Source organism: Ylistrum balloti, unplaced genomic scaffold, assembly GCF_031769215.1.
Source record: "Ylistrum balloti isolate Yb309-2 unplaced genomic scaffold, AGI_CSIRO_Ybal_v1 Utg369568, whole genome shotgun sequence".
Lineage (NCBI taxonomy): Eukaryota > Metazoa > Mollusca > Bivalvia > Pectinida > Pectinidae > Ylistrum > Ylistrum balloti.
Genome location: NW_026781865.1, coordinates 29,827 through 151,897, shown reverse-complemented (window position 1 = coordinate 151,897; position 122,071 = coordinate 29,827). Strand labels below are relative to the sequence as shown.

The 122,071-nt window shown below is 34.6% G+C and overlaps 3 protein-coding genes across 4 annotated transcripts; 2 read left to right on the top strand and 1 right to left on the bottom strand.

Annotated features, from left to right (window-relative positions):
* Positions 1–1,509: 1,509 nt before the first annotated feature.
* Positions 1,510–23,336, bottom strand: LOC132557702 (fatty acyl-CoA reductase 1-like). 2 transcript variants are annotated; one of them, XM_060222323.1, is made up of 12 exons: positions 23,268–23,336; positions 18,689–19,032; positions 10,982–11,230; positions 10,418–10,524; positions 9,174–9,351; positions 8,304–8,348; positions 7,506–7,692; positions 6,692–6,773; positions 6,396–6,485; positions 5,945–6,074; positions 5,515–5,642; positions 1,510–5,116 (listed from the first exon to the last, which is right to left on the bottom strand). In XM_060222323.1, exons 2-12 carry the CDS (start codon positions 18,893–18,895, stop codon positions 4,951–4,953), a joined length of 1,569 nt encoding a protein of 522 aa, XP_060078306.1. In that variant the 5' UTR covers positions 18,896–19,032; positions 23,268–23,336; the 3' UTR covers positions 1,510–4,950. The 2 variants fall into 2 exon arrangements, with proteins under 2 accessions (XP_060078306.1, XP_060078240.1); XM_060222257.1 differs by having other exon boundaries at positions 23,283–23,331.
* A 287-nt stretch (positions 23,337–23,623) lies between these two features.
* On the top strand, positions 23,624–61,300 carry LOC132559599 (coiled-coil domain-containing protein 91-like). Its single transcript, XM_060224264.1, has 13 exons — positions 23,624–23,674; positions 28,343–28,391; positions 28,876–28,963; positions 30,225–30,433; positions 35,229–35,756; positions 37,266–37,364; positions 37,926–38,033; positions 38,906–38,998; positions 39,294–39,362; positions 51,346–51,432; positions 53,304–53,393; positions 55,232–55,321; positions 59,311–61,300. Exons 2-13 carry the CDS (start codon positions 28,353–28,355, stop codon positions 59,440–59,442), a joined length of 1,632 nt encoding a protein of 543 aa, XP_060080247.1. The 5' UTR covers positions 23,624–23,674; positions 28,343–28,352; the 3' UTR covers positions 59,443–61,300.
* A 38,410-nt stretch (positions 61,301–99,710) lies between these two features.
* LOC132560067 (carbohydrate sulfotransferase 5-like) lies at positions 99,711–102,737 on the top strand. The gene is made up of 4 exons (XM_060224751.1): positions 99,711–99,715; positions 100,567–100,625; positions 101,070–101,241; positions 101,942–102,737. Exons 1-4 carry the CDS (start codon positions 99,711–99,713, stop codon positions 102,735–102,737), a joined length of 1,032 nt encoding a protein of 343 aa, XP_060080734.1.
* Positions 102,738–122,071: the final 19,334 nt, after the last annotated feature.

Sequence of the window (122,071 nt, the reverse complement as noted above, 5' to 3'; positions counted from 1 at the left end):
GTAAAGTATCAATCCGATTTTTAAACATGACAGTATAAGATTTATTGTAATGTGGCGGTCTATGGCTACAATTGTGTCTAACTTGAGGATTGAATAAAGCCATAATGTTAGTGTTACCACATGCAGAACTAGACAGTATAGAATGGTTAGGGAGGTTGAAATGTTGATAAAAAAACACTGACTTTCAGTGGTTTTCGTAGAAAGACTTGGGAATGCTCTTGTGCATAAAAACAACGCCCACTAGGGGCACTAGTGCTCTGGAGTCTTCCATTTAAGTCAAACTATAGGCTTCTACTCTTATAACAAAAGAACAAAGATTCAAATCTTTGGATAGATTTTATTATTTTTACCTTAAAAAATCACAGATGTATGTTCTGATTACTGTGATGAATAAATATAAGTGAAAGTAAATGCAAAATTTCCAATAAACAGTTTTCCAGTTTGTACATTCTAAATCTAAAGTGCCAACGAAAATTGGAAACTGTTAAGGCATAATTTCATGATGACAACAGATTTCTCTTAGTTTATCTATAATTTGAAAAAAAAAAATTAATTTACTCATCTGCCAAACGTGAAAGGTTACTTCCTTGCATACATTTCTGAAATGAAAACAACCTTGTTTAACTTTTTATTCTCTCAATGAACGAAAATCACTTATGGGGAAGGTAAATTTTATTCTCATAGGTGGACAATGACTTTCCAATCTGGTTGTAAATTCTGATACTGCACTGTGTATATAGAGTTATAGAATCTGTTGTCTTTGTGTAATGATAAGGATAACAAAACCGATGGAAAGTTGTTTGAAGCTTAGCATGAGGTTGTGCAAGGTGAAGAACTAAACTCTTGTCTTGAAGTTTGAAATTTCCTTGTATTTACTTCAACAGACACTTTATATACTGATTATTGTCAAAACAATTAACTACGCTGAAAAAGACTACAGAATTGGTAACTTGCTTTCATTCATCAGTTTAGGACTGAAAGCCACTTATTTTAATGAAGAAATCACTTTTATCGCTGATATCTATTCTGCAATATTATTATGTGTGGATATTTTGCTAATATTTTCTTGGGTGGAAATACACTGTTCACATTATAGGTAATAAATATATCAGGAATATGGATGTACCTCTCATGTCAGCTATGCATATTCAGAAAAGTTAAAAACATATTTAAACTTTGGTAGCTATATTTGTAAGGGAGTTAGTCCCTGTATACATAGTTTGAAAAGATAACACAGAGAAATAGATAACAATATCTGCTCAATTAATACATAGACAATCTTAATTATAAATAAGCACATACAAGTAACATCAAAACTGATACATATGGCAGACAAATATAATCAGTAACAATTAAATACATTAAAAATGTGTGCATGTACAAAGAATATAGCAACGCATATTTAAGTAGAGCACTGAAGGCAATCAAAACTCCCATATAGTATTTAGTAAGCCCCCTCCTACAACCCCCCCCCCCCCCCCCCTCCCCTCCCCCCCCCCCCAAAAAAAAAAATGCGTGGAACAGATATTTCGGAACACTTCCACATTTTCTTCACGTTGATAATGTCAATATAATAAATGTACAACCAGTAAAAGAAAATTTGAGTTAGACATTTTGATGACTACACAGTGACTTTTTCCCGACAAACGTCCAGTGTGGAGAGTACTAGTACTGATATAGGTAGTGTACAAGATGGTAGGGATTCTACCAACTGTTTTGGCTGTACTATAACCACTCAAGATGAAAATAGTGGGACAAGATAGTAATCAGATAAAAGACAGAAAAATAAACAAGATGGTGACAATGTATTGAAGTCAATATGGCTAACATTTGGTCATGGAGGTGTAGTACAGATAAGGAAGATGATTTATGTTCTTAAACAGAAGCATTGATTCAACAATTTTATAATACGTCATGGAGGAATTAAATTTAGAAAGATGAGGTGATTACTTAAAGGTGTCATATTCTTAGGTCTTAAGTCTTATTTAATCCTGTTTCTTGTTACTTGTACACAGAAAGGCAGCTTCTGTTTGAGAAAAAAACCTTGCTGAGTTCATATTCCGTAAGAGTTGTTCGAATGGAAAATTTTTGAGGCAAAGTTGCTCTGAATTTCAATACAAAATCAGTGGATGCCAAAAAAAGCCATGAAATGATAATTTGGATGATACCAAAACAAAACAATGCTTTAATATGGAAAGATCTTCACTGAAAACTAGTCCAACAATTAACTGATTATGATATTACAATCAAACTATTTTTGTGGAATTTCTTACATGTATCAGATAATATCACTAGGAACACAGGCATAAGATGTTAACATAAGCACAAAGGGGTGATAATTCAACCATACATACATTTGTGTAGATCGATAAAACTACTATATCATAGTGAATTTGGTAAGAGTTAACTTTTTTTTCACTAGACCAATTAATATGTTTTAATGAATAATTTCAGAAAAAATCAGTAATAATCATTAATTATGTAAAATAGATGATAGATGAAAAATTTGAACATGATTACAACTGGTCTTATATTCACTTCATTGACCAAAACGACACGGAGCCATGTTTGTTATCTTGACATATGAAAAGCACATAATTGAAGATGTTATTCTATGGCAAATTAAAGCACTTAAGTAGCACGTGTTCAAAGAATTTGGAAGAAAAAACTTGTTATTCCCTCTCCTCATTATTCACAACATATACATGTATTGAGCACTTTTTGAAAGGAAACAACTTCATTCTGGTTTAAGGAAAAATATTTCACATGATACAGCTGATCACGTGATACATAACAAGATCACATGACAGTAATATGGTACTTCCTAGAGCCCACTGAATAAATAATCCAATGTTGTAGGAATGTGGTATATATACATAATAGGTCAATATATTTCTACTATTGTTCAGAGCTTATATTTGGTCTACTGAAATAGGAATAATATAAAAACATATTACCAAAAATTATACTAAAAATTTGTCACGGCAGAATGAGAAGAATGAAAAACTCAAAAAATCATAAATGTTTAATTATGCGTACACTTAAAGCTCTCAACAAACTCAAATCCTGAAAATCTGGCCATTTTCATAATATATATCATCATATCATGTAAAAATAATACACATTTGTTCTAACATTACTTGTATATTGTCACATGATTTTGGTGCTTAATAAAGTAAATTAAGAAAATACACTGTATTTCTAAAGATATACTGTAAAATTGTTATTTTTTGTGGGGAATTTGTTTTCTTTGAATTGGTAAGTGCTCTCAATCTACGAATTCATTTGTCAATTAAACAGCAAACTGATAAAAGCTGACATAGATTTTAGTACTAGTGGATTGCGTGTGCCAGAAATTACTTTTTCCACAAAATTAATTGCCAAAGAACTCCTATATTTTTGGAAAACAAAAAACATTTGTGCCTAACTGAAATATCTGGTTTTACAGTGTATTATAGATTTTCCATACAATAGTATTTACATTCACTCTACAGTCTTAAAGCAGCTCATTTCCATACATCTGGTCGTCATCTATACACACTCTCTCTATTCAGGATAATGACCTATTCTAGTGTCAACTTCAAAATAGGTAGTCATGTTAGCTCTATGTAATTCTAGTGTCTTCAGTTCAACCAGTTTGACTTTAAATTCTCATAATGATAACAATAGGTAGAACAAAACTTAAAATGTACAAATGGTCTGTCAAATCTGGCTGTCTTGCTTCCCCTGAAACTGCAGAGCTGGATAGTACCAGGATCAGCGGAAACAAGATAACAAGCATTATCTAGAAATCAATCACTTGGTCTATCCTTAATGCATTATATTTGAAAAATGAACAGTTCTGATCCAACAGGTCAAACTGCCTGCAGTGAAGCGGCTTATTCTTATTAAAGTAATTGAAATCAGTATTACTATGGTTACGTTAGTAACTGGGCAGAGCAAAGAAATGTCATCATTTTCATCTCTGTTGCTGTTTCAGAGATTGACATACATGTAAACATCAGTAATGATAGCCATTTAGGTTTGGAGTAGGTACACTACATAACTAGAGACACTGGCCAGTCTGATATCAGTGCACAACCACAACGCCTGATATTGGTCTTGCTTGACCTTTTCCAACCTTACACAGTGGTCAATATGACGTCATTAACAGCTATAGAATGGATGATGGTCTTTTTCTTCTAGTAATGGGAAGATTTTTCCTTGCATGTTTTAAAATTTTACACAATTTTCCCATCCAATGTTTGTATAGATATGCAAATTTGGAGCAATTAAGATGGGTTTTTCAATTTGGCAAGCTGAACACGGATTAAAAAATTTACAGAGATTTAATGAAAATGACTAGAAAGTGAAATTTTGTGGAGTGACTGTTACAGCATATACTTAAAAGAAAAAAAAAGTTTGAAGCCAAATTTCACAATCTGTGATAAAAAGATTACCAACACCTTGAAATTATGCTAATCATGTATACAGTACTTATCAATACATTTAAAGGCATCAATGATATTGTGGATTTGATAACTTTATAAAACATTTTCTCCTTATTCCACGCACATTTGTTGTATATTTATGCTGAAATATAATTTTCCGTAAATATTTATTCTACATCCTACTGGAATCAATGATGATATGGATTTCACACATCCACTTTTCTCCCAATCCTTCCTTTGCAGAATCTCATACATTTGGGCACTAGGATATACACTGTTAAACATTTTCAGTTTTGACTTAGCAGAAAATTTAAATCTCCAGCTTCTACTGTCACTCCATAAATTAGTCTTGGCTGCAGCTGTTTTTGGTCAGGTAGGTGTTTCCATTATGCTGGAGTGTGTGATCTTGTTTGAAGCCACAAACATGAATTTCCTGTCTTGACTTTTCATCCTTCCATCAATGGTTTTCAGCTCCCCAGAGTCTGCTGTCAAGACATTCATTGGTTTACTTTATATTGATTCATTTTCCACCAATGGTACTGGTAATACGAGTATATTTCACAAACTTCATCACAAGTCCCATGATAAAGAACCACAAGTTCCGCGCAATTTGCGACCGCGCAATTAACACACGCCACAAAGCTACAAGGAGAATGGTGTTGAAAGTGTAGCGAATGTTCCTCAATCTGAAACAGAAATGTTTGTTTTCAAATTATAGAGGTCCCTTAAATATGTACAATATTATGAAATTGAAAATTTAAACAATTTTTATTTAAATTGTAAAACTAAACAAGTATTATGAAGACATTTCAAAACTACATACCACATAAATACATGCATGCTACATACTTTGTCCTCTTACTTTATCAAGATATATCACATACTTATCTATTATCAATTTTTGCTCTTACTATTTCTATACTTTGAGTCTATGAGTGTATTCTTCTTTTTGAACAAACCATTTTAAATGCCATAACCATGAGAGGTAACAAAATATATACTGTAGACAAACTCCTTGGTTGGAAGAGCTGGAATCAAGCTTAAAACTTGGTTTTACATACAGGTTTGTTCGAGTAAGACTTACTTTCTGAGGTGGGCCCTTGCTGCTGGGAGTCCAGACAGGTCTTCATTGAGAAGAAACTTCTTCGTACCCAGACAGTAGTTCTCCAAGTATGTCGGCCAGTGCATCCCTCGAGGGTCAAAGTAGAATCTCTGAAAATGACAAGTAATTTTGCTTGCAGTAAGCCCATGAAAGGGTTTGCTTTTTATCTTTCAAGTGATAGCCAGAAAATCAAGGACTTGTTCCAGGACATTTAAACTATAATTGTGCTAGCTGCAGCTTCTCTATGCCGTATATACAGTAATTCTTGTAGATGGGTGGATTTTTGAAAATACCAATAGTTTGCTAAGATTTGATTGTATCAAATCAAGTACATTAACATTATATGTATAAGACACCAAAGAATGATGTCTGATTAAATACAAACATCCTTATTGTTATAATAAATACTTACTTTTTTGTCTTCTGGCGTCATTTGGCTCTTGAGCATGTCTAGGTTATTGTATGTCCACTCCCACGAATGTGTAGTGAAAAATGTAAGGGAGTTCATGGCTCGGTGAAGCTTGTTGTAGATCTTCACCATCCTGTTGTATAAACAGTGAGTAAATTGGGAATTGGTGAGAAATTAACAAGCCATTAATAAGTAAACAGTCAATGTAGTGTAGTAGGTAGTGTTATGTAATTATAAATGATAAACTGTTCAATCATTAAAAGATATTACTCTCAAACCAATCAATCAAAACATCAATCAATTAATTGATGAAATCAAAGTTATTCAAATTCTTAAATATACAAATTCATATTTTCCCTCACTCCCTCCCCCACACCCCGCCCTATCCCTAATCCTCCCTTCCTACAACTAATGGTTAGGTGTATTATGTTTAGTTCAAGAAAATATCACCTACCTTGGCCTTTTTCCCATGATGCAGTAGCCAAGATCAGCAAAATAAGCGGGTATCATATGGCTAACAAACACCCAGTAGTCATGAATCATACTGAAAATAAAAATAAAAAGATTTTTTAATATTTATCTTTTTTTTTTGACACCAAAGATAGTACAGAGCTCTATTTAATTAAATCTTAGTTGTTTTATTTTTTGTGTTTGGCATGATTTGCTTCGTGTTTTTCATGTATTGATAGAATATTTCAAATACATGTAATTTCATTTTAACAACTTTTTTCTCTGATCCAATGTACATACCTGTTCATGGTCAGGCTAACCTTTGGTCTTCGGAAACAGGAGTCCAGTGGGACTTTTTTCCAGAAATTCATCACAACACCCTCTGAAAATAATCCAAATATTATAAATGAACATATGCAAGTATAAAAACTAGTTAAATACAAGATCCTGTTTGAATATCAATCTTAACTAGGCATACAAATGCCTTAAAAACTTCTTCATACAGTTATTTCAACAAATTCTAGCACTTTTATTTTAGTATGTATATATGTATATTGCCAAAAATTGATATAAAGTGTGTTTCATCAATGGTTACCTCCCTTTGACAAGATGTTTGTACTTAAAGAAGAATATCAATGACCGCTCTATTTCATAAAATCACCAGTTTTCCTTCACATTACATAACAAGATCTTAATTAAGTACATCATACAACAACAAGGTGAAGTCTACACTGTATCCCAGTCTCTCCCATCACTTCATACTATGTCTATCCCCTCTCTACTCATTTTCCCATCTTTTCTCGTCCACTTACAGGCGAAAAGACTGTCACAGTGGAAGTGTTAAGTAAATAGATAATCAAGTCTATTATTAGTAACAACAACCCTTCTCCCCCAGTTGAAGAAGTTGACACAGCTTTTGTCTATTATTAGTAACGACAACCCTCCTCCCCCAGTTGAAGAAGTTGACACAGCTTTTGTCTATTATTAGTAACAACAACCCTTCTCCCCCAGTTGAAGAAGTTGACACAGCTTTTGTCTATTATTAGTAACAACAACCCTTCTCCCCCAGTTGAAGAAGTTGACACAGCTTTTGTCTATTATCAGTAAGACCTACCCATCTCTCCCCAAGTGAAAGGATTAGTACTGCCTGTAGTACAGTGGTAGATGAGTGTAGAGCTTGGCTTAGCAACAGATGTGTACCACGCTACTGCAATCATCATGTTGACTGGCAAGTCTACTGGCACAATGTCTGCCACACAACGGAAATCCCCCTTCACTGACCTGAGAATCCCTTTGCCTGCCTGCAATCATTTAAAATAGACAGAATATATATCTCATATCTTTTATAAAACTATATCAAGGATTTTCTTTAGGTGAAATCTTGACAGGGAACATGTCTTTCCAAGCATTAGGAAAACCTTTCAGGAACATACATAGTATTTCCCATATCAAATGTGTTTAAGTTTTACAGATGAATTGCTGATTGATGCATGTTGAAACCAAACCATTTAAGACTATGGTCTATAGAAATAATGGTGAAAGTGTAATGGTACAGAAAAATATGTGATTAAAATATTGACTCAAAATAAGCCTTGTTTTAACTGATAACTAGATAGGAATTCAAAATAAAGACTAATATATCTATCATGTCCTGCAAAGTAATAGTGTATAACATAAAACGTTAATTTTGTAGTGAAGTTCATCATTTCATGGCTGTAGACAAACCACAAAAATAAAATTTAACAAATAAGATTTCAGATGAAAGGAATGTGTGTTTCTGATTTACATGCAAGTCTTTATTCTCAACAGATGGATTATCAATCAGGCTTAAATCACGAATCAAAAACGTATTGTTATTGAAATTCCTAGATGTAACAGTGTGATGATAAGATCCTGTTCATGCCTTACTTACAGCAATGTACAGGCCACTGGGTCCATTGTAGTTATCTATCCATCCCTGAAATCCGTAGAAAGTCACAACATTACTGTTAGATTGTAACAAGGTAGTGCCAAATAGCAACACTGTATCAAACCATTACATTGTACTTAAGTGTCAAATAGCATCATTGTAGTGCCAAATATCAGCATTGTAGTGTCAAATAACAACATTGTAGTGTCAAATAGCAACATTGTAGTGCCAAATATCAACATTGTAGTGTCAAATAGCAACATTGTAGTGCCAACTAGCAACATTGTAGTGTCAAATAGCAACATTATATTGTTAGCATCAAATACCGTCATGTAGTGTTGTATAGAAATATTGTTTTGACAAATATTAACATAACAGTATGAAATAACATCATTGTTGCATCATAAAGTATCATTGTTGTGTCAAATGGTAACACTGATACTATTTGTGGTGACACAGTAACTATTTGTCAACTTTGAATATTAGAAACATGTACAGTATAACTGAATAGCTTTATAACATAAACAATCTACTTAAAACATCTATAGCTAACTAGCCAATCAACTGTTTGTAAGAATGCAATGAGTGCAAGACTCACATAGATATACTTCTCATCACCTGATGATCAGGAAATAGCATGAAGTATCTTGTACTATATACATGATATATTTGGTTACAAAATGATAACATATAGAGTCTTATCTTTTCTTAGAAGGGTAGTAAAAACAATTGTTTACATTCAAAAGTTATAAAAATTCTTCCTTGTTACTTCAAATCAAGTTTCCTTCCTCTATTGTAACATTCTTTACTAACTCTAGAAAATTACATTGTGTAATACATATATGTATTATTGCTACTAGACTGAAACCTTACCGGGTAGGGCTCCTTCCATGCAGCACCCACTATCGATGGCCGAACAATGGCCAGGGGCAGATCAGATCCCTCCTTCACCAACAGGTGCTCTCCCAACTGTTTTGTGTAGGTGTAAGTGTTTGGTTTGTTACCAATCAATTTGGGTGTGATCTTCTCAATCATATCATCATCCATCCACCTGGAAAAAAATAGAATTTAGTCTTCAAAGCAAGCTTTACACCAAAAACTTTAATACATAATATAATGTGTCTAAATATATAATGTATAAAGAAATTCTTGTATGTAATGTATAGGTACATAATAAATGTTGTATCTAAATACATAATGTATTTTAAAAAATGTGCATACAAAATAGTTGAATCAATCTTCTAAATACCATGGATACTTGTTAATGTTTTAGTTGAACGTGTTGCTCCTAATAAAGGTTTATCAAATCCTTAAAAGCTGTTAATCATATTACAAAATGTACAATTTAACCTTTAAAATTCACTCATTCAACTCACATACAGCTAAGTGAGTCATGAACTATTGTGTCAGGTGACTTATCAGTAACCTTGAATTTTTGACTCTGTGACCTCCAGTAAGGTCAATGATTTCTGATAATGTAAAACATTTTTTCTAGGAGAGATGTCATCCCTACTTAGTGATTTAAGATTAGCTATATTTGTCACTGAATTCCTGATATTTTTAGCATGAGTACTGCCATCCCAAGAGTAAATTATACTGTCCCCTTCCCTCCCAGGAACACAGGCTGAACATCATGTCTCCGATTGCCTAGAGAAGCTATCATTATAGAAGAAACACATTCAGAATTTCTATGAAAAAAAAGAAGAAAATTGAAGTATCTATCTGTAATTACTCCTTGAAAAATTCACAAGTGTATTATCTACAATATAGCATGGGTATATAAACTGTGTTAATGAAATAAAAGTCAGTTCAGGTGTCCATGTGGCATCTTGGACAATTGCTTCCATTTCAAAAATGCTCAAGGTCTGACTTTATGACTCTCTTAGTTTGACCCTAAATAAGGACTAGATGTTTGGAAATTTCTCCTATACCTCAAGGAAATTACCCAATCCACTGGAACATTTCCCTTCGAGCTTGAATATTTCACTTCTTTTTGAAAATTTCCCTTTATTTTCCTTTTTTAATTTTCCACTTGAGCATAAATTGTTCAAGCCAAAGTCATCACCATGCCATCTTTAACTCCAGAACATGGTATTATGATAACATCTAATACTTACTGGAGAGCGTCTATCAATCTCTGAGGATCCACAGGTGGGTTGTAAATCATTTCTTCTATAAAAGGTTTATCACAGTTAGCATAGGCAGTGGACATATGGAGGAAAACCTGTAAAAAAAGTGGACAATTACGTTTTACATGGGTGTCATACGAATGGATGTAACAAGACTCATCTTAAGAGTTAATTCATGGATTAAAATTCTGGTTTATTTAAACTTTATTCATAACTACACTCACCATTTAAAAGAAATTAAAGATAAAAAAGATTTTAGGGCACTTATATATATTCCAAAATATTATTGCTTATGTTTGAAAAGAGTGAATATTTTACTTCCTTATACAAGTTTCCATGCTATATATTCCACTTGTGTTAAGGACAACATGACTAATTTGGGTGACTTTAGGAATCATTATATAGCATGTAAAAAGCTATAATTCAATCAAGATGGAGAAGTCTACTTATCCTTTATATATCTGGCAACATAATGCCACACACACACACATATATATATATCACAGATGACTTCTATTATTATTGTTATTACAGAAACAAAAAAAAACAAACCTCCAGATGCTTAAATTTTCGACAGAATTTCACCATTCGTCGAATACCAAGGAGATTCATCTCAACTGCAACACGCAGGGGTTCATCAAACCTCACTGTGGCTGCCCCGTGGAATACTACATTAACCTTTTCCTGGAGAAGTACTGCATCCTCTTCTGAAACTCCCAAACCATCAAGGGATATGTCTCCGCTGATGGGTTGGACTTTTTTGTGGAAATCTGGCTGTTCATTTCTTAACTTTTCAAATGCCTAGAAAAAAGAGAAAAAATATCTTTATTATCATTAATGTGTATTGTAACCATGGTGTGTTTGTGTGTGTGATGGTGTGTTAGTGTGTGTGATGGTGTGTTTATGTGTGTGATGGTGTGTTTATATGTGTGTGATGGTGTGTTTGTGTGTGTATGTGTGTGTGTTGGGTTTGAAGGGAAAAACATGATACAGGTCAAAGTTATAAACTGTTTCCAATGCTTTATACTGAACTGCATTTGCTATGAGTGGGCTCACTTATTACCAGGCATGGATTTATTCACTGAATAATACAGAGTATTATATTTACCAAGTCCAGACACAGGCTGTACTTAGCTAATAGGTCAACATAATCACCCATTAGATGCTCTGGCTTTGAACTTAAGCTGCTTATATCACAATGTCTGTAGAATTACAACAGTCACACATATGTTATAACTAAATATGTACTTTCACATCCATATTGTTGCATATTTTTCTGCAATATTCTGACTTAAAACAGCTATGTTATTCTATCATAAAAGCCATGGACAGTCATCAGTTTTACAAAATGTCCAAAATTTCTACTTTTTACTTGCAGCATAGATTACCATTATGTAAAGAAGATATGGTGAGGTTTATTCCAACTACGGGTGAGAAAAAGGTTCATTAACAAGATTTAACCTGAAGAAACCATCACACAGGTCACAGGGAGAGAATCGTGTATGTCTCCACACCCTGATGTGGTGTGTCATTACAACTGATGAATAAGTAACATAGATTAGCCAATAAGTTGATTGATGTCAATGTCTGAGTGGGAAATGATTGAACTTATCATTAAAATTCCTGAATGTTGATTCATTACCCAGCGATACTGTGCATATGACAGAGATCAATCTGACACAGGTCAATCTAGCTCAGTGTCTCGGGACTAATGCAAATGTTATGTATTGTACATGCAATTAAACCTGTTTTTAAGGTCACCTTTATACATAGGCCACTTTTTTCTTTCCTATATAATGCAATCTATAGTAATTGAACCTCTGTATGAAGGTCATTTTTACTGCTCCCTAGAGTGGCCTCTACAGACAGGTGTGACTGTTTACTAAAACCAATTTCAATTTAAAAAAGTATTGATAAACTAGTGATCTAAGACACTTGCTGATATACGTATATATCCATTTATATCTAATAAAAAACTCAATGATACAAGTATTATCTAAAAGCAAGGTTTTAATCTGTATTTTTACTTATATAAAAACAAAACACTTCTTGTCGAGAAAGTCATTTTGGTAGTTCAAGTTCAACATCAAGTTTCATTCAAAGTATCAGGATTTGTTATCACTGTGACCCATTTTGGTACATGTGAGTAACATATATCAGGTGGTAATATCCTCATTGTGATCATTGTATTACAAATCATAAAATGCTCTGAAAACACACACATGTATTATGAATATAACATTATACCTTTGTTGACTGGGTTTGAGGTCAACATGTGTTAGGTTGAACCAAAGGACTAAACATCAAGATGTTGACCGGTAACAATTGCTCTTGGGCAAACATCTTGGATTTTAGAGTTTAGTCACAACAGAAAATATAGAGAATAAATAGTAAAGGTATAACAATATACTTTGTGTATAAGGGTGTGATGAATGATGAGCTGTGTTGAGTTTATGTAAGCAAAATGGACATTAGACATACTGTATAGTTGGTAATATTTGTGGGAGATTTAATTTCATGACATTCAAGGTCATTTAAGATATCATGAATGTAAATACAATGTATCCACCAACGGTTTAACAAAGTCTAAGGAAATATATGTTATAGGTCTAAAGGATACCAATATATATATGAACTATCCTAAAACAACAGGGCATCTGTGCAATAATCTAACTCTGTGAACTAAAAACAACTTTACAGTATCTGCCCATTAAAATGCCTGGTGAAGAAGGAAATTAAACTCAGAATATGATGTGAGATTCATACCGAAAAAGTGTGCAGAATAAAAAAAGAAAATTGATTAGACAGAGTAAAGTAGGATTTATGTATTACAAAAAACCTCATATTGAAACACATAAACACCTGCTATCATTCCTGAGCATATAAATAGAAATAAGGACATATATATATATCATAAAAGCAATCTCCTACCATCTGTTTCTACATTTAATATATTAACCAATGCATGCTTATACAGCAGCGCAACAGGTAAAGTCTAAGGTATTGTAATTAAGGTAAATTAAATGATTCATAAAAAAAAACATGTGATGGACCTCTCCTCCAATAAGTTATGTGAGGAAGATGTACAGAAATAGGTCTTAGAAATTCAGAATTTAAAGTCATGGAAATATCTATTGTTATTACAGGTATAATTTATATTACTGCCAGATCGTAATATCTATTGTTATTACAGGTATAATTTATATTACTGCCAGATCGTAATATCTATTGTTATTACAGGTATAATTTATATTACTGCCAGATCGTAATATCTATTGTTATTACAGGTATAATTTATATTACCGCCAGATCGTAATAAAGCCAGGGCAGAAATTAATATTTTTCTGAGATCAAAAGGGAGATTAGTGATTTTTTTCATTCCTTATTAATTCTGGGAAACAGAACTCCACTGGGAGTCAACAAATTTCCACCCAAAGGCTGGAGCAATGTTTTCATACATCCCAAGAACAGAATTTATCACAAGATATCAACCTGATTACAATGGCATTTAGACACAATACCTACATTTGTAAATTTTATCTTTTAAATTACGTCAACCAGTCAGGCATACAACATGAATGCCCCCACTCTAAAGCAGATAAATGCTTCATATCATCGTTCAATTATTTCTAAATCAAACCTAATTGTGACCTCAACTTCAAGTGGAACTCCGAAACCTGAACTTATTCTAGGTTCACTAGAATATATAGGTTGGACAAAATAAAATAAGAAAATAAGAGCTCATCATAACAGGACCCCATATATAAGTCCCCATCTACCCTTTTAGTAGTAAATGATGATTGTTAAAGTACTTAAACACAGGGATGGAAAGTTTGGGACAGGCTGTTACACACCCTGTAGTTGGCCATTTGATCCAATCAGTAAATGGATGCCATCATCATGTTCCAGATGTCATACTTCACTTACATAGCAAATTTCATTAAAATCAGACAATATCTCAATTTTGACCAATCATTAAAAAATTTCATAATTAACGGTAAAACAGCACTGCAAATAAAATCATTAGCTTTTTTATGCAAATATATACATTTTGTATAAAGAATCTAACATACCATGTTCTTTGTTATATATCGTTAGTGCTATAATTCATTGTTATTTGTATAATAACAAACATTACATAAAATTATGTCAATTGCACAAGTTATAAAACCCAGTGGAGCTCTGATTGGCTAAAAGTTTCCATTGTGATATCTTAACTTTATGATATCATACGCACAGCAATATCCCGGAGGAGTTTCCATTTCATATGAGAAATATGTCATGAATTTGCTGTTTTATAGCAAAAACTGCACAGAAGATTCACTAGGGAGTACAATTCTCCCTCTTTTTAGTGAGAAAATTTCCCTTATTCTCCCTCTTTTTAGTGAGGAAATTTCCCTTATTCTCCCTCTTTTTAGTAAGGAAATTTCCCTTATTCTCCCTCTTTTTAGTGAGGAAATTTCCCTTACACTTGAAAATCTCTCTTGTCACCAGAAAATTTCCTTTGCATTTGAAAATTTTGCCTTTTCTGCTTAAACCCATGCTTATATAGATTCAATACTGGCCTATGACCTTGCCAGCAATATCTATATGCTCCCAATAAACTACCTGGTGAACGGCCTGACCTAGTATCAGAGCAATATCACACTTGATCAAAAAGCTTGTCTTTACTATCCAACGATTCAGTAATAATCAATCTTAGGAAACTTGTGAACACATTATTATATGGTTACATGATAGTACATGTCTGATATTTAGTTAATGTACCACATGTATATTGTACAGCCATATCATGCTTTGTGCACTGTAGCATGATATTGCAAAAACAGAAAAATAAGATATATTTTGAAAATTTTGTGATACAAATATAGTTTTTTTAAAAAATATAAATGAAACCCAAAATTACTACTGATTAAAAAGAGGTCATATAAAATCATCAACACAAAACTAAGATTTAATAGATGAACTCAAAGGAAATTGATCATATATGTGAGTACTTGTTAAATATGAATAAATGAGCATTTACATTGCCTTTATTGGATGTGAAACAAGGCCACCATTTGATAATGTGATCACTTGGATAATTTGTAAATAGTCATTAAAGCATGCAGAAACACAAAACATTATTTTCATACAATACCAATTTACTGCAGAATTAACATAGAAAAACAGATTGTGAATTGACAATAGTATCAATAAGAATACTGAAATCTACAGTCTCTCCAGAATATATTATCAGCTACAGGCGAAAAATCTTACCGGTATCTGCAACCAATCACTCTGTCCAATTTGAAAGATGGAAGAAAAAATATATACGCATGTACTCGTAGAATTTAAGGATGGTATGTGAAATATATCGGTGTATTTATTCTGGAATAAGCCCATGTAGTCAACATATTTCTTATTACAGAACAATGAAATATAGCTAGCTTTGGTTAAAAGTTTTCCTGAACTGCAGATAGCATATATATATATATAGACATGGATGTATACCCGGGTATATAATGCATGTGAGAGCTTATTACCCCGGGTATATAATGCATGTGAGAGCTTATTACCCCGGGTATATAATGCATGTGAGAGCTTATTACCCCGGGTATATAATGCATGTGAGAGCTTATTACCATATGTGGTTTTCTGGTGGATTATTGATGTCAAAACAGTACATAATATTACACATACCAGCTGAAACACAGTACCTATTCTAATATCTGTACAAGGGGTACAGGGTGGGGGGGATGTAATTCTTCAAAGAGAGGGGACTTTGCCTGACAATATTGTGTACTCGAGATCTGACTTTTTAACTCATATTAAACATTTTAGGACAATAGAAATCGTATTCATTTGTGATTGCCTTGAGGATTTTTGCAGTGTTGGAATCACAAGTTTGCAGATATTCTATAATTCAACTGTACATGTGTAGTGATTTATTTTGTCACATAGGGGGCATTTATTAGGAAGGAGGTGTTAATTAGAATAAAGTGAGTAAAATAAAAATCATCTGAAACTGAGAGAAAGATGAGTTATGATAATCATACAGAATGGAGTTAAAGATCCTTTAAACTTTTAATGTATATGATGGACTTAAATTGTCCACATTTATTTCATTTTACAATATGTTTAAATTATCTGATGTTGCTATGAAATTGTAATTACCTATATGATGCAAAAGATGCAGAGGGCAAAATAAAGAAAATGTATCTAAAAATCTATAAATTGTAGATATGGCTTAAGGTCATTATTTCTAATGACTCTGTAAGGGTTCAAATATATGATCTTTATTCATCTTATTACCCACTACAATTTCCACAGCAAAGTAAGTAGCATTAGGCTAAAGTTACATAATTCCCCCTTCAGGAAAAGAGGTCCTTTTCTGGAGTTTTCCAGGAAAGATAGCTATGCTTATATATTGATTGTCTGGAAACACTGACTGTTATCAGGAAATTATTCATTTTTGGGAAATATTGGATTTGAAAGTATGGGAATATTGTATTTAATGTATTAATAGTCTTTTGTACTATATTTTGGTAACAGAGTTTACAGGCTAGAGTCTTTTGTACTATATTTTGGTAACAGAGTTTACAGGCCAGAGACTTTTGTACCATATTTTGGTAACAGAGTTTACAGTCTAGAGACTTTTGCACTTTATTCTGGTAACAGAGTTTACAGGCCAGAGACTTTTGTACCATATTTTGGTAACAGAGTTTACAGGCTAGAGACTTTTGCACTTTATTTTGGTAACAGAGTTTACAGGCTAGAGTCTTTTGTACTATATTTTGGTAACAGAGTTTACAGGCCAGAGACTTTTGCACTTTATTTTGGTAACAGAGTTTACAGGCCAGAGTCTTTTGTACCATATTTTGGTAACAGAGTTTACAGGCTAGAGACTTTTGTACTATATTTTGGTAACAGAGTTTACAGGCTAGAGACTTTTGTACTATATTTTGGTAACAGAGTTTACAGGCCAGAGACTTTTGCACTTTATTTTGGTAACAGAGTTTACAGGCTAGAGTCTTTTGTACTATATTTTGGTAACAGAGTTTACAGGCTAGAGTCTTTTGTACTATATTTTGGTAACAGAGTTTACAGGCTAGAGTCTTTTGTACTATATTTTGGTAACAGAGTTTACAGGCCAGAGACTTTTGTACTATATTTTGGTAACAGAGTTTACAGGCTAGAGTCTTTTGTACCATATTTTGGTAACAGAGTTTACAGGCTAGAGACTTTTGTAACATATTTTGGTAACAGAGTTTACAGGCTAGAGTCTTTTGCACTTTATTTTGGTAACAGAGTTTACAGGCTAGAGACTTTTGCACTAGTTTGGCAATGAAGAATACAACATAAGTGGTATGTATAGTACCTTTTATAACTTTACTACAGCTAGAGAATTGTTAAATTGAAAAAGGGCTGTCAAGTGTGGAAATTGATAAACTGCTCATAAAACAATTATTGGCTTGTAAATTTTTCAAATAATTTACATGTAAATCTTTCCATTAATACATAGGAAAAACACTGTCATGTATTATACACTGTACAAGCAGTGATGATGTATATCAGTACATGCTGTATATCAGTACCTGGTATGAAATTCAAACATGACACAGTTGTTCACATTGACCTTTTATTTAAGAGGGTATCATGATGAGGTTTATCTTAACCGGAGATATTTACATAAACTATAGGAAAGTAGTAACTTTGATCCATGATCAAGGACTGCATATATCATCATGTACCAAATATCAATAACACATGACATACATTTTCAGAACTGAGATCCAACATTGACTTAAAACTTCTGTCAATGCAATAACTGTGTACAAATCTTTTGAAACTGTTTTCATCCTGAAACTTTGAAACTACACTTTTGGTATTTGTATAACGATGATTCAAATTCAAGGACAGAAAGTTTTCAGCCAAATATCATTTAATTTGAATGGACTAATTTTTTTTTTCTGTGCCAAAGTAAAAAAAATCTTCTACATTGCTTGATCTCTACAAATACATAAATACATGCATTATATATGAATGGGGGAACTCTGGTTTTCATCAGTATGAGTTATAAAATATTTAATAAGAATACAGTTTGGTAAGTTGACTGGTTTGAGTGTGTGTAACAAGCTAACATAAATATCAGATAGGTAATGCCTTTTTTAAGATATATACATGTAGTTTGAAATAACTTCAGAAAAACATTTTTTCATTTAAATAAATTGCTTAAATAAATGATCAATTACTACAGATACCCTATGATTTACTTACAGATTTTTCCATAAGTTCCTGACTTCTTTGGGTGATATCCTGAGAATTTTTTGGACGCATCAATAAGTAAAGAGTTCCAATTTCTGGACAACTCCGTAAAAGTTTCTCCACAAGCACTTTTCCCAGGAACCCTGTGCCTCCTGTGATAAAAATGTTTTTCCCAGCAAAGTAAGTTGCAATGGCAGAAGCTGTTTCCCCTTCCTCCATGATGCTGTTGAATTTATTGATGTGAATAAATGTCAGTCAAGATTTCTTAAAATAAAATATGAGGTCAGATGTGTAAGAAATCCCAGAACAAGTTGTGAAGGCAGTGATATAGCCTGTACCGTCACACTGAAACAGACCTGGAACAGATGAGAATCACAAAATGTTAAATTAGATCACAATAAATGTAAATAGTTACTAAGATACACAGGACCTGACTACAAAGATGTCACTGTAAATACATATGTATTAACTGTAGACCATGTGGGTAGGACGTAACAATTGTACCTGTAGTATATATTGCATGATTGTAAGACACCTCTAATTAAACTTGAGTCTTTATAGTTTCTCATTACCTTTTTCATTCAATGTCTCTCTTGACATTTATCACTGGTTGTCAAGACTGGGTAGGGTGTCATAATACCACAAGAATCAGGATATACATTTCAGCATGATTACACTACAAAAGTATTGGTCTGTGACCTCATCATCTGTTTTCATGTATTTGGACAACATCTTCATATCTTATAGAATAGAAGATCTTATAACACAACCAGTAGAAGATTTTCAGTGCCTGTTTGGAACTGAACTCATCCGGTCTGTGACCACAGATTACCAGCCAAACCCTGCACTATTACTGAGCAGAAGAAGGTGATGAAAACCTGTTATTTTATCTCTAGCTTTAGGGTCCTGATGAAGCCCACACAGTTTGGGCAAAATCGGTTGACAAGTTTAGTAAACCTACTACCAACTTATCCTGAGTTTGTTGCGGTTGATACTTGCGTTGTTCATCTTTAGCTGTTACAGTTGTAACCAACTGTGCTGACTAAGGATACAATGTGACATACACATGCCTACAGATCCTCAGCAGCTGTGATCAGTACACAAATTTGAAGAACTTGATTTACTACAGTTAGCCTTCAATAGTCAACAATAAATACAGGTATACATAGCCAGTCAATACTGAATTTACATCATCAGCTCTCACAATCTGTTGGATCTATATAATCATTTATTACAACAAGGCTAAGCCTAAATGTTGGTGTTCAGAATATACATATGTACAAGTACTTCACCTTATTTTGAAATCATCGAATTGTCCAACATTGAATATTTTGAAATCTATTGAATTATTGGGATAGTGCATTCATAACTCACAATCTATATTTTTACATTTAATGAATTATGGGGTAAGTATGTATGTCCATACCTCCCCATCTATATTTTGACATTTATTTCAGACAAAGATTGCCAATCATGTGCAAGATTAAATCACTGATAACTTTTAAAACTTTTAAAAAGTTATTTCTACATCATATATGTATGTGGAACAAACATGGTTTTCAGTTTGGACCTTATATGTACATATATATAGATTCCTTTTATTTCAGTTTAACTAATTTCACACAAGTTTAATTGTATCCTAAGTTACACTCCTCTGGATCAAGAGCTACCACGGAAACATGACATTGCTGTGTACTTGAGATTCAGCACTGATATTGTAAGTATGTATAAATTCAGTAGGTGCTTGTAGCATATCAACAATCTTAAATGTCAGCACTGACAAGTATTATTTTATGTAATCCTATTGACTTTCCATTGTTCTGTCTAGACATATATTATATATAAATAACAATATTACAGAATTCTGTTCCTTAATGTTTCCATCTGTTATGCGAGTTTTCCAGATTATTGTGTCCAAATAATCGCACATCCACTGAAGTAACAGTATCAAAATTTGTAGAGTGAAACAATTACACCACTTTAAGTTTCCAACAGTTCAAATTCAAGCTTGGCTTTATAAAGAGAACAAACATTTGATGTTAGTATATACATGCATATGAACATTACATATACACCGTGACATACATTATGTACTACCAAGGCCTTGGTACCAAGTAGAGTACAAACTTAGTCTGTAGTGTTCAGGTACAAAAATTACGTCAATTGCTGATAAAAGTAATCTGTATATTATCTAGCTTCAGTTTACCGATCAAAGTTTAAATGCCAAATAGTTTATCTACCAGTCAACACATCATCAAGTTGACAGCATAAAGATTCAATTATATTTTCATCCCACTGATAAATTCAAATATATAATTGAATTAGATATTATCCAAGAACCTATATATCTATTATTGATAGTAATTCAAATCACTTTCTATTGTGTGTTAGCATTTCCTATATATTTTGTCTGTATTTCCATACTGAGGTTAAAAAACATCATATATTCATGTTAACAACATTTTCATATAATAATAAAATCAAAGAGAAAACACAAAACAAATGGAGTATACACTTAAGTATTTCACTATGGCTAAATATCCAGCACACACTTATATAATTGCTGAAATCAAATCCTGATAGTTTAAGGTATATGTGTTCCAATATCAGATTAATATGGGGTATATATAGAGGTGGCCAACACTACATACATAATGCAAATATTTAAATTGTACTGATAAGAATAGAGTTATATATAGGTCATAGGTTCCGTGGTACACTATTAAAAACACATTGTCTGTAACCACTGTTCCAAATGATACCATTTGATTAAAGGGAGTCCAACAATTTATACTACATCATGACATTATTGTATTATCACATTGTCATAGTCATTAGTTGGTGTTGATCTTGATCACCAGAGGTGAGTTCATCAAAATAATATCAGTTAGGGGTTAGTACAGGATATTTTGAGATAAGCAGTGTGCAGTTGGATCTAGTCTCTGACATGGATACTTCCCAGTGTAAGAATTACTTCCTTTTAGGAGTCTCAGGATTCTTTTGGGTTTTACAAATTCCTTCCCTCTCTGACAATACTTATCCACTAAATACTAGTTTGAATCAAGTTTTTGGTTTAAATCTGTTCTATAAATTTACAGCATGTACATTTTTATGGTTTTATGTTTTTTTCAAAAGAAAACAAATTATTTAGAAGATTCGCAACAATATCAAAATATTGTTTTCCTTTGTGGGGCTAGCTAGTGACATATAATTCTATCAAAAGAAATTTGAACTGGATTTGTTAGTTGAATTTGACAAAGAAAAATCTGACTGTTCTTCATCAATCCTTTCCTGTATTTTTTTTTTTTTAGTTTTCAGTAGAAAACTACTTACACCTTAAAAGTTTGGAACCTCCAAATGAGTACTCAGAGTGACTAAATGAAAGATTTTAAGAAAATGTTTTGGAAGTTCTTTAATTTCCTGGAACTTAAGACAACCACACCAATTTGTTTTACATAAATTTGTATTAATAATAGTGGGTGTCAAATTTAAAACAAGTTGGGGCAGTAATGTACTCTTGACATGAAAATTTATAAGCCATCTGCAGTCTAACTGTATTACATATCAAGTTAAAGACGGGAAGTCAATACACTTATTTATTAACAAGACAGGCCTTTACATTCATGGTATGATCAATATATTGATATTCAGATAAAAGCTGAATATTGATGATTTTCATGAAGGTATATTGTATTTATACAGGCTTCAGGCTAATTAAATGAAAGATTAAGTATTTCAAAAACATAGAAAATCATATTTGGTCCACATCTAGTAGCATTATGCAGCAGTTTAAATTTCATAGCCATAAAAAACATAATGTTTGGTTAATACACTTATGGCTTACATGCATGTGAAGTGATTTTAAATCTACACACAAATCCTGATTAAGTCCTACATACATAGATTTTTATTGGACTTTAAGAATTTTGAAAATACTTAAATTTTACATTGAGGGACATTTTGTTTTAAGCAATAAAGATGAAAATGATCAATGGAATTCAATTGTACATTGGTGACTGCATGTGTAGGCCTATGTGTACATAACGTATACATTGCTAGCTTTACTGTCCAATCATATAGTTCGTGTATATTCTCAAATACAGATCGACGGGCAATGCCATTAGGGATAACTGTTATCAGTGGTAGTCACTGTTATGGATCTACATCAACTGTAATATATAAATCTGTTGTGTATTTAGGTCCTACCACATCGAGAACCCATTGGCAACAAAACAAACATTTGCATTAGGGGAGATAACTCGTATATTAAAACAAGTCAACCGGTGCACCACTGCTGCGAACGATTATGAAAAGTTACTAGTATAACATCAAATACATTTCAATTTGTAGTTCTATTTGAATGCCTGTGTGCACGAAAAGAACAAAATGATTCTACTTTTCGTCCAGAAATCGAAAACATGAAGCAGGAAATAAAAAGAAATCAATAACTGGTTTATCGCCAATATAACTAGGTAATGCCGGCAAAGACGACCCAACCCACTTCGAAAATCGTGACAGAATGATTATATCACAAAACTATGTATGAATAATGATCGATGGCATACAATATTAATCAAGACAAAATACTCACTTTTTGTATACAGACCTTAATATTTGTTTAAACACCCATTCATTTCTTACGAAGTGGAGACATTTTCCATCACATCAAACCGTGGTCAAGGCCAAAGGTAAATTCTGGGTCACAGTTCAAAGGATGAGATGACGCACAGAATCTTTTCTCGGAAATTGATTGGATACTACAAAGTCGTTCCACATAATTTATCTACAAGCAAGAAAAAAATTCAGTTGTCAAAAGAGTTAAACTTTCTTTATTCAAACACACAATTCCTAATAATGTGTGTTTGACAAATAGCAATAATTAAAAATAAAACAAGCAAGCACCTATGGCTTTCCCATGAGTCTAAGTAAAAATGTCAGCTTCCATACTTTGAGTCGTGTCAAAATTTCGAAGTTCCATATCGTTTGAGAAACATTGAGGTAAATCTTGTTATTTTTGTGAATTGTCCACCGAATGTAGATTGATATGTGGTACATCAAGCTATGTCAAGCATATAGACTCCTCACCAGAATAATTAGTATTGACTGAGTTGAAGAAAAAGAAGAAAATGACTGGAAACCTGTTTGTTTACTAGTAGTTGTTTGGGTATCGTCGGTGCGATTGACTGGACCCCCACGTTTATTTCATGTTCCCATTTCCATGCGTTTAAGCATAACCACAGACTGCAGTTTGTTGATGTTATCATGTTAATTCCTGACTCTCTGCATATATGACAAAAGATATTCAATTTATTTAGCATACAGAAATACTTGTCTGACAATGGTATCGAATGGAATACATCACAGTTTAATGGAACCCATATATTAGCCTAGCTTCCTTAATAATAAAACCTGTCTGAAGTCGCTAGTTGTCAAAGGTTCATGCAGCGTAATTCATCGTATGTGACAAAGTCCATAATTTTATTATTGATACGCCGTTAAACAAATGGTATACATAACTAAAATTTTGCTCTTGGATACAATTGAAATCGTGAAATGGTTTTGGCTACATTTTTTTTTCGTGTTCTGTTACATATAGCACAACCAGTCACACGATACATTTGACACTAAAGTGTTACTTTAACAAACAATGTCTAATAAGTAAACATTGTTGTACAATGCAGACACATCTCATATGATCTATTTTTTTTGAGATACCATTGAATTGCTTTGACATTGTTTTGAAGCAGAGATATTTCCACATGATGACATTTGTGCTTGGTTACATTTATACATGTACTTGTGTCAACACCGTATCATGCAGATATCCTGGACAAATAGATAAAAAGATATGTATCCCTGTAACGTTTCAGCAACTGGTAAATTTAAGCTTATTGAATTGAAGGATTTTGATAGTTGAATTCCTGTACTTTTTGATAAGAATGCCTATCATATCTGCTTTGATTGGTGATATGAAAGTGTTACGATAGTATTAGCATACACAGATTCGGATTTTGATATTTATGTTTACATAAACATTACCATATACACATGTAATGTGTATGTGTGTGCACTAATCGTGCAATAAGAAGCTTTACAGAGGATCAAGAACATCCATGTTGTTTATTTGTGACTATAATAGGTCACACCATGGATACAGTCGTACTTGAGGATGCTCCGTAGCCAATGTATGTATACGTCCCATTTATAAAGTATAGTATTAACTTAGAATGTGAGTTGACTTACCGTAATCTGTGTTTCACGCTCTGAAAACGGAATGAATACGGCCAACTGTCACATCTGTCAAACCACCCTATATTCTCTGGGTCGTGCATGTGTAACTTACCAGAACAGTGACTTAATAAAATTATGGCGCGATATTCAAAACTTAACATTAAACATTCCGGTTTAACGGCATGTGACATACATAATACAGGCATATTATAACTATCATGGCAAATCACTTTGAAATATGAGCAGCAAATGAAAAAAACTTTAACTCTTGAAAATAGGGCTCCGTACCGGTACTCAATGTGTATCGAAAACCAGTATTTTAAGTTCGATAGATATATCGGATCAAATGTTTCTGTATCAAACAAAATATTGATCATTAAGAGAAATAAATACACTGTGGAAAAATACCACATTTAGTTGTTTTTTGTCGATCAAATTTCATTGTGAGTGTTTTCGCATTGTAAAATCAACATTTTGCTAGAATAGAGAGGGGCTATCTGTGACCTGAGGTTATGAATATTAATGAGGAGTAGAGTAACACACAGAAACATTCCCGACAACAGGTAGCTAGGATGAGAAATTTTATAAATAAATATTTTAATGGATAGAAAGCAAAAACAACGCAGTGGTTCCCTTTCGAAGGTTGTAAGAACAACAAATACAATACTGGAGCACTTTCGCTCCACAGTCATTTTTCGTTCGATGTCATTATAAAGTTCCCGCCCACTCTAGATACTAGTCTTTACTGGATGTCATTTAGCCATGGCATCGAGTGTTTGATTGAAAACGCAGGCAGATTAAGAATGAATAATTTATGTTTATGTTTTCTTGGTCGTAAATGTAATATATTCAAACAAATATTAATTATTGGGAATGATTTTGCATTAACAAACCAAACCATGAAGAAAATGTTTTGACTTGAATCACATGCGAAATTACAAGAGGAACATTACGGCTGTTCGATTCAGAATTTTTCAATAGCTTCATTAAGACTTGTACATGCCTTCCTTTCAACTTTGTTCTTTTGTATTTATAGTTGTGTCATAAATAAAGATTGGCTTGTCTTCAAATTACTTGCTTACAAGATGATAAATAATAACAGATGATATTTTATATCATATTATTAAACTGTATTCAAATGTCATTGTGCAAATTGCTGCAACTTGGGTTCGAAAATAAGGAACCTCAATTAAGAGGCCACCTCTCTATAAAGGCCACTTTCATAATTTCCCAACAGTGGCCGTTTAATACAGGTTAGACTGTATATAGTATGGAAGTGATCAGGAGACCATCCTAAATTTAGTGTGAATTTGTGGATACAAAAATATACGCCAAATAACATACAATGATTAAAGGCAAAACCGGAAGTGCAAGAAGTAGCAAGAAATCGGCTTCTAAACTGGGATTCAACTCGAAAGAGTCCTTCAACGATGCATTGATGGTGGAACAGTATGCTGGAAGGAAGCAAAGAAGTACATGAATTGTGATTGTTGCCAGGACCTATTCTGCATCAGATGTATGGATTTTGATTCAAAGAAATAGGACATCTTATCAAAATCAGATACAATATGGTTTTGTCCACCATGCAGAATGACAGTCGAAAAGAATATTCTCACGGACAGAAAAATAGAAGAGAGGTGTAGGTAAATCAGGCAAGAATTTGAAGACAGAATTGAAGAACTTAAAAGAGAGGTAAAAGGGTTAATTGCTAAATTGGAAATGAACTTGAAATCTGACAAATCTGCACCAAACAAATACAAAATTGTTGCTGAAATTATGTAGCGAGCAGAGAGGGAAAACAACATAGTCTATTTGGAGTTCCAGAACAGTCCCATCATGACGGAAAGAAACATATGGAAGAAAATGCTAAAGTTGTAGGAAATTTATTAGAAGTCTGTGGAGTGTCAAACAAAGATAGGCCTAGAAAAATTATATGATTGGGAAAGAGACCAGAGTCTAGTGACATAACCAATAACAGCCAGCCTATTCTAGTTTGTTTTGAGTCGCAACAACCAAAGAAAGGTATCATTAAAGGAAGCAAAGCAGAAAGAAAACAATGAAACGGAGGATTATGTATACTGTGTCCGTGGACCGCCTTGGAGTAGAAAAATTGTGCGCCTGCCCGGAAACAATATATAAAGAGGAAACTTTTAATGCCATTTCAACTTGAAAATTGTGAATTGTTTATGCTTTTTAGCTTTTAATTGGCTATATATATGTAATAACTGAAAATCTTAAAATTTTTATAGGAAACATCTGATCATCATATAACTTTAGATTTTTATAGGAAACATCTCCTGATCATCATATAACTTTAGATTTTTATAGGAAACATCTCCTGATCATCATGTAACTTTAGATCTGGATATAGAGGCATTAGTTTTGTCTGCGTCCATTACTTACTTATTACTTATGAAAGATACAAATAGCCCTTGAACATCTATAATTAATAACACACATGAAGGCTAAATATTACTGCAAGCTATAAACTTAATTCAGTTTTGCTGTTGTCTGTCTGGACGGGTTGATTTGATCAAAACCGGTTACGTAAATATCATCCCCTTTTCTACCACTTCAATGATTATGAAAAAAATGAAGTTTAATCTGGCTTTATTTCTTTAATCATTACTGAAATCTAATATGGAAAGTTAAATATTTTCCTGAAGATTTTATATATTGGTCATCAGTTTGATTCTGAGTGTTTTTAATAAATGTATGTCTGTATGCAGAATGGTGCAACACAATAATATACATTTACAAATAATGCATTTTATGATAAAATTAATCATGGCATTTTATGACATTTGCTATCACCAAATTGAACACAATGAAAAAATCTAGTTTAAAGACATGAACAATTAACTGTAGTGTTTGTGCTATAAATCATCTCAAACCAATATATATGCATCACATATAGGTAGACTTATACAAAACACTAAAATAACACTAACCAGAAAGGTCATGTAATCAGAAGAGTTCTAATTAATCTGTGGTTTAAATGTTGGAACCCTTCAGAGGAAATTTCACACAGCATTATAAAGAGAATGAAAGAAAATATTGGAAATAGGTTCATGAAAATTCATAATCATATCACATTTGTTATGAATAAAAAATGTGTTTTAACGGTTGATGTATTTGACGAATTTAGTTACTTTGAGTGTATCTGAAATCTCAGTGTTTAAGAGAAGATGCATGCAATGTACTTTATTAAAATGAAAAATTATTATTCAGATATAATTCTCAAGCAGAAAATCAAATGAACCATCTTTGTGTAACAGAGGTCATTATTCATTTCAACGCCTCCGCCAGGAATCGAACCCGGGACATCTGGCGTACTAGTCTGAGGCTCAACCAATCAAGCTAAAGAGATGTTCTCTCTAGCCAGGGTTACATTTGTAAAAACAAAACAATTTAATGTTTATGTAACTGTTTCAGATCTGCCCAAATGGATGATGATGATTTTGATGACTTCGGTGGATTTGAGGTAATTTTGCTGTATTACAAAATGCTAGATTTAAGGTAATTTTCTGTATTGCAAAAGTAAGTTATACAGACCAATTCAACTAATTAATACAGTTGTTCAAGAAGATCTTGGTACATCTGTAAATAGATACTAAAGCTTTTTTTGATTTGCAACAAAGCTAGAAAATGGTTCAAACCTGTGACCTCTGACTTACAGAATACAATGTACTTCCACTGCATGTACACTCCTTAATTCTACTGTCTTCATCTCCGGTTTTTGTAACCCAAGTCAAGTACACACAATGATATATAATTGAAATACAACAACATTGTCAGAGTGAGATTTGAACCAAGGACCTCAGTGCTCTGAGCTCCATAACAAGATGGACAGATCTTATTCTGCTACCTGACTAATGTGTGTCACTCTATCAATGTATTAATTTCAAAGCTTTAACCAATATTGCTGTGTCATGAAAATTACATGTGAAGTTTACTGCTTTATCTAGGCAGCTGAACCTGTTCCACATGCACCAGTTCCCACTGCCGGACAGGGACAGCTAGCAACCCCGTCCCCCTGGGGACTAATCACAACAGGTCAGTACTTCACCTGGGTAAATTACCTCCCTTTTAGATGTTCTTAGTCCTGCACATTTAAAATGTTGGAATTTTTAAGGGAAGAACTGGATCCATATATCAAAACCATTTTGGTCAATATATAATTTGACACGGAAAGAAGTAGTCATATGGAATAGAACTGTTTTAATCACACACACAGCTATTGATTTTTATATTTAGAGTTAATACAGCAAAAGATATTTTAAGCTTCTAGTAATCTATGCTGTCCCAAATGTATATTTCTGGGTGAAAGAAATGACAATCATGCAGGTTCTTTCCACTCATTTGGGAATGAGCCTTTTGGTTCCGTTTGGAAAGAAAATTGTTCAGTTATGAAGGAAATGTTAAGGAGTAAATGGTAAATTTGGGGAATTTAGCCATATTATGAAATAAGTCCAATTGGCAATGGGGCCCATATTCAGCTCCACAGGGCCCTCAGAAAAAGCCTTGCAATGTCTTTAGTAAACAAAACATACTGCATATACATACCAGGGCTGATCCTGGAGGGGGGCCAAATGGCCCTGGACATTTCAATATTGAAATTGTTCCATTTTTCTCTTTTGAATTTTACATAGAATGCCCCATCTTGTTTTTGATATTGACTAAAAATTTCTGAAATTGGCCTATTGCTCTCAGCTGCCAGGATTTTCATTTAGATACCTGTTACATTATACATTTTCCTCCTCAGTGTAAGCTATGATTTATATACCATTACTTCCTATTGCATTCCAATGGCAGAATATACTGGGTCCAGTACCTGTGATACGAGCTGTATATAGGGTTTTTCATTTGTTTATAGGGCTATAATGATACATGTTATCACTGATACAATGCATTTCATGATACACACCCTGATTTTATGATTTTTGTATACAGTGCATTTGCTGTGAGTAATACTTGTTGCTGATTTTAAAACTCAACTGCAACACATTAACATATCAGAACAAAATGAAAATGTGTATTGTATTCAAAGTATTTACTAACTTATAGGTAACACTTTTAAAAACATAAAATAAGCCTTTTTTTTGCTCTAGAGTAAAGAAATCTTTAAAAATCATTCACAACATGACATTGAGGACACAATATGTTTATCACCTATTTTAAATGATTACTAAATGATATATATTGAAAAAGCAAAACGATATCAAAATTTGAATCAGAGCATGAATATTGTCATACACATTGAATTGCGATGAATCTTTTCACCCTTATTTGTTTCCCCTGCTTTTCCTTTAACTAGCTTATAGTAATGTTGGAGCTAAGCCAGATTTGCTATGTAGAGAAAACAAATTCCCAGAAGTACTTGACCCAACGGTGACAAGTGGTCCAGGAGTGTCCAACCAGGATCAAAATGGGGCCACAGGCCAACATGTGGAGGAAGCCAGTGGAAGCTCTGCATCATCCCAGGCTTTTGAAGTACAGTTTCCAACTGGTGCAAGCGATTCTGTGGTAAGTGTAATGTGATTGTAAATGTACTACAGAATTATCAGTAACTGTCCACCTCTGTACCTGACTCATTTCAAACAAACTTAGTGACTGTGTCACACAACACAAATTGGGTGACCATGTCTCACAACACAACTGAGTGACTGTCTCAGAACACAAACTGAGTGACTGTCTCAGAACACAAACAGGGTGACTGTGTCTCAGAACACAAACTGAGTGACTATGTCTCAGAACACAAACTGAGTGACCGTGTCTCAGAACACAAACTGAGTGACCATGTCTCACAACACAAACTGGGTGACTGTCTTACAACACAAAGTGGGTGACTGTGTCTCACAACACAAACTGAGTGACTGTGTCTCACAACACAAACTGAGTGACTATGTCTCATAACACAAACTGAGTGACCATGTCTCATAACACAAATTGAGTGACTGTCTCAGAACACAAACTGAGTGACCGAGTCTCAGAACACAAACTGAGTGACTATGTCTCAGAACACAAACTGAGTGACTGTGTCTCATAACACAAATTGATTGACTATGTCTCAGAACACAAACTGAGTGACCGTGTCTCAGAACACAAACTGAGTGACCATGTCTCATAACACAAACTTGGTGACTGTGTCTTACAACACAGTGGGTGACTGTGTCTCACAACACAAACTGAGTGACTGTGTCTCGAAACAGAAACTGAGTGACTATGTCTCATAACACAAACTGAGTGACCGTGTCTCATAACACAAATTGAGTGACTGTCTCAGAACACAAACTGAGTGACCGAGTCTCAGAACACAAACTGAGCGACTATGTCTCAGAACACAAACTGAGTGACTGTGTCTAATAACACATACTGAGTGACCGTGTGACACAACACAAACTGAGTAACTATGTCTCAAAACACAAACTGAGTGACTGTGTCTCAGAACACAAACTGAATGACTGTGTCTCATAACACAGACTGAGTGACTGTGTCTCACAACACAAACTAAGTGACTGTCTCTCAGAACACAAACTGAGTGACCGTGTCTCAGAACACAAACTGAGTTACTGTGTCTCGTAACACAAACTGAGTGACCATGTCTCACAACACAAACTGGGTGACTGTGTCTTACAACACAGTGGGTGACTGTGTCTCACAACACAAACTGAGTGACTGTCTCGAAACAGAAACTGAGTGACTATGTCTCATAACACAAACTGAGTGACCGTGTCTCAGAACACAAACTGAGTGACCATGTCTCATAACACAAACTTGGTGACTGTGTCTTACAACACAGTGGGTGACTGTGTCTTACAACACAGTGGGTGACTGTGTCTCACAACACAAACTGAGTGACTGTCTCATAACAGAAACTGAGTGACTATGTCTCATAACACAAACTGAGTGACCGTGTCTCATAACACAAACTGAGTGACTGTCTCAGAACACAAACTGAGTGACCGAGTCTCAGAACACAAACTGAGTGACCATGTCTCATAAAACAGACTGAGTGACTGTGTCTAATAACACAATCTGAGTGACCGTGTGACACAACACAAACTGAGTGACTGTGTCTCAAAACACAAACTGAGTGACTGTGTTTCATAACACAAACTGAATGACTATGTCTCACAACAAAAACTGAGTGACTGTGTCTCAGGACACAAACTGAGTGACTGTGTGACACAACACAAACTGGGTGACTGTCTCACAACACAAACTAGGTGAGTGTGTCTCATAACACAAACTGGGTGACTGTGTCTTACAACACAGTGGGTGACTGTGTCTCACAACACAAACTGAGTGACTGTCTCGAAAAAGTAACTGAGTGACTATGTCTCATAACACAAACTGAGTGACCGTGTCTCATAACACAAATTGAGTGACTGTCTCAGAACACAAACTGAGTGACCGAGTCTCAGAACACAAATTGAGTGACCATGTCTCATAAAACACTGAGTGACTGTGTCTAATAACACAATCTGAGTGACCGTGTGACACAACACAAACTGAGTGACTGTGTCTCAAAACACAAACTGAGTGACTGTGTCTCAGAACACAAACTGAGTTACTGTGTCTCAGAACACAAACTGAGTGACCATGTCTCACAACACAAACTGGGTGACTGTCTCGAAACAGAAACTGAGTGACTATGTCTCATAACACAAACTGAGTGACCGTGTCTCATAACACAAACTGAGTGACCATGTCTCACAACACAAACTGGGTGACTGTCTCGAAACAGAAACTGAGTGACTATGTCTCATAACACAAACTGAGTTACTGTGTCTCAGAACACAAACTGAGTGACCATGTCTCACAACACAAACTGGGTGACTGTCTCGAAACAGAAACTGAGTGACTATGTCTCATAACACAAACTGAGTGACCGTGTCTCATAACACAAACTGAGTGACTGTGTCTCATAACACAAACTGAGTGACTGTGTCTCAGAACACAAACATGAGTGACTGTGTCTCATAACACAAACTGAGTGACTGTGTCTCACAACACAAACTGAGTGACTGTGTCTCAGAACACAAACTGAATGACTGTGTCACACAACACAAACTGAGTGACCGTATCTCATAACACAAACTGAGTGACTGTGTTTCATAACACAAACTGAGTGACTATGTCTCACAACAAAAACTGAGTGACTGTCTCAGGACATAAACTGAGTGACTGTGTGACACAACACAAACTGGGTGACTGTCTCACAACACAAACTAGGTCAGTGTGTCTCATAACACAGACTGAGTGACTGTGTCTCAACACAAACTAAGTGACTGTCTCTCAGAACACAAACTGAGTGACTGTGTCTCATTACACAAACTGAGTGACTGTGTCTCAAAACACAAACTGAGTGACTGTGTCTCAGAACACAAACTGAGTGACCGTGTCTCATAACAACACAAACTGAGTTACTGTGTCTCATAACACAAACGAAGTGACTGTCTCACAACACAAACTGAGTGACTGTGTCTCAGAACACAAACATGAGTGACTGTGTCTCATAACACAAACTGAGTGACTGTGTCTCACAACACAAACTGAGTGACTGTCTCCAAACACAAACTGGGTGACTGTGTCTCAAAACACAAACTGGGTGACTGTGTCTCATACAACAAACTGAGTGACCATGTCTCAGAACAGACTGAGTGACTGTGTCTCATAACCAAACTGAGTGACCGTGTCTCACAACACAAACTGAGTGACTGTGTCTCATAACACAAACTGAGTGACCATGTGACACAACACAAACTGGGTGACTGTGTCTCACAACACAAACTGAGTGACCATGTCTCAGAACAGACTGAGTGACTGTGTCTCATAACCAAACTGAGTGACCGTGTCTCACAACACAAACTGTGTGACTGTGTCTCATAACACAAACTGAGTGACCATGTGACACAACACAAACTGGGTGACTGTGTCTCACAACACAAACTGGGTAACTGTGTCTCATAACACAAACTGAGTGACTGTCTCACAACACAAAATTTTTCAAAATTATATTAAATTTTTTATACCCTGCCATTTTATGGTTGGAGGCATGATGTCAAACTGAACAGTGACTCCAGTGAGAATTTTAAAACAATTATATATTGAAGGAAATAAATTCAAAACCAATAAAAAGCTCCAACTTTTCATTGGGTGCAGGCCAGTTCATTCATGTCACTCTAAACCATACTTCTATTTTTGTTTGCTTTTTTGGTCACCTGAGCCGAAGATTGATTTGTCTGTCGTCGTGCGTCGTGCGTCATTAACTTTTCACATATTCAACTTCTTCTCAAGAACCACTGAATGGATTTTGACTAAACTTGGCACAAAGCATCCCCATGGGAAGCCGCTTCAAGTTTGTGAAGAAAAAGGGTGTGGCCCTAATAGGGGCCCCAGGAGGGGGAAAAAGGGGGTAAAATTAGGTAAATCTTTAAAAATCTTCTTCTCATGAACCAACCGTCAGATTAAGTTCATATTTGATATTTAGGGTCCTTATGGCAAGGTTTACAAAGTTTGCGAATGAAAAAAAAATCTGGTCAAAAACAGCCCCACTAGGGGGCGCTCAAAAGGGTCAAAAATTGAACTTTGACAGATTTCAACCAAATTTGCTAGAAAGCATCCCTTAGTCAAGAACATATGAAATTATGTTGAAAAAAGTGATTATGTCCCCTTTGGGGCCCATAGGGGGTGTAAAAGGGGCCATATCTAAAAACCTTATTTAAATGACTTCTTCTCAAGAACCAGTGGATGGATTTTGACCAAACTTGGCACAAAGCATTCCCATGGGAAGCCGCTTCAGTACCAAGCTCTGGCTTAGTAGTATTATATTTTTTGGGTCAATTAAACATCCATGATGGCCGCCATGGCCCCAGATTGGCTGATACATTTTGAACTTCTTCTCAAGAACCACTGAGTTGATCATGTCCAAACTTGATACAGATGTTCAGCACAATGTCCTGCATAAGTGTTGTTACTTTTTGGTTTGATTCAAAATCCAAGATGGCTGCCATGGCCTCTGATTTGCTGAGACATTTTCAACTTCTTGTCAAGACTCAAGAACTACTGGTTTGATCATGTCTAAACTTGATACAAATGTTCTACAGAAGGTCCTGGCAAGTGTTTTAACTTTTTGGGGCGATTCAAAATCCAAGTTGGTACAGATGTTTTACACACGGTCCTGCACAAGTGTTGTTACATTTTTGCAGCATTTTAAAATCCCCAGATTATTGACATATATTCTTCAGGTGACCGTTAAGGCCTCTTGGGCCTCTTGTATATTAATGTTGTCAATTTCATGGCTTTTATTTTCCAGGACATCAACCTTGATGAGGTGACATTGGCAAACAACATCTTAGATGGTCAGTTCCTGTCATCTTTGCCTGTGTCCAGTAGTCAAAGCAGTCATCCATCTTTGGCATCTGCTGTTGGCAAACAAAGCTCAATAGATAGTCAGAAAGGGTCAAATCTTGACTCTGTACTAGGAGAGAGTTTGCACCAAAGTTCTGTTCATGGCCAAAATCAAACAAACACTGCCGGAATTGAAAGGCAAGGTATGACACAAAATTTATCACAAACCAATCAGTCTAACAGTGGTAGATCAAGAGCATCCAATTCTTTTTCTTCCGACCGAAGATTATCGTCTGGGACTGAATCAGATAGGAAAGCGTCCTTGTCCAGTGACCATTCCTTTACACTAGGTACATGGGAATCAGACGTGTTCAATTCAGTGCAAACAAGTGTTACAAAGACAACAGTACCAAAACCATCGTCTGGTATGACTCCAGCGTCCCTATCTTCAAGTCTTCTGCCTGGTGTGGCACTGCCAAAATCAAATAGACAGGTAATGGTATTCAATACTTACATTTAGTCTAGTGTGGCACTGCCAAAATCAAATAGACAGGTAATGATATTCAATACTTACATTTAGTCTGGTGTGGCACTGCCAAAATCAAATAGACAGGTAATGGTATTCAATACCTACATTTAGTCTGGTGTGGCACTGCCAAAATCAAATAGACAGGTAATGGTATTCCATACTTACATTTAGTCTGGTGTGGCACTGCCAAAATCAAATAGACAGGTAATGGTATTCGATACCTACATTTAGTCTGGTGTGGCACTGTCAAAATCAAATAGACAGGTAATGGTATTCAATACTTACATTTAGTCTAGTGTGGCACTGCCAAAATCAAATAGACAGGTAATGATATTCAATACTTACATTTAGTCTGGTGTGGCACTGCCAAAATCAAATAGACAGGTAATGGTATTCAATACCTACATTTAGTCTGGTGTGGCACTGCCAAAATCAAATAGACAGGTAATGGTATTCAATACCTACATTTAGTCTGGTGTGGCACTGCCAAAATCAAATAGACAGGTAATGGTATTCGATACCTACATTTAGTCTGGTGTGGCACTGTCAAAATCAAATAGACAGGTAATGGTATTCAATACCTACATTTAGTCTGGTGTGGCACTGCCAAAATCAAATAGACAGGTAATGGTATTCAATACCTACATTTAGTTTGGTCAAGCATTTTCAACAAGGATAAGTTGATTTTGATTTTCTGTGATAAACTTTGGTTTGTTATGAAAGGAAATCTTGTAAAATTGAAGTTGATTTAAAAAGATTTTACCATACAGACTTCGTTGAAATAATGAAGAATACAATTTACAAGAAAATGTCATTTGATTCTTTTGTATCCTTGCAATATGTCCTCTTTTTAAGTTCAAGATAAAGATGAAAGACCATGAAGTTTAATTTTGTAGCAGTTCTCCATGCCAACTGATACTTAATGCTCCTTTACTATCAAACTTGTAAATGATAGCATGTATATGCAATCTTTGTATGATTACTGTTATCAACTGTTTATTCTTTTGCTTACGTTACTTCATGGACTGTGAAGTGGTTTAGTAATGTTTAGAATTCTGTGAATGGAAGTGAAGTAATCACTCATACCTAAAAATTGTATGGCACAGATGAAGTGATGATATTTTTATTCATTTGTGATACTTTTGAATGCATATTAATTTGACAAATTAGAGGTAAAAAGTAACATACATCACAGTTAAATTTTGCAATTTTGGTAGTATATACCCTTAACACAAACAGCTACAGTGTGTATTAGATCATATACCCCAAAATCTCAAGTGCATCACAAGTGTAATGTGTAAATTGACATGTGCATCATAGGTATACTGATTTTAGTGGCATATACCCTTAAAAAAGCAATATATCTCTAATTATAATTGCCACCTAACTGACTGTTAATTTATAAACTGTGGTATTTTTCGGTAAAAATTTCAAAAATGTCTGGTTACAACTTTATATTTTTGTTAATGACAGGAAGAGATATCATTACCTAACCAAGCTGTAATTAAGGAGATGACACAGATCCGGTCAGAAAGTCAGGCTGCGGTCAAGACGGTTGTACAGGAATATAAGGTATATTATTCTACTCCTGTACCACTATTGTATCTACATAGATGCCAACGTATAAAAAGGACCTTTTTTATTAAGGAAGTGAAGAGGATAGTGTCAATGATGACCATTTCATAAAAAACAAAAGTTATAATTTTTGATATTATATGGTCATCTATTTGTCGACGATACAATGAAAAACTTTGGGATACAAGCAGAATGTCTATGCAAAGTTGTTATTTTTACAAGATTTCATGATTATGAGGCATTAAAACTTGAATGAATCAAGTATGAAAAACAATTATGATGGTATTACAATACTTTAATTTTAAAGCAACATCACTAATGTAAACATGGCCAATTAAAATGGGTTGAAATCTGTATGGAAATATTTCCATCAAAATTCTACTAAAACCTTGTACATGCATGTAGCTCATATGGTTCATTCCAATATATATTTACAGCCAGTATATCTTGGCTCTCTTTAAACTTCTGTGTTCGTATATCTGTCTAATTCTTTCATAATATTCACAGTTTTGAATATGTTATTTGTGTAGAGATCAAACCTCTGTGTTTTTATCACAGGATCTGATGCAGACAACCCTGCGAAGCGAGCGAGAAATAATTGAAGGACAAGTACGTGTGTTGATACAGGAACAGGAAGACAAGTTTAAGAGCATGCTCAGTGAGCAGGTAAGGGTTCTGAAAACATGTACCTCAGGGAATAGATTGGCGGAAGGTTTGTGAATTATCTGAAATCTGGCCTACTATTTATGGAAACACTTTCATGCGCAAATATACCTTTTGTTCTCAGGAACAGACTCAAATTCTTTAGGTAATAAATCAGATTAATCTGAATACATATTTAATGAATTCAAGATTCAGTGAATTGAAGGAATTTCAAAAAGACTCTGATGTTATTGTCAGTGTTTAGGGTTTCCCATTTTTACTGCTATTTCATGATTTATGGGAGTTTGAAAAAAAGATGGATTGAGGCTCGAGCACAGATTTCGTGCTTGAGCATGAAAAGGATTTCATTAACACAGGTTGGGTGTTTTATTTTGATTTGTACAGAGTTCTGGCCCTTTATTCACAAACAGGTAAAAGGCAATAGAATCCTTATCATTATAAAATGCTTTTGAAAAGAAATAAAACATTATAAAGTTATTACAATTTACAGAAGCCATCTTCTGTTATCAGTTCATGTACAATGATTTCTACATTCAGCAGTATAATGTTTTTGTTCACTACAACCCTGTATTGAAAAATACTTGGCTTTTTCTTGAAGATTTTGTGATCCAAGAGATACAAAAGGAACAGCACTGAAGTATGGAGTCATATAAAAGTGTTTTCTAAAAGTAGTACTCTTAATATATATAGTAATATATAGTATATATATAATATATAGTAGGTCTCTTAATATGCATTTGGTGTTAATGGAACGGAACTACAATGGGGAGTTTTTAAAAGTTTAAAAGTGCCTCAATAAAATCAGCCTCTCTAGTATGTTTGATTGTCGTTGGCAACAGATGATATATCATTGCTGTTTTTTTCTGCTTAAACAGCGATCTCATTTTGAAGAGAAATTGGCAGAGGAACGAATTAAAATGGCAGAATCAAAGATGACTGCTCTGAAAGAAAAGGCTGAAGAGATACAGGTATAAAAATGTTCCAGATTTTGATCTTGATTAAATCATAATGCAGTGTATGAAACAGAAAATGGGAAAATGGATAACCTCCACCTTCACATTTTAAAATGCTCTTATATTGTATTGTGTATGTTTGTTTGGTTTATGGCCCTGTGAAAAGCCAGGCCCATTTGAAGGTAGTGTGTCCTTGAAGTGACTGCTGCATATGATCTGCCATTACATCTAGCTAAATTACCTTGTAAATATCACAGTTTAATATTTCATTAAATTGTCCCGTTGAAATTTTATGTTTCCTACTTTACAGAAAGAGTTTGAGGATTTTCTGAAAATGGAACGAGAGAAAAATCAAAATAATCTACAAAGTGCTTTAGAGGTGTGTATGCCTACAGATGGTTTCTACTATAAACTTGTAGCAGGGCAAACTATTAGAGTGTACCTAGACCATGTTTCCATTTAACAGATAAATTATCCTGTTCTGTATTATGAAAATATTTTTAAATGATCACATTTTGTTCAAGTTTTCTTTTAGAATTTTTTTTATCATAAGAGAGTCTCTTTAATATATTTGGATTTTTAATACTGTTATAGTCTATAACATGAAATTATGTTTTCTGGAAATTAACAAGTGTTTATAAACAGAAAAAAACACCAAAAAACACCAAGAAAGTGTTTAATGACTGATGTTCCTCTTGACATGCATGACATAGGCAACTTAAGTGCATTACTAATGAAACATTTTTTACATAGATAAAAATTGTCTTGAAATATTTGCCAATTATTTTGAGGGAAGTGAGATATATTTAAATAAATAAGATCCATTTTGAAAATGCCAATCTGATATTTTTTTGGAAGTAGTTAGATTTAGGATACAAAGCAGAAGCTGTGAAATACAGTAATAAATCAGACCTCAGTAATAAGTCAGACCTCAGTAATTAATCAGACCTAAGTAATAAATCGGACCTCTGTTATAAGTCAGACCTCAGTAATTAATCAGACCCTTAGTAATTAATCAGAACTCAGTAATAAGTCAGAGCTCAGTAATAAATCAGACCTCAATAATAAGTCAGACCTCAGTAATAAATCAAACCTCAGTGATAAGTCAGACCTCAGTAATCAATCAGACCTCAGTAATTAGACAGACCTCAGTAATAAGTCAGACCTCAGTAATTAATCAGACCTCAGTAAGTAATCAGACCTCAGTAATAAGTCAGACCTTTGTTATAAGACAGACCTCTGTTATAAGTCAGACCTCAGTAATAATTCAGACCTCAGTAATAAATCAGACCTCAGTAATAAATCAGACCTCAGAAATGAGTCAGACCTATATAATAAGTCAGACCTCAGTAATTAATCAGACCTCAGTAATAAATCAGACCGCAGTAATTAATCAGACCCCAGTAATAAATCAGACCTCAGTAATAAGTCAGACCACAGTAATAAATCAAACCTCAGTAATAAATCAGATCTCAGAAATGAGTCAGACCTTTGTTATAAGTCCGACCTCAATAATAAATCAGACCTCAGTAATAAGCCAGACCTCAGTAATGAATCAGACCTCAGTAATAAGTCAGACCCCAGTAATCAATCAAACCTCAGTAATAAATCAGACCTCAGTAATAAGTCAGACCTCAGTAATAATTTAGACCTTAGTAATAAATCAGACCTCAGTAATAAGTCAGACCTCAGTAATAATTCAGACCTCAGTAATAATTCAGACCTCACTTATAATTCAGACCGCAGTAATAAATCAAACCTCAGTAATAATTCAGACCTCAGTAATCAATCAGACCTCAGTAATAAGCCAGACCTCAGTAATGAATCAGACCTCAGTAATAAGTCAGACCCCAGTAATCAATCAAACCTCAGTAATAAATCAGACCTCAGTAAGTAATCAGACCTCAGTAATAAGTCAGACCTCAGTAATAAATCAGACCTCAGTAATAAGTCAGACCTCAGTAATAATTCAGACCTCAGTAATAAATCAGACCTCAGTAATAAGTCAGACCTCAGTAATAAGTCAGACCGCAGTAATAAATCAAACCTCAGTAATAATTCAGACCTCAGTAATCAATCAAACCTCAGTAATAAGTCAGACCTTTGTTATAAGTCAGACCTCAGTAATAAGTCAGACCTCAGTAATAATTCAGACCTCAGTAATAATTCAGACCTCAGTAATAATTCAGACCTCAGTAATAAATCAGACCTCAGTAATAATTCAGACCTCAGTAATAAATCAGACCTCAGTAATAAGTCAGACCACAGTAATAAATCAAACCTCAGTAATAATTCAGACCTCAGTAATAATTCAGACCTCAGTAATAATTCAGACCTCAGTAATAAGTCAGACCTCAGTAATAAGTCAGACCACAGTAATAAATCAAACCTCAGTAATAATTCAGACCTCAGTAATCAATCAGACCTCAGTAATAAGTCAGACCTCAGTAATAAATCAGACCTCACTAATAAGTCAGACCTCACTAATAAGTCAGACCTCAGTAATAAATCAGACCTCAGTAATAAGCCAGACCTTAGAAATAAATCAGACCTCAGTAATGAATCCGACCAAAGTAATAGATCTCACCTCAGTAATAAGTCAGACCTCAGTAATTAATCAGACCTCAGTAATAAATCAGACCTCAGTAAGTAATCAGACCTCAGTAATAAGTCAGACCTTTCTTATCAGTCAGACCTCTGTTATAAGTCAGACCTCAGTAATAATTCAGACCGCAGTAATAAATCAAACCTCAGTAATAATTCAGACCTCAGTAATAAATCAAACCTCAGTAATAATTCAGACCTCAGTAATAATTCAGACCTCAGTAATAAGTCAGACCTTAGAAATAAATCAGACCTCAGTAATAAGTCAGACCCCAGTAATCAATCAAACCTCAGTAATAAATCAGACCTCAGTAAGTAATCAGACCTCAGTAATAAGTCAGACCTTTGTTATAAGTCAGACCTCAGTAATAAGGCAGACCTCAGACCTCAGTAATCAATCAGACCTCAGTAATAAGTCAGACCTCAAGTCAGACCTCAGTAATAAATCAAACCTTTGTTATAAAATCAAACCTCAGTGATAAGTCAGACCTCAGTAATAAATCAGACCTCTGTTATAAGTCAGACCTCAGTAATAAATCAGACCTCAGTAATAAGTCAGACCTCAGTAATAAATCAGACATCAGTAATAAGTCAGACCTCAGTAATAAATCAGACCTCAGTAATAAGTCAGACCTCAGTAATAAATCAGACCTCAGTAATAAGACCTCAGACCTCAGTAATAATCAGACCTCAGTAATAAATCAGACCTCAGTAATAAATCAGACCTCAGTAATAATAGACCTCAGTAATAAGCCAGACCTTAGTAATAAATCAGACCTCACTAATAAGTCAGACCTCAGTAATAATTCAGACCTCACTAATAAGTCAGACCACAGTAATAAATCAGACCTCACTAATAAGTCAGACCTCACTAATAAGTCAGACCTCAGACCTCAGTAATAATCAGACCTCAGTAATAAACCTCAGACAGACCTCTGTTATAAGTCAGACCTCAGTAATAATTTAGACCTTAGTAATAAATCAGACCTCAGTAATCAGTCAGACCTCAATAATAATTCAGACCTCAGTAATAAATCAGACCTCAGTAATAAGTCAGACCTCAGTAATAAATCAGACCTCAGTAATAAGTCAGACCTCAGACCCTCAGTAATAAGTCAGACCTTTGTTATAAGACAGACCTTTGTTATAAGTCCGACCTCAATAATAAATCAGACCTCAGTAATAAGCCAGACCTTAGAAATAAATCAGACCTCAGTAATGAATCCGACCAAAGTAATAGATCTCACCTCAGTAATAAGTCAGACCTCAGTAATAAATCAGACCTCAGTAATAAATCAGACCTCAGTAATAAGTCAGACCTCAGTAATAAGTCAGACCTCAGTAATAAGTCAGACCTCAGTAAAAATTCAGAAGGCAGTAATAAGTCAGACCTCAGTAATAAGTAAGACCTCAGTAATAAGTCAGACCTCAGTAATAATCAGACCTCCGTAATAAGTCAGACCTCAGTAGTAAATCAGACCTCAGTAATAAATCAGACCTCAGTAATTAATCAGACCTCAGTAATTAATCAAACCTTAGACCACAGTAATAAATCAGACCTCAGTAATAAATCAGACCTCAGTAAGTAATCAGACCTCAGTAATTCCGACCAAAGTAATAGATCTCTCAGTAATAAGTCAGACCTCAGTAATTAATCAGACAGTACAGACTCAGTAATAATTCAGACCTCAGTAATCAATCAAACCTCAGTAATAAGTCAGACCTCAGTAATAAGTCAGACCTCAGTAATAAGTCAGACCTCAGTAATAAGTCAGACCACAGTAATAAAATCAAACCTCGGTAATAATTCAGACCTCAGTAATAATTCAGACCTCAGTATTTAATCAGACCTCAGTAATAAGTCAGACCTCAGTAATAAGTCAGACCTCAGTAATAAATCAGACCTTTGTTATAAGACAGACCTCTGTTGTTATCAGTCCGACCTCAATAATAAATCAGACCTCAGTAATAAGCCAGACCTTAGAAATAAATCAGACCTCAGTAATAATCAGACCTCAGTAATTAATCAGACCTCAGTAATAAGTCAGACCTCAGTAATAAGTCAACTCGGTAATAAGTCAGACCTCAGTAATAATTCAGACCTCAGTATTAAATCAGACCTCAGTAATAAGTCAGACCTCAGTAATAAAATAAATCAGACCTCAGTGATAAATCAAACCTCAGACCTCAGTAATAAATCAGACCTCAGTAATAATCAGACCTCAGTAATAAGTCAGACCTCAGTAATAATCAGACCTCAGTAATAATCAGACCTCAGTAATAAGTCAGACCTCAGTAATAATTCAGACCTCAGTAATAATTCAGACCTCAGTATTTAATCAGACCTCAGTAATAAGTCAGACCTCAGTAATAAGTCAGACCTCAGTAATAAGTCAGACCTCAGTAATTCAGTAATAAATCAAACCTCAGTAATAATTCAGACCTCAGTAATCAATCAGACCTCAGTAATAAGTCAGACCTTTGTTATAAGTCAGACCTCAGTAATAATAATCAGACCTCAGTAATCAGACCCCAGTAATAAGTCAGACCTCAGTAATAAGTCAACTCGGTAATAAATCAGACCTCAGTAATGAATCAGTAATAATTCAGACCTCAGTAATAAGTCAGACCCCAGTAATCAATCAAACCTCAGTAATAAATCAGACCTCAGTAAGTAATCAGACCTCAGTAATAAGTCAGACCTTTGTTATAAGACAGACCTCAGTAATAATTTAGACCTCAGTAATAAATCAGACCTCAGTAATAATTCAGACCTCAGTAATAAATCAGACCTCAGTAAGTAATCAGACCTCAGTAATAAGTCAGACCTTTGTTATAAGACAGACCTCTGTTATAAGTCCGACCTCAATAATAAATCAGACCTCAGTAATAAGTCAGACCTCAGTAATAAATCAAACCTCACTAACAATTCAGACCTCAGACCTCAGTAATTAATCAGACCTCAGAAATAAGTCAACTCGGTAACAAATCAGACCACATTAATAAATCAGACCTCAGTAATAAGTCAGACCTCAGTAATAAGTCAGACCTCAGTAATAAATCAGACCACAGTAATAAATCAAACCTCAGTAATAATTCAGACCTCAATAATAGATCAGACCTCAGTAATTAATCAGACCTCAGTAATAAGTTAGACCACAGTAATATATCAGACCTCATAAGTCAGACCTCTGTTATAAGTCAGACCTCATTGATAATTCAGACCGCAGTAATAAATCAAACCTCAGTAATAATTCAGACCTCAGTAATAAGTCAGACCCCAGTAATAAGTCAGACCACAGTAATAAATCAGACCTCAGTAATAATTCAGACCTCAGTAATAAGTCAGACCTCAGTAATAAATCAGACCTTAGTAATAAGTCAGACCTCAGTAATTCAGTAATAAATCAAACCTCAGTAATAATTCAGACCTCAGTAATAAGTCAGACCTCAGTAATAAATCAGACCTCAGTAATAAGTCAGACCTCAGTAATTAATCAGACCTCAGTAATAAATCAAACCTCAGTAATAAGTCAGACCTCAGTAATAATTCAGACCTCAGTATTAAATCAGACCTCAGTAATTAATCAGACCTCAGTAATAAATCAGACCTCAGTAATTAATCAGACCCCAGTAATAAATCAGACCTCACTAATGATTCAGACCTCAGACCTCAGTAATTAATCAGACCTCAGTAATAAGTCAGACCTCAGTAATAATTCAGACCTCAGTATTAAATCAGACCTCAGTAATTAGTCAGACCTCAGTAATAAGTCAGACCTCACTATTAAGTCAGACCTCAATAATAAATCAGACCTCAGTAATAAGCCAGACCTCAGTAATAAATCAGACCTCAGTAATAAGTCAGACCTCAGTAATAAATCAGACCTCAGTAATCAATCAGACCTCAGTAATAAGTCAGACCTCAGTAATAAATCAGACCTCAGTAATAAGTCAGACCTCAGTAATAAGTCAGACCTCAGTAATAAATCAGACCTCAGTAATAAGTCAGACCTCAGTAATTCAGTAATAAATCAAACCTCAGTAATAATTCAGACCTCAGTAATCAATCAGACCTCAGTAATAAGTCAGACCTCAAGTCAGACCTCAGTAATAAATCAGACCTCAGTAATAAATCAGACCTCAGTAATTAATCAGACCTCAGTAATAAGTCAGACCTCAGTAATAAGTCAACTCGGTAATAAGTCAGACCTCAGTAATAATTTAGACCTTAGTAATAAATCAGACCTCAGTAATAAGTCAGACCTCAGTAATAATTCAGACCTCAGTAATAAATCAGACCTCAGTAATAAGTCAGACCTCAGTAATAAGTCAGACCACAGTAATAAATCAAACCTCAGTAATAATTAAGACCTCAGTAATAATCAGACCTCAGTAATAAGTCAGACCTCAGTAATAAGTCAGACCTCAGTAATAAGTCAGACCTCAGTAATAATCAGACCTCAGTAATAAATCAGACCTCAGACCTAAGTAATAATCAGACCTCACTAATAAATCAGACCTCAGTAATAAGTCAGACCTCAGTAATAAATCAGACCTCAGTAATAAGTCAGACCTCAGTAATAAGTCAGACCTCAGTAATAAGTCAGACCACAGTAATAAAATCAAACCTCGGTAATAATTCAGACCTCAGTAATAATTCAGACCTCAGTATTTAATCAGACCTCAGTAATAAGTCAGACCTCAGTAATAAGTCAGACCTCAGTAATAAGTCATACTCCAGTAATAAATCAGACCTCAGACCCCAGTAATAAGTCAGACCTCAATAATAAGTCAGACCTCAGTAATTAATCAGACCTCAGTAATAAGTCAGACCTCAGTAATAAGTAATTAATCAGACCTCAGTAAGTAATCAGACCTCAGTAATAAGTCAGACCTTTGTTATAAGACAGACCTCTGTTATAAGTCAGACCTCAGTAATAATTTAGACCTTAGTAATAAATCAGACCTCAGTAATAAGTCAGACCTCAGTAATAATTCAGACCTCAGTAATAAATCAGACCTCAGTAATAAGTCAGACCTCAGTAATAAATCAAACCTCAGACCCTCAGTAATAAATCAGACCTCAGTAATAAGTCAGACCTCAGTAATAAGTCAGACCTCAGTAATAAGTCAGACCTCAGTAATAATTCAGACCTCAGTAATAAATCAGACCTCAGTAATAAGTCAGACCTCAGTAATAAGTCAGACCTCAGTAATAAATCAGACCTCAGTAATAAGTCAGACCTCAGTAATAAGTCAGACCTTTGTTATAAGACAGACCTCTGTTATAAGTCAGACCTCAGTAATAATTCAGACCTCAGTAATCAATCAGACCTCAGTAATAAGTCAGACCTCAGTAATAAATCAGACCTCACTAATAATTCAGACCTCACTAATAAGTCAGACCTCACTAATAAGTCAGACCACAGTAATAAATCAGATCTCAGTAATAACCTCAGTAATAAATCAGACCACAGTAATTAATCAGACCACAGTAATAAATCAAACCTCAGTAATAAGTCAGACCACAGTAATAAATCAGATCTCAGAAATGAGTCAGACCTCAGTAATAAATCAGACCTCAGTAATTAATCAGACCTCAGTAATAAGTCAGACCTCAGTAATAAGTCAGACCACAGTAATAAATCAAACCTCAGTAATAATTAAGACCTCAGTAATAATTCAGACCTCACTAATAATTCAGACCACAGTAATAAATCAAACCTCAGTAATAATTCAGACCTCAGTAATCAATCAGACCTCAGTTATAAGTCAGACCTCAGTAATAAGGCAGACCTCCGTAATAAGTCAGACCTCAGTAATAAGTCAGACCTCAGTAATAAATCAGACCTCAGTAATAAGTCAGACCTCAGTAATTAATCAGACCTCAGTAATAAATCAGACCTCAGTAAGTAATCAGACCTCAGTAATAAGTCAGACCTTTGTTATAAGTCAGACCTCTGTTATAAGTCAGACCTCAGTAATAATTCAGACCTCAGTAATCAATCAAACCTCAGACCTCAATAATAGACCTAAATAAATCAGACCTCAGTAATAATCAGACCTCAGTAATAAGTCAGACCTCAGTAATAAGTCAGACCTTAAGTCAGACCTCAGTAATTAATCAGACCTCAGTAATAAATCAGACCTCAGTAAGTAATCAGACCTCAGTAATAAGTCAGACCTTTGTTATCAGTCAGACCTCTGTTATAAGTCAGACCTCAGTAATAAATCAGACCTCAGTAATGAATTCGACCAAAGTAATCAATCTCACCTCAGTAATAAGTCAGACCTCAGTAATTAATCAGACCTCAGTAATAAATCAGACCTCAGTAAGTAATCAGACCTCAGTAATAATTCAGACCTCACTAATAATTCAGACCACAGTAATAAATCAAACCTCAGTAATAATTCAGACCTCAGTAATCAATCAGACCTCAGTAATAATTCAGACCTCAGTAATAAGTTAGACCACAGTAATAAAATCAAACCTCGGTAATAATTCAGACCTCAGTAATAATTCAGACCTCAGTATTTAATCAGACCTCAGTAATAATTCAGACCTCAGTAATAAATCAGACCTCAGTAATTAATCAGAATTCAGTAATAAGTTAGACCACAGTAATATATCAGACCTCAGTAATAAGTCAGACCTTTGTTATAAGTCAGACCTCGGTAATAATTCAGACCTCAGTAATAATTCAGACCTCAGTATTTAATCAGACCTCCGTAATAAGTCAGACCTCAGTAATAAGTCAGACCTCAGTAATAAATCAGACCTCAGTAATAAGTCAGACCTCAGTAATTCAGTAATAAATCAAACCTCAGTAATAATTCAGACCTCAGTAATAATCAGACCTCAGTAATAAATCAGACCCCAGTTATAAGTCAGACCTCAGTAATAATCAGACCTCAGTAATAAGTCAGACCTCAGTAATAAGTCAGACCTCAGTAATAATCAGACAGACCTCAGTAATAAATCAGACCTCAGTAATAAGTCAGACCTCAGTAATAAGTCAGACCTCAGTAATAATCAGACCTCAGTAATAAATCAGACCTCAGTAATAAATCAGACCTCAGTAATAAGTCAGACCTCAGTAATAATCAGACCTCAGTAATAATCAGTAATAAGTCAGACCTCAGTAATAATCAGACCTCAGTAATAAATCAGACCTCAGTAATAAATCAGACCTCAGTAATAATTCAGACCTCAGTACCTCAGACCTCAGTAATAATTCAGACCTCAGTAATAAGTTAGACCACAGTAATAAAATCAAACCTCGGTAATAATTCAGACCTCAGTAATAAATCAGACCTCAGTAATCAGTCAGACCTCAATAATAATTCAGAACTCAGTAATAAATCAGACCTCAGTAATAAGTCAGACCTCAGTAATAATTCAGACCTCAGTAATAATTCAGACCTCAGTAATGAATCCGACCAAAGTAATAGATCTCACCTCTGTTATAAGTCAGACCTCAGTAATAATTTAGACCTTAGTAATAAATCAAACCTCAGTAATAATTCAGACCTCAGTAATTAATCAGACCTCAGTAATAAGTCAGACCCCAGTAATAAGTCAGACCTCAGTAATAAGTCAACTCGGTAATAAATCAGACCTCAGTAATAAATCAGACCTCAGTAATAAGTCAGACCCCAGTAATCAATCAAACCTCAGTAATAAGTCAGATCTAGTAATAAGACCTCAGTAAGTAATCAGACCTCAGTAATAAGTCAGACCTCAGTAATCAATCAGACCTCAGTAATAAGTCAGACCTCAAGTCAGACCTCAGTAATAAATCAGACCTCAGTAATAAATCAGACCTCAGTAATTAATCAGACCTCTGTAATAAGTCAGACCCCAGTAATAAATCAAACCTCACTAACAATTCAGACCTCAGACCTCAGTAAGTAATCAGACCTCAGTAATAAGTCAGACCTTTGTTATAAGTCAGACCTCTGTTATAAGTCAGACCTCATTGATAATTCAGACCGCAGTAATAAATCAAACCTCAGTAATAATTCAGACCTCAGTAATAAGTCAGACCCCAGTAATCAATCAAACCTCAGTAATAAATCAGACCTCAGTAATAATTCAGACCTCAGTAATCAATCAAACCTCAGTAATAAGTCAGACCTTTGTTATAAGTCAGACCTCAGTAATAAGTCAGACCTCAGTAATAAGTCAGACCTCAGTAATAATTCAGACCTCAGTAATAAATCAGACCTCAGTAATAAGTCAGACCACAGTAATAAATCAGACCTCAGTAATAAATCAAACCTCAGTAATAAGTCAGACCTCAGTAATTAAGCAGACCTCAGTAATAAATCAGACCCCAGTTATAAGTCAGACCTCAGTAATAAGGCAGACCTCAGTAATAATTCAGACCTCAGTAATAAATCAGACCTCAGTAATAATTCAGACCTCAGTAATCAATCAGACCTCAGAAATAAGTCAACTCGGTAATAAATCAAACCTCAGTAATAAATCAGACCTCAGTAAGTAATCAGACCTCAGTAATAAGTCAGACCTTTGTTATAAGACAGACCTCTGTTATAAGTCAGACCTCAGTAATAAGTCAGACCTCAGTAATAAATCAGACCTCAGTAATAAGTCAGACCTCAGTAATGAATCCGACCAAAGTAATAGATCTCACCTCAGTAATAAGTCAGACCTCAGTAATTAATCAGACCTCAGTAAGTAATCAGACCTCAGTAATAAGTCAGACCTTTGTTATAAGACAGACCTCAGTAATAAGTCAGACCTCAGTAATAAGTCAACTCGGTAATAAATCAGACCTCACTAATAAGTCAGACCTCACTAATAATTCAGACCTCACTAATAAGTCAGACCACAGTAATAAATCAGACCTCAGTAATGAATCCGACCAAAGTAATAAATCTCACCTCAGTAATAAGTCAGACCCCAGTAATCAATCAAACCTCAGTAATAAGTCAGAACCCAGTAATAAGTCAGACCTCAGTAATAAATCAGACCTCAGTAATTAATCAGACCTCAGTAATAAGTCAGACCCCAGTAATAAATCAGACCTCACTAATGATTCAGACCTCAGACCTCAGTAATTAATCAGACCTCAGTAATAAGTCAGACCTCAGTAATAAGTCAGACCCCAGTAATAAATCAGACCTCAGTAATAAGTCAGACCCCAGTAATAAATCAGACCTCAGTAATAAGTCAGGACACAGTAATAAATGAGACAGCAGGGGTTGATTACTTAATAATTACATGGTACCAGTCTAAAACCTCAAATTTCCTGATTTCGTTGATGTGTCTGATATTTGAGTACCAATATTAATTAATTATCATAAGATTTCAAATTCACTTTCAAACTCTTTCTTTATGAAATTTGCATTATATGATAATAAAACTTGCTAAGTTAAACACAAAATATTGTACATTTTCACTGGAAGAAGAAAGACCTTCTTTTGATATAATTGTTTTATTTAAATTCCTTCCTTAAGAATTACATCCAGCATTGTCGTGTTTTACATTGATACAGCTATACCTGTCTATAACGGCAACAAGATAGAGCATAGGAAATTGGCCTTTATAGGCAGGTGATTTTTATATAGAGGTTCTACTGTTTGTGTTTTATTTGAACTTTAAACGAGTGACCTTTTAATGAAGGTTATTTCTTTCATAGAGCCAACCTTTAAGGCAGGTTTGACTGTGATATTAAATGTTTCCTTTTCATTCTAAATTCAGTATAATAATAAACAAGTTGATGTTGCAGGAAGAAAGAAGAGAAAACAGTAAAAAAGTAATGGAAGCCTTGGATCAGGAACGAGAGAAAAACAGAGAGCAACATTTAGAACAGAAGGTAGAAAATGAATTATCTAAAGCATGTTTAAACAATATTCACATTTGCAATACTACTTTGTAAGCCTACAACTGTAAAGATTGGTAACTAACACCAAACTTTACTCTCATCTCTCTATAGTAGTCTTCTATGAGCTTTTCTTTAACAAGGGAAATGAACTTCTGGGGAGATAAATTTCCAAATTGTCGTACTTCAAAAGTGTTCCATGTAAATTCTCAGATAATATTACGATATATAAAGAATAGTTCACATCACATCTTACTGGTAATTTCATCATAACATGATTCTTTGAAGACATGAATAATAGAATCTTTAACAGGAGCCTGTTTCATAGACAGGGATATCACAGACCAAGTATAAGAGTTTTGCTGGTCAGCACAAGGCTGGCCAATTGCTGACCATTCTGACACAAGGATGGAAATATTTCTGTTCAAGGAACAAACATAAATTTTATTTTTTTCTCACATACTTTAAAAAATCAGCAACAAATGGTAAGTTCTTGTGAAACCCAGGGCTCGCGCTGGCGATCGCCAATGGCGCCATTGGCGAAAGTGAAATGAGATTGGCGATTTCAAATTTCTATTGGCGAAAATGCCGATTACAGACATTTCCAGTCACCGATGACTGTACAGAGCAAAATCACTGGCATTTAACTTATTTGTAACGAGTGACACAGGTAAAACCTCTTCCATCTCTAACAACCACAGGATCACCTTGTGAAGTATGTGAGATAGAGTTATACCATCCCTAACAACCACAGGATCATCTTCTGAAATATACTCAACAAAAAAAGAAAGGCTAACATGTTTCCTTGGCGAATACCTGTAAATGAGTGAAAACAAAATGACGTTTGTGCAATAGAGACTACAAGGACATTGTTTGGGCGTCGTGTGTCTCCCCAAACAGTCTGCAACAGGTTGAGGGCCTACCAATTGAAAGCGCGGCGTCCCTACACTGGACCCAATTTGTTGCGATGTCACCGTAACAATCGGCGTAACTGGACCCGTGGTCACTGTCGTTGGGCCTTATGACAATGGAACAATAATCTGTTTTCAGATGAGTCCAGGTTTTGTCTGTAACACAGTGACGGAAGGCGCAGAGTGTGGAGGCGACGAGGGGAGCGTTTTGCGAACTGCTGCGTCGCAGATCGGGACCGCTTTGGCGGCAGAAGTGAAATGGTTTGGGGTGGTATTTGTGGGGGGACTCGTACCAGGCTTGTTGTGTTAAATGGCAATTTAACTGGCATACGATATCGGGACGAAATTTTAAGACCAGTGGTTCTGCCATTCTTAAGACGCCATTTTTTAATAGGATAACGCACCAGCGCACACCAGTCGCGTCAGCAGAACTTTCTTGCAGCAGAATAATGTACAGGTGTTAGATTGGCCATCTAAATCACCTGATTTGTCACCGATTGAGTATGTCTGGGACGTTCTTGGGCGATGCGTGAGAGAACGTCAAAATCAACCGTCAAACTTGCAGGAGCTGGCCCAAGCCTTGATCGCTGAATGGAACAACATCTCTCCTCGAATTATCCGCCGGTTTACGAGTTCCATGTGACGACGCTGCAATACTGTTTACTTAGCAAACGGTGGCCATACCTGTTACTAATGGTGTTACCTTTGGAATTGACCCAAACATCCTTTATAGTCGAATAAAATCAACTGAACGCAAAGTTTTATAATGAACCATGACTGCAGTTTTATCAGAATTGATCAATTACTTTATTCGTACATAATTGGTAAGGATTTATGAAGGGGTTAATTAATTAATCTTTTTTTGTTTAGTATATGTGAGAAAATGTTGTCTCTCTCAGGATTTATTGTATTATGTGTATATAATTATTAACAGCTTTTTTTCTTTCATTTTAGGAATTATTTAGGAAAGAATTGCAGGCGGAGCAGCAGAAACATCAAGAAATTATACAGAAGTCCCTGGCAGAACAGAGAGAAAAATTTCAAGTATTTAATTCATTCCTCATACTACCTTCTTAAATAAATTAGAGCTTAGAAATTATTTCAAAGTAAAGAAAAGATTAAGTTTACAATGAGTGAATATATTTTAGGCGTTTTCTTATTTCTTAGGAAATCTTCTTTCTTCAGGACTAAAGTTTTTTTTTAGGATTTCCATGTTTTTCAGTGAATTATTCTCTTATTTTATGCTTAATGTTTGGTGGCAGAATTCGGTTTTATGTAGTTGTATCGTATTCTAGATACTTAAATATACTTGTTTTACTACAATATGCATTGATTCTGACATGTTTAGTTGTGTGACTACAATATACAGTGATTCTGACATGTTCAGTTGTGTGACTACAATATGTAGTGATTCTGACATGTTTAGTTGTGTGACTACAATATGTAGTGATTCTGGTATGTTCAGTTGTGTGACTACAATATACAGTGATTCTGACATGTTTAGTTGTGTGACTACAATATGTAGTGATTCTGGTATGTTTAGTTGTGTGACTACAATATACAGTGATTCTGACATGTTCAGTTGTGTGACTACAATATACAGTGATTCTGACATGATTAGTTGTGTGACTACAATATGTAGTGATTCTGACATGTTTAGTTGTGTGACTACAATATACAGTGATTCTGACATGTTCAGTTGTGTGACTACAATATGTAGTGATTCTGACATGTTTAGTTGTGTGACTACAATATACAGTGATTCTGACATGATTAGTTGTGTGACTACAATATGTAGTGATTCTGACATGTTTAGTTGTGTGACTACAATATACAGTGATTCTGACATGTTCAGTTGTGTGACTACAATATACAGTGATTCTGACATGTTTAGTTGTGTGACTACAATATGTAGTGATTCTGACATGTTCAGTTGTGTGACTACAATATACAGTGATTCTGACATGTTCAGTTGTGTGACTACAATATACAGTAATTCTGACATGTTTAGTTGTGTGACTACAATATACAGTGATTCTGACATGTTCAGTTGTGTGACTACAATATACAGTGATTCTGACATGTTTAGTTGTGTGACTACAATATACAGTGCTTCTGACATGTTCAGTTGTGTGACTACAATATGTAGTGATTCTGACATGTTTAGTTGTGTGACTACAATATACAGTGATTCTGACATGTTCAGTTGTGTGACTACAATATACAGTGATTCTGACATGTTTAGTTGTGTGACTACAATATGTAGTGATTCTGACATGTTTAGTTGTGTGACTACAATATACAGTGATTCTGACATGTTCAGTTGTGTGACTACAATATACAGTGATTCTGACATGTTTAGTTGTGTGACTACAATATGTAGTGATTCTGACATGTTCAGTTGTGTGACTACAATATAGAGTGATTCTGACATGTTCAGTTGTGTGACTACAATATACAGTGATTCTGACATGATTAGTTGTGTGACTACAATATACAGTGATTCTGACATGTTTAGTTGTGTGACTACAATATGTAGTGATTCTGACATGTTTAGTTGTGTGACTACAATATACAGTGATTCTGACATGTTCAGTTGTGTGACTACAATATACAGTGATTCTGACATGATTAGTTGTGTGACTACAATATACAGTGATTCTGACATGTTCAGTTGTGTGACTACAATATACAGTGATTCTGACATGTTTAGTTGTGTGACTACAATATACAGTGATTCTGACATGTTCAGTTGTGTGACTACAATATACAGTGATTCTGACATGTTTAGTTGTGTGACTACAATATACAGTGATTCTGACATGTTTAGTTGTGTGACTACAATATACAGTGATTCTGACATGTTTAGTGTATAATTACAGGTAATGCTCAAGGAGAGTTTGGAAGAAGAAAGAAAGAAAGGAGAAGAGGCTTTACGTATCAAGGTTGCACAAATAGAATCAAAGAAAATGGTAAATTTAGAACACAGTCTTGATTGTTACATTCATCTGATTATGACAATCTATTATATATCCCCTCCATTTGTAATTGCTTTCCTCCATCACTTTATAATCGTTATCAGTATTTGTTTTATATAGTGAGGGGCTGCACGTTGGCCTAATGCTACTTCAGGTGAAGATAAATCTGAGGTGTTTAGTTCAGTGCTCCCTCTCTCCATGGCAACTTGAGTTTGTCAGGAAGCTGAGAAATGGACCAATCTGTGTTGTTGTTGTGGTGTCTTTGGACAAGACACTTAATACCAATTGCCAAGGAAGTCATGCAATGGACCTGTCATATGTTGCCCATTGAGAATGACATTAGCTACTACAGGAAATCTCAAAATAAACCCAACAAACAAACAATTCATATATGGACACATTAGTTGGTGTTTTGGTACATAATTAGCTATTAGGAGTATTAGTAGTAGTGTGTACTTACTAATGATATAACTAGAAATATTCTGCAGAGTGGATGTTGCGAGTGTCAAATTAGACATTTTTTGTTGAAGCATCCAATTTTAGTTAAATTTCATAGCTTTCAGTTCTATATGATATATATCATTTGCATGAATGATGTAACTAAGGTGATTCTACACAATGCTAAATATGATATACATTTCATGCATCAGTGACTTAGCTCAAAGTCTGTTAAAAAAGAATCGCACATTCAGTGTTTATCTGGAACATTGTTCAGTGTTACAGATGAGTGTGACCGTATAGCACAGTAGCATGATTGATCCACAGATTATTGGGCCAATGCTCAGTGTATTTGTAAATTATCAAGGTATGCTACATTGTGATGTTTAGTTTATGAAAACTAATTTCCTGAACAGGGGATGTATATGATGGTGTCCCCTGAATTCTGTTTTATGATGGGTTATCATGATATTGTACCAGAAAACTAGCATTTATCCCATTTGTAATACCAGACTATTCTATTGGATTCTATTGGAGAGCATATAGTGTTACACTTATCCATTCTTATGGCATCGCATCCTGTTTAGTTTTAAAAATCTAGTTCTAGTTTAAAATACAGTTTTCATGAACATAAAATGTAAATATGATTGAAGGAGCTATAGGTTTGAACAGTGTAATGATCAGCAAACTTTCTCATTTACAGCAGGATGAAACAATATACAAGATACAAATGGGGCTATACAGTTGTAACGCACCACACACCACACTGTAACAGTTAAGTCTCTGTACCACTGGCAACACTGCTGCTTACAGCTTTTTATAATAACTTTATTGAGAAACACCCAGAACAGCTCATATAGTAGCCTGTTGGTCTGTGCAATCACTGATGAAGATACAAGGTGTTTGCTTGGAAGCTCCCTACACATATTCATTTGTGTTTGTCAGGAAACTGAGAAACATGCTTGTCTGTGTTGTTGTAGTTGTGACCTATTATAAAACTCTTAACTCTAATAGCTCTGGAAAGTATGTGATGGGCCTCCAGTATGTTGTTCAATGTGATAACCATCAGTGAGTCTACTATAATGAGATCCTCTACTCCCTCTAAATAATCCTGTATGTTGTTCAATGTGATAACCATCAGTGAGTCGACCATCAGGAGATCCTCTCCTCCCTCTAAATAATCCTGTATGTTGTTCAGTGTGATAACCATCAGTGAGTCTACTGTAACGAGATCCTCTCCTCCCTCTAAATAATCCTATATGTTGTTCAGTGTGTGAACCATCAGCGAGTCTACTATAACAAGATCCTCTCCTCCCTCTAAATAATCCTGTATGTTGTTCAATGTGATAACCATCAGCGAGTCTACTATAACAAGATCCTCTCCTCCCTCTAAATAATCCTGTATGTTGTTCAGTGTGATAACCATCAGTGAGTCTACTATAACAAGATCCTCTCCTCCCTCTAAATAATCCTGTATGTTGTTCAGTGTGATAACCATCAGTGAGTCTACTATAACAAGATCCTCTCCTCCCTCTAAATAATCCTGTATGTTGTTCAGTGTGATAACCATCAGTGAGTCTACTATAACAAGATCCTCTCCTCCCTCTAAATAATCCTGTATGTTGTTCAATGTGATAACCATCAGCGAGTCTACTATAACAAGATCCTCTCCTCCCTCTACATAATCCTGTATGTTGTTCAGTGTGATAACCATCAGCGAGTCTACTGTAACGAGATCCTCTCCTCCCTCTAAATAATCCTGTATGTTGTTCAATGTGATGACCATCAGTGAGTCTACTATAACAAGATCCTCTCCTCCCTCTAAATAATCCTGTATGTTGTTCAGTGTGATAACCATCAGCGAGTCTACTGTAACGAGATCCTCTCCTCCCTCTAAATAATCCTGTATGTTGTTCAATGTGATAACCATCAGTGAGTCTACTATAACAAGATCCTCTCCTCCCTCTAAATAATCCTGTATGTTGTTCAATGTGATAACCATCAGCGAGTCTACTATAACAAGATCCTCTCCTCCCTCTAAATAATCCTGTATGTTGTTCAGTGTGATAACCATCAGCGAGTCTACTATAACAAGATCCTCTCCTCCCTCTACATAATCCTGTATGTTGTTCAGTGTGATAACCATCAGTGAGTCTACTATAACAAGATCCTCTCCTCCCTCTAAATAATCCTGTATGTTGTTCAATGTGATAACCATCAGCGAGTCTACTATAACAAGATCCTCTCCTCCCTCTAAATAATCCTGTATGTTGTTCAGTGTGATAACCATCAGCGAGTCTACTATAACAAGATCCTCTCCTCCCTCTAAATAATCCTGTATGTTGTTCAGTGTGATAACCATCAGTGAGTCTACTATAACAAGATCCTCTCCTCCCTCTACATAATCCTGTATGTTGTTCAGTGTGATAACCATCAGCGAGTCTACTATAACAAGATCCTCTCCTCCCTCTAAATAATCCTGTATGTTGTTCAGTGTGATAACCATCAGTGAGTCTACTATAACAAGATCCTCTCCTCCCTCTAAATAATCCTGTATGTTGTTCAGTGTGATAACCATCAGCGAGTCTACTATAACAAGATCCTCTCCTCCCTCTAAATAATCCTATATGTTGTTCAATGTGATAACCATCAGCGAGTCTACTATAACAAGATCCTCTCCTCCCTCTACATAATCCTGTATGTTGTTCAGTGTGATAACCATCAGTGAGTCTACTATAACAAGATCCTCTCCTCCCTCTACATAATCCTGTATGTTGTTCAGTGTGATAACCATCAGCGAGTCTACTATAACAAGATCCTCTCCTCCCTCTACATAATCCTGTATGTTGTTCAGTGTGATAACCATCAGCGAGTCTACTATAAAAAGATCCTCTCCTCCCTCTACATAATCCTGTATGTTGTTCAGTGTGATAACCATCAGCGAGTCTACTATAAAAAGATCCTCTCCTCCCTCTACATAATCCTGTATATTCATGGAGTAATAAATCCAGCAAACAAATGTTAGCATTACTTTTGACTTGTTTTAAGATGTTACACAAAAATTGTTTTCCTCTTTTTATTCTGGTTTTTTGCTGCATCGCAGAATGCATTGACATACAGTAAACTAGAATCTGATGTAGAAATTTAGAAATATTTGTAGGTTCCACGAACTTAGCACTATATAGTGTTGATGTAGTTGAGTACAGTGAATCTGTGTTGTACGATAATCCTGCATGTTGACTCATTTTCAATAATATTTAAAATCACTGCATTCATGTCAGGAATATTATTGTGGTTCTGTTTGTAACAAATGGTGTGTTGTGAAAAATATCTGATAAACAGATACGTTCAGGAGTTTAGGTGGGCAGAGTTGCTGGATAACAGGTTTTTTGGACACACAGATTCACTATCAATACTGCTCAACAGCAGTGCTTCACATGAGATACTAAAAATTTTGCCTGCTGGCATTAGTTGAAGAAATATCACATTAAACTGGAAAGTGAAACACAAACACCAGTTAAAGTAAGATTATTTCTGAATTACAGCTGGACAGCAAGGTTCACAAGAGACACATGGCTAGTCTAGATGTTTTCCTGGAAGGAGCCCGCCAGCAACTCTCACTCTTGATGGACAAGTCTGATTCAACAGATGTTGAGATGTTGCCACTGAATAGCTGATGTCACTGGAGACTGAACCCCTGAATCATTCCAATGTGTGCTTGAGCACTTCAGTAAACATTTTCACCTCCTGAATTAGTGTTGAAATACACAAATGGCTCAAATGTAATATACTTGTGTTAGAGTCAGGCAGGCACAAACAAATACTTCCCTATACTAGGTAGTGAATTACGTTCAGCAAATCAGACAATTTTGCTCTGGATCCTAGTCAACAGAAGCATTACTGTTTCTATGGCAGTTTTCTCAGGCCTGGTACGAGGGTTTTAGGAGGAATGTGAACATACCTGTGATAAGATAAAAGTCATTTGTTGATATATTTCATGGAAGTGTTTTAAAAAAAAATCTACATTTGGTTAAGTTTAGTTATCATTGATATAAATGAATCACATTTGTCAAAATATCCTTTCCCATGTAAAAACAGTTTTTCATAATGACTGTCTAATTCCTTTCATGTGTGGAAATCTGAAGGTCCTATATTTACATTTCATGTTACAACCTCCGATTGTCTCTGTTCATCTTGACTTTAGGAGTGCAGATACATTCTAGGTCATATGCACTAATATGATGTCATTTTGATCTATGTTACATCAATGCTTTGTTTGTTATTAACACACATCATAGCTTTATTTCAATCATTTAGATGATTATGATTTTCTGGAGGCTCTTCCAGTAAATAAGCACACAAGGTGAAAATGTTAAATTCTTGATAAAATAGACACAGTGATATTTCAAAATGATATCTGAACCATATATATATATATTGTGTTTAAACAGTTGTCAGATTATATTAATTGTCAATATATATGTAATCTGTGACAGGTAGATGATCATGGCATCTAAATCAAACTGCAATCATAATGACAGTCCAAAGACCATCCAATGGTTAAGTGAACAATTGTAGCATATGAACATGTATTGCCCTAATAAATATTGAGCAGGATAAGGAAAGTTCCTTCAGCTATTGATTGTTAGGACATGTAAAAAACAGTTAATTGTGGTACACACTACAATTAAATCAGATAATGTGGTCTTGTTGTTTCACTCTATAAAATCTAATGTTTACTAATATCCACTAAGCAGTGCTTATTTTATAGTTCTGCAAATGCCACATTTTGAATGGATAATCATAATAAAGGACATATTGCTGCTAAGAACCTTTCATACATGTACGTGTACCAGCTCAGAGACAACAATGGTTTGTAATAGTATGAGTGATACTGCGCTGGACATGGCAGCCAGAGATCATTATAGGTTTTTTCTTTACTGAAATTGAAATTTTCCATATTGTAGGGAAATTTTATTGTGAAAATATGTATGTTTCCAATGAAAAGATTTGTTTGTATAACCTAGACCTAAATTTATCGCTGATGGCAGTTGTATGATACAGTCCTTTGCTTGTATAGATCTGCAGTTTTTGTAATAGTAAGAACAGGTATGCTAGATGGCTTTAGTGAAATTCAGCCTCAGTGATTTGGCTGGTAGCACAATTTGTAACTCTTTCCAGATACAATTTGCTCTAAACCTCTTGATAAATGTTAATATCAATAGGGATAACCAACCCCCCCAACATCTCCTCACTACCACCACCACCACCAAACTTATAATTGATCCCTCAATATTTCCATTTTATTTCAGTTTCAACATAGAATGAGCCCCCTAAATTCCTATACTGATCTGTTTATGTCTTTGATCCCAGGATTTTTTTCTGTATCATTTTGATATTGAGTAATACTCCTTAACATTGAGATTATCCTGTGTGTACATTTTCTTTCACATCTATACAATATATTATTTATTTAGATATATCATTACATACAGATTTACTGATATGTACTCATTTTAAATTGCCAAACTTATATACAAGTACAAAAAACTTACATGTTATTTAAGAATCTTTGTCATATCCATTCAGAAAACTCAAAACATTTATTTTGATTTAAACAATTAATATCTGGTTGAAGGGTCATTATTATGTCTATCTAATATAGCAATGCTCCATGTGTTATGTAGAAAGGATGGGAAAAGGTTGTCTGTCCATTCAAATTTACATTTGTCTGTCTGCCTGTAGATTGAAGCGGTTTGTCTTTACCATTTCTAATATCACATAGATTTAATGCCTGTACAGCTATATTATAAGCTTACCCAGCAATAAGTCCAAGTCTGGAAATAAGCCCATTTGTTCAGCAGATTTATCAGCCAATGATATTGTCCTATAATAATCCTGTAATTTGTAGGTATCTTTAGATTACTTCAAGAACACACGACATGGAAGACTTTTATTTTCCCTTTCATTTCGTACGCCCTTTTTTTTAAAAAAAAAAAAATTTTTCTAAACATGCTAAAGTCTTCTAATTATATTTATTAGTCAGTGTTTTCTAAACATTGTAAACAGTAGAGGTGTTGTCTCTGTTTTTTTTTTTGGTTTTTGTTTTTTTTGTTTTTGTTTTTATAGCAGGGGAGGAGTGTCAGTTGGCTGACATTAATCTTCTTTTATTCATATATACACTATGTATACCTACAATCACTGCCATATATCATGGTTTATTCACTATATCTTTGAAATTGTTAAAAGAATAGTTGAGTTTGATTAAGTAGTAAGATATTTTTAATTGATATAGCCATATATAGAACTGTTATCTAAATGATACACACCAAACAAGCATTGATTTGAAGGGATCAAATTATGTATTATTGGCATTACTTTCCTCCTTATTTGATAGACCCTATATATAATATTATATTCCTATATGATATATATCATTATGTATGTATGAAAAAAATTCCTGTTGTCTGGTTGAAAAGGTGTCTTTATTTAAATTCATTTCCGAGCCATATTTATTCGATTTGAGCAGCTATGTGTCACAGCTTTAAACTATATTTGATAGAATTTTTAGTGAACAATGTAGTAATGATTTAATACACAAACTATTTGTTGTATTACTGTCAGCTTAAAGGTAAAGGATAGAAATGGCCAAAGTTGTTGAGATATAAATGACTAGTATTGTATTCTACAGGTAAATCAACAGTATTTTACTGGTGAATAAACTGTATTTTACAGGTAAATCAACTGTATTTTACTGGTGAATCAACTGTATTTTACAGATAAATCGGCTGTATTTTACAGGTAAGTCAACTGTATTTTACTGGTGAATCAACTGTATTTTACAGGTAAATCAAATGTATTTTACAGGTGAATCAACTGTATTCTACAGGTAAGTCAACAGTATTTTACTGGTGAATCAACTGTATTTTACTGGTGAATCAACTGTATTTTACAGGTAAATCAAATGTATTTTACAAGTAAATCAGCTGTATTTTACTGGTGAATCAACTGCATTTTACAGGTAAATCAACTGTATTTTACAGGTAAGTCAACTGTATTTTACTGGTGAATCAACTGCATTTTACAGGTAAATCAACTGTATTTTACAGGTAAGTCAACTGTATTTTACTGGCGAATCAACTGTATTTTACAGGTAGATCAACTGTGTTTCACTGGTAAATCAAATGTATTTCATTGGTGAATCAACTATATTTTACAGGTAGATATACTGGTTAATCACTGGAAGTTTATAGGTAATTAAATCACTAGTTTTTTTAGAGGTTAAATACTAAAATTTTATAAATAAATTGATGTATTGGGGAAAAAATCTGAGTTCATTTAAAAACATTTTTTGGGGACGGGGAGGGCACAACTTTGTGTTAAAGAAACATGCAAACTCTGAGATAAATCATAAAACATTACACCACAAGTGATATGTAATTATATAAACTGGGTTATTAATGGTATTTTATATATAAATTTGTGGGTATAAAGTTTGACAAGGTGATTTTATGTTTGAATAAAAAATAAGAAATAGAATTTCTATGACCAACCTTTATTTTTATCTCATTTTTTTAAAGTACAGGTAGTACATTGTACAATACATATGCTGAAGTTAAAATTCACGTCAGACAGAAGACTGATTAATTACGAACAATTCAATTGATTGTACGAAATCATATGTACTCTTACATGAGTTCATACAGAAGCAATGCCAAAGTATGGAAGAAGCCAAAATACAATACAATATTTATTCATTTGCTGAATATTTTCTTTGTGTACCAGACAGAAGTGCAAGTTTTAAGACAGACATATAATGTATAGAGGATTATACAAGTTTTCATTCATGTGTGACATATGAAAACAAGTCTTGGATTTTTTCAATTGATGGTACCTTTAGCAAGGTAAAATGAAAAAATTTGTGATGAGTTTTGTAAATCTCATATGAAATGGAAACAAATATGAGGTTCTGTTTATCACATGACGTAGACGCTTTTGCAAAGTATTCATGAAAGCAACAAAATTCAAAATTTGAAATTGTCAATATTCTCCCAATATACCTTTCCTTTGTGATGTCATAATACATATGACACCATGAAGTTTGGTCACAACAGGAACCTTCACCCAATCACAGCACCATTAGGTCAAAAAGATGTTATAACACAGATAGAAGGTAGGTATGTGATAAATATTGATATGCACTGGGGGTATATTTTAATGTCATAATGATAAACATGGCTATGATATTGTATACAAGTTAAAATGGTGGCTCAGTTATCTTGGCTCTACTTTTGTTAACAAATTGTACATTTTTAATGAAGTCTAGTAAGAAAGTGTAGGAAATCTTGATTGTTTTTATATCAAATTTATGGCCATTATGAATGACATAGTTTGATGGGCATATATATTGTGTGCTGTATTTGCATGCAGAGCTGTCTTTCAAACATTAGTTTCATACCTGCGCAGCTTAATGTAAGTAACTTTGTGTGAGAGTTCACAAGGTGAAATGTTCATACTATTTTGTACATATGATGTTGATTACATACATACTTGTACTAATGCTGCCCTAGACTTGGAGTATAAAATTTTGATAAATACAATCCTTTCTTACATAGGAGATAAAGCAGGAAAGAAATCTCATTACATAGGATTATTCTTTATCTAAACCAAGGTTTTACTGATAAAAATCTCAACACAACGGAGGAGATCCTTAGATATATGCTCTGATGTTCTTCATATTTATGAATTTTCATCTGAACACAGTTTTTTACTGGTTTATCACATATTCAGAGGTAACATTTTTTCCTACCTCTATATTGAAAATGTGTCTTGGCTCATGAGTAATGTTATCACTGTTCAACAAATAGTGTGCTAATGCTCCAAGTAGAAATATTGTTCTATACATGAAGCATTTCCTGTAAGACTATTAAAAAGGAGTTTACAATGTATTTGTTGACATTTGTCTGTGGCATGTAGCAATAATTGTATAGATGGCAATACTTTTATTGAAATTATATTATTCATTAATTTAAAACTTTGTTTTGTTGTCATGTTTTAATCATTGGAGGCATGAATTACCAGTAGTATTCACCATTTGTTATCACCAGGTTGTGACATGAAATCGCGCCTTGTGAACACATTTGCTTATATATGTAAACTTCCACTTGGTTTCGACTAGAAGTTTATACCAAAGACCCACAAGTTGATAGCACCCTTTAATGCAAATTTAGAGTTAGATATGGTGGAACCAAACAATGAATTGAATTGCATCCAATGGCTATTTCCTCGTTTGAGAACTCGTCAGTGATACTAAGGACTGAAGTTTTGAAGCCTATGAGGTGACTGAGGAAAATTCAAAGTGATTGAAAGTCAAAATGAGGAGGTGCAGTAGCTCCATTATTCAAGAAATTTCTTAATTTTCATATATAAGACCATTTTTTCAAGTATATGTGTATATGTAGGAGCTAGACTTACGTAATTTTAACAAGATTGTTCACATCTATATTTTTTATATCTGTTGGAGATAGTTTATCTTCAAGATTCATATCATACAATTTTTTTCTTTTCTCATTGTTATGATTTTTAAATAGAAATGGAATCAAAGGTTTCAACCATTTTGCATACACAATCAGGTATATTATTATTTCATATTGGAAGAATAAGTCATATCAGCAAATACCCTTCCTTGTATATATTTTCGAAATGTTAACATAGCCAATAATGGACACTATCACTACAGATTAAGCATAGTGAATTCCGCAATCGGGGAAATATCAATTCTGGAACAAACTACAGAATGAACTCTGGAGATGATTTGATACATACTACAGAATGAACTTTGGAGATGATTTGATACATACTACAGAATGAACTTTGGAGATGATTTGATACATACTACAGGATGAACTATGGAGATGATTTGATACATACTACATGATGAACTTTGGAGATGATTTGGATACATACTACATGATGAACTATGGAGATGATTTGATACATACTACAGAATGAACTTTGGAGATGATTTGTTACATAGTACAGAATGAACATTGGAGATGAGTTGATACATACTACAGAATAAACTTTGGAGATGATTTGATACATACTACAGAATGAACTATGGAGATGATTTGATAAATACTACAGGATGAACTATGGAGATGATTTGATACATACTACATGATGAACTTTGGAGATGATTTGATACATACTACATGATGAACTTTGGAGATGATTTGATACATACTACAGGATGAACTTTGGAGATGATTTGATATATACTACAGAATGAACTATGGAGATGATTTGATAAATACTACAGGATGAACTATGGAGATGATTTGATACATACTACATGATGAACTTTGGAGATGATTTGATACATACTACAGAATGAACTTTGGAGATGATTTGATACATACTACAGGATGAACTATGGAGATGATTTGATACATACTACAGAATGAACTTTGGAGATGATTTGTTACATAGTACAGAATGAACGTTGGAGATGATTTGATACATACTACAGGATGAACTTTGGAGATGATTTGATACATACTACAGGATGAACTATGGAGATGATTTGATACATACTACAGAATGAACTTTGGAGATGATTTGTTACATAGTACAGAATGAACGTTGGAGATGATTTGATACATACTACAGAATGAACTATGGAGATGATTTGATACATACTACAGGATGAACTATGGAGATGATTTGATACATACTACATGATGAACTTTGGAGATGATTTGATACATACTACAGAATGAACTTTGGAGATGATTTGACACATACTACAGGATGAACTATGGAGATGATTTGCTATATACTACAGGATGAACTATGGAGATGATTTGTTACATAGTACAGAATGAACGTTGGAGATGATTTGATACATACTACAGAATAAACTCTGGAGATGATTTGATACATACTACAGAATGAACTATGGAGATGATTTGATAAATACTACAGGATGAACTATGGAGATGATTTGATACATACTACATGATGAACTTTGGAGATGATTTGATACATACTACATGATGAACTTTGGAGATGATTTGATACATACTACATGATGAACTTTGGAGATGATTTGATACATACTACAGGATGAACTTTGGAGATGATTTGATATATACTACAGAATGAACTATGGAGATGATTTGATACATACTACAGGATGAACTATGGAGATGATTTGATACATACTACAGGATGAACTTTGGAGATGATTTGATACATACTACAGAATGAACTTTGGAGATGATTTGATACATACTACAGGATGAACTATGGAGATGATTTGATACATACTACAGAATGAACTTTGGAGATGATTTGTTACATAGTACAGAATGAACGTTGGAGATGATTTGATACATACTACAGGATGAACTATGGAGATGATTTGATATATACTACAGAATGAACGTTGGAGATGATTTGATAAATACTACAGGATGAACTATGGAGATGATTTGATACATACTACATGATGAACTTTGGAGATGATTTGTTACATACTACAGAATGAACTTTGGAGATGATTTGTTACATAGTACAGAATGAACGTTGGAGATGATTTGATAAATACTACAGGATGAACTATGGAGATGATTTGATACATACTACATGATGAACTTTGGAGATGATTTGATACATACTACAGGATGAACTATGGAGATGATTTGATATATACTACAGAATGAACTATGGAGATGATTTGATAAATACTACAGGATGAACTATGGAGATGATTTGATACATACTACAGGATGAACTTTGGAGATGATTTGATACATACTACAGGATGAACTATGGAGATGATTTGATACATACTACATGATGAACTTTGGAGATGATTTGATACATACTACAGGATGAACTATGGAGATGATTTGATACATACTACAGGATGAACTATGGAGATGATTTGATACATACTACAGGATGAACTATGGAGATGATTTGATATATACTACAGGATGAACTTTGGAGATGATTTGATACATACTACAGGATGAACTTTGGAGATGATTTGATACATACTACAGAATGAACTTTGGAGATGATTTGATACATACTACAGGATGAACTATGGAGATGATTTGATACATACTACAGAATGAACTTTGGAGATGATTTGTTACATAGTACAGAATGAACGTTGGAGATGATTTGATACATACTACAGAATGAACTTTGGAGATGATTTGATACATACTACAGGATGAACTATGGAGATGATTTGATACATACTACAGAATGAACTTTGGAGATGATTTGTTACATAGTACAGAATGAACGTTGGAGATGATTTGATACATACTACAGGATGAACTATGGAGATGATTTGATACATACTACATGATGAACTTTGGAGATGATTTGATACATACTACAGAATGAACTTTGGAGATGATTTGACACATACTACAGGATGAACTATGGAGATGATTTGCTATATACTACAGGATGAACTATGGAGATGATTTGTTACATAGTACAGAATGAACGTTGGAGATGATTTGATACATACTACAGAATGAACTTTGGAGATGATTTGATACATACTATTGAATAACAGGTTCTGTATGGATATTAATTTGTCAGTTTGCCGGAGTTAGAATTTAGTTTCAGATGCTACACCAGCTGTTCTTTGCTCATTCTTTGCTGAACAATACATGTTGCTTGATAAGCAGGTATATTGTAACTATTCGGACACGTAACAGAAGAAATATGAAAGAAATATTCCATACAATAGATATAATTAATGATTTGGGCTCAACAATAAAATTGTGAATGTGGTAAAAACGTAATGAAAACAGCTGGTAGGGCATTCAGATTTTTACCACAGCACAAATCAGTGACAAAACAAATTGCTCTTCATAGCACAAAGCAGTAAAAATACAAATTGTTATTTATAGCACAAAGCAGTGAAAATCTAAAATGGTTCTTTATAGCACAAAGCAGTGAAAATCTAAAATTGTTCTTTATAGCACAAAGCAGTGAAAATCTAATATGGTTCTTTATAGCACAAAACAGTGACAAACAAAAAATGTTTTTTATAGCACAAAGCAGTGACAAACAAAAAATGTTTTTTATAGCACAAAGCAGTCAAAATCAAATTATTCAAGGTTCATTTGAACACGGTATCGGACCTGACCTGGAAAATTCTGCATACGTTCATGTGTGGTCTCCAATCAGTAGAAGAGAGCTCGAACCGGAGCTCATAGTCAATTAATACTCGTTGGAGTATGATAGGTTCATAAAGTTCAAACTTGTAAAGAACTAAATCCTTTTCTCATTAATCATGTGTGAATTTGTCTAAAACTATACCGACATGTGTAGTAGTAGTAGTAGTACATAAAGGCTACAGGTTAAGTGACGCCTGATTCGAATCTCGATTCACAAATTTCCTAATCAAAGGGGATCAGAGATTTTGTTGGTGAATATGGACTCACTCTGGTCTGATAGGTTTGTAGAGGTTGGTGAAAAAGTTTAACGGTCGTTATAGTGACCTCGCTGAGAAATATTCTATTTCTTTATGCGATTTGAAACTGGACGTGTTTGATGAGCGTTAGTTTGCCTGTTGGTTCCGTTGTTTACCTTGTTCTCATTTGAGAACGTGACCTTACTAACTTCGATTTACCAAGGTGTCGTCAATGAAGCATCAGACACGTACTCTTCCGGAACACATTCTCTCGGTATTTTTCATGCGTCTTCATGTTAATCTCTCTTTTGTTCCTATTTTGACCCAGTTTTATTGAATTTGATGCTAACGCTCATTTCTTTCTGGATTCTGAGATCTCTTATGGTCGATTCTAATTTTCCTTATTCAATGTCTAGGTTTCAAAACTAAGGTCTTTTACATCACTGACGAGTTACAGAAGGAAGAAAATGATACCGTTTAATTAATCATTTGTTCCTACTTATCCAATTCTAACTTGTAAGTGTCCTTGAATTCTACGACCTTGGCTGCTTACAGAATGATAAACTCCAATTAGATATAGAAATAAACAGTCAGCTAGTGTAAATAACTGTACAATCAAATTTTATTTTCTTTTTAATCAATTATGATACAAAATTGCCTTATAGCGTACAAGAAGCGAGAAGGACATCAGTGTCACTTGGTGCTCTAAAATCAACATTCTTCACCCACATCATTCTGGAATGAATATTTTCAACATAAATGTACGCACCTTTAGGGTCGATAGATTATATAAGTGTTTTCTTAATTTCTTTAAAATTCGTAAATCAATCGTTTTTCTTCTACTTCTTAAAATGTCTAGTCTGTTATATTACAGAATTGTGTTTTCGTTGTACTTGCCCTATGCCTTAATGTAGGAGAAAACCATTAAACGATGTTTTCAACCCCCATAGTCCTGGAGACGCAGCATGAGAGGTCACCTTGATATTGATGACGTCTCCTTCATTCAGCACCAGTATTACAGATTGGGACGAAATGGATTTGTGAGCGTCTTCTGCCGTGTACGAATACGCCATTGGGCTACCATTTTTCTCGAGAATTGTGAAGACGACACCGGTATCGAACAACCCTGTACACCAGGTGAAGAAATAGGCACCAGCCTTGGGGCTTAAGAATGTACCCACAGAAGGATCATATCCGTGTCCGATATTGGTGATTACGTGGTCGTATACGATTACATAGCCGTTATTCGGTCCATTCAGTGTACTCGAGACATATGCAGAGAATGCAACAACGTCTGTTGATGCTAGCAGAAAAATATAATCAGAAATTTAAAAAAGAAAATGAATTGACATTGATTTAAACAGGATGAAATGAAATATTTGATTAATTTTCAAGAACTGACACATACGAAATTACAGGAATACATCTTAAAGATTCGACAAGTTTTAAAAATAAAATGCCAATTTTTCATATATATATACTAACGGAAAAAAGAAACTGTGCATCACTAAAATTTAATTATCTCGGAAACTAACGAACGTTTCTCAATAAAATTTCATGGGCATATTTATCGTGTCATACCACACGCTATCACGTGATTAGGTCACCTACCGCATGTGCATTTTGCGACCTACCCGGGCAATATGATCAACACCTAATTGGAAGGCAGTACACGTGTCAGTGAATACCTATCGTTATTTTTGTGTCAATATCCCTCTGTGGGTACCATATGAACCAAAAACCATCCTAGTGTCAAGAAAAAGCGATTTCTGATAATGCCACGGTTGACGGAAAATGAGCGTTTGCGGATAATCGGCATGCTTGAGGCAGGAATGACCCAAAATGACATCGCACAGCGTTTCAATGTCCATAGGAATACCATACAGTCTTTAGCAAGACGTTATCGGCAATATGGAATCACTCGGGATAGACCGCGTTCAGGACGTCCGCGTGTGACGTCACATCAACAGGACAATTACATACGGTTAACGCATCTAAGGAATCGTTTCAAAACGGCCAGTTTAACGTCTAGAAACATTCCTGGACTAAGAAATATCCACCCAAGAACCGTCCGTAACCGATTGAGAGAACACGGAATCCGGCCGCGACGCCCCGCCATACGTCCTGTATTGCAGCAACGTCATCGCCAAGCAAGATTAGCGTGGTGCCGTAGGCATATCCGATACACCCAACGTGAATGGACGGGTATTTTATTCACGGACGAGTCGAGATTTCACTTAGACAGCAGTGACGGCCGTAACAGAGTGTATTGGCGTGTTGGAGAACGATTCCAAGATGCCTGTGTCGTAGAACGACGTTCTATTGGTGGTGACAGTGTTATGGTCTGGGGAGGGATCACTACCCATCACAGAACTCCTCTTGTGTTAGTCCAAGGTAATTTGACCGGGATTCAATACAGAGATGCTATCATTCGACAACATGTTGTGCCCTTCATACGTGCCCAACAACGTCAAGTGACGTTACAGCAAGACAATGCCCGTCCGCATGTTGCTCGTGTTGTTACCGACTACTTAAACCGACAGAACATAAATGTTCTTCCATGGCCAGCCGTCTCGCCAGATTTTGCACCAATCGAGCATGTGTAGGACGAGATGGAACGTCGTCTACGTCAGCTGCCTAATCAGCCAATGACGTTAAATCAACTCGGCCAAGACTTGATCAGAGTGTGGAACAATATTCCCCAGCACTTCTTCGGCACATTAGTTCGCTCCATGAGACGTCGTTGCCAAACTTGCATTGACGCAAACGGTGGACACACTCGATATTGACATTGAGAACTCGGTTTTGACCCCATAAGGATTTGAACCCCTTTGAAATGAATTGTTACTCAAATCAATTTGAAAATCCATATTGATTTTGTTGTAATGAAATCAATAAAGCAACATGCAAACTTTTAACGTAATATTATAAGAATTATAGATTTTGTAAACGTTTCTCCGGTGCACAGTTTCTTTTTTCCGTTAGTATGTATTAAAAAAATGCCATTTTTTTTCATATGTATCAATAGGTATACCTGCTTGACGCTGGGAGACGCTTCTCTTTAGGTGTCCAGACTCCCTGCTCTTTTCTGTGGCCTTGTAAGTATGGACAGTTGCTCCCCTTGTAACTGGTGTTGTATTGTCTTTTGTAGTAGATTCGACAACATGTTCTTCCTGATCCGGGCTCGTTTCTGCTATGGTGTAATTAAGGTTGGGATTTTTTGTCCTGTTGTTGCTAGTATGAACCCTATTAATGAAGAAATTTCTAAGGTCACCTGTTCCTGAGCGGATCTGCTCAGGCCCGGTAGATGAATGATGTCCGTCAAGATTCTGCATGTTTCCGATTCTCGACCTAAATACTTCGTTCTCTTCAGAGAGTTTTTTATATTTCTGCTCTAGTGCCGTAATCGTGTTAAGGTCTTTCCCCCGATATTGTTTTAAATCCTCAATCTGCTGTGTTAGGTCAGAAACAAGTAGCATAACCTTAGTAATGTCTGGAGTATCTTGATCTGTGTTTCCAGCCGACTGCCCACGTACAGTGAAGACGCAGACTGCCAGGAATACAAATTTGAACAGTCGCATATTTGTCTGTGAACGATGGAAACAAAATGTTGAAAAAATACAATTAGTTAATTTGATATTGTAATTAACAATATGAAAGGCCATCGGAAAAAATGACGTCCACTGCTCTGCATGCACCAAGTATTTTAACAGTGTGAGACAGAACAAGAACCTAACTTTGATTTACATGAATTAAATCATACGTGTAACCTGATAATGAATATAATTTTATTTCCACCCATTTATACTGAAACCGACACTGAAAATAAGTGAAGATACTATTAATTTTCGTGTAAAGTGATAGATCTTTCTCTGAGCTAACAACACCAAATATCAGGACTATCGACCAAGGTGTGGTTAGTGGTAGTTACATAAAACACACGAAAGTGAGGAATACCATGGTGCTATTCTTTTTTGTATCTTTTGTATGTTTTCAATACAAGTATTTGCCCTCAGTCATCAAGTCCAAAAATATAAACTGAATAATCAACTGTGCCCGTCATAAGATCCTACACGCCGCAATGTTGACACAAAATATCCCAAAGAATCAGTATACACTTGGCATTGTGGCAAGCAAATGATGAATCTGAAAAATAATAGTCGGGAGGCAAAATGCGGTCGTAAACTACACTGTACACTTAATTCTATAGGGAATAATAGGGATTTAATTACAGCACGTTATGATCTTATACAGTTTGAGCATTTTTTCAAGAAATATGTTTGATGTATTTACCTTATTTTGGTTCAGTTTTACGGTCAGTGTCAGAAATGCTCCTATTTCGTAGGTCGCATAAAATGTTCCACCCCTCTGGTCTGAAATCTGAGTTATCTTGGCGACAAAGCTCAAAGTGTGAACGATTCAATTGGTCTTGTTATTACGTAATATGGTACATCTCACAACAAAACATTTTATCTAAATCCCGATAACATATCAGTCAGATAACTTGGATGACACTAAAAATATGTACTATCACATGGACGTGTTCCCGACTGGGCTTTTAGACTTTTTGAAAAAGACGTCATTTCAGAGGAAAATGAAACCGAAACACCACACGTAAAACAAAACTTGTGGAGAATTTAAATCGTGTGTCACTTTTGTTTGCTCTTGGCCGACATGGTTTAATATAAGGCTAAGTCAAGGATGCTAATGATCGTTTTTGTAGTATTTTATAGCAATGATGCAAGGAGCCTAAATGTTGGTAGACTGAGCAAAACCACAATTTACCGTAAACATGGTCAAAGTATAAAAGGTGCATTTATCTGTTCTTTATGTTATCTGTAACTGTTCTATATGTTACTTGTAACTGTCCTATATGTCACCTGTGGCTGTTTTATATGTAACCTGTAACTATTCTATAGGTTATCTGTAAGTGTTCTTTATGATACCTGTAACTATTAAATATACTACCTGTAACTTCCCTGTATGTTACTTGTAAGTGTTCTATATGTTACCTGTATCTGTTTTATATGTTATCTGTAAATGTCCTATGTTACCTGTAACTATTCTATGTTACCTGTAAGTGTTCTTTATGTTACCTATAACTGTTCTATATGTTACATGTAACTGGTCTATATGTTACCTGTAACTGTCCTGTATGTTACCTGTAACTATTCAATGTTACCTGTAGGTGTTCTGTATGTTACCTGTAACTGTTCTATATGTTACCTGTACTTGTTCTATATGTCGCCTGTAACTGTTTTATATGTTATCTTTAACTTTACTGTATGTTACCTGTAACTGTTCTATATATTTACTGTAACGTTTCTATATGTTACCTGTAAGTGATCTTTTTTTAATTGCATTTTTTGTTGAAAATAACTATCCTATATGTTTACTGTAAGTGATCTATATGTTACCTGTTACTGTCCTGTATGTTACCTGTAACAGTACTATATGTTACCTGTAAATGTTCGTTATGTTACCTGTAACCTCTCGATATGTTATCTCTGACTGTTACTTATTTTACATGTAACTGTTACATATGTTATCTCTGACTGTTATTTATTTTACATGTAACTGTTACATATGTTACATGTTATTGTTCGTTATGTTACCTGTAACTGTTAGTTATGTTACCTGTAACTGTTTGTTTTGTTATCTGTAACTTCTCGATATGCTATCTGTGACTGTTCTATATTTTACCTGTAACCGTTCTATATGCTACCTGTAATTGTCTTGTATGTTACCTGTAACCGTCTTTATGATAACTGTAACTGTTCTTTATGTTAAAAATAATTATCCGGTATTTTACATGTAACTTTTCTATATGTTACCTGTAACTGTTCTATATGTTACCTGTAACTATTCTAAATGTTACCTGTAATTGTTTAATATGTTACCTGTAACTGTTCTATATGTTACTTGTAAGTGTTCTTTATGTTACCTGTAACTGTTCTTTATGTTACGTGTAACTGTTCTATGTGTTACCTGTAACTATTTTATGCTAACCTGTAACTGTTCGTTATGTTACCTGATACTGTTCGTTATATTACCTGTAACCTCTCGATATGTTATATGTGACTGTTCTTTATTTTACCTGTAATTGTTACATATGTTACCTGTAATTGTTCTATATGTTACCTGTAACTGTTCTATATTTTACATGTAACTGTTTTGTATGTTACCTGTAACTATTCAATGTTACCTGTAGGTGTTCTGTATGTTACCTGTAACTATTCTATATGTTGCCTGTAATTGTTTAATATGTTACCTGTAACTGTTCTATATGTTACTTGTAAGTTACCTGATACTGTTCGTTATATTACCTGTAACCTCTCGATATGTTACCTGATACTGTTCGTTATATTACCTGTAACCTCTCGATATGTTATCTGTGACTGTTCTTTATTTTACTTGTAATTGTTCTATATGTTACCTGTAAATGTTCATTATGTTACCTGTAGGTGTTCTATGTTACCTGTAACCTCTCGATATGTTACCTCTGACTGTTATTTATCTTACATGTAACTGTTACATATGTTATCTGTAATTGTCCTGTATGTTACCTGTAACTGTTCTTTATTTTACCTGTAAATATTCTATATGTTACCTGTAGGTGTTCTGTATGTTACCTGTAACTGTTCTTTATGTTACGTGTAACGGTTCTATGTGTTACCTGTAACTATTTTATGCTAACCTGTAACTGTTCCTTATGTTACCTGATACTGTTCGTTATATTACCTGTAACCTCTCGATATGTTACCTGATACTGTTCGTTATATTACCTGTAACCTCTCGATATGTTATCTGTGACTGTTCTTTATTTTACCTGTAATTGTTCTATGTGTTACCTGTAACTGTTTGTTTTGTTATCTGTAACCTCTCGATATGTTATCTGTGACAGTTCTATATTTTACCTGTAACAGTACTATATGTTACCTGTAAATGTTCGTTATGTTACCTGTAACTGTTTGTTTTGTTATCTGTAACTTCTCGATATGTTATCTGTGACAGTTCTATATTTTACCTGTAACTGTTCTATATGCTACCTGTAATTGTCCTGTATGTAACCTGTAACTGTTCTTTATTTTACCTGTAATTGTTCTATATGTTATCTGTAACTGTTTGTTTTGTTATCTGTAACTTCTCGATATGTTATCTGTGACTGTTTTATATTTTACCTGTAACTGTTCTATATGCTACCTGTAATTGTCCTGAATGTTACCTGTAGGTGTTCTATATGCTACCTGTAAGTGTTTATTTTGTTACCTGTAGGTGTTCTATATGTTATCTGTAAGTGTTCTTTATGTTACCTGTAGGTGTTCTATATGTTACCTGTAATTGGTCTATATGTTACATGTAACTGTTTTACATGGTACCTGTAATTATTCTTTATGTTAACTGTAACTATTCTATGTTTCCTGCAACTGTTCTATATGTTACCTCTAACTATTCTTTGTTACCTCTAAGTGTTCGATATCTTACCTGTAACTGTTCTATATGTTACCTGTAAATATTCTATATGTTACCTGTAGGTGTTCTGTATGTTACCTGTAACTGTTCTTTATGTTACCTGATACTGTTCGTTATATTACCTGTAACCTCTCGATATGTTACCTGATACTGTTCGTTATATTACCTGTAACCTCTCGATATGTTATCTGTGACTGTTCTTTATTTTACCTGTAATTGTTCTATGTGTTACCTGTAACTGTTTGTTTTGTTATCTGTAACCTCTCGATATGTTATCTGTGACAGTTCTATATTTTACCTGTAACAGTACTATATGTTACCTGTAAATGTTCGTTATGTTACCTGTAACTGTTTGTTTTGTTATCTGTAACTTCTCGATATGTTATCTGTGACAATTCTATATTTTACCTGTAACTGTTCTATATGCTACCTGTAATTGTCCTGTATGTAACCTGTAACTGTTCTTTATTTTACCTGTAATTGTTCTATATGTTATCTGTAACTGTTTGTTTTGTTATCTGTAACTTCTCGATATGTTATCTGTGACTGTTTTATATTTTACCTGTAACTGTTCTATATGCTACCTGTAATTGTCCTGAATGTTACCTGTAGGTGTTCTATATGCTACATGTAAGTGTTTATTTTGTTACCTGTAGGTGTTCTATATGTTATCTGTAAGTGTTCTTTATGTTACCTGTAGGTGTTCTATATGTTACCTGTAATTGGTCTATATGTTACATGTAACTGTTTTACATGGTACCTGTAATTATTCTTTATGTTAACTGTAACTATTCTATGTTTCCTGCAACTGTTCTATATGTTACCTCTAACTATTCTTTGTTACCTCTAAGTGTTCGATATCTTACCTGTAACTGTTCTATATGCTACCTGTAATTTTCCTGTATGTTACCTGTAGGTGTTCTATATGTTACCTGTAAGTGTTCTTTATGTTACCTGTAGGTGTTCTACATGTTACCTGTAATTGGTCTATATGTTACATGTAACTGTTTTACATGGTACCTGTAATTATTCTTTATGTTACCTGTAACTATTCTATATCTTACTTGTAAATGTTCTATATGTTACCAGTAAATATTCTATATGTTACCTGTAGGTGTTCTGTATGTTACCTGTAACTGTTCCTTATGTTACGTGTAACGGTTCTATGTGTTACCTGTAACTATTTTATGCTAACCTGTAACTGTTCCTTATGTTACCTGATACTGTTCGTTATATTACCTGTAACCTCTCGATATGTTACCTGATACTGTTCGTTATATTACCTGTAACCTCTCGATATGTTATCTGTGACTGTTCTTTATTTTACCTGTAATTGTTCTATATGTTACCTGTAACTGTTTGTTTTGTTATCTATAACTTCTCGATATGTTATCTGTGACAGTTCTATATTTTACCTGTAACAGTACTATATGTTACCTGTAAATGTTCGTTATGTTACCTGTAGGTGTTCTATGTTACCTGTAACCTCTCGATATGTTACCTCTGACTGTTATTTATCTTACATGTAACTGTTACATATGTTATCTGTAATTGTCCTGTATGTTACCTGTAACTGTTCTTTATTTTACCTGTAAATATTCTATATGTTACCTGTAGGTGTTCTGTATGTTACCTGTAACTGTTCTTTATGTTACGTGTAACGGTTCTATGTGTTACCTGTAACTATTTTATGCTAACCTGTAACTGTTCCTTATGTTACCTGATACTGTTCGTTATATTACCTGTAACCTCTCGATATGTTACCTGATACTGTTCGTTATATTACCTGTAACCTCTCGATATGTTATCTGTGACTGTTCTTTATTTTACCTGTAATTGTTCTATGTGTTACCTGTAACTGTTTGTTTTGTTATCTGTAACCTCTCGATATGTTATCTGTGACAGTTCTATATTTTACCTGTAACAGTACTATATGTTACCTGTAAATGTTCGTTATGTTACCTGTAACTGTTTGTTTTGTTATCTGTAACTTCTCGATATGTTATCTGTGACAGTTCTATATTTTACCTGTAACTGTTCTATATGCTACCTGTAATTGTCCTGTATGTAACCTGTAACTGTTCTTTATTTTACCTGTAATTGTTCTATATGTTATCTGTAACTGTTTGTTTTGTTATCTGTAACTTCTCGATATGTTATCTGTGACTGTTTTATATTTTACCTGTAACTGTTCTATATGCTACCTGTAATTGTCCTGAATGTTACCTGTAGGTGTTCTATATGCTACCTGTAAGTGTTTATTATGTTACCTGTAGGTGTTCTATATGTTATCTGTAAGTGTTCTTTATGTTACCTGTAGGTGTTCTATATGTTACCTGTAATTGGTCTATATGTTACATGTAACTGTTTTACATGGTACCTGTAATTATTCTTTATGTTAACTGTAACTATTCTGTTTCCTGCAACTGTTCTATATGTTACCTCTAACTATTCTTTGTTACCTCTAAGTGTTTGATATCTTACCTGTAACTGTTCTATATGTTACCTGTAAATATTCTATATGTTACCTGTAGGTGTTCTGTATGTTACCTGTAACTGTTCTTTATGTTACCTGATACTGTTCGTTATATTACCTGTAACCTCTCGATATGTTACCTGATACTGTTCGTTATATTACCTGTAACCTCTCGATATGTTATCTGTGACTGTTCTTTATTTTACCTGTAATTGTTCTATATGTTACCTGTAACTGTTTGTTTTGTTATCTATAACTTCTCGATATGTTATCTGTGACAGTTCTATATTTTACCTGTAACAGTACTATATGTTACCTGTAAATGTTCGTTATGTTACCTGTAGGTGTTCTGTATGTTACCTGTAACCTCTCGATATGTTATCTCTGACTGTTATTTATCTTACATGTAACTGTTACATATGTTATCTGTAATTGTCCTGTATGTTACCTGTAACTGTTCTTTATTTTACCTGTAAATATTCTATATGTTACCTGTAGGTGTTCTGTATGTTACCTGTAACTGTTCTTTATGTTACGTGTAACGGTTCTATGTGTTACCTGTAACTATTTTATGCTAACCTGTAACTGTTCCTTATGTTACCTGATACTGTTCGTTATATTACCTGTAACCTCTCGATATGTTACCTGATACTGTTCGTTATATTACCTGTAACCTCTCGATATGTTATCTGTGACTGTTCTTTATTTTACCTGTAATTGTTCTATGTGTTACCTGTAACTGTTTGTTTTGTTATCTGTAACCTCTCGATATGTTATCTGTGACAGTTCTATATTTTACCTGTAACTGTTCTATATGCTACCTGTAATTGTCCTGTATGAAACCTGTAACTGTTCATTATTTTACCTGTAATTGTTCTATATGTTACCTGTAACTGTTTGTTTTGTTATCTGTAACTTCTCGATATGTTATCTGTGACTGTTTTATATTTTACCTGTAACTGTTCTATATGCTACCTGTAATTTTCCTGTATGTTACCTGTAGGTGTTCTATATGTTACCTGTAAGTGTTCTTTATGTTACCTGTAGGTGTTCTACATGTTACCTGTAATTGGTCTATATGTTACATGTAACTGTTTTACATGGTACCTGTAATTATTCTTTATGTTACCTGTAACTATTCTATATCTTACTTGTAAATGTTCTATATGTTACCAGTAAATATTCTATATGTTACCTGTAGGTGTTCTGTATGTTACCTGTAACTGTTCCTTATGTTACGTGTAACGGTTCTATGTGTTACCTGTAACTATTTTATGCTAACCTGTAACTGTTCCTTATGTTACCTGATACTGTTCGTTATATTACCTGTAACCTCTCGATATGTTACCTGATACTGTTCGTTATATTACCTGTAACCTCTCGATATGTTATCTGTGACTGTTCTTTATTTTACCTGTAATTGTTCTATATGTTACCTGTAACTGTTTGTTTTGTTATCTATAACTTCTCGATATGTTATCTGTGACAGTTCTATATTTTACCTGTAACAGTACTATATGTTACCTGTAAATGTTCGTTATGGTACCTCTAACTGTTTGTTTTGTTATCTGTAACTTCTCGATATGTTATCTGTGACAGTTCTATATTTTACCTGTAACTGTTCTATATGCTACCTGTAATTGTCCTGTATGTAACCTGTAACTGTTCTTTATTTAACCTGTAATTGTTCTATATGTTACCTGTAACTGTTCTATATGTTACCTTTAACTGTTCTTTATGTTACCTGTAACTATTCTATATGTTACCTGTAGGTGTTCGTTATGTTACCTGTAACTGTTCGTTATGTTACCTGTAAGTATTCTTTGTTACCTGTAAGTGTTCGATATCTTACCTGTAACTGTTCTATGTGTTACCTGTAACTATTTGATGCTAAATTGTAACTGTTCGTTATGTTACATGTAACCTCTCGATATGTTACCTGATACTGTTCGTTATATTACCTGTAACCTCTCGATATGTTATATGTGACTGTTCTTTATTTTACCTGTAATTGTTACATATGTTACCTGTAATTGTTCTATATGTTACCTGTACCTGTTCTATATTTTACATGTAACTGTTTTGTATGTTACCTGTAACTATTCAATGTTACCTGTAGGTGTTCGTTATGTTACCTGATACTGTTCGTTATATTACCTGTAACCTCTCGATATGTTACCTGATACTGTTCGTTATATTACCTGTAACCTCTCGATATGTTACCTGATACTGTTCGTTATATTACCTGTAACCTCTCGATATGTTACCTGATACTGTTCGTTATATTACCTGTAACCTCTCGATATGTTATCTGTGACTGTTCTTTATTTTACCTGTAATTGTTACATATGTTACCTGTAATTGTTCTATATGTTACACGTAATTGTTCTATATGTTACCTGTAACTGTTCTTTATTTTACCCGTAAGTGTTCTATATGTTACCTGTAACTGTTCGTTATGTTACATGTAACTGTTTGTTATGTTATCTGTAACTTCTCGATATGCTATCTGTGACTATTCTATATTTTACCTGTAACTGTTCTATATTTTACCTGTAACTGTTCTATATGCTACCTGTAATTGTCCTGTATGTTACCTGTAACTGTTCTTTATGATAACTGTAACTGTTCTTTATCATAAAAGTAAATATCCGGTATCTTACATGTAACTGTTCTATATGTTACATGTAACTGTTCTATATGTTACCTGTAACTGTTCTATATGCTACCTGTAATTGTCTTGTATGTTACCTGTAACTGTTCTTTATGATAACTGTTCTTTACGATAAAAGTAATTATCCGGTATCTTACATGTAACTGTTCTATATGTTACATGTAACTGTTCTATATGTTACCTGTAACTGTTCTGCATGTTACATGTAACTCTTCTATATGTCACCTGTAACTCTTCTATATGTTACCTTTAACTGTTCTATATGTTACCTGTAACTATTCTACGTTATCTATGACTGTTCTAGATATTACCTGTAACTGTTCTATATGTTACCTGTAACTGTTCTATATGTTACCTGTAAGTGTTCTTTAAGTTACCTGTAACTATTCTATATGCTACCTGTAACTGTTCTATATGTTACCTGTAACTGTTCTGTTTGTTACCTGTAACTATTCTATGTTATCTATAACTGTTCTAGATATTACCTGTAACTGTTCTGATATGTTACCTGTAAGTGTTCTTTATGTTACCTGTAGGTGTTCTATATGTTACCTGTAGTTGGTCTATATGTTACATGTAACTGTTTTACATGGTACCTGTAATTATTCTTTATGTTACCTGTAACTATTCTATATGTTTCCTGCAACTGTTCTATATGTTACCTCTAACTATTCTTTGTTACCTCTAAATGTTCGATATCTTACCTGTAACTGTTCTATATGTTACCTGTAAATATTCTATATGTTACCTGTAGGTGTTCTGTATGTTACCTGTAACTGTTCTTTATGTTACGTGTAACGGTTCTATGTGTTACCTGTAACTATTTTATGCTAACCTGTAACTGTTCCTTATGTTACCTGATACTGTTCGTTATATTACTTGTAACCTCTCGATATGTTACCTGATACTGTTCGTTATATTACCTGTAACCTCTCGATATGTTATCTGTGACAGTTCTATATTTTACCTGTAACTGTTCTATATGCTACCTGTAATTGTCCTGTATGTAACCTGTAACTGTTCTTTATTTTACCTGTAATTGTTCTATATGTTACCTGTAACTGTTCTATATGTTACCTGTAAGTGTTCTTTAAGTTACCTGTAACTATTCTATATGTCACATGTAACTCTTCTATATGTTACCTTTAACTGTTCTTTATGTTACCTGTAACTATTCTATATGTTACCTGTATGTGTTCGTTATGTTACCTGTAACTGTTCGTTATGTTACCTGTAAGTATTCTTTGTTACCTGTAAGTGTTCGATATCTTACCTGTAACTGTTCTATGTGTTACCTGTAACTATTTGATGCTAAATTGTAACTGTTCGTTATGTTACCTGTGACTGTTCGATATATTACCTGTAACCTCTCGATATGTTATCTGTGACTGTTCTTTATTTTACCTGTAATTGTTACATATGTTACCTGTAATTGTTCTATATGTTACACCTAATTGTTCTATATGTAACCTGTAACTGTTCTTTATTTTACCCGTAAATGTTCTATATGTTACCTGTAACTGTTCGTTATGTTACATGTAACTGTTTGTTATGTTATCTGTAACTTCTCGATATGTTATCTGTGACTATTCTATATTTTACCTGTAACTGTTCTATATTTTACCTGTAACTGTTCTATATGCTACCTGTAATTGTCCTGTATGTTACCTGTAACTGTTCTTTATGATAAAAGTAAATATCCGGTATCTTACATGTAACTGTTCTATATGTTACATGTAACTGTTCTATATGTTACCTGTAACTGTTCTATATGCTACCTGTAATTGTCTTGTATGTTACCTGTAACTGTTCTTTATGATAACTGTTCTTTATGATAAAAGTAATTATCCGGTATCTTACATGTAACTGTTCTATATGTTACATTTAACTGTTCTATATGTTACCTGTAACTGTTCTATATGCTACCTGTAATTGTCCTGTATGTTACCTGTAGCTGTTCTTTATGATAACTGTTCTTTATGATAAAAGTAATTATCCGGTATCTTACATGTAACTGTTCTATATGTTACATGTAACTGTTCTATATGTTACCTGTAACTGTTCTGCATGTTACATGTAACTCTTCTATATGTTACCTTTAACTGTTCTTTATGTTAACTGTAACTATTCTATATGTTACCTGTAACTGTTCGATATGTTACCTGTAACTGTTCTTTATGATAATTGTACTTGTTCTTTATGTTAAAATACCTATCCTACATGTTACCTTTAACTGTTCTGTTTGTTACCTGTAACTATTCTATGTTATCTATAACTGTTCTAGATATTACCTGTAACTGTTCTGATATGTTACCTGTAAGTGTTCTTTATGTTACCTGTAGGTGTTCTATATGTTACCGGTAGTTGGTCTATATGTTACATGTAACTGTTTTACATGGTACCTGTAATTATTCTTTATGTTACCTGTAACTATTCTATATGTTTCCTGCAACTGTTCTATATGTTACCTCTAACTATTCTTTGTTACTCCAAGTGTTCGATATCTTACCTGTAACTGTTCTATATATTACCTGTAATTGTCCTGTATGTTACCTGTAACTGTCCTTTATGTTAAAAGTAACTATCCGGTATGTTACATGTAACTGTTCTATATGTTACATGTAACTGTTCTATATGTTACCTCTAACTGTTCTATGTTTTACCTGTAACTATTCTATGCTAAATTGTAACTGTTCGTTATGTTACCTGTGACCGTTCGCTATATTACCTGTAACCTCTCGATATGTTATCTGTGACTGTTCTTTATTTTACCTGTAATTGTTACATATGTTACCTGTAATTGTTCTATATGTTACACGTAATTGTTCTATATGTAACCTGTAACTGTTCTTTATTTTACCCGTAAATGTTCTATATGTTACCTGTAACTGTTCGTTATGTTACATGTAACTGTTTGTTATGTTATCTGTAACTTCTCGATATGTTATCTTTGACTATTCTATATTTTACCTGTAACTGTTCTATATTTTACCTGTAACTGTTCTATATGCTACCTGTAATTGTCCTGTATGTTACCTGTAACTGTTCTTTATGATAACTGTAACTGTTCTTTATCATAAAAGTAAATATCCGGTATCTTACATGTAACTGTTCTATATGTTACATGTAACTGTTCTATATGTTACCTGTAACTGTTCTATATGCTACCTGTAATTGTCTTGTATGTTACCTGTAACTGTTCTTTATGATAACTGTTCTTTATGATAAAAGTAATTATCCGGTATCTTACATGTAACTGTTCTATATTTTACATTTAACTGTTCTATGTGTTACCTGTAACTGTTCTATATGCTACCTGTAATTGTCCTGTATGTTACCTGTAGCTGTTCTTTATGATAACTGTTATTTATGATAAAAGTAATTATCCGGTATCTTACATGTAACTGTTCTATATGTTACATGTAACTGTTCTATATGTTACATGTAACTGTTCTATATGTTACCTGTGTTAACTGTAACTATTCTATATGTTACCTGTAACTGTTCTATATGTTACCTGTAACTGTTCTATATGTTACCTGTAACTGTTCTATATGTTACCTGTAAGTGTTCTTTAAGTTATCTGTAACTATTCTATATGTTACATGTAACTCTTCTATATGTTACCTTTAACTGTTTTTTATGTTAACTGTAACTATTCTATATGTTACCTGTAACTGTTCGATATGTTACCTGTAACTGTTCTTTATGATAATTGTACTTGTTCTTTATGTGAAAATACCTATCCTACATGTTACCTTTAACTGTTCTGCATGTTACCTGTAACTATTCTATGTTATCTATAACTGTTCTAGATATTACCTGTAACTGTTCTATATGTTACCTGTAACTGTTCTTTATGTTACGTGTAATTGGTCTATATGTTACATGTTACTGTTCTATATTTTACCTGTAAGTGTTCTTTATGTTAGCTGTATCTCTACTTTATGTTACCTGTAACTGTCCTGTTTTATTTGAATATTTAGTATCGATACGAGTTGAGGAAAAGTCAGATATGAAAGTAATCTACAAATATATAATATATGACATCATGACGTCCATATTGGATATCAGGTGATGAAAAGGCCAAATAACAATAACAATAGGTCTTTTCATCAGGTAATGAAACGTGCTTAATTTAGGTTATTCAAGTATTTTTCAACTTATTCTATATCGAAATCTTAAAACAATTCCTACTTACTAAATGCATGTCTCACGAGTCTGTAACACTACTAAAAGATCTGGAATATCTTGGAATGTTATGGGTTTGCATTCAAAGAAACTTACTTTTGATATTTGTAGCCCGAACAAGTCTGAACCTGAAAACCAGGAGACGAAAATGTGTGACCAAAAAGTTTATTTACTCAGCATCAAAAGAGAGAGAAAACAATTTAATTACAATATTTACAAAATAAATACTATACTTGTAATTAAAGCTAATTAACAAATAACATCTGCATTATTATTTATCATGTCTTGTTACACTGTACGTATATCTTAATGTTAACAATATTCAAAACCACTGAGTATTGAACATATCAATTCCAAAATAATATACGCAATATCATTTGACTCTCGACTCGTTATACAATCTAGGGTATTTAAGATTTTTACATATCAAATTATATTAAGAAGATATGAATTCTATCCGAAATGATGGACAATTGGTAAAATTTACCAAATTGTGACAAAAAATGACAAAGTGTGACAACATGTGACAAACTATAACTCACATCAGGTGACCTGTGACAAATGTAACAATACACCTTAGATTCAAACTTAGTGCAAGTCCCTCTGATTTCTGAACAAGTGACTTAAAGGTGACTAGACATCCACATGACTAAGTGTGACTAACACTGATTACACACCATGTGACTTCATATTCGAATTACGATTACCATATATAATTAAAATAATATGCACTGCCGTACCAGAGTTATCGCCAATGGAAAGTTACAGCGTACGACCAAAAGTCGGTAAAACACTATTTGCCAATTAAATGCCTAAAGATTACCTTGATTATAACAATAATAGTACACCTTACACTATTTGCCAATTAAATGCCTAAAGATTACCTTGAATATAACAATAATAGTACACCTTACACTATTTGCCAATTAAATGCCTAAAGATTACCTTGATTATAACAATAATAGTACACCTTACACTATTTGCCAATTAAATGCCTAAAGATTACCTTGAATATAACAATAATAGTACACCTTACACTATTTGCCAATTAAATGCCTAAAGATTACCTTGAATATAACAATAATAGTACACCTTACACTATTTGCCAATTAAATGCCTAAAGATTACCTTGAATATAACAATAATAGTACACCTTACACATATGTTAGATATGAATCTGAAGAAAAATACTTATACACACTTTTCCTTACTGAACCATGTTCTCATTGATGGCGAATACGTGATACCTGGGTGATCTCTGAACAGCGAACATGCAACTTTAATATTTTATCAAATGACGACTTATTGTCCATATGGCAACTCCAAATGACTCCTTGCATAGGTAAACCAACATCTTACAGATAAATCCTACACATCAAAACACTATTTTGCGTGCAATATCCGTGTAACTGACCTGAAAACCAAGAGACGGAAATGTGTGATCGAAAAGTTTATTGACTCAGCATCAAAAGGCCGCGTCACATACAGGTACTAATTACCTCTCTTTACAGTCTAAGGTAGCAGTCTACCAATTATCAACAAGAGTAATAAAAAATGGTACCCCTCCAGAAGCCGTTCTTTTTCACTTGCCACACACTCCTCCCTCAACATTAATGTCCTTGACATTTGAGTTTAGTCACATACATAGCCATCTAAGGAACGTGTTCCCTACTTGAGTATGAAGAATTCAATTCAAAGGATAAGAGGATACATGAAATCTTGGGAAAACCTCCCCTCAGCCTAGTGCTACTGACCAGATAGTAATAGATGCAAGAGAATGGTCATTTCTCTTGCCCACTGCATATAATGCGACTATCCTGATCTCATATTCTGGTCACAATGACCTAATGAATTTGTCTACATACATGTGGCCATAACATAGTTAAAACAATACTTGTAACCATAAGTATGATATATTTATATATATATACTTAACATTGGTAAGTTACTTATAGTTAATCAGACAATTAGCATTTAACAATTAATAGGTCACAGCTTTAACAAACAATGGCATAACCAATATAACATATTTACATACAATATATTCAAAGTATTTTCAACACCAATGGATACATACTACAATGTAAGCTACCATGTACTGAATGATGGACTTTCAAGGTTGTCATAAGTCATTCTCTGTGTGGGTCGACGAGCTCTGGGTGGTAAGTTACCAGTTTCATCTCTGGATGATTCAACTTCTGACGATCGTGTTTCGTCCTCTCCATCAGATTCCTCAGTGTTCTCTTAGCTATGGTTTGGGTCTCCCCCACTCAACTCTGAATTTGCATCTTGAAAATCTTTTAGTGAAGCAGTATGCTCAACATCCTCTCCATTCTGAGTCACATCACCCTCTTAATCGCTCTGGTAACTTGACAAGAAGTATCCTGACACAAACTCTGGGGCAAACGGATCCAAGTACACAAGCTCTTTGGATGTGGAAGCTAACTCATCACCAGGTCTTGATGCAACCCTTCTATCATCGGAGCTTGAGCTATTTCCAGAACCGACTTCATCCTTATCCTTTAAAGTTGTTATAGTCCTCAGATTTCTTCTCCTCTGGAACTTTGGCTTCACTGTAGCCATAGTTTTTTCTCAAAAGCCAAGTAGTCGCATTGCAGAAGCAAATTGCAGTGTAATATCCTAAACTTCCGCTTTCACTTCATATAAGGACAAGTCTTCAGACATTCTCCGCTGCACCACATGAACTTTCCGCTAAAAAAGGTCTCAATTTTCCTGGTCCTCCTCTCTCTGACATGTTCTTGACTAAAACACGGTCAACGGGCTTCAGGACAGTACTTTTCAGCCCTCGATCATAGTACTCCTTGGACTTCGCCGATGCTCTAGATATCCTCTTCTGAGGCAATGCGTATGCCTCTTTTAATCCCTCAACCCAGCTTTGAATAATCTTTGGTACACCTTCACACTGTAGTCCAAATAATATGTCTACGGGGAATCTAGGTGAACGTCCATAGAGGAGAAAGAATGGAGCACATCCGGTTGCTTCATGTTTTGTACAATTATATGCATGGATGATCTGGTCGAGATGCACCTTCCAGTTTGATTTCTGATCATGATACAGAGTACGAAGCATGCCTTAGATGGTACAGTTCATCCGTTCACATTGTCCGTTTCCAGAAGGATGATAAGGTGTGGTCCTGGAGTGCACAAGAAGAGTGCGCAGAAGCCGATGATATACTGGGTGACCACCCAACTGGCATAGCACATTCGGTCATCGGGGTAACTGTACATTCGTGCATGTAGTCACTAACGTTCACTGGAAGTCTGGATAAGGCATCAGCCACGATGTTATTTCGCCCCGGTTTATAATGAATCTTAAACTTGTAGTCAGCTAATTCTGCTGCCCACTGTTTGCCTTGTGGCATCTAGTTTTGCTGTAGTTAAGGCGTAGGTAAGGGGATCGTTGTCCGTATAGACATCGAAATATGGCGCATAGTACAGAAAATCATGTTAAGCCAAGAATTCCAACTTGCTTGAATGATAATTTCTCTCTGTTGGGGTAAAAGTCCTGGAACCATAAGCGATAACAGCCAATTTACCTATTCCTTGGCACAAAACAGCCCCAGGCCCTCTAAGGAAGCATCACAATGAACCACAAATGGCTTTCCGAAATTCGGAAATGCCGTAACTGAAGTAGTAGTAAGACCGTCAATCAACTTTTCCAGTGCACTCTGCTGAGAATCCGTCCATGCTATCTTCTGTTTTGAGGACTTCTTGCTACTTTTTGGAGATGATTTCCACTATTTCTGATTCCCTTGGGGTGAATTTCCCCTTCCAATTTCAACAAATCATACAAGGGTTTTGCCCGATGACTGAAATCTAAAATATACTTACGATAATACCCAATCAATCCCAACATCTTCCGTAGCTTTCCAACAGTAGTCGGTTTCTTGTCTTTCAGCATGCTCACTGCCTGGATATCCTTGTGGTCCACACGACATTCCTCTGCTGAAATGACCTGTCCTATGAAACGGACCTCATGCTGAAATAAAGCGCATTTACAGGGTTTTAACTTTATTCCACTCCCAGCAAGTCTTTTTAAAACCCGACGTATATCTTCAAGGTGCTTGTCAAAGCTTCTGCTAAACACCAGTACATCATCGAGATACGGAATGCAGATTTAATCTCGTAGGTCCGACAGCGTCTCTTCCAGAAATTCCTTGAAGGCACCTGGCGCTCCGGTTAAGTCGAGAAGACGTTTCAACCTCTCGTACAATCCCCATGGCGTTATGAAAGCTGTACATGGAATAGACTTTTCACTCATATATCCCTTATGATAGGCCTTGCCTTGATCAAGCGTAGTAAACCATGCCTTTCCTCCAAGACTATTTAATGCATCTTGTACTGTCTTTTGGCTTAAGGCGCGATCATCCGCACACAATCTGAGGCTCATATCTTTCTTGCGTACACATACCAAGGCGCTCCTTAATCTCTCGGTATAGTGGTGGTGGTATAGCACGATATTGTAACGTGCACAGGGTTCGGCACCCGTCCGGTCCGTCCCAAGTGTATACTTAGGATGTGCTTTGCATTGGTAGCGTAATAAAATTGATAAACCCACGGCACACTGATCAAGTGTGGCCTGTAAACTATAGACCCCATCAAAAAAGAATTAGAAACAATTACATATGATTCCCGATAATTACGACTCAAATAAACAATATACCACTTATCAAGAGAACAACACTGGGCTACTTGCCACGGCCTGAAAATACAAAAAAAAAAAAAAAAAATACAAGCACAATAGACGCACTGGTCTCTTATGCATTTGCTACATTGCAACAGCGCTCTACCACTTGACTAGCCACTGCGCATCGGCTATATATGGCTTAGCTACTGCACCGTATTTATTGCCTAGCCTATGCGCTCAGTAGCCACTGCGCTAGGTTATTCCATTTTCAAGGAAATCCTAGTCAACTCTCGAATTCCTCGAGAATGTCTATAGCAATTCTTTCCATAGGTGAACCTGAGTAGACGATTCCCATTGGTGCACGCTTGGTTTTCAAGGGACTCTTCCTTTTGGTGCAGTGTTCACATCCAGTAATGTAATCTCTGGTATCGGCTTGAAAGCATGGCCAATAATACGTTGCCTGATTTTTGCAAGGGTTTTTCGCAGGCCTAAATGGCCAGACGTCTTGGAGTCGTGACATTGTTGTCAGACCCGTCTCCTTTCCGTCGTTGGTACTATTGCTTGTATCCACGTCTTCTTAGTGTTCATATCTTCCCATCTCCCGCAAAATATATCAGATTCTATGACGAGCCTGTCCCACTGTGACCACAGTGATTTGATAACCATATTTTCTCTTTTGGTTACTTTGTGTGGAGGACGATTTCCTTCCTCCAGCCACCTTTTTACTGTCTGGATATCGCTATCCTTAGACTGTACTGTACGTAATGACAATCCACTGCCAACATAACGAGCCATGGTCAGTTCTTATCCTGAACCTTTTGACAAAAAGGTAATGTCGGAAAAGCTTAACGAAAACCACAATAGCTAAAAGCTCCTTCCTGGTGTCAGCTATCAACTGATATCGGTCGAAAGCCTTGGGGCACAGTACGAAAATTCATGCATGAGTACACTAGGTCCATACTTCTCATTGGTGCATAAGTGACACATGGACACATCTACAGTACTTGGAAAGAAGAGTAAATGGGTGTTTACCTGTAAAATTTACCTGTAAAATTAACCTTCCGTTGTTTTAATGTCAACAGAATAAAGGGATGGCAATGCTAATGTGAACACTGTAATGGAGAATAATCGACACAAAAAAAACCCTTAAAGTTGTTTGAATAAAAACAACTCTATCTATATCCTTGTATTTGCCTTGGCCCTCTTCTATACCCAGAGTTACGGCTTTTGTAAATATTGGCTATTTGATATATATGACAGAAATCCTTTGCATATATAATTTAAGCCTTTAACGATTGATTAAATGACATTCCACACGTTACGTGTTCTCATTATTGTGTACAGTGGTCGTGAAGGCAAATAATCTATAAAACAGTTATCATTACAAGGTAAATGTGAAGACAATAGCATTTCGATAACAAATGATATTATTGATAAGAACGTCCAAAATCCATACCAAAATTTTAACAGAATTATCTATCCAAACCAATATTCAATAAACACAGGGCAAGATATAAACAAAAGAGAGATTTACTTGCAAACACCCGAAAAAGTACAATCCAAGTCAGTAACATCACGTTTCCAATTGAGAATACCCTAAACAGCAACAGGGCCAACATATATACCAACGAGCATCAAACACGTTCAATCTTCATATGGTAAGGAAGTCTTACGGAACCCTCTGTTGGGATTTTGCCTGTCGGTTTTTTATATCTTGCAGTACACACCATTGGTTGGGATGCACGCAGGTTGCTATCAAGAAATGGAAATTTCACATCACGTTTATCAATAAGTCTGTTCATTTCGTTGAAAAATAAGGTCGAGGTAGCGGCTGAAGTGAGAAAGTCCTTCATTTCAAATTCAGATAGTTCAGACATGGTTGATATATTTCTTGTCATTAAAAAGCAAAACATCATCAATATGTCTGAAAGTGAAATTAAAGGACTTCACAAGTCCTTGTGACCCGTTTTGATAAGCTCTTCAGTACGTTCAGCCTCGTATGAAAACATAAAATATCATCTTAAAGAAGGACAAAGTCGGGTCCTATATGTATTCTAGTAGTCCAAAACTCTGTGAAGATTTAGTCAGCCAGAAATTCAATCGTTTCAGCAATTTCTTTTTGGATTTTGATATATTTTTCACACATAAAAAATCGCTTCAAAAATATTCACAACCATACATTTCTACCACCATTTACCGTTCTTTAAAAGAAAGCTCTCTCATAATAGGAGAATGAAGACATTAGTTCGCTTTCAAATTGGGGAATAGTAGTAAAATCACTTTTATTTTCATACTGGTTGTGACCAAAATAATTCGGTTCTGTTCTCTACACAAAGCGTTCAGTTTTTTGATACGTATGTCAATAGTATATTGGAATATGGGTGTGAGATATGGGGCTTCCATAAAGCTCCAGATATAGAAAAGCTCCATGCTGTTTTTTTGTAAAAGATTGCTTGGTGTTAAAAAAACACAGGTACAGATTTTGTATATTATGCACTCGGCAGGCAGCCACGTTACATAAACAGAAAGCTAAAAGTAATAAAACACTGGTTAAAATTAACAGAATCCAAAAAATGTGTACTGGCGACATGTTTAGAAGAGCGATTAGTAATGAATGATACTTGGCTGAAAAATATTAAACTAGAACTAGATAAATTAGGCTTATCTTATATTTGGAATATTGATACTGTAAATATTAACCTATATAAAATAACAGAACAGAGATTTAAGGATTGTTACACACAGGAAATGAGAGCAAGAATTCATAATGCTGTCAGAGGTAACCCATATAAATATTTGATCGATAATTTTTGCATGCAACATTATTTACTAAAACCCATCGATTTTACTTATAAACAATGTTTAGCAAGCATTAGAATGTCGTCACATCAGTCAAAAATTGAAAACGGGTTCTATCTTAACATTGAAAGGAGACGCAGAATATGTGAATACTGTGAAAACAATGAAATTGAAGACGAATTTCATTTCATACTCCAGTGTGTTTTATAAGTAATTAAGACAAAGGTATATTAAAAAATAGTATAAATCACCTAGCGTTTTCAAACTGGTACAGCTGTTAAGTATAAATAATTTAAAAGACTTAAATCATCTTGGCAAATATATTTATTTAGCCTTTAAGAAAAGAAAAACACACTTCAGGTAATGGTGATTACTCTTATGTTATTCCTAAAACAATGCAAAGTGGAAAATGAATAATGACTTATATATTGTTGTATACACACATTTTCGCCCACCTAACTAACTTGTTGCTTGTATAAGAAAAGATATATTCATTTGATGAATTTACATTAAATATAACATTAAGACTTTTGATTTGCAACCAAAGTGATTTGGCGTGTGGCTAAGATAAAATAGTATCATATACCTGCAAGTAAGAAGAACATTGTTTATAACTATGTTATGTGCATACCAGGATAGATAAAGTTATAACACCTAATATGTATTTATTGTGCATGCCTTTAAGAAAGAGAAACTATACCAACACGTCATCATTATATACCTTATAATGCGAAGCATCTCGGGTAGTATTGTATATCTATGTAAAGTACTATTTTGGCCGTGAGTTAGGGTGTTTTTATTGTGTGCGTGAGTGTTATGTATGTGTTACTAGATGCTTTCTACATGATTATGTACTACAGTACGTGTATGTATGTGTTACTAGATGTTTTCTACATGATTATGTACTACAGTACGTGTATGTATGTGTGTTACTAGATGTTTTCTACATGATTATGTACTACAGTACGTGTATGTATGTGTTACTAGATGCTTTCTACATGATTATGTACTACAGTACGTGTGTGTATGTGTGTTACTAGATGTTTTCTACATGGTTATGTACTACAGTACGTGTGTGTATGTGTGTTACTAGATGTTTTCTACATGATTATGTACTACAGTACGTGTGTGTATGTGTGTTACTAGATGTTTTCTACATGATTATGTACTACAGTACGTGTGTGTATGTGTGTTACTAGATGTTTTCTACATGATTATGTACTACAGTACGTGTGTTTGTGTGTTACTAGATGTTTCCTACATGATTATGTACTACAGTACGTGTATGTGTGTTACTAGATGCTTTCTACATGATTATGTACTACAGTACGTGTGTTTGTGTGTTACTAGATGCTTTCTACATGATTATGTACTACAGTACATGTATGTGTGTTACTAGATGCTTTCTACATGATTATGTACTACAGTACGTGGATGTGTGTTACTAGATGTTTCCTACATGATTATGTACTACAGTACATGTATGTGTGTTACTAGATGTTTCCTACATGATTATGTACTACAGTACGTGTATGTATGTATGTTACTAGATGCTTTCTACATGATTATGTACTACAGTACGTGTATGTACGAGAGATCACTCTCCAGTTAACAGTATGTATAGTTGTATAATCATGTCTGTAATTGTATACCTATGGGCCATAAGGCCCTCGGAATAAAGTTTAAATTGAAAATTTTTTCTCTGTTCAGCAGTGGTCATACAACTCAAATTATCCACGTACACGTGTATGTATGTATGTTACTAGATGCATATACATGATTATGTACTACAGTACGTGTATGTACGAGAGATCACTCTCCAGTTAACAGTATGTATAGTTGTATAATCATGTCTGTAATTGTATACCTATGGGCCATATGGCCCTCGGAATAAAGTTTAAATTGAAAATTTTTTCTCTGTTCAGCAGTGGTCATACAACTCAAATTATCCACGTACACGTGTGTATAAACAGATACACAGGACGGCGAACCAGATGATCTCGTGACATCGGATCCGATTTCACGTTTTTATTGATGTTGATATGTTTAAAACAATGTGCATTGTCCTGATGTGATAGTTTCCTGCAAAGACGAACACATGTTTCTGTTTCTGTAACAGCTGAAAAGCTTGGTCTACTTCAATGTGATTGGGATTTACCGTGTAAAATATGTAAAACTAATCATCATAATGAAGTTTGGAAGTGATTGAATGTTGTGTTTAAAATATTATTCCACACAAGAAAATAGAAAAGAAGGTTCATACAGTCCCAACCGTGTGATTTATAAAGTTGTATATTTACAATGAAGTGGAGATATCAAATTAAAGCGGTTTTCGTTTGTATCTGTGTCTCTATGTGTACTACCTTCTTCCTCGTACTGGTCCCATCCGTCGGTAAGTAGAAGAAATCCATTTGTTTAAAGTTGGATCTGCTATTGACTTCCTCTTGAATTCAATAACAACATGTATATATTATCAATAATCAACACCGAAGAAAAAGAAGGATAATGTGAAGTTAAATAGAAGTTAAATGAGTTGCTTAGCAACATCCTATTTCCATTTTTTCTGTTTTATTTGTAAATTTAGCTCTATAAAAGAATGTCAGTGAAAAGTAAAACTCACTACAAAGATTTTTTTCCGGACAAGATTAAAAGAAATGACTGAAATGTAATAAAACACACCAAATTTATGATAACACATTAGATATATACTTGATAGGGCGCTAGACTGTTTTAAAGCTAAACATATTAGCAATAGGGACTTATATAGTACACGGCAAAATTGAGAAAAACACATGTCATGCAGGACTAGACTCTTTCAAAGCACTTCAGAATCATAAAGGAAAGGACGTTATTCATTTATTCGTTTATTCATTGATCGGCTGCAAATATGGCGGCAACCTACAGCTGTCGGTGTTGATGACACACATCCTCTTGAAATGTCTAACGTGTTTGCGCCACAATCAATATGTTTGGTTGTGGATTAGGTTTGATGTCTGATAAGGTACTTTGTGTTGCATTGTTTGTTAATTTTCGTGCAAATAGAAAGTTTACGATGGAATTGAATATCGTGTTACTAGTAAACAACGCTTTCAAGTTTCTGGTTTTGTGATTTTTTTTTTGTACCGGGCTTTATGATTTGTCAATTATATAAGATGTTTTGTGTTCTCTCTTTCCATTGGTGTAATACTGCAAAAGTGGCATTCTTCACTATTGAGATATTTCTCTATATTTCACTGGCAAAAATGTTACAAATTAGATTTTTTTCACTCCATTTGGCCAAATTTATGTCGACTTACTATCACGACAGGTCAAGTTGAATTATCACTAATGTTAATCCAATGGGTAAACTTGAATTGTCTATAAAACTAAAAACAAGCCGAAACAAGTATGGCAAAATGTTTTACAAAATAAGAACACCAATCGCTTAAAATGTCGTGCAATGATAATACGTTATAAATGACTAGGGGGCTGAAATATACCACTAGGAAAGGAAACACCGCAAAAAAGATCTTATGTTCAGATTCCATGGTTCAGTGACAGTAGGTAGACATTTACTCATTAAGAAAATTAGAAAAAGATATTATCAACAACGTGATGAGCAGAGTGGATTTTTTGTTCCATAAGTTTCCACGATCCTGATTGGCTGGCCACGAGGCTCGCAATTAAAGATGAAGGTGAGGTATGGCCAAAATGCCGTTTGGAAAGAAAATGTAGCTAGGAAGCTAAAAAATACCAATCCATGATAAAGTAAATGATATCACAAGTTTATTGTTGTTTGCAACATGCAGAAGCATCGTGAAAAATGGTGAATTTACCAGACCATATCTGACAAAAAAAGAGAAAAGAAATGAAATGTCAACAAAATCTTATTCGAACTCAAATTCGAGATAAAACTAGTGCAAATCATCAACAAAAGGAAACTTTACGCGAATGTTTCTGAAAAAGTACTTAAAAATAAGACCACGCGTTTCGGAAGCGTACATGGAAGTGTTTTATTGACGACACCAGCCATGTAAATCTTAGTTAATTCAAATAAGTGATATCACATTCACGAAGAGAACAATGTATAAAATAACGGAAGAGTAATAAGGATATTCTAAGACAAAGAAGTATCATAAACATTGGTTCGAGTGTTACAATATTGTTTACATATATTCTGATAGTAATAAAATCTGTTGGTAAGTTTGTTACCATATTCTTTGTACAATCTACGTTTATAATTATGCCTTTACATAAGCACAGCTAATATAAACACTAATCAATTAAACTTAAGTGCGATAATGTAATCCAACGCGTACAGCAAATCTGAACACTATTTTTATTGTCATCCATGGACCTTTTTACTGTGCAGATTTATATCATTTTCAGGGATAAATGATAGCGATATTTTTGCCTCTACATCGGATGTTAGAGGTGTGATACAGGAGAGGAATATACCAAACCAATTCAGTTCGATCTCTGCTATCCCCATAAGCCGACAGAGAAATTCGTACAAGATGAAGAGATACAAACAAGAAAAAGGAACGAAAGGTTAGCCAAGTAAATATATTGCATGTGCCACTGCATTTTTCAATACTCGCTCTCTATGAAAAGAATCAGAAGGCAGTTTTACTGTCCATATGGTCCCAACAAAGGGATTTGAAAAATAAACTAGGTTAGCTGTTACCGGTCATTTTAAGTTTCAAAGAGTTGGTGCCATCTGTCATGGCAATATCTGCTAGCAACAATTACTCCCTATTTATTCATCCTTTTTGCCTGAGCAATTTCGTTTTGATCTTTTCACTAATGCTTCTTTATATAATAAAGTTTGTTGTAGTAGCCAGAAAGTTTGGTAGGTAATGATTGCTCTCTGAACCTTTCATTGTTCCCTCTGTTTGGTAGGTAAGGATTGCTCTCTGAACCTTTCATTGTCCCCACTGTTTGGTAGGTAAGGATTGCTCTCTGAACCTTTCAGTTTCCCCTCTGTTTGGTTGGTAAGGATTGCTCTCTGAACCTTTCATTGTTCCTCTGTATTTAACATATATATCACAAGGTCCATATAAAATATCTTTCTATTGTTGTAAACAATATCTTTATATTGGTGTAAACATACAATTTTAACTAAAGCTTTGCAAAGTATGATCTATTTTGTACAGTTGATGTATAAGTACTTAGATTTCACAAATGTTTCTGATGTCTTTTTATTCTATTGTAGGTAAGTCACTCCTCAGGCTTTATCTGCTTCGTCACAACAATAGCCCGCAAATGCGACGTTAGATAAGGTATCTGGTAACCTACTCATTTGCAAATATAAAAAAAAATGAATAGATAGTCGAATAAATTCATTCATCCATAAGCATAATTATATTGATGAATTAACTTCCTGTTACCCTGTAGATAGTTATTTCAATTTCATGCCTCTGTAATTTGGTAAAAAGGTCACACAAGTGAATAGTATTTTAATACAAATTTTGAATTAGATACAAACGAGTCAGATACTGATGTAAACTGCATAATCGAGTGGTTTGTTCTCCTTAGACTTGTCATTATTGCTTAGAACCTACATTTTGAAATCCAGAAAGCCGGCTGAGGAAGTCCAAAATTGATCGAAAGAAATGTCAAAATCTAGATGTGGATGTAGAGGTATACTAGCCTAATAATTCAATAGCTGTCATAATTGTCATGTGTCTGATAATAGTAGATGTAAGCAAAACGACAATGAATCAAACCCTTTATACATATTTACAGACAATAAAACTAGATATGATCAGGAATCTGATCATAACATCTATTGACAATTGTCATCGATAGCAATGTATTTACAGAAGTAAAATTGTGTTTTATCGATCCAAATCTCCATTACGATCAGCTGTCGACTTCTCGGCCTTATACTGGTACTTCAAGCTAATATAAAGTTGTGTCATATCTTTTATTATGTAAAGTTGTGTCTATCATTGTGTTGGGTTGCTTGCTGTGAAACAATCAATTTCACACAAAATTGATATGCACCAGACACACCGGAATCATATTGGCGAGTCTGATTGAAACATTTGCAATCTAACACTATCTTTTCATTTAATATATTCGTCTTCCTTTCTTCCACTTTTAAAGTTTTTATGAATTATCTAGTCAGCTTAATATATATGCCGGAGATGACGATAGATATCATTACTCATTCTCCCCATAATGACTGTTGCAGTAAAATAATCAACTTTTTGTGGATGTTTTATTTTGTTGAATTCGTGGTACAAGAGGATGGCGTAAGCAAATTTTATCCACGAAAGTGCCACAAAATTCATATTTTTGTCAAACTATATATTTTAAGCCAAATGAAAATACATGTATATAGTTTTGAAGTATATGTATATTATACAGGAAACTGTTCCTCGAAATATACATCAGAAAAAAATACATTTTTATCAATGTTGATGAGCAACATATCAACCCTTTCCTAGCTTTCACCACGATAAATCGATAGTATATAGACAAAAGGACGACATCAAGCACAAAAATGTGACGACGTTTTGCGTGATATTGATATGGATGTTCCATTAATGGCTTTATAGATTGATTTTCTTCTTTTATAAACATCTGGTGTTATTGACTTTGTTTTTGTTTTCATTCTGCTTATAATTTGCCCTTTTTTAAATGACCTTGAAATCGAATTTTGATTGCTTTTGAATACCATTGTCTATTTGAGTTGTTTAGTCCCTACTGATTTCCTTTGTATTAAAACATGCTGTATAACTGATTTGAATGTGCATACTTTACAAACAATATGTAAATTATAATGTAGATATAGTAGAAATTTAATATGGTTGTTTTTATGGTGAAGCTGAAGAGGAAATAAACAATACAATGTAAATAACTAATAAATGCAGCCCCTTTCAATACTGCAAAGGGATTTCATTCAACGATTAAAATTCTGACTACATTTATATTTATTTTATTCATGGATGCTCTGTAAGAGTTTAAACAGATTTATTTACATAAAATGCATATTAACAAACAATGAGGATCACACAGATCACTGTTACCAAACTACCGCTCACGTAGACCCAGAAGATTGGCCAAATGCTCAGATTTGACACACAAGTTTGTTGGTTAATAGATTTCACATCTGTACCGTTCGCTGGCTTGGGTCAAAAGATGACGAACGTACCTCTCCAAGTAAGAGATTCACAATCACGGGCAGTAACTCTACCCGATAATCCCAACAGCTCCGACATAAATATCTTGTAAAGTTTTTAAAAACAATCGATTAGTTCAAGAAATATTTCCTTCCTTCTTGGCACAGCATCGTGATAATTTATAGTCACTGCCTGATTGACAATTTGACAAGTTGTCGCTGTGTTCATTACAACACTTGCTATCCAATTTGTTTAAATATAGGAACACCTACATAGGTCAACACCTCAATATTTCCTCAATATTTCCAGATACTAAATTGGTGATCAGGATGTCATGGTATTCTAATGATTGAACATTACAAAATAATTTAAAATGAATATTAAGTGGTAATATACATGGTTTTAACAACCATTATTATTATCATTGAAACGTATTTTTTTCCATTAGGTCTAATCCAAGAGATCATTCTGCTTTTTCTTGAAGGCCCAATCCCTGTCATAATTTTGACGTATATGCGAAGTGGTTCGTCTTTCCTTGGCGAGATTTTACAGGCTAACCCGGACACCTTTTATTGGTTTGAACCTGTCCATGAAATATGGGGACTACATAAAACAAATGGAAACCACAAATTTGATTTCCAAGACGGAACAAAAAGGTTCGTTTACTTTTTATTTTGTTTTTAAAACAGATTGTAATATAACATCTGTGGCTTTTTAAAGATAAAGGGCTGGACTGTCATTGTCATTAATTTTAAATAGTATCAAACCTGACAATGGAAATCATATCAAGACACGATAACTCAAGTACAATTTTCTATGTTACAATATCTTCGTAAAATAAATGGTTGAATAAAATCCGGACATATACAATATTGTACGAATTTGACATGCATATGACATATATATCGACTAAAATTGACATATATTTCCAATACAAATAAAATCTATATCCACCAAATATTACATCCAATTTTCGTATATTTCGTGTTTCAAATATCACAAGGCTTCTTACTTTCAATAGCTTTTTACACTCCACGGATGGATTCTATAAAGAATCTGCTATCATGTTCGGTAATGCTCTTGTTGAAATTGTCTTATTTTTTAATAATTTTGATTTAATGTTTAGATCAATTAAAATCCCTTTCGGATACAACGTAAATATACCAGTGTCTATCATAATAATACCATAGCCTTGAGTATTATTGGAAACATGATAACTTTATTGAGTTGATTTATATATAACGATAGGATTGGCAATCAGATTAGTTGGAAAAAGGGGAAGTGTATCTTTTTTCAATTGTTTTAGTTTTGTAGTCTGTTCAGCTATTATCTTAGTATGCTTTTTGCCTTTTACAGAACTTTCCCGTCATTTTTGGATATAGCAGTTCCCACTATCAAAAATATAAGTACGTGCCAATTAGAGAGCCTGCCCATGGATGCCTTGAGAGAACAATTTCTGGCAAAGAGCAAACAGATGACAGATTTCGTAAATTGTAGAGGTTATAAAGAAAAGGGACATACGACCAATGAAAAACTCCTTAAATGTTTACCGAGTTTAAAATCTAAATGTTTACAATCTAAATATATTGTCATAAAAACAATTCGAATTACTATGGAAAGCGTAGAATATATACTTAGAAATGTACCAAACTCACAAGTGATACATTTAATGAGGGATCCACGCGGAACTTCTCGTTCCCAACAAGCAGTCGGTCAATTGTCAAAACATAATTTTCGACAGGAGATATCTGAATACTGCAAACGAGTATACCATGATGTACTGAGAAAAGAACTACTCGACAAACAGTATCCGGGAAGAATTCGAACTGTATTTTACGAAGATGTGGCAAACAATCCAATTGTGTATTCAAAATCGTTGTACCAGTATCTGTACATGAATTTCACCTCTGCAATTGAAAAGACAATATTTGGGTTTACATTAGCCGGCAAAAGCGGTTCAAGAAAATGTGGAATTTTATGTACTCAAATGGCGAACTCGGCTCAAGAAGCCAGTAATTGGCGAAAGCAAATAAGTATGGTGTTAGTGAAAATAGTCGATAGTGCATGTGTGGATTTATATAACAAAATTCGTTACAGATCTATATCAAATGAAACTATGTTACGAGATAAAAAATATAAACTTCGGAAATAGGCATCGATGTTAACTATTTATTGAAAAAAAGTGTATGCCGTCGTTATGTAATGCATTTTCAATTTTTATTTGTTTATTAAATATGATTTAATGGCAAATGAGTGTAATATACCATGGAACGTTTTTCATTGGTTGCGCAGTCAGAAATTGCTCATAATGTCATTATATGGGTAATTTGTCTTCCACTGTCAAAATGTTACTTTTCAGAGTTATGCGATGAAACGAATTTTAGGAGCGTTTCGCCCATTTCGTAGAGTGAGAGGTGATAGTTGCTTTAAGACCGTGTAAAAATAGATAGTAAAATGCAAATCCGTCAAATCAATGCTAAAATATATATGTTTACTTTTACAGTCTCTATTTATACGAATTAAAACGTAGCAGAAAACCAAGAGAACTAAAGGTCATCAGCTGTGTGTATATTTAAGAAAATAATACCGTTCAATTCAAGACAGAACTGTCCTGCTCTTCGACAATACATCATGAACACAAAGATTAGTTATTTAATGTATCTTTAAACCTTTTACGAGAATGTGTTCACCAAGTTATAAACGATTTAATTATGTTATTATCTTCAGACGTTTTTGAACTGTATTTTCTGGTCATTAAAGGCTAAAACTAGGATGCTTTTATCAATTCAATATGAAACGCACAAGAGTTAGACATAGCTACTTTGACTACCTCAAACAAATGGACCTTAACAATGGCCATTTTGTTTGGCTGTCATTATTTGTAAGATGCATCGAATTCCAAGCCTTCCTTTAGACAGGAGACAAGCTTTGGCTCCACTGGTGGTGCTTCAAATTCTTTATCGTGCAGATTTCTTAGGATCTATGTTATTCTTTGGCATAAAGCCATGTTTATAGTCTCCGTTTCAAATGCTACATAACGATGTGTATCAGTAGTACCTTCTAGTTGCATGATGTTAAGAGCTGATATTATTTATTTATGTCTGTATCGATGTATGATGCAGAGACCGATGTTAATTCTTCCATATGTTTTCTACTGATAACATCACTTCTGTATGTGCGATAAGTATGGAAGTTAATGTCAGCTCGGAAGTGATATCACAGCCTCTAGAAAGTTATATCATACCCTCTCAATTTTTTGTATTTTACCACTTTGGCTTATCAATGTCTGATAAGTAAATACATATAGTTGGCCAGGAAGAAATGCGTTTTTTTTTCATCCCAAAATCCAATCAAATTTCCAGATAGAGCCGTTTTCAGATTGGTTTTTCTTATTAGTGATACACCTGCAGCTGCCGTCTGCGAACGCAAACAGCTAAGCTTGCGGCTTTGGACTATGGATGACGAGGCAATTTTAGAAAAAAACTTGCGCCAAGAATTATTCAGTTGAGTGAGTTAAAGAAACAAAACACATGATGAAAGATCATTATATGGCCATTTTGGTATCACTCCACTTCGGACATCTGGCTGATATCAGGACTCTCGGGCTGATAAAGGGTGTGATATCAAAACCATACCTAAATATCTAACTTACATTAACACTGACACAACCAATGGACTACTAGACCAGTGAAGGTATACCAAGATATTACAAATTAATCAAGCTACAGTTCACTCCCCTTAGATACCACTGACCGTCTATTTACCAAGATTAAAACACATATAAAAGAACAGAATAATCTTGTCGGATTTTGCAAATTTTATTTTTATATTGATATTTGATGAAATAGTTATTCTGATAACTTCAATTAAAAACTTGTGTTATCATTAGAAAGAAATGTTTTATATCGATTAGTTTAAACCCACAATGGGATTTTGCGTTGTTTAAATGATATGCATCGATAGTTAGTGTTTTTGGTTTTGCTTGTAAGTTGAAACGACTAATTTGTGCTCATGTCGTGATACTATTCATGCATGGAAAGTAACATTTCAATAAATAAGTGTTTGTACCTCCTACATCTGGGAGAGCCTTATGATTATATTTCACTGTGCATTTTTGCATGGATGGATATAATGCACGAACATTTCTTGTGCATATCACTCTGTTTTGAATAATTAAATTATTAACTACCTGAAGTATTAGGTTATTATGATAACCGAATCCTTGGCAACTAAATCTGTCGTTTTCTCCACTTCAAAACCAAAAACAATTAAGCGTGCTTTAAACACCGTATATATGTTGACTGAGTGCTCATTCAAGGTGAACATTGTGTCAATGGGTTGTAAATACAAAAATGATAGTTTCAATACAAGTTGCTTTTGGCCGTTACAAAACCTGACATTAAAAACCGGATATACCAGTTAATTGACTAAAATTTCAATACTGGTTGTTGACCATTTAAAATGATGTACAATTAACCATGGAATGTACAGATATGTAAAGTACGATCGATGTATAGGACGACTGCGCGGCTTTCATTTGCCTCTGATAACCATACAACCTCAAATCGGATAATGTCGATCATTCAAAATGACCACACTTGTCTTGATGTTGAATGGTTAATGACGATAGTAACTTATAAACAGCCATTATACGGATATTTCATCTGTGAGAACTGCTTTCAAACGTATCAGCTATTTGCGCGTGAAATGCAGAATTGTGCAAGAGCTAACTGGAATCATGAATTTTACCGGATGTTCGGATACTTTGTCTTAAAAACCTTCACAAGAATACAACTTTTCGTCGACTATAACGAATTCTAAAGTAATTGCTATGTAACGCATCTTTTTATTGGATAATTTTCATGTTTATCCCGTGCTATCGTAGCCATGGCGCTCTTTTTTAGGTTAAAGCTTATGTTTGACATTGACATTGGACCAAGTTATAGACAAGATGACAAGTGCAGAACAATGATGTATTTTTTTTCAAGTGAGTTTGTCAGTGATTTCAGCATGTCGATAAACACGATTCTTCATAATAAACTTTTGCCTTGCATTAATTGATATTCTCGATCTAACTTCATTTATGATATCACAACTAAAATCATGTCTTTCATGATATTGCCACCTATCTATACTGGATAATGATATAAAGAATAATACACAAATCCCAATTTCCATTTGAAAGAAACGATTTGACAACTTTGAATGAATCTGGCGATCTCTTGTCGATACATCTCCACTATGTCCATTGTTTTACCGGTCTATCTAATGAACGAGTGCCTGTACCATTCAGAAACAGACATGACAAATTTCAGGTATATACACCTGGAATCAATACAAACAACAATTTAAACAGGTAATCTACACAGAGAAACAATTCAAGCTTTTTCAAATGCTTCGACCCACATCCTGACCCAATCTATCGACAAATAGACTGGAAAGTAAGAGAGGAGTTTACGCTATCCCTTTTTGAAAAGAACAATTTATGAAATAATGTGAGGGAACGAAAATTTTAAAGGTCCTGGTTTTGTTAAAATTTGTTGATATTGCGATAATCACAACCCTTTTACACTCAAATTATTTTAGAATTGGAAAAGTTTGTTTTTATGGATATGTGACAGGGGTGCTAACCTGGGAATTAGCTCATTTAATTGCACCGATGTCACGTATTAGTCTACTGCAACTGAAGACAAAACAGGAATTATTAAGTTAGCTTCTTTATTCGGCGTCTTGTTCAAAAGTGACAAGAACGGCCGAGACGCTAACTATACAGAATTCTTAGAACTTTCCTTGACCAATCAAATCATGTTCTACATATGACTCCGAGAAATGTTTCGACCACTGACCAATGAGATCTAGCCTTACTGTGTCAACATACCTGTTGCAACCTGTCAACAATAGCTTGGCCTTCGCTGAGATATTGTGACACTATCGAGTAATGCTAACAGACCCCTTAATTGGACAAAGTAAAAACATTCCTCAGAGACAATGAAAGTAAATCCTGACGCTAACTGACTAAAAGCTAACGCTAACAGATAAAAGAGCCTAATACAATGCGAAACACCTTTGGCCGAAACTTGATAAAATGTCTTTCCATATAGTTCTTTGGTTATGACATATTGAATAAAGTTTTAATGAAGGCTTCATTTGAGAACCCGTACTAATCTCAACATTATGCAACGTATACTTATACTGGTTTTGCGAGAAACAAAACTAAGAGAATAACTCCCATGTTACAATAAAATATTTCAGAAAAATCTAAGTTATCAAACTTAATATTAAACTATTTTTTTTATATACTAAAAGGTAATAGACGCTGGGACAGATATATTGCGGATTATATTATGAATTTTGTCGTTTTATAAATCGACTACGTCTCACAATAAAATCAGAATATATATATATACAAAAACAAGCATATTAGCCAATAGATATACATGGACATGCGGATCCTACTGATGGTTTTTTACTGGACCCACATTTATTAAACGCCATCTTCGTATAATACGAATAATAAATAATATTAAGTCAGTTTGTTGGTCGGTTAGTTGGTTTTCCGCCTACATGGCTCTTCCCATTGATAGAAATTGTCTCGCCAACGAACGGCAGTGTTCTGGCGACATATGCCAATTAGGCAATGCTGTCTTATGTCAGTGTATAACAAGGGAAATATTGATGGATCCGGCCACTCGCTCTCTCAGCGGATACCTTATAGCCAGACTAAAGGACATTCCTACTAGGCAAGACAAGAAAATGTGCCTGTACTCTAAATACCTTTACAACGTTTCACGGAGTCCTGGTTGCCTCCAAACAACAGCCATAAGTGAGGTGCATCACTGAAGCCTTATAATCCCCTATACAAAATAGTCGACAGATCATCTGCAATAGGGAGGAGTCTCCTATAGGGCATATCAGGATTTGCTGAATGTTTTCAGCTTTAAGACAAACACAATAAGGTATATCGTTGGTACTTTCACAATGATAATGATTCTGCGTAGCTGTTAAATGTTCGCTGAATGAAATATATTTTCGAAGAAAAGCGAATTAAGATGGTCCCTGCGATAGTCCTATGTTGACAAGGGCCTCAAGCTAATTTCATTTAGTTTGCCTCCAGCCCATATTTCTGTTATATCATGTAACTGTTTAATGAAAACCTCTGACGTGTTATCAGATCATATCTTTCACCCTGAATCATGTACGTATTCTCAATTGCTTGTTTCAGATGAAGACGAAACAATCCTTACATGGATGTGCGTACGTATGATAAACGATGTGTTAGATAAATGGGGTCGTTGGGATGATAAACAAAACAGATAATTTATAACAAAAGTGACAAAAGTAATATTTTTCAGATAACAGTAGTGTTCATACACACAAGGAATCTAATCGGCCTGCATGGGCGACATTTCTTACTTCAAATCATCTACTGCGCATGCTCAGGGAGCACACCATGCAAGAAGCTGTTGCGGAAGGAGTTATGTATTGTATTGTATGGACACTACAATTTGGACATTGCTGTACATATGGCTGATGATTGTGTGTATTTCTTAACTATCCACATCGCTCAGACACTGATGCTAATTGGCCCGCACACACTTTGTATCAATAATATTAGAGTAATACGCAGATTGAACGTGATCTGCAAATTGAACGATCAGGATTGAAAAAAATGTGAAAAGTATCTCATTACGTTTTTATCATTAGCTGTTTGTGACAACCATTATAATACAGATTGTTGAACTGACCTTTATGTCAGTTGTTCATGATCTCTATGTTAACCACAGAAAACATAAGAACAAAACTATCAAATAATAAGAGCTAACAACACATCACATAACATTGTTTCTAATGTACTTGAACTGAACATATTTTCACAGCTTTTTATATGATCCTAGTTGTAACAATAACTAGGGATGCTGTGGTGAGTTGAAGGTTTGCCTTTTTTGTATTTGACGTCATAAGTATTCTGGTGTCATATCAAATATAATGTCAAAAAGACAGGTATAGGGAAGGAAAATGTCACTAACTTAGATTTTATATTAAGCTAAAAATGCCACTGCCTTCACTGGAACGAATACTTTCACAGAAATTTGTGATGAATAGTTTCTAATGAAATTAACAAAACTCATTACTTGTTTCGTAGGAAAAATGATTCCATAAGCCTCAATGATTTACTTTACAGAGATGCTAAGTAAATTTTATATACACGAATATGTAGAAACATACGCCTGCTATAACGAGGCTTTCACTTATCCAAAAGAGACATCTATCAATGAATTTTGTAATGTCATTCTTCTGTAATCCGCTTGAAAAGGTTTGGTTGGTATCGGTATTGGCCTCTTTATTTTCGCACATAGTAATTTTGTCTAAATCAGTAACACCAGTGGGTTGCTCGGCACCAACTCGTTTTCTTGTGCTGTAGTTTCTTTTACTTCTGTGACAGCTAGCCATCGACACAAGCCACAAAGGGAACTGTTTGACATCACTGACTACATCAAATGTCAATGACAGTATTGTCAGTAAGATAAGCAAACAACTGAAGCACATTGTCCCAAGCAGAAAGTAAGACGCGCCAGCAATAGGATCAGATACTTTAGGCATTACTTCCCCTATGCTTGACATATAAACTGCCATCGATAGAAACATGGTGACCGAAAACGAGATTCTTTCACCAGACGCAGCCGGGAGAAGAAAGACAAACGGATTCAGAAAACACAACAACAGAACAGGAACACCCATCGACAGAAAGAAGTATTGAGGCTTTCTCTTTAGATACAATGAAAATTCTATTATTGACGCAGCACTTGTGAGTTCGACGTTATTTTTAACTGACGTTTCATATATTTCCCATGCGCCATGTGATGTGAAGAAATCCATCCGAATTCTAGTCCCTGTGAAATGGAGTTCAACTTCTTGAATTGTGTGCATCCATGGTACTAACATTATCCTACATATGTGGGAGTCAGTTGGAAAATAAGTCATGTCAACTTGGCAACTAGATTTGATTAGTTTTCCTGGATTAAAGTTAACTTGTCCATTACTGAATATCCTTACATCGAAATGGGCAGCACCGAATTCAACTAAGTCATCAGCTGAAGAAATCATGAAAATACGCGGTTTCCATATACGTGATGAGTTGGCGATGTAATTTGTTACACCACCATATTCACTAGTGTTCCAAGCAAGCCTATAATCTGTCCAGTTTATACCAACAACAGTGCTCAAATGTATTGTTCCAGAAACTTCGTTGAAGTTTAAAAGGGCAACAAGAAATAAAGTGGTATCAACATGAACGGTATCACTTAAATTAAAAACCGGCCTCAAGTCTTTGCTGTAGTTACTAAACAAAACTCCTTCCAACCGTATGAGATCGTCCATGGTTCCCTTCCCTTCAACAGATGAAAACGCCAAATGACACGTCAAAAACAAGAGCAACATTAGACTTGCCAGTGCCATTGTGTGTCTTCTTTATTCTGCTTTGGGTCTTTTCAAGACATCAAATCTGAAACTAGTGATTTATTCCGAAATAATGTTGGATCATCAAAAGTAGTATTGTAATGAAAATTGAAGTATAAGAGTTATGTCCCTTGAATATGACTTGTGTAATGGAAATTGAAGTATAAGATTTATGTCCCTTGAATATGATTATAGCTAATTCAAATTGGTTAATTTGTTCATCTAATGATTTTTGTCGATTAATACAAATGTTTATATTTATGTAGTAAGATATGGAAAGGTATTTTGTACTATGTTAATATTTTAGTATGCATCATTTATGGTAAATTAAATATCAACAATTGTCACACCTAATGAAAGAGTTTATTAGACATGTAAATAGAAATTACTTTGAATTATTGCGAGCGCTGTTATACTGACTGTTGGTGAGGCTTTCAGAGATACACAGACGACGAAAGACTTCTTACTAAGCAAGTAACACAGTCATTTGTAACAGGTGGTGGGTGAAAGTCTGAAATAGTGGCTTTTCCGAAACCGCTTGTCAAGCTGGTGCGAGAGCTGTTTAGTTCTCACCGAAGCTTGGACTTTTGACTGTGGGTAGCTAGCTATAGGGTTAGGTTAGAACCCGAGCAAGGGTTGACTTAGTTGGTAGGACAACCTAGTGCTTAGTCAGGACCGACTAAGTGGTATTGCTCGGCGACTAGTTCAGTAGTTGGAACTAGGGTTAGGTGAAGTCACTGGGTGTCGAGCTTGCACTCACGCTCACATGCTAGTCAGAACAGTCTGTGTCGGGACAGCAGTCCATGTGAATACTAGTTCGTTCGTTAGTTTTATTGTTAACTCAGGTAGAGTTTGCTGTTCCACGCTATATGTATATATCGGCATTTGTTAGCTAGTATCTCTGCAAGGAATCAGAGACTTACCCACCGTGTGCAAAGCTAGGCTGCACGTTACAGTATCTATTATTTTTATGCACCATTTTAGCCGTTAACTCATTTGAATGATAACTTGAGACCAATTAATGAATTTATTGAGTCATGAAACTCTTAAGTACCAAGATTATACAAAAGAAATACAAATGAATAACACCTTTTAATATCAATTTAGAATTAGACAGAGTAGTAAATTAAACTGTATTATGCAGCTGTTTGGTACTGGTAGAACTCGTAAGTGAAAGCAAGCGACTAAGGACCAAAATCCAAATTTGTCGGAAGGAATTTCAAAACCCAGATTGGGAGGTGTTAATATATTTTGTTTAATGAATATTGCATAGCCATTTCGTTCGATGGTTTGAAGAAATGGTAAATTCGAAATGAGCAAGATATCCAACAGCTTATGAAAATGTCGTAACCTCAAAATGTTGGGTTTTTAAAATCAAATATGCTACATTTTGAAAATCTTACCTGTCATAGCCAGTGCATTCAGTAATATCCGTCTCCATCAGAACATGGACAGTGATAGCTTGGTTTAAAATGTCCCTTTTAAATGTAAGTGCTAGTTCATTGTTAACTATATCTTCACAATTGTTACATTGTTATGGCATCATGTAGTCATATCTGTCTAGACATGCACATATTTACTCAATTTGAAGCATAAAAAGAACTATTTATTTTATATTTTCGACAATGGTGACTCTTGTTGAAATAAAATCAATGACAACTTCAATTTGATACCGTGCGATTAAGATGAAGCTAATATTGACAAATAACAGACAGCGGGAAGATGTTTGTGGTATTGTTGGTTGTCTATTGTGAATTGACATCAAAATCATGGATGACAATGGAACCATTACTAATTCAAGCAATGTAAATTTATACGTAATTTATCTTCAGAAACAAGTATATAGAACGCATTTGATGGAACCGCATATGGACAAAGCAAAGTGGTGTATGTATTAGATTTAAACTATAGTTTCAGAACCATTATTTGTACAAGTTTTCAGCTGAATTGAGACAATTGGTTGTTAAACAGCCATTATTAAGATATATTTAGTTGTTGACAATAGTGACACATGATATCGGTCTAGCGCAATCGATTCTTTTGTTTCGTTATAATACTGTTGTACAATAAGCATGATTCTGTAAAAGCATTAGTTTAAGTGGTGAAATAATTTCGTTTTACTTGTAGGTACACTTCCACATATTTATATGTTTAAATCGTGGTCAATAGCTAAATGTTGGCAAAGCATTAGTGGATTTTAACAAGAATTATCAATACTATATATCTATGCAAAACCACAAAATCTGAGTCTGCGAAAGTAATGATTTCACAGTAGTCAGTAACGCTTTCGTGTCAGTATGTTCACGATGTGCAGGCGATCATACGAACACATTGAAAGATATCTGTATTGTAAATAGTATAAAAAGATGCACAAAACATAATTCTGATACAAGTTCATATTTATATATAAAAAAAATAATTAAATGTATGCTACAGATTTTAAGAAGACAATTATACCAGTGACTAACAGTGTTAAAATCCTGGAGGCAAATATTAAGAAAATCAAACTTGGCCACAACTGAGAGACACAAGTGAATAGCCCTTTTAATACAAAAAGTTGCATATGGAGCAAAGTGATTCTGCTCTGAAGAACGCAATAACAAATTTGAACCGTTTTTTTGTTTTTTTGAATTGATGAAATAATTTTAATGTCAAAGATCATGTTAAAAATTCTTAAAACTTAAAAACCTTTCCTACATAAATTGTTATAATTATTTTAAGTACGTCGACTTGAAAGAGTCAATTGTGTTTGTTGTAACATTTATATGTCAATGCTAGGAAATGTCAAACTTTGTGTTTTTCAAACAAGAATACATGCCAAGAGCAAAAAACCCAATTATATATATATATATATATATATATATATATATATATATATATATTTTTGAGAAAACTAAAACAATAACACATTTTTCTTTGACTTCTTTTTTCAATTAAACCTCAATATCTCGACAAGTGTCTGGACGATGTAGGTGTTTAAGATGTGAAAACCAAGATCAGTGCTGTTTGTAAAAGTGTGTCATTTTTTATTACTTAATCAATTTATGCCAAGAAAGGGTTAGGGTTAGGTTAGGGTTAGCGTTATCGTCCTGGTGAATTTTGTAACGTAATTAGGGTATTCGGTAACTTAAACGCGGTATTTTGTAACTTAAATATGGAGTTTGTAGCAGAAATAGGGAATTTTGTAACTTAAAAAGGGAATATTGCAACTTATTACTGGTCAATTTTTAACTGGGAAGTTTGTAAACCGAAAATTTCGTAAATTCACTATCATAAGTTTTTAGCGCCTTATGATTTTTGGATAAAGAATGATGTATAAAACATCTTACGTTTATCAGATGTGTGTACAATAACACTAACATCTCATGTCCCGGTAAAGTGTGTAACAGCAATGTGTGTATCTAATGTTAGTAAGACGCGTGTAAATTAACATAAATTTGCCTTTCTTTGATAACGTGTGTATCTAATGTTTATAAGACACATGTAAATTAACATCAATGTGTCTTTCTTTGGTAACATGTGTAGCTGATGTCTATAACACACGTGTAAATTAACATCAATGTGTCTTTCATTGGTAACGTGTGTTGTTGATGTCTATGAGACGCGTGTAAATTAACATCAATGTGTCTTTCCTTGATAACACGTGAAGCTGATGAGTATAAGACACATGTTAATTAACATCAATGTGTCTTTCCTTGATAACATGTGTAGCTGATGTCTATAAGACACGTGTAAATTAATATCAATGTATCTTTCCTTGGTAACGTGTCTAGCGGATATCTCTAAGAAGTGTATGAATTAAAATCAATGTGTCATGTCTTGATAACGTGTGTAGCTGATGACTGTAAGACGTTTAAAAATCAACATCAATGTGCCTTTCCTTGAAAACGTGTGTAAATGATGACTACATAATGCGTGTAAATTAACATCAATGTGTCTTTCCTTGATAACATGTGTAGCTGATGACTATAAGACGCATGTAAATTAACATCAATGTGTCTTTCCTTGATAACATGTGTAGCTAATGTCTATAACACACGTGTAAATTAACATCAATGTGACTTTCATTGGTAACGTGTGTAGCTAATGTCTCTAACACACATGTAAATTAAAATCAATGTGTCTTTCTTTGGTAACATGTGTAGCTAATGTCTCTAACACACGTGTAAATTAACATCAATGTGTTTTTTATTGGTAACGTGTGTTGTTGATGTCTATGAGACGCGTGTAAATTAACATCAATGTGTCTTTCCTTGAGCACATGTGTAGCTGATGTCTATAAGACACGTGTAAATAAATAAAAATGTATATTTCCTTGGTAAGGTTTGTAGCTGATGATTATAAGCCGCGTGTAAATTAACATTAATCTGTCTTTCCTTGGTAACGTGTGTAGTTGATGACTGTAAGACGCGTGCTAATTAACATCAATGTATCTTTCCTTGGTAACGTTTGTAGCTGATGTCTATGAGACACGGGTAAATTAACATCAATGTATTTTTCCATGGTAACGAGTCTAGCTGATATTTATAGGTCGCGTTTAAATTAACATCAATGTGTCATGTCTTGATAACGTGCGTAGCTCATGTCTATAGGACGCGTGTAAATTAACATCAATGTATCTTTCTTTGGTAACGTGTGTAGTTGATGATTATAAGACGCGTGTAAATTAACATCAATCTGTCTTTCCTTGGTAACGTGTGTAGTTGATGATTATAAGACGCGTGTAAATTAACATCAATCTGTCTTTCCTTGGTAACGTGTGTAGTTGATGATTATAAGACGCGTGTAAATTAACACCAATGTATCTTTCCCTGATAACATGTGTAGCTGATAACTATAAGACACGTGTAAATTAACATCAATGTGTCTTTCCTTGATAACATGTGTAGCTGATAACTATAAGACGCATGTAAATTAATATCAATGTGTCTTCTTGAAAACGTGTGTAAATGATGACTATATAATGCGTGTAAATTAACATCAATGTGTGTTTCCTTGATAACACGTGAAGCTGATGACTATAAGACACATGTTAATTAACATCAATGTGTCTTTCCTTGATAACATGTGTAGCTGATGTCTATAAGACACGTGTAAATTAATATCAATGTATCTTTCCTTGGTAACGTGTCTAGCGGATATCTCTAAGAAGTGTATGAATTAAAATCAATGTGTCATGTCTTGATAACGTGTGTAGCTGATGACTGTAAGACGTTTAAAAATCAACATCAATGCTACACATGTTACCAAAGAAAGACACATTGATGTTAATTTACATGTGTGTTAGAGAGACATTAGCTACACACGTTACCAATGAAAGTCACATTGATGTTAATTTACACGTGTGTTATAGACATTAGCTACACATGTTATCAAGGAAAGACACATTGATGTTAATTTACATGCGTCTTATAGTCATCAGCTACACATGTTATCAAGGAAAGACACATTGATGTTAATTTACACGCATTATATAGTCATCATTTACACACGTTTTCAAGGAAAGACAGCTAATGTCTCTAACACACGTGTAAATTAACATCAATGTGTCTTTCCTTGGTAACGTGTGTAGTTGATGATTATAAGACGCGTGTAAATTAACACCAATGTATCTTTCCTTGGTAACATGTGAAGCTGATGACTATAAGACACGTGTAAATTAACATCAATGTGTCTTTCCTTGATAACATGTGTAGCTGATAACTATAAGACGCATGTAAATTAATATCAATGTGTCTTTCCTTGAAAACGTGTGTAAATGATGACTATAAGACGCATGTAAATTAATATCAATGTGTCTTTCCTTGATAACATGTGTAGCTGATGACTATAAGACGCATGTAAATTAACATCAATGTGTCTTTCCTTGATAACATGTGTAGCTGATGTCTATAAGACACGTGTAAATTAATATCAATGTATCTTTCCTTGGTAACGTGTCTAGCTGATATCTCTAAGAAGTGTATGAATTAAAATTAATGTGTCATGCCTTGATAACGTGTGTAGCTGATGACTGTAAGACGTTTGAAAATCAACATCAATGTGTCTTTCCTTGAAAACATGTGTGTAAATGATGACTATATAATGCGTGTAAATTAACATCAATGTGTCTTTCCTTGATAACATGTGTAGCTCATGTCTATAAGACACGTGTAAATAAATAAAAATGTATATTTCCTTGGTAAGGTTTGTAGCTGATGATTATAAGCCGCGTGTAAATTAACATTAATCTGTCTTTCCTTGGTAACGTGTGTAGTTGATGATTATAAGACGCCTGTAAATTCACACCAATGTACCTTTCCTTGGTAACATGTGTAGCTGATGACTGTAAGACGCGTGCTAATTAACATCAATGTATCTTTCCTTGGTAACGTTTGTAGCTGATGTCTATGAGACACGGGTAAATTAACATCAATGTATTTTTCCTTGGTAACGAGTCTAGCTGATATTTATAGGTCGCGTTTAAATAAACATTAATGTGTCATGTCTTGATAACGTGCGTAGCTCATGTCTATAGGACGCGTGTAAATTAACATTAATGTGTCTTTCCTTGATAACGTGTGTGAATGATGTCTCTAAGACACGTGTAAATTAACATCAATGTATCTTTCCTTGGTAACCTGTGTAGTTGATGATTATAAGACGAGTGTAAATTAACAGCAATCTGTCTTTTCTTGGTAACGTGTGTAGTTGATGATTATAAGACGCGTGTAAATAAACATCAATCTGTCTTTCCTTGGTAACGTGTGTAGTTGATGATTATAAGATGCGTGTAAATCAACATCAATGTGTGTTTCCTTGATAACATGTGTAGCTGATGACTATAAGACGCATGTAAATTAACATCAATGTGTCTTTCCTTGATAACATGTGTAGCTGATGTCTATAAGACACGTGTAAATTAATATCAATGTATCTTTCCTTGGTAACGTGTCTAGCGGATATCTCTAAGAAGTGTATGAATTAAAATCAATGTGTCATGTCTTGATAACGTGTGTAGCTGATGACTGTAAGACGTTTAAAAATCAACATCAATGCTACACATGTTACCAAAGAAAGACACATTGATGTTAATTTACATGTGTGTTAGAGACATTAGCTACACACGTTACCAATGAAAGTCACATTGATGTTAATTTACACGTGTGTCATAGACATTAGCTACACATGTTATCAAGGAAAGACACATTGATGTTAATTTACATGCGTCTTATAGTCATCAGCTACACATGTTATCAAGGAAAGACACATTGATGTTAATAGCGAGATGATATAGACGTGGTGTGGAAGAGTGGGATCAAGATATGATGTAGAAGTGATGCGGAGAGAGAGTGAGATAAAGAGATGATGTAGAAGTGGCGAGGAAAACTGGGATACAGAGATAATGTAGAAGTGGTGCGGAGAGTGGGATACAGAGATGATTTTAAAGTGATGTGGGATAGTAGGATATGGGGATGATGTAGAAGTGGTGAGCAGAGTGGGATACAGATATGTTGTAGAAGTGTTGGGAGAGAGGGGGATACAGAGATGATATTGAAGTGGTGGGAATGAATGGGATAGAGATGATGTAAAAGTGGTGGGGAGAGAGAATGAGATAAAGAGATGATGTAGAAGTGGCGAGGGAAAATGGGATACAGAGATGATGTAGAAGTGGTGCGGAGAGTGGGATACAGAGATAATGTAGAAGTGGTGGGGAGAGAGGGATACAGAGATGATGCAGAAGTGTTAGGGGAGAGCGAGATACAGAGATGATGTAGAAGTGGTGGGGGAGGGAGAGATACAGAATTGATGTAGAGGTGTTATGGGAGAGTAGGATACAGAGATGATGTAGAAGTGGAGGGGAGAGAGGGATACATAGGGGATGTAAAATTGGTAGGGAGAGCGAGGGATACAGAGATGATGTAGAATTGATGGGAGAGAGAGTGGAATAAAGAGAAGATGTAGAAGTGATGGATGAGAGTTCGATACAGAGATGATGTAGAAGTAATAGGGAGAATGGGATACAGAGATGATGTAGAAGTGTTGGGGGAGAGTAGGATACCGAAATGATGCAAAAGTGATGATGGAAAATCGGATATAGAGATAATATAAAAATGGTGGGGAGAGTGGAATACAGAGATAATGTAGAAGTGACGAGAGAGAGTGGGAAACAAAGATGACATAGAAGTGATGGGAGAGAGTTGGATATAGAGTTGATGTAAAAGTGATGGGAAAGAGTGGGATACAGAGATTATGTAGAAGTTGTTGGGGAGGGAGGGATACAGAGATGATGTAGAAGTGGTGCGGAGAGTGGGATACAGAGATGATATTGAAGTGGTAGGGATACTTGGAATACAGTAATCATGTAGAAGTGTTTGGGGAGAGTGGGATAGAGAGATGATGTAGAAATTGTGGGGAGAGTTGAATACAAAGATGATATAAAAATGACCACTGAGAGACAGGGATCCAGATATGTTTTAGAAGTGATGGTTGAGAGTGGGATACAGAGATGATGTAAAAGTTGTTGGGAAGGGAGGGATACGGAGATGATATTGAAGTGGTAGGAATGAGTGGGAAACATTAATGATGTAGAATTGTTGGAGGAGAATGTGAAAAAAAGATGATGTAGACGTGTTGGGGAGAGTTGGATACATAGATAATGTAGAATTGATGGGGAGAGTGGGATACATAGGGGATGTAGAATTGGTAGGGAGAGCGAGGGATACAGAGATGATGTAGAATTGATGGGAGAGAGAGTGGAATAAAGAGAAGATGTAGAAGTGATGGAAGAGAGTTCGATACAGAGATGATGTAGAAGTAATAGGGAGAATAGGATACAGAGATGATGTAGAAGTGTTGGGGGAGAGTAGGATACCGAGATGATATAAAAGTGATGGGAGAGAGTTGGATATAGAGTTGATGTAAAAGTGATGGGAGAGAGTGGGATACAGAGATTATGTAGAAGTGGTGGGGGAGGGAGGGATACAGAAATGATGTAGAAGTGGTACGAATGAGTGGTAAAAATTGATGATGTAGAAGTGTTGGGGAGAGTGGGATACAGAGATAATACAGAAGTGATGAGAGAGAGAAAGTGGGATACATTGATGATGTAGAAGTGACGGGAGAGAGTAGGATACCGAGATGATGCAAAGGTGATGATGGAAAATCGGATATAGAGATGATATAAAAATGGTGGGGAGAGTGGAATACAGAGATAATTTAGAAGTGACGGGAGAGAGTTGGATATAAAGATGATGTAAAAGTGATGGAAGAGATTGGGATACAGAGATGATGTAGAAATGATGGGAGAGAGTTGGATATAGAGATGATGTAAAAGTGATGGGTGAGAATTGGATATAGAGATGATGTAGAAGTTTTGGGGGAGATTGAGATTCAGAGATTATGTAGAAGTGACGAGAGAGAGTGGGATACAAAGAAGATGTAGAAGTGATGGGTGAGAATTGTTTATTGAAATGATGTAGAAGTGATGGGGATATTGAGATAAAGAGATGATGTAGAAGTGACTAGATACAGTGGGATACAGAGATGACGTAGAAGTGATGGGGAGAGAGGGATAAAGAGATGATGTTGAAGTGACTAGAGAGAGTGGGATATAGAGATGATGTAGAAGTGACGATAGAGAGTGGGATACAGACATGATGTAGACAGGTTTGGAGAGAGGGATACAGAGATGATGTAGAAGTGGTGTGGGAGAGAGGGATACAGAGATGGTGTAGAAGTAACGAGAGTGAGTGGGTTACAAAGATGATATAGTAGTGATTGGAGAGAGAGGGATACAGAGATGATGTAGAAGTGGTGGGGATAGAGGGATACAGAGATGTTGTAGAAGTTGTGGGGGATGGAGAGATACAAACATGATATTGAAGTGGTGGTAATGAGTGGGATACATTGATGATGTAGAAGTGGTTGGGAAGGGAGAGATACGGAGATGATGCAGAAGTGATATGGGAGAATTGGATACAGAGATGTTGTAAAAGTGGTGGTCGATGGAGGGATACAGAGATGATATTGAAGTGGTGGTAATGAGTGGGATACATTGATGATGTAGAAGTGGTGGGAAGAGAGTGATACAGACATTATGTAGAAGTGGTGGGGAGAGATTGATACAGAGATTATGTAGAAGTGGTGGTGGAGGGAGGGATACGGAGATGATGTAGAAGTGATGGGGAGAATTGGATATAGAGATGTTGTAGAAGTGGTAGGGAGAAATGGATACAGAGATTATGTAGAAGTGGTGGGGGAGAGAGGGATACAGAGATTATGTAGAAGTGATGAGAGAGAGAGTGGGATACCCAGATAATGTAGAAGTGGTGGGGAATGGAGGGATACAGAGATGATGTAGAAGTGTTGGGCAAGAGTAGGGTAAGGGTTAGGGTTAGGGTTAGGGTAAGGGTAGGGTTAGGGTTGGGGTTGGGATTAGGTTTAGAGTTAGGGTTAGGGTTAGGGTTTAGGGTTAGGGTTAGGGTTAGGATTATAGTCCATGCTAAAAAAGTTACATTTTTTATGCTAAAATGACGACAATTATGCTAAATTCGCTATACCAAAACCATTAATGCTGTTTTGGTAACATTTTTATGCTGATTTGGTAATAATTAATGCTATTTTATTACCTTCTCTGCTGGTATTTTTACATAGGTGCTGATTTTATCACTCTTGTGCTATTTTACTACTTTTCAGCCAATTTGGAATCAGATAACTTAGTCGATTCGGGACGTTTTTTTCTAAAAAAATGTTAGAAACTTTGTGGTTAGAGGGTTATGCTAAATATGCTACATACATTAATTTCTTCGTAGTAAACTATATCTTGTAATATTTTTTCTATAAATGGTGAAAATATTTTTCCCATGTGGAATTTGTACTTGTAAATGCTTTATAAATAAATTTAATGCTTATTCATCAACGCATATTTTTTTCTTAATTTTGTAATATTATCGAAACTGTCGGGATTAGGGTTAGGGTTAGGGTTAATTTAATTGACGTGAATAAAAATAATTCGAAGAAATCTAGTGAAATAAAAACAGACACAAACATTGTATTAATGTTTTATTATTAATTATTTTAGGGACATTAGTATGAATTTTTTTTTCATTCCAGGCTCGGTACATGGAACCTGTCCCTATGAGCCCTAATTTCCGCACTGCCTGTGAATTTTGATTGGAACTAAAAGATTTTTTTTATCTTATATTTTTTTGTGGTTTTTTTGTTTTTGTTATTTTGTTTTGTTTTGTTTTTTGTTGTTTTTGTTTCGTTTTTTTATTCATTTTTACACTTTAGTATTTGTTTGATCTTAGTGCCGTTCTTAGTCTATCACAAATTTTCTTTTTGGCCTGAGCACCATGTCTCTCTGTTAGGGTTTGAAGCAACTGCTCCCCTTCTTTGGAACTACGGAGGTGTTCCATCACCTTCATGGAGTTTGTTGTTTTTCTTCGCAAAAGTGGTGCACATAGTCCAGTAAAAAATTAGACTCTTCTGGCAGGAAACCTCTCCTGCCATGCAGAGGGAATTTTCCATGTTCACTTCGACATACCCGCCTTGGACCACATGCATCTTTTCCTTTTTCTGTTTCACGCCATGCATATCCTGCCTGTGGCGCCATATGTTCGACTGTGGATTTCCGCATATGTCACAGATGATTTTCGCTCGCATACTTTTGCCTCTTTTTTCCAGTCTTTGGAATAGTGAAATAGCTGAAAAAGTGAAGGAAAGTATTTACTAACAAAACATATGAAAAATCATGTACATAGAGATAACTTTGATGTTATGTCAACAAGGTTCCATAATACGCTATTTTGATTACATATAATGCTACTTTTTCTCTAACCCTAACGCTAACCACATATCACTAAGGTAGCATAATAGTAACCTTACTAGCACTATTTGTAATCATAACAGCATAGCTAACCCCAACCCTAACCCTAACCCTGCGCTAGTATGGCTACAATAATGCTAAATGTTGCATTTATGCTAATTTTATTACGCCATCTGCTGATGTGGTTACATATTATGCTAATTTAGTTCTAATCCTAACCC

Excerpts from the sequence above, each read along its gene's own strand:
- LOC132557702 (XM_060222323.1), bottom strand. The coding sequence starts at position 18,895 with ATGGAGGAAGGGGAAACAGCTTCTGCCATTGCAACTTACTTTGCTGGG. Across the intron at positions 6,774-7,505 it reads TTTCACTTGGGGAGAGATGG|AGGGTGTTGTGATGAATTTC; the intron begins GTAGGTCTTACT and ends GATTATTTTCAG. Across the intron at positions 5,643-5,944 it reads TGACGCCAGAAGACAAAAAA|AGATTCTACTTTGACCCTCG; the intron begins GTAAGTATTTAT and ends TGTCATTTTCAG.
- LOC132559599 (XM_060224264.1), top strand. The coding sequence starts at position 28,353 with ATGGATGATGATGATTTTGATGACTTCGGTGGATTTGAG. Across the intron at positions 30,434-35,228 it reads CTGGTGCAAGCGATTCTGTG|GACATCAACCTTGATGAGGT; the intron begins GTAAGTGTAATG and ends TTTATTTTCCAG. Across the intron at positions 35,757-37,265 it reads TGCCAAAATCAAATAGACAG|GAAGAGATATCATTACCTAA; the intron begins GTAATGGTATTC and ends TGTTAATGACAG.
- LOC132560067 (XM_060224751.1), top strand. Across the intron at positions 100,626-101,069 it reads TGACGAACGTACCTCTCCAA|GCCCAATCCCTGTCATAATT; the intron begins GTAAGAGATTCA and ends TTTTTCTTGAAG. Across the intron at positions 101,242-101,941 it reads TTCCAAGACGGAACAAAAAG|AACTTTCCCGTCATTTTTGG; the intron begins GTTCGTTTACTT and ends TGCCTTTTACAG.